The sequence below is a fragment of the Pan paniscus genome, chromosome 16 (genome assembly GCF_029289425.2).
Source record: "Pan paniscus chromosome 16, NHGRI_mPanPan1-v2.0_pri, whole genome shotgun sequence".
Taxonomy (NCBI): Eukaryota; Metazoa; Chordata; class Mammalia; order Primates; family Hominidae; genus Pan; species Pan paniscus.
The window spans coordinates 13,264,620-13,408,798 of record NC_073265.2 but is presented as its reverse complement, the minus strand read 5'-3'; the positions used below and the strand labels follow the sequence as shown (position 1 = coordinate 13,408,798).

Below are 144,179 nucleotides of genomic sequence, written 5' to 3'. Positions count from 1 at the left end.
AAAATTTCATCTAAGCTCATTTTGATGAATCTTGTAAGGTGACATTTATTTCTTATGTTCTGAACATCGTAAGTTCTGTTGATTTTTATGGGAAGTTTTCAAGGTCATTTTCAGAGATCTATGACAAAATGACATTATTTGAGAAAAAAAAAAAGAAGAAATAGCTCGAAGTTTAAAGCATTATGGTATTCCCTAAGCCCAAAATTTTCTCCCTTTACAAAAACAAATGAAATGCAAAATAGACAAACAAACAAACCATCAAAAATACCTTGAATCACTGTTGGTGGGAATGAAAATTAGTTCGACCATTGTAGAAGACAGTGTGGAGATTCCTCATGGATCTAGAATCAGAAATCCCATGACCCAGTAGTCACATAACTTGGTATATACCCAAAGGAATATAAATCATTCTATTATGAAGACACATGCACACATATGTTTATTGCAGCACTATATGTTATAGCAAAGACATGGAACCAACCCAAATGCCCATCAGTGATAGACTAGATAAAGAAAATGTGGTACATATACACCATGGAATACTATGCAGCCATATAAAGAACTAGATCATATCCTTTGTAGGAACATGGAAACCACCATCCTCATCAAACTAACACAGGAACAGAAAACCAAACACCACATGTTCTCACTCATAAGTGAGAGTTGATCAATGAGAACACATTGACACGGGGAGGGGAACAACACATAGTGGGGCCTGTTGGGGCGTGGGGGGAAAGGGGAGGGAGAGCATTAGGACTGATACCTAATGCATGCAGCTTAAAACCTAGGTGACGTTTGATAGGGGCAGCAAACCACCATGGCCCATGTATACCTATGTAACAAACCTGCAAATTCTGCATATGTATCCCAGAAATTAAAGTAAAATAAAATAAAATAATAACAACAACAACAAAATGTACCTTGAATCTCCAAAATAAGTTAAGACAAATAGTTAAAATTGAGCATGCTTTTATTAGAAGAAGAAAATGTCATTGAAAATATAACAGATAATTTATAGATGGGAACATACATAAAAATGTACAAGTACTTAGATCTGCTAGATAAAGTAAGTCCCAAATGATAAGGTTACAAAAATAATGTTTTTTTGTAGAATATGTGTTTTCAATGAGAAAGTGCTGCAAAAGTCAGTCATACAGATTGGTAACTTTTATTTTTATTTTTCAAAAGCAGCTCAAAGTAGTTCTTTAGATTCTGTAACACCACGGTGTCCTAATTTTGCTCCTAAAATTTTGTCACAAAATTTTAAATTCACTTGCAAATTGATCTTCATTTAATCTTCCTCTAGGTGTGTAAGCTAAATCAGAGATCTGCATGAACTGCTTATTACTCTTTCATGCTATACATTCTCCCTAGGTAATTTTGATCACTGCAATCTTTTCCATCATCATTTCTACTTGAAGACTAACTAATATAGGTAGAACAAATTTCAACTTCTAGACCTATATGCTTTCCAGATATCTCAAATAAAAGATAAAATTTGGGGAGATATACTATGTTCATGATTTTGAAATAGTCAAGACTGTGTGATATTGTCCACAAGAAAGACTAAATAGATCAACAGAACAGAATAGAAAATACAAAAACAGATTTACACATATAGTTAATATCTTTTTTTAAAAATAGCAAGTCAATTCATTAGGGAAAGTATCAGCTTTGAAGAAATGGAAGAGTTTTCAAAGCAAGAAATGTACAACAGTTGGGTATTTATAAGCAATAGAAAAACAAATTTGATTCATAGCTTGCAAAATATATAAACATTAATAAAAAGCCAACCTGAAAGTATTGAAATCTTAGATATAAACATAAGATAAATCTTTGTGACCTTAGTTGAAACAAATATGTGCTGTATATGACATTAAACATTTAATTTGTAAAATAAAATATTAACTTGAACTGCTTTGAAAGTGAAAATTTTTACTCTTTTTAAAAAATTATTATACTTTAAGTTCTGGGAAACATGTGCAGAACATGTAGGTTTGTTACATAGGTATACACATGCCATGGTGGTTTGCTGCACCCTTCAACCCATCATCTATTTTAGGTATTTCTCCTAATGCTATCCCTCCCCATGCCCCCCACCCCCTGACAGGCCCCAGTGTGTGATGTTCCCTTCCCTGTGTCCATGTGTTCTCATTGTTCAGCTCCCAATTATGAGTGAGAACATGCGGTGTTTGGTTTTCTGTTCCTGTGTTAGTTTGCTGAGAATGATCATTTCCAGCTTTATCCGTGTCCCTGCAAAGGACATGAACTCATCCTTTTTTATGGCTGCATAGTGTTCCATAGTGTATATGTGCCACATTTTCTTTATCCAGTCTATGATTGATGGGCATTTATGTTGGTTCCAAGTCTTTGCTATTGTGAACAGTGTTGCAATAAACCTACATGTGCATGTGTCTTTATACTAGAATGATTCATAATCCTTTTTCTATTTAGTAATGGGATTGCTGGGTCAAACGGTATTTCTAGTTCTAGATCCTTGAAGAATCACCACACTGTCTTCCACAATGGTTGAACTAATTTACACTTTCACCAACAGTGTAAAAGTGTTCCTATTTCTCCACATCCTCTCCAGCATCTGTTGTTTTCTGACTTTTTAATGATCACCATTCTAACAAGAGTGAGATGGTATCTCATTGTGGTTTTGATTTGCATTTCCCTAATGACGAATGATGATGAGCTTTTTTTTTCACGTTTTTTGGCCGCATAAATGTCTTCTTTTGAGAAGTGTCTGTTCATATCCTTTGACCACTTTTCGATGGGGTTGTTTGTATTTTTTCTTGCAAATTTGTTGAAGTTCTTTGTAGATTCTGGATATTAGCCCTTTGTCAGATGGATAGATTGCAAAAATTTTCTCCCATTCTGTAGGTTGCCTGTTCACTCTGATGATAGTTTATTTTGCTGTGCAGAAGCTCTTTAGCTTAATTAGATCCCATTCATCAATTTTGGCTTTTGTTGCTAATGCATTTGGTGTTGTAGTCATGAAGTTTTTGTCCATGTCTATGTCCTGAATGGTATTGCCTAGGTGTTCTGCTAAGGTTTTTATACTTTTAGGTCTTATGTTTAAGTCTTTAATCCATCTTGAGTGAATTTTTGTATAAGATGTAAGGAAGGGATCCAGTTTCAGTTTTCCACTACCCAGTTTTCCCAATACCATTTATTAAATAGGGAATCCTTTCCCCATTGCTTGTTTTTGTCAAGTTTGTCAAAGATCAGATGGCTGTACATGTGTGGTATTATTTCTTAGGCCTCTGTTCTGTTCTGTTGGTCTACATAACTGTTTTGGTACCAGTACCATGCTGTTTTGGTTACTGTAGCCTTGCAGTATATTTTAAAGTCGGGTCACATGATACCTCCAGCTTTGTTCTTTTTGCTTAGGATTGTCTTGGCTATACAACCTCTTTTTTGGTTTCGTATGAAATTTAAAGTAGGTTTTTCTAATTCTGTGAAGAAAGTCAATGGTAGCTTGATGGGGATAGCATTGAATTTATAAATTACTTCAGCAGTATGGACATTTTCATATTGATTCTTCCTATCCATGAGCATGGAATAATTTGCCATTTGTTTGTGTCCTCTCCTATTTCTTTGAACAGTGGTTTGTAGTTCTCCTTGAGGAGATCCTTCACATCCCTTGTAAGTTGTTTTCCTAGGTATTTTATTCTCTTTGTAGCAATTGTGAATGGGAGTTCACTCATGATTTGGCTCTCTGTTTGTCTGTTATTGTTGTATAGGAATTCTTGTTATTTTTGCATATTGATTTTGAATCCTGAGATTTTGCTGAAGTTACTTATCAGCTTAAGGAGATTTTGGGCTGAGACGATGGGGTTTTCTAGATATACAATCTTGACATCTGCAAACAGAGACAATTTGACTTCCTCTCTTCCTGTTTGAATACCCTTTATTGCTTTCTCTTGCCTGATTGCCTTGGCTAGAACTTTCAATACTATGCTTAATAGGAATGGAAAAGGGCATTTAAAAATAATTTTTAAAAAAGCTATGAACTGAGAAAACATTTGAATAGCATATATCTTATTGGCCAAGAAAGGTTTATCTCATCAGGACTAATGTTTGTCTTTAGAACTGGCACTTGGCTGGCTTTTGGAAGATAACCTGTGGGCCCTTAATATATTCTGCCTGATGACAGTGTTTCTATACATCTTTGGCTTTAGAGTACAGTGCACAAGTGGTTTTCAGTGTCTGAGGCCTTGGACCATGCTGTGTTCATTTGAACAGATAAGCTTATCCTAACAATATAATTTAGAGTCAATGGCTATATTTGCTCTGACAGATGCTGTAGTCTGAGTAGCTGAAATCACTCATATAGGCACCACCTTACATGACTGATGTCCAGTAAAAGCCCTGGAGACCAAAACTTAAATGAGCTTCTCTGATTGACAACACTTCAATATGCTGTCAAATATTGTTGCTGGGAGAATTACGTGTGCTCTTATGGGATTCCACTGGGAGAGGACACCTGAAAGCTTGTACCTGATATCTTCTACATTTCTCCCCATGGGCCTTTTTTCTTTGTTGATTTTAATCTGTATCTTTTCATTGTAGTAAACTGTAACTATGAATGTAACATGTTTTCTAAGACCTGTGAATCATTACAGTTAATCTTTGAGCCTAAGGGTGGTCATAAGGAGCCCCAACACACTAATAAATTACTTTCATAAAGAATATATAAAAGCTGTCAAAAATCAAAAATAAAACAAATCACCCAATTTTTTAATAGGCAAAAGATTGAAAAAGGCATCATGATAGAAGACATGGATGACAAAAAAGTATATCAAAAAATTTTAACATCTGTAGTCATTAAAGAATTGAAAACCACAAAGAAATACTACTGATAGTTATTACAATGTCCAAAGTGAAAAAAAATATTGACCCTACCAGGTATAGGCAACAAAATGGAGGAACTGAAACTTTAATATACTTTTGATTGACAACCACTTTGTAAAATAGATAGATTGACAGCTTCTTAAAAAAGTAAACCTACGCTTACCACTTAATCTAGTCATTTATCTTCTAGATATTTCCCACTCGAAAAATGAAAAAGAAATCGTTGTATATAAATGTTCATAGGCATTTTCTCTTTAATAGCTAAAACGTGGTCATGACCCACATATTCATTAACAAGTAATTGGTGATATATACATACAGCAAAATTCTGCTCAGCAATAAAAAGGTGCGACTACTGACACATGCAACAACATGAATGAATTTCAAAAGAATTTTGCTGTAAAGCAAAAATGCCAGCGAAAAAATAGTGCACCTTATATGATTCCATTTATATAATACTTCTGAATGCACCAATATACAATATACAGTAATATACAATACTGAAAGATGGTCAGCAGTTGTCTAGCTAAGATGCTTATTAGGAGAGACAATAATTGCAAAAGGGGATTATTAAAAGTAGTCATGAGGAAACATTTTGTGGATTTATATGTTCATGGTCTTGACAATAATAATGATCTCATGGATGTATAAATATGTCAGAGCATATCTAATAATTTATCTTACATATTTTGGCTTTTAATATGTTAATTATAGCTCAATAAATTTCTTAAAAACTCATTGGACTCTATCTGTAATGTGTGTATGTTTAGTTTTAAGTAAAGTGCAGCTAAATTTTTCTCCACCATTACAATTTTCAAACATACTTTCACTTACAGAATAGCATACTGAAAATTAACACGCTTTTATAATTATAAATAAAATAGTAATACACATTTCTGCTGAAATAAATGCAAACCAATTACAAGGAATTTATTAGTTTTTATTTTAGTTACTTCATATATATTAGCATCTAACCCTCAAAGATTCACTATGTAATTGTGTAAATTAGTAGTAGGGTTACCTGAATCTGGCTTAATAATCAATTAATCAGTATTTATCTTTAAACATTTTTCCTTTATGAATTGTCTCACACTTTTAAAGAGCCCTTCCTACATTACAAGCATATATAAAATATATTCTTATACTATTTTAGAATAATTTCAGAAGTTATTGTTTTCTAGTTTTTAGTGTTTTCATTGATACCAAATTTATTTTTATGTACATAAATGTATGATTTTAAGTTAGATTATTTCAAACTGGTATCCCTGCAATTATCTGAACAAAATTTTTAAGTAGTCACATTGACTTTTTTTTTCAAAAGTTAGTTTTAAGCTATTTGATAACATATGGATCTACTTCACTAAAGTTGTATTTTTGTGTGTAATTCTTTAATCCATCTGGAGATATTTTGATTGTTGTTCAATCAGATAGCCAGTTAAACCAGAAAGAAAAATCTTATGCAGCCAAAAAACACATGAAAAAATGCTCATCATCACTGGCCATCAGAGAAATGCAAATCAAAACCACTATGAGATATCATCTCACACCAGTTAGAATGGCAATCATTAAAAAGTCAGGAAACAACAGGTGCTGGAGAGGATGTGGAGAAATAGGAACACTTTTACACTGTTGGTGGGACTGTAAACTAGTTCAACCATTGTGGAAGTCAGTGTGGCGATTCCTCAGGGATCTAGAACTGGAAATGCCATTTGACCCAGCCATCCCATTACTGGGTATATACCCAAAGGACTATAAATCATGCTGCTATAAAGACACATGCACACGTATGTTTATTGCGGCATTATTCACAATAGCAAAGACTTGGAACCAACCCAAATGTCCAACAATGATAGACTGGATTAAGAAAATGTGGCACATATACACCATGGAATACTATGCAGCCATAAAAAATGATGAGTTCATGTCCTTTGTAGGGACATGGATGAAACTGGAAACCATCATTCTCAGTAAACTATCGCAAGAACAAAAAACCAAACACCGCATATTCTCACTCATAGGTGGGAATTGAACAATGAGATCACATGGACACAGGAAGGGGAATATCACACTCTGGGGACTGTGGTGGGGAGGGGGGAGGGGGGAGGGATAGCATTGGGAGATATACCTAATGCTAGATGACGAGTTAGTGGGTGCAGCGCACCAGCATGGCACATGTATACATATGTAACTAACCTGCACAGTGTGCACATGTACCCTAAAACTTAAAGTATAATAAAAAATTAAGGAAAAAAAAAAAAGAAAAATCTTACAAAAAGTTTCCACTTAGAAGATTTAATAGCCAAAAAAACTAATATATGCAAGAATGAACAAAAACATATTGATAAAAGTTATACATCATATTTTTATTGAAATATTTCATAATGAAATGTTTCACATGGTTAAAGAACTACAAATTCATCCAATGTAAATAAAAACTTCATGGGAAATGTATACTATATGAGGGATTATTTGATATCTGAAAAAATTAGATAGAAAATAAATGCTTAAAAACTTCTAGAAGGTAATCCAGTAGAATATTTATCAGCTTAGGCTAACAAATGATATAAACATGATTAAAGAAGAGCTAAACTTAAATAAAAATATTAAGTTGATGACAAGTGTAAAACACCATTCTTCAAAATATGCAATTACAAATAGGAGAGTGCTAATAGGAGAAAAAACAAGATGTTTATAATGCAAAAAGTATTAACATTCAAAACTGTTGATAATATAAAGAAAGATATTATAAGGAAAAGTATTCCAGTAGTAGAGTAGCCTAAATATAAGGCAATTTGAAGAAAGAAAAGAGGAATCATGAATAGGTTTATCAATCCTGATTCCATCTCACCAGTGATTAGACTGGTAAATAAGAAAATGTGTGATAATACCAAGGGTAATAAAGATATATTTCATTTACATTTACAGTGCTGGTAAACATACACTGTACAACCACTTTGGAGAAAACTTGGAAGTACCTAAAATGTGAAAATGTACAGTTGCTCTTGATCCAGCAAGGGTACCTCTGAGTATATATTGTGGAAAAATTCTCACACATGCATACACAGTGAAACATGTCTAAGAGTGCTTATAGCAGCATTGTTGGGATTTTTTTAAACCCTAGATTTGACCTATATATCTATCAGTAGAGAATCAAAATATAATTCAAGCTATTGTTATACAGTGGGATATAGTAAATCACTGATAATTAATACAAATTAATATTATGAACCACTCAAGTTTGAATCAAATATTAGGTAATGGTATAATGAAATTATAAAACTATTTAGAGTTAAAAACAGGCAAAAATGTCACATTTATTTTAGAATTCATAATTGAATAGTAGAAGAAAGTAAAAATGCATAGGAATCATCAACATGAAACACAGGAAAAATAAATGAAACATAGGCAGGTGATTGCCTGCAGAGCAAGAAAGTAGAGTTTATTAAGAAGGGCAGTATGAGAACTATTTAAGATATTTTAGGATAAGAAGCAGTTTTGTGAATTTGAATTCATTAAATAACACTTTCTATTTTGTTTTGTTATTCATTTAACATTTTTTTAAAAAATATAAAGAATTCTCATAAGTATTTTTAAACTAGAAGAAAAATAAGTGGAATGAAACATCTAAATGTCAAATTTTGGTGCGTACTTCCTATTAATTTCTAAGCAGGGACACCTGGCAAGCAGAAATAACTCTGAGGACATGTGGGATTTTGAATTTTTGGACACCTCTGTAAAGTTATTTGGCAAGCAATAATAATAGCTACCACTTATTTATCAAGTGTTTACTAATGCACTAAGCATTGCCATGTATGGTTTATTACTTCTATCCTATTTAGTATTCAAATCAATATGATGTCTATTTTTGTTCTGTTTTAAAAATAAAGAAGCTAACATGTCCAAGCCACATATTTCGTAAGTATTGGAACTACATCAAAACAAGAAAGAAACATTTCAATGGTTTATCCTACTGTCTACTTCCTAAAGGAAAATTATAAATTTACAGTAACTGATCCAAATACATTTCCAGAGTTACTTTAGCTTTCACAGTGTTGGCCAGCACAATGTGTTTTTTGTTTGTTTGTTTGTTTGCTTCCTTGTTTTTTAATTGAGAACATTCCCATAGTTGACTATTTCAATATTTAATTCTCCAATCTTGTATTTTTGGTTTATCTTGATAAACATCAAATAAGGTGGAGGCAGTTTACACTGAATAGACTTAAGAAGCTGATCTTCACAAGAAAGTTCAGATGCTTCATTTTACCACAATTTCTCCACTGCTTAGTTTTATTACACCTAGTCCATATCACACATTTGGGTTACTTGCCTGGCTCATCTATGACAGAAAAGAAGGAAAGGAGAAAGGAAGCAAAAGAGAATAAAGAACCTAAATAAGTGCTATTCATCTATTCAGAGCTGTTTCAAAAAATTAAGTAAATGTTTTCTTCAGTATTCTCAGTCAAATTTTGCTTCATACTTATTATAAATACCCTGAAGGAGTCATACCAATGTGTTCTCTGTAAATGCCATGAACAACACTTTGTTTTTGTATAATGGTTTTCATGACTATTGTATTAATAGCACATTTAATAATATTTCAGTAGGTCAAAATTATGTCATATGTTTTCTTACAAATTTTTGTCATTTTTTAGAATTAATGCTACAGCCCAGAAAATAAATATTATTATGAAAGCTTGTTTGTAAAAAATTTCAGTAATTTTATATCTTTTTTGGTAAGATTAGTGGCTTCTATTGTATATATTTACAATGGATATCAATGTTGATATTGAGTTATCCAATCTAATATTCTTAATAGCTCCAGCTTGAACTATGAATGGCAGATGACTATGTTCTGTATGTATACCAATATGAGTATTTTTCTATGTTAAAGATTTTACTAGAATCCTTAAATAAACCATAATCATCTAATATGATTTTCTGCTGGAATTTATATAATTTATTATCATAAAAATATATTGAATTGCTCAGATAAAAATTTTAATTTCTATAAATCTTAATATATGAAAATATGGTCTTCTTCAACAAATTGACATTCCAAATTGGTTTAGAATATCCTGAAATAATTATAGTTTTATTTTCAAATAAGCTAATTTTGCAAATTGTTATCATTTTTAACTTAACTTTTGTGTTTTGTTTTTTGTTTGTATTTATGTCTTCCCCAAATGTCCTCTTTTTTATGCAAATGTAGAGAAGGCAGACACCTAGAATTCCATCCTAGAATTAAGATGTGACAATTAACTTTGATTTTGTAAATGCATTGTATGCTGACCTAATAGAAGATGAAAAGTGGAAAAATTTGCACAATGAGTTCAAGAACTCTGAGGAAAAGTGTTCAAACAGTCTAGTTAAGAAAACCTTATTAAGTGGAAATTTCATACCAGACAAGGCTGCACAGCTTGGAAAAGCCCTGCACTTAAAATTAACTTCAGCCGGTGATGTGCTGAGGCTCTTGACTCAAGTACAGGCACACGGGCTGGCTATGATTTGGAGAAACATGGTAAGTCATATGAAAGTTAGTTGATAACTAATTTTATTGTTCATGTGTGGAGGACATAGGGTCAAATGTGCCCCAAGAGGACCTCGAGAAAATATATGTGGGTCTGGATACAGACCTCATGTGACAAAAAGAAGCAATAACCGGGAGAGACTGATTCTCTCTGCTTATCATTTAGAACAATCAAAATAACTTTGAAATGAAAAAAACTCTAGGGGTTTTGAAATTATTAAACTGGCATGTACATATTAAAAGGGAACCAATAAGGAATTTACTACTAATAGGGCATGGGGGAAAGCAGACCCAAAGTTCTAATTAATATTTTAAAATGATGGTATCCATTTTCCGGTTTTAAGGTAAGTGCATACTGCTGAAAATTGCTCTATGTTTCTTATCAAATTTATCTATATCAGCATTTCTTTTACTTCTAAATTTAATTACAATTTTTAAATTCCATTAAAAAAGTTATCTCACATTTAACTATTTGTTACCTTTCCTTCTCATCTTACAATATTACTTCTCTACCTGTCAAACTATATACAGTCCAGTTCCTATTCCAATTATGGCTATAATTGCGGTACAATTAATCAATTAATTAACAAAGCATAGCAAAAAATCAAAAGAACTTTAAAAAATTATGTATAATTGTGATCAATATGATGTTTTTAAATATGTTCAACTATTTATACTATTTTCCTTCTCAAAGAATCATCAGAATGCTGAACACATAAAATAAACATTGAATAAATTAAAAATAATTTTTCATTCTAAACAATCTAATTTAAGTATAGTTCCTATTTAGACTTAACCATAACACTTTGAAAAACTTGAAAGAATTCACTGATTTTTTATAAAATTTAAAATTAATACATATTACACAATTTGTAATATGTATTTTTACTTTGAACACGAGGGCATTTTAAATTGAGCTTCTTTGAAATATAATTCACATATAAAAATTTCAGAAAATTTTAAGGACCTTTTTCTTTTTACTAATGCTTTGATTAGGATTTCAGTCTGCATACGAATTTGTCATGATTTTAGCTGAAACTATTTAAATAGATCAATACCTTTCCTTATCTCTCAAAGTCATTAGATATATACATTTTAATCTTAATTTCTAGAACAAATATACATATCTTTTTCTGATTATGTGCCTCTAAGTTTGATAAAAAGTTCTTGATGCAACCAGTGGACTCAACACTTCTCTTTACTTTGCATTTATAATAATAGGCTTATAGCAGTTTTTTTCTCCAAATTAAAGTATAAATATTTAATTTTTACTTTTAATTTTTAAACGTTACTCAATATTATGTTTATAAAATGACTTCTGGAAAAACATGTCTATTTTCTATCATTTATTATGTCATAATTGAGAGAAGCAAGAACCCAAATTCATTTAATTATAACACATAAAACTGAATAAATATAGATGACAGATATGTGTTCTTTGTTTTTACATATCTGTTGTAAACCATATTACTCAGATTATCTCACTTCTTTCAACTTTTCTAATAAAAGCAATTACCATACCTATGTGGAATGTATTTTAATAGTAATTCATTTTAATAAAAGTTATATATTTTAGGAGGTCAAAATAGCAATTTCAATTTATGAAATGTTGACTTTTTAATCTTATTGACATATCTTCTGGAGGCAAATTGTAGAACTATTTGAATAGCAACAGAAATTTCCAGTGGAGAGACAGTCAGATACGAAACTTCCGTGAGAAGACTGTATTTATCAGTGACTGAAAATCCTTGGATTAGGACCTAACTCCCAGCTACTTGTTCTTGTAGATACTCTGTCTAAATACAGATATAGATAGATACAGATACAGATATAGACATAGACATAGATACAAGTACAGTTACATAGAAAAATGAAATAATATTATAAGATATCCTGAAATATATATAATATGTTAGTTTCTAACATTGTTTTAAAAGTTACTTTTTTAACCAATCAAAGCAGAAACAACTTAAACAGACTTTACAAAAATTCATCAGATTTAATAAAGTTGTCTATTCGAAGATAGGGACTTTTTTCTTTTTTAAAAATTAAATGAGAAAGCAACTATTGGCAAATTCAAATTCCTTTCTTATCAAAATATATATTTTGAATTTTTATTGTTTAAAACAATATAGAATTTGAATTAATAGCTATCTTAGTAAGGAAATGTCTTTCCTCAAGACTACAATGTGCTATCTTGCATACAAAATTACCAAATAAACACAGTGGCTGCTGATAAATTTTTACCTAATTATTCAATATGTTTCCCTTGAAAAATGAATGATTAAATGAATTAAACAACAGTTAAACAATTAGATTCAGTATGAATATTATGTGCATACTGTACATACTTTTGTATTTTCAAGGTCAATCATTGCATAGAAAGAAATTAATTTTTTTAAGAAGTTAAAAATATAGTACTTAATCTTGAATAAATTTGTTAACAACTAGGGCACATTAAAATATGCCTCAAAGGTAGTAAAATTACATTTTAACATTTATACAAGAGGTTGTCTAGAATATTACAAAAGAAAAATAACCTAAACATAAAAACTTTCCCAAAACAGAGACTCAAAAGCAGCCCAAAACTGTTACAACAATAAAAATAATGCCACAATATTTGTTTCTATTTTAATTGAAAAAAGGAAAGGCAGATTTAGTTATTACTCTAAATAGATACTTTATTGTTGATTTTTCTAGATTTAATAGATTCAGTAGTTTGAACTTAAAACCGTATTTCTCAATTTTACTCTAATTTTCTAACCTCAAACTTAAAACACATCATTTCCCTCTGTATTTTCCCACCAATCACACACACTAGCCACGTCATTCTATTTGTATTTACCTCATTCTTTTTCACATACTCTTTGTGTGTGATTCTGCTTTACCATTTTTTAGAATATCTTTTCTCAATTTTCACCTATGTTAAATATTGTTTTAATATATAGCGTATTAATAGAAAAGCTAAGGTATAGTAAAGCAAACAGATCAGAAGACAATTGCCATTGAAAAGATACTCACAATTTCCAAGAGAAGGGAGCATGTCACACCAGGGGAGACTACAGGGAAGAACTCAGGTCCATTAGGAAACAGAGAGAGGGAGGAATTCAGGAGCAAGACCCTAGACTGTGGTGTTTGCAGGAAGAAACCAAGCAGGGTAAACAAGCTTAGGACCGGCTTGTTTGAATAATTTCAGTGGGCTCTGGGGCATAAGAGCTGTCCCTGGTTCTCTGGTTTTTGGCCCTAGTGTGATTAGGACAGAAGCACAGTGGCCTGGAGTGTGACAGCCCTATAGAGTATGAGTTTGGGAATTGGTTAGTTTGTATTTGTAAAGCCCATCTTCATGAGGAGTTCAGGGGAGACTTCGTAGCCAGAAGCTGAGGCAAGGTGACTCCAGCATACTATCCATCTTCAAGAACAAGATGTGTCTGAATTGCTGTATGTTATAAAGTTTTGATGTCTAATAGAGCAAATCTTTCATCCTGTTGGTTCTCTTTGATTTAATTTGCTTTTTTTTCTCTCTCTCTAAGTCCTGTTCTCGGAATAATCCAATCTGATATGTGCGTCACTATTCCAAGGAATGAGTAAATCACACTTTATTTTTCTGCTTCTTGTGAACATTAATTTGTTCAGTTTTCTGAAATTTTCAATGCTATTGTGATTTTTTTAAATTAACAATGCTACTTTGCTTATTGTGTACTTGTCACCAGAAATGCAAGAGCTAAGATGTCTCTGGAAATGGAATTCCTGGGTCACAGGGTTGGCACATGATCAACATTATTAGATAATGTTAAATTGTTGTACAATGTAATCACATTAATTTGTATGCCAATAGTAGTATATAAAAGTTTGAATTGCCCTACATCCAAACTCACACAAAAATAAATGCAGTCTAAAAATTTATAATGTGATGTATGTGAAATTATATTTTGGGCTGGGCGCAGTGGTTCGTGCCTGTAATCCCAACACTTTGGGAGGCCAAGGTGGGCGGATCAACAGAGGTCAGGAGTTCAAGACCAGCCTGGCCAACATGGGGAAACCCCGTCTCTACTAAAAATACAAAAATTAGCTGGGTGTGGTGGTGCATGCCTGTAATCCCAGCTACTTGAGAGGCTGAGGAAGGAGAATAGCTTGAATCCAGGAGGTGGATGTTGCAATGAGCTGAGATCATGCCACGGCACTCCAGCCTGAGTGACAGAGTAAGACTCCCTCTCAAAAAAAAAAAAAAAAAGAAATTGTATTTTGTTGTTTTATAGTTTTAATTTGAATTAATAATAAGCTTTGGTACCATTTCATATATTTTAACTTTTTTATTATTTAAAAAGTCTGCTTATGTATTTTCCTATTTTAATTTTTATGTCTTTTTCTAAATCCTTAACAGAAATTAATTGTATCATGAATTTTAATAGATTGTTATATACTTGCAAATGTTGCCATGCTCTTTATGATGATTTTTCATTTTACCAATGGTGATTTAGAAGGAACAGATACTCTTGATATGAGTGGGACCAAACTTACAAATCATCTTGCTCCAGTCAGTTTTTGTGCTGGTTTGAAAATTTTTTTCATACTCTGAGATTCAGGCTAAATTGCTTTTAAAATTTTAAAGCTTTGTGTTTCAAATTTATATTCTTGATGAGATGTATAGAGTGAGAATGAGATACATTGTCTTTTTATTATAAACAATCTTGCTTTAGTAGCTACTGAAGTTTACTTTTGAAATTGTATTTCTTAAATATTTCTGTTAATTATAGAAAATTGATTTTGTATTATATTTTATATCCATTAACTTTGCTCATTTAGTAATTCTAATAATCCTAGGCATTCTTCACAATGCATTGTAAGATAATGTATACATTTCATAGGATGACAATTTTTAGGTACACTTAATGGTATGGGACTATAGATTATTGGGATTTTCTTTGGTTTAAAATTGGCAAACTATTTTTAAGGGGAAGTTGTTAACAATCACTTTCTACAATATGTGACTCTCTCTTCAAAGAGTAAATCAGAGACAAATCTTTTGTTTCAAATTTCTTTTTTTGAAAATGGATTCTCATTAATTTAAAATGCAAATATTTTGGACTAAATGTTTGTGTCCCTCCCACCCCAAATTTAAATTTTGAAGCCCTAATCCCCAGTATTATGGTTTTGGAGATGTGGGCCTTTGGAGGTCAAAAGGTTGAGATGAAACCATGAGGATGGAGTCCTCATGATGGAATTAGTGAATTTATTATAAAAGACACAGAAGAGCACTTTCTTGTACACTTCCTTTGTCTCTGTCTCTCTGTGTGTTTCTCTATCTCTCTTCCCTGTGGGAACACAACAAAAGGTATCTGTGTGACAAGCACGAAGAATACCCTCAGCAGAAACTGACTATGTGTATGCTGATCGTGTATGCGGAAAAAAATTTTGTTGTATAAGACACCAAGTTTATTGCATTTTGTTATGGCAGCCTGAGCAGTCTAACAAGAAAGCAATAAAAAGTATAAGTAATTAAGATGAAACTAAATTTATCATCCAAATTCTCACCATAAAGAAATAACCATTTTCAAAATATGTAGAACAAGATTTCACATATTTTCCTAAAGTTTATGGACAGAGATAATTGATAAAGATTTTATACAAATTGACTATTAAGAAACGATTGTATTTAATTATAACAGAAGATAAAAATAATTTTGTATAGAGAAACTGATTAACGTTTATGCATATTTATTCCTAAAGTACATTCAGAGATAAGAGAAAAGATTATAAAATCATAAGTTAGAGTTCTTATAGTATAGGTTTCTTACAACAAGGGAAGAAAGCAAAATAAATTTAACACAACTAAAGCAGATCTTGCAGAATGTGATTTATATATGGACATGAGTCAGCTTCCTAAACTTGAATCTCAGTGTTATATAGATGAACCCACTCAGACAGAAATAACATTGAACTAGAACAGAACTCCTTTGACAGGCAATGCACATGTTTTTAGGAGAGCAGACTGTAAGCTTTCTCTGAGCCTCAGAGAGGCGGAAGGTAAGAATGATTCTGGGTTATGCATCCTCAAGTTTTTGTTTAAACTCTCTGAATAAGTACCTCAGTCCATTTTGCTGGGGCAAAGTGAGTGGATGGGGAAAGCAGGCCAAGGGCATTATGTGAATGGGTCACTTAAAAGGGAAAAACATATCTGAAACATGGTAGAAGCACCCCATAACTACTTTTTCATGCCTTTGGCCTACTGGACTTAACCATTATAGCAATGATGACTCAAAAACTACACTAAAGCAGTGTTAAGAGGAAAATTGATGGTGCTAAATGCATTCATCAGGGGGACAAAAAGTTCTCAAGTTAATGACCTAACATAGCAACTAGGGGAATTAGAAAAAAAAGCAACAGAAAAGACCCAACCCCAAAGCTAGTAGAAGAAAAAAAAAAAAAAAAAAACTGAAGTCAGAGAACTGAAAAAAAATTGTTATCTAAAAGTCCACACAAAAGATGAAGCCAAGAGTTTTTTTTAATAAACAATACTGATAGATCATTAGCTAGATTAGCAAAGAAAAAGAGAAGATCCAAATAAGTATAATCAGAAATTATAAAGATTATGTTAAAATTGATCCCATGAAAATACAAAAGATATGCAGAGACTATTATGAGCACCTCTCTGCACACAAATCTAGAGGAAATGAATAAATGCCTGGAAACACACAATCTCCCAAGATTGAATCAGGAAGAAAGTGAAAACCTGAACGGACCAATAGGAAGTTTGGAAATGGAATTAGTAATAAAAACCTACGAAAATAAAATAAAATAAAATAAAATAAAAGCCCCATAACAGATGGATTCACAGCTGAGTTCTATCAGATGTGCAAGGGAGAAATGATACCAATCCTACTGAAATGTCTCCAAAAAATCAAGCAGGAGGGGCTTCTACCTAACTCATACTACGAAGCCAGCATTACCCTGTTACCAAATCTGGCATAGACCACGGAAAAAGAAAAGAGAAAACTACAGATCAATATCTCTGATGAAAATACAAGCAAAAATTGTCAAACCAAATCCAGCAGCACATCAAAAAGTTCATTCACTATGACCAAGTAGGGTTTATTCCTGAGATATAAAGTTGATTCAACATATGCAAATTGATAAATGTGATTCACCACATAAACAGAATCAAAAACAAAAAACATAGGATCATCTCAATAGATACAGAACAAGCCATCAATAAAATTCAACATTCCAGCCAGGCGCGGTGTCACACGCCTGTAATCCCAGCATTTCGGGAGGCCGAGACGGGCGGATCATGAGGTCAGGAGATCGAGACCACGGTGAAACCCCGTCTTTACTAAAAATACAAAAAATTAGCCGAGCGTGGTGGCGGGCGCCTGTAGTCCCAGCTACTCGGGAGGCTGAGGCAGGAGAATGGCGTGAACCCGGGAGGTGGAGCTTGCAGTGAGCTGAGATCTCACCACTGCACTCCAGCCTGGGCAACAGAGTGAGACTCCATCTCAAAAATAAATAAATAAATAAATAAATAAATAAATAAATAAATGAAATTCAACATTCCTTTTATGAAAAAACCCTCAACAGATTAGGCATTAAAGGAACATACCTCAAAATAATAAAACTATCTATGACAAACCCACAGTCGCCATCAAACTGAACAGCAAAAGCTGGAACCACACCCCTGGAGAACTGAGACACAACACGGATGCCCACTTTTACCACTTCTATTCAGCATAGCACTGAAAGTCCTAGTGAGAGCAAACAGACAAGAGAAAGAAACAAAAGCCATCCAAATAGGAAAAGAAATTAAACAATCTCTCTTTGCCAATGTTGTGATTCTACACATAGAAAATCCTAAAGTCTCCATCAGAAGGCTCTTTGAACTGACAAGTGAATTCAGTAAAGTTTCAAGAAATAAAAACATTGTAGGAAAATAAGTAGCATTTTTACAAACCAAAATCATTGCAGCTAATAACGAAATCAAGAACACAATCCAATTTACAATAGCCACAAAGAAAATGAAATACCTAGGAATTCATCCAACCAAGGGGGTCAAAGACCACTACAAGGAGAAGTACAAGACACTGTTGAAAGAAATCAGAGATGACACATAAATGGAAAAATATCCATGCGCATGGATTGGAAGAATCAATATTGTTAAAATGGATATACTGCCTAAAGCAATTTACAGATTCAGTGCTATTCCTATCAAAATACCAATGTCATTTTTTAAATAATTAGAATGAAACCTATTATAAAATTCATCTGGAACCACAAAAGAGCTTGAATAGCCAAAGCAATCCTAAGCAAAAAGAAAAGCTAGAGGTATCGCATTGCCAGACTTCAAACTGTACTATAAGGCTACAGTGATCAAAACAGCGTGGTACTGATACAAAAACAGACACACAGGCCAGTGGAAGAGAATACAGCACCCAGAACTAAATTTGCCCACCTACAACTATGTGACCTTTGAAGAAGCTGACAAAAACAAGCAATGGAAAAAAAAATCCCTATTCAATAAATTGTGCCTTGGTAATTGGCTAGCCATATACAGAAGATTGAAATTGGACCCCTGCCTCTCAACATAGATGAAAATTAACTCAAGATAGATTAAAGATTTATGAGTAAGACCTAAAACTCTAATAATACTGGAAGAAAATCTAAGAAGTACCCTTTTTGATATAGGCTTTGGCAAATGGATGACTGAGTTCCCAAAAGCACTTGCAACAAAAACAAAAATTGACAGGTGGGATCTAATTAAACTAAAGAGCTTCTGCCTACCAAAGGAAACTATCAACAGAGTAAACAGACAACTTAAATAATGGGAGAAAATATTTGCAAACTATGCTTCTGATAAAGGTCTAATATCCAGCATCTGTAAGGAATTTAAACAAATCTACAAGCAAAAAACCCAAAAAAATCCACCTAAAAAATGGGCAAAGGACATGAACAGACATTTCTCAAAAGGTGATGTAACAAGCAGACAAGAAACATTAAAAATTGCTAAACTTCACTAATCATCACATAAATTCAAATGCAAAAACCGCAATGAAATACCATCTCACACCAGTCAGAATGGCAATTATTAAAACTTACAAAAAACAACAGATGTTGAGAAGTCTGTGGAGAAATGGGAAGGCTTATACATTGTAGGTGGGAATGCAAACTAGTTCAGCCACTGTGGAGAGAAGTTCGGAGATTCTTCAAGCAACTTAAAATAGAACTACCATTTGACCCAGCAATCCCACTATTGAGTATATATACCCAAGGGAAAATAACTTATTTTATCTAAGAGACACATGCACCCGTATGTTCATTGCAGCACTATTCACAATACCAAAAGCAATAGAATTAACCTAGGTGTCCATCAATAGAGAATTGGGTAAAGAAAATATGGTATGTATACATCACAAAAAACAATGCAGCCATAAAAATGAACGAAGTCATGTTCTTTGTGGCAACATGAATGGAGCTGGAGACCATTATCCTAAGTGACCTAATAGAAGAACAGAAAGCCACATACCACATCTTCTCACTTATAGATGGTAGCTAAACATTGAATACACATGTTAAGATGGGAACAATAGACATTGGGGACCACTAGATTGGGGAGGAAAGGTAGGGGTTGTGGGCTGAAGAACTACCTGTTGGGTACTGTGTTTACTGCCTGGGTGGTAGGATCACTGGGACTCCAAGCCTCAGCATCACACAATTACTCATGTAACAGTCTTTCATTAACCTATAATAAAAGTTGAAATTAATTAAAAAAACAAAACAACTACACTGTTTCATTGCTCTAGATTTCTTTTTGTCTCCATTTAATTATGGAGAGACTTGCAGAGACAGAAATGACTGTCACGTGTTCTTATACACATAAAGCGCTAGAAACAGGAGCCACAGCACATCATGCACTGGGGCCATATGGGGAAGTACCAGAGTCAGTGAAGGCAAAAGGAGCAAGACTAAAGCATGAGCCAGAGCCTTTAATATGGTTTTCCTTGGAAGGAATGAGTGAGACAGGGTAAGCAGCTGAGCAGGTTTAAGACTGGGTAGTGTGAGTGCTTTTTGTGTAATTTAGTCCCTAGTGTTCCAGCACCTGATTCTGGGGTGACGAAAGCAGAGGGATAATGTCCCAGACCACAGGAGCCATATAATAAGAGTCAAGTGAGGGTGTGGATTCTGGATTGGTTGGTTTGCATATAAGTAACATGCTCATAGGCAAGTTGTTTAGTATTTCTAGAAATTAGCTAACCCTAGGAGGAGCACTCTGTCTTGAAACCCATATGGTCTCACGATGTCAAAGCAAAACAAAAACAATAACCATGATTAATACAGCAAGATGGAATAAGCTATATATTGCCTTAAGGAAGAAGTTACTTGGCTCTCTATGGCTGATCGTCATAACCTGTAAGATTTGTTCTCTTGACTTGAGTTGGACAACTGGGGTTTTATTTCTGAAACATTTTATAGGGACTACTCATTGTTCTTGTTTTTGTCATAGTAGTCATGATGCTGGCCAATTGCATTCAACGCAGTCCTAACTTCCTTTTTATAGCAGCCCTCTCACCAGAAGATTGCCCTTACTACAAAACTGCAAAAAGTTCAAGAACATCTCATAATATGGTTGACAATAGAGACAACTAAACAGTCTCTAAGTCATGAAGATTTGAATCTCTAAACTTCCCTAAATTGGCTTGGTCAATGCCTCACAAGCTAGTTAATGACAAAATGGGAGGAGGGGTAGCCAGACCATATATAAGAATAGAGCTCTGACCCACATCTTTGTAGCAACCTGCCTGGGAAGCCAAACCACAGCTTCTGCATCAACCAGCCCCAAATGAATAGGATTTAGTTAATGATTGCCAGGTTCCCTATTTTTGCCCCAGCTGCCAACCCAGGACCCATCAGAGAAAGTCAAGTATGCTTTCTGACTGATCACATAAGATGCTCCGTTTCCCGTTATTTATTTAGTCCATCTTCAGCTTCCCCATACAACCTTAAAGCAGAACATATCCAAAAGCTTTCCTTTTCCAAGTACAAAACTTTCCTATTCCTCAGCCTTTCTTTGAGTCTTTGCAAAACATATATGATGACAGCTGACTTTCTTGTTATAAAAAGTCTGAATAAATATAGATTCTCTCTGTTATTATTAGGTGTTATTTATTTCCACAACCTACAAAAAATCTTCAGGCAGGGTACTATTTAAAGGTGCAATATTTTAAAATTCCACATAAAATCAGGAAAAAAGAAAGAATGTTCATCTCACTACTATTCTTCTACACATTACTGTAAGCACTAACCATTATAAAAAGAAGAAAAATAAAGGGCATAATGATTGAATAGGAAAAACAAAATTGTCTTTACTTGAAAATGAGATGATTGTGGAAAAAAAACTGAGGAATACATTTCAAAAGCTACTAGAACTAAATTATATATATATACATATATATATATGAAATTTACAGCAAACAAGGTTAATATATAAAAGTGCATGTTGAGTGTTCCTTATCCAGATATCTGAAATGTGAAATGCTCTAAAAGCTGAAACTTTTTGAGAGCTGACGTGATGCTCAAGGAAATGTTCACTTAAGCATTACAGATTTTGGGTTTCTGGATTAGCACTACTGAATTTGTAAGTATAATGTAAATATTCTGAAATCTGAAAACAATTTGAAATCTGAAATACCTCTGGTCCTAAGCATTTTTTAACTCACTATATGTGCTCATTTTTTAAACAAATACCTATTAAGCAGACACTATGAACAAAAACTGTGCAAACATTTGAAATACATAAGTAAGCAAGGCAGAAGGGCCTCTTGTATTAAAAATAAATGAAGGAGGACACTAGTTAAAGTGGTAAGGACAGATTTTAATCAGTAATAATGATTGCAACATGGAAAAGAGTGCAGCATGAGTTGAATTCAACTTCAATTTGTATATTGGCAACTGATTGTTTTATTTTATTTTAGATTCTAGGGGTACATCTGAACGTTTGTCACATGGGTATACTGTGTGATGCTGAATATTGAACTTCTAATGATCTCATCGCCCATGTAGTGAACATAAGACCCAACAGACAGTTTTTCAACAGTTGGCCATCTCCCTCTCTCTTCCCTTTTGGAATCTCCAGTGTTTATGGTTCCCATCTTTGTGTTTTTGGGTACCAAATGTTTACCTCCTACTTATAAGTGAAAACGTGGTATTTAGTTTGCTGTTTTTGCATTAATTCGACAAGCATTTTGGATAAGCAGTTCTTAACTAGTAAAATGTGTTGTTGCATACTAATAATGAATCATTAAAACATAATAATAAATTCTATTCACAATAGAATAATCACAAGCATATAATTCTTAGGAATAAAGGCAACAAAATATGCGTAGGTCTTTTATCTAGAAGCTAAAAAATATTATTGAGAAATTTTAAGAAAAAATAGAAAACGTAGATCTATACATGTTCTTATTGATATGTTATTTATATTAAGATATCCATCCACCTTATATTGATCTACAAATGTATTTCAACTCTGATGAAAATCACATCAGATTTTACTGCAAAATAAAAATAAACAATGTGATGTCAAGATGTACATAAATATGCAGAAATACAAAGGAACATAGGTAACTTAACCAATCTTGGAAAAGAATATAATCAAAGAAGTAACATTAAATTATGTTAAGATTTTTAAAGCTGCATGTTAAAAAATGGAGCATCCATAAATATGTTCATGTTTAACATAGATGATGAACTGATTTTCTATGAAGACAAAGGACAATAGAAAATACATATTTTTACAACAAATCTGAAACAACTAGATAAATTTATGAAAATCAAATTAATTTTTTTATTTCTAACTTTTTCTGTTGCCCAGGCTGGAGTGGTGCAATCATAGCTCACTGCAGCCTCGAACTCCTGGGCTCAAGAAATCCTCCTTCTTCAGTCTCCTAAAGCACTGGGGTTACAAATGTGAGTCATCATGCTTAGCCTAACATCAATGTTTATGCCATATCATTTACAAATTTGTGATGAATCCAATTTGAGACGCTCATAAACATAAATATGAAACATAAATATAAAAACTAATACTATAAAGCATATAAGAGAACAATCTTGCATCTTAGGGAGGCAAAATATTACATCTTTAGGGAGGCAAAAATATTTCAGACAAAACAAACAGAAAATGTAGCCGTAAAGGAAAAAATTATATAAATAGGGCTTCCTCAAAATAAGATTTTCTACTCATCAAGAGAAAGCATTGAAAAAAATTAAAAGGCAGGACACAGAATCAGAGGAATTATTTTTAATACATACAAATGACTAAGAAGATCTTAATAAGTAATACTATTCAGTAATAAAACATCTAACAGCCTCTCCCCAAATAGGCATGGGTCTTGAATATCTTTTTTGTTTTGTTTTGTTTATGTAAAAATTTATTTGACCAGAATGCAGAAAAAGTGATACTATTACATATGATACAGTTGCAAGAATCTAAAGTGTGGATTTTATTCCATTGCACAATTTGCTAGTGTATTTCCTGGGTAGTGTGGTGCTGAATAAATAGGAGTGGGGTGGTGGGGTGGGGTGGGTAAGGGATTCAGATAAGCCAGAAGCAGGGTGATTTTTAGTCGGAATTGTAAACTTTAGTCAGCCCCCACACGCTGCTGGGGAATGTGGAATGTTCCAGCTCTGAGATGTTAACTGAGAAAATAGAAGTCAAACAAAGCCGATACTTGCAGCCCTATCTACAGAATCCTTCATTATCCACTTTAATCAGGAGTTTCTTGGTCTTTTTTTAACTTGGTCCCAAAGAAGGAAATCAAGTCCTAGATAAGTAAATCCTCAATTTGCTGTTCCCTGAAGTATGGAAATGAAGTTGGGCCAGTTTTTAATCTCTGCTGCCAGAGAGGCCCTTTCTGCTAATAGATAAAAACTCTTTTGCTCAACTTAGTAATGACTTGTACTCTTTTGGATATGGCTGATCTGAATTGGACTGAACTCCACCATATTCCTGCTGAGTGGGTCATTACTGGAATGAGACATTTGCTCTTCAGAGAACAACTTTATTTTTATTTTTTCTTGAGATGGGGTCTCACTCTGTCGACCAGGCTGGAGTGCAGTGGTGCGATATCGGCTTACTGCAGTCTCCACTTCCTGGGTTCAAGTGATCCTCCTGCCTCAGCCTCCCGAGTAGCTGGGACTACAGGCAGGCATCACTATAATTTTCGTATTTTTAGTAGAGACATGGTTTCGCCATGTTGGCTGGGCTGGTCTCGAACTCCTGACCTCAAGTGATCTGTCCTGGCCTCCCAAAGTGTTGGGATTACAGGCGAAAGCCACCGCGCCCGGTCAGGGAACAACTTTAGAATAAAGGAAATATGCAAAAGAACATCACATCAAGGATCTATTAATTACTATCTATTAATTACTATATGTGGGTAATTATGACTATTTCCCAAGCATTCTACGTTGACTGCTTGAGAGGATGTTTGTCCTGCATGGTGGAGAGTGGAGAAGGGCCAGGATTCTTAGGTTAATCTATCTGTGGGTTATGATTTCCCACAATAGCCACCCCCGGCCCCCACCAGTCCTTTTATTGGCTCTGGATGGAAAATCCCTACCCATGTGATGGTCCCTGGTCTTTCCTATAGTTTGACCAACAGTTGACCCAAAAGGTCATGGTCTTCAGCATTTTAATTATATCCACGACTAGATACTGGGGTCTGTATTCTTCAAAGTGTGGGGCTGCCTATTCTCCCAGGAACCAAATGGCCTCCGTCTTAAGAAAAGTATGCTTACTAGGAAATACCCTGCCTACCTTAGGAATAAATGCAACTTAAGGAAAAAATAAGAGAGCTGAAAAAGCTGGTGCCATTTGAAAAAAAAAGGGAAGGAATGAGATTTAACTGGTGCTCAAAGCTTCTCCAATACAAAATATTTGGTCATGTATTCATAATTTGCTTGACATTTCCAGCAAAGCGAAGATGGCAATAACAAAAGGAACTTCTTACAAGAGAAGAGAAAGACCCACGGAGCTCCAGAGTTTCTGTTGGAACAAGACTCTTCTGTTTTGCTTATATACAGTTAAGTTCGTTTAGTGTCTGATCCAGTGTCTGATGTAAGCCCACATTCTCTTCTTTGGCCTGGGCAAGTTTCTCTTCCAGGTCATCAATTGTCTTTTCCAGTTTTGCAACCGTTCTCTCTGCAAATTCAACACGGGTCTCAGCCTCTTTCAGTTTGTCAGACAGAAGTTTAATTTCTTCTTCATATTTGTCCTCCTTTTCAGAATACTTTTCAGATGCAGCCTCCAGAGATTTCAGATTGTTAGTAACATTCTTGAGTTCTTCTTCCAGGTCACCAGGTCACCACATTTTAGTTCAGACACCTCCGCACGCTCCTCTGCCCTCTCCAGCTCACCCTCCAGGATGACCAGCTTACGAGCTACCTCCTCGTATTTGCGGTCAGCCTCTTCCGCAATGTGCTTGGCCTCTTTGAGCTGCATCTCCTGAATCTTCTCCTCATCCTTCATGGCCCGGTTTTCTATCACCTTCATTCCTCTCTCACTCTCATCTGCAGCTTTTTCTGCCTCCTCCAGCTTCTGCAGGGCCGTGGCCAGTCGTTCCTGAGCCCTGTCCAACTCCTCCTCAACGAGCTGGATGCGTCGGTTGAGGGCGGCCACATCACCTTCAGCTTTCTCGCGCCGCTCGCGCTCGCCGTCCAGCTCCCGCTGCAGGCCCTGCGCGCGGTCTTCCGCCTCGTCCGTCTGCTGCTGCAGGGCGTGGATCTTGCGTTTCACCGCCTCCAGGGAGTTGAGGCCGGCCACGGCGCGGAGGCGCAGAGGCACACGGGCAGCGGCGGACGCTGGGCTGGGCTCGGTTCCGGCGAGAGCTGCACAGCCGCGCCCCGGCCCCGGGTCTTGAATATCTTACAAAGGAAGATATGCAATGTCACATGAACAGGCACTGGACATCATTATTCATTAGGAATATGCAAATATATATGACAATGACAGCCATTGCACATTCACTGGAAATTAAAGAAATTTTAAAACACTGACAATACCAAAAATTATAGACATGTAGCAACTGGAAGTCTTTTTGTTTCTTAAGAGTGTAAAATGGGGCGAACACTCCAGAGAACAGTTAATTATTTTCTTATAAAGTTTAAAATATATTTTTCTTTGACCCAGTACGTTTTTTCTCTGTTATGTGTACAAAAGAAATAATAACTGATGCCACGATAAAGATTTATTCAAAACTTATTAGAACAGTTTTATTCTTAAAACTAAACCTTGAAACAACCCAAACAACCTTCAATAAAGGAATGGATACACGAATTGTATATATTCATACAGTGGACACTACAGTACTCAGAATTAACAACAACAACAACAAATCAGATATTGACACGTGTAACAAAATGTCTGGGCCTCTATAAAATATTATATTGAATAAAATAAAAAAGTTGAATATCTATTCTTATTATGTTGAACAAATTTTTAAAAAAAATTACATGGCATAAAGTTCCATTTATATGACATTCCAGAAGAGGCAAAACTAATCCATGGTTATGAAAATAAGAATGGATTAAAGATTTGATGTGTGAATGAGATTTAAGTGGAAAGGCATGAAGGAATTTTTGAGGTGAGGAAAATGCCTGTAGCTTGAATCGGTATTGATTATATGGGTCTTTGTATTTGTCCAAAGTTATTGAATTGTAAACTTTAGATCTGTGCATTTCACAGTTTAAAAAATTTACCTCACCAGTAAAACTCTTGTCTACCTAAAGTCTGCAGAAAGCATAACTCAAGAATTTAACATAAGGTCCCCTAATCACATGAAGGTAAGAAACAGCCATCTTTTAAACATTTAAAAAGTCAGGGGAATAAAAAACCCAGGAGTTTTTTTTTTTTTTGAATAACTGTTAAACTTATGCCCGTGAAAGAAAATAAAATTAATTTTCACAAAAGTTGATATACATGACTGAGGATTAAATCTATATTAATATTGTTGAGATTAAAATACAACGCAATTTTAATAAACATTTAAAACATGGACATGGTGTCCCTAACAATTTGTTGATAGGGGAGAGGATAATATAAAAATTAATTTTATGAATCCCACATAAGTACTTGTTAAAAACATATGCCTCTGTTCTTTTTATTTAGGAATCACTCACAGAAAGCACACATTCTTTGCTTCTGCACTAACTCTGGAATTCAATATTGAATTTTAATAATATCAAATTGACATCTATAATTTAAGACCACTTTAGATGAAAATTTTTGATATCTATTAAATTTTACAATGTGAATAACTTATAAGCACAATTTTCCTTAACTCATCATCTGTCTTACGAAATACTAACATATGTGCAATAAAATGCAATAGGATGTCAATTACAGCTTTTTAAAAATAGTCAAAAGCCCATTAAATAGATTAAATGTCCACCAATAGAGAAATGGCTAAGTAAATATGACATATCTAAGAGTTAAAGAAATTATAAAGATTAACATGTGTTGAATCACTAAGATTTCCAATACATATTAAATTGAAAAATAAAAACACATTATTGTGGTTAAAAATACACAAAGTATTAGATTATCAAATCAGACTCACATGCATCGGAGATCTTATGCAAACTTAACTAATAATTTTATGGATAAAAATTATTGTGAGGTACAGGTGGAGAAAGGTAAGGTCAGATAGCACTGTGAGAATCCCTGGGTCCTTTCCTCCCACATCAGATATGCTTTGAACAAGGATAATAGATGATGATTCTGAGTAAGATGTGCGGTCATCTCACTTACACAGAGGAGATATTTAGATCACAAAATATCTCATTTTGTCTTTAGATGGTCCAGGAAACTATGCCCCATGAGTCAAAGAGATTTAGGTTTTATTATAAACAACCCTAGAAAAGAAATCACAGCACATACATTCTTCTAAAAGCATTCTGTAGGTAAGATATTCCTTCCTGGAAACTTCTTAGTTTGTTTGCCAAGAGGTTAGCCAGTTATATGGTTACCAAAAAACCTGCTTTCTTTGTCTCCAGCATGTTTCTTATTAAAGAGAATGAATGAATTGCAGAACTATTGTTTGCACATTTACTTTTAAATGGTTTATCAGTAAAATATGTGAGAATACATTTTTAAAATGAACTTATGTGATTGCTTTGGAAAACATCTGGAAATACGCAAACTACACTGATAATAATGGCCTTCTGGGGATGAACCAACACACAATAGATTTACTGGTAATCGTTTGATTTTTTCAAAAGTACTACATCCCTGTATAATTTGCATGATTAAAATGTATTTAATATAATTTCCACCCGTGATAATTTTCTTGTGTATAAATAGGACATTGCTCTTGGTATTAGCAGCTATATACTGTAATATTTCTAGTTGAACCACAGGGTTTAGCAGACTTCAGGCCATACACTGAACCTGTCCTATTGCCTGTTTTTGTACAACCTGCAGCTAAGAATGTTTTTATATTTTTTGAATAATACAAAAATATCAACAGAAGAATAATAGTCCGTAACACAAAATTAACAAAATTTAACATTTGTGTCTATGAATAAAGTTGATAATATTGTAGCCACAGCCATTTGTTTGCATATTGTCTACTTTCTTGTTACAACAGGGTTTAGCAGTTGTGACAGAGACTTCTACAATGTTTCCAAAGTCTAAAATATTTACTGTCTTACCCTTTATAGAAATAAATACTTTGCTGACACTGTGACTCATAATAATGTTTGCAACTACTTTTTGAATAAGCTCAGAAGTTTACAGACACACACTCCTAAAATATTTGTTATATTGCTCTTTATAGAAATAATTTGCTTATCCCTGTGAATTATAGTGATGTATACAACTGATTTTTGAATAAGTTAAAAAATTTAGCTGGGGCGGTGCCTCACACCTGTAATCCCAGCACTTTGGGAGGCTGAGGTGGGCAGATCACCTGAGGTCGGGAGTTCAAGACCAGCCTGACCAATGTAGAGAAACCCAGTCTCTACTAAAAATACAAAATTAGCTGGGTGTGGTGGCGCATACCTGTAATCTCAGCTACTCGGAAGGCTGAGGCAGGAGAATCGCTTGAACCTGGGAGGCGGAGGTTACAGTGAGCCAAGATTGCACCATTGCACTCCAGCCTGGGCAACAAGAGCGAAACTCAGTCTCAAAAAAAAAAAAAAAAAACTTTACACACACACACACAAACATGGATTATGGATTGAGTTGCATGTATTTGAATATTAGTTTTGTTATTCTTGCAACTTATTAGGGGGTTTGACACTTTTTCTAAATTACAATTGGGTGAAATTTTTGCAATTGATAAATTGCTAGATAACATAATCTAGCTCATATTATATGATAACTTTAGATGTTAAATCAGTAATAAACCTTATGAAGATCTATGTTTCTAGGAAATAATTACTTCAACAAGAAGGGAAAGTAAAGACAGAAGGTAAAACAAAATATAAGACGAAATAAAATAAAGATGGGAATTGAATGCCATAGAAGTGTGGAAGTTGGAGGGAAAGTTTCTAAAATTATTTGGATAAAAAGGAAGCCATATATTTTACTGAATCTTCTAGATGGGTTTTAATTCTGTATCCTTTCATACTCATGTACTATGCCATTTTTTTTAACTTTTCATTCCACTTGTACTTCCTAACTTATGATGAATTTACCTATATAGAGTCCTTTTATCATTTAGATTAAAATTGTATTTATTTGAAGGTAAGAACGGTCATATACTTCTTAGTTGTTTTCAGAATTGAAAACATGGTTGAGGCCAGGCACGGTGTCTCTCATCTGTAATCCTAGCACTTTGAGAGGCCAAGGCAGGGGGACTACGAGATCAGGAGTTCAATACCAGCCTGACCAACATGGAGAAACGCGGTCTTTACTAAAAATACAAAATTAGCTGGGCATGGTAGTGCACACCTGTAATCCCAGCTATTTGGGAGGCTGAGTAAGGAGAATCGCTTGAACCCTGGAGGCAGAGGTTGCAGTGAGCCGAGATCACGCCATTGCACTCCAGCCTGGGCAACAAGAGCAAAACTCATCTCAAAAGAAAAAAAAAAAAAGAAAACATGGTTGAAAGTCAATATCCATGTGATAAATTGAGTTAGAAAGCCAATGAGAGCTTAGCTAATATAAAGGTGATGGAATTCACTATCAAAACTTTTCAGAGACTTAGAAAAAATATGGAAAACTAGTGAAAATGTAACAGAATGAGGCTTGAAATCAAGATAATTAAACTGCAAACTTTAAGAAGGCAGGAAAGATATCCTTTACTTAGTTTGTCTTGTCCAACTAATGGTTAGTTGAATGCCATGCACATAATGCATCCCTCTGAGTACTTATTGAATAAATGTAGAATGTCATTCTGGAATAAATTGAGGCAAGAAACTAGAGGGATAGCAGTGTGAAAAGTGAGATTAATTTATTTGGTATAGAGTCAGTAAATTTAAGTGGGCCATTTGAAACAACAAGCTTAAAAGAAAACCAAGTAAGCATTTTCAATGCATAGAAATGCAACCATTTTTCTCCTTCTGTACTTTATCCATTCAAACATTGCTTGAAAAAAATATAACTTTCAGTCTTGCTTTTTTATCTCCACCAAACTCAGATCATTTTGGTCGTTGATGACCTTTCTAAGCTAATTCCTATTTTAGAATGCTATGGACGAATGAATCTCAAAACTTCTTTTGACCAATTTATGTTATTCCATTTCCTAAGGAATAGAAACTTTTTACCTCCAACCCAGGGGAGCTATGAAACGAACTCCCCATTTATTTCCAATCTAAACACATTTGATAAAACAGGCAGAGGAATTTTTTATCAGATCCGTATTTTAAATTTTCATGACTGTTGTTCAAGAGTTTCCATTCTTCTTCATAAATATGTAGAGGCTTAAAATTCTTTTCTGAAAAATAAACTGCTACTTTAAATGATTTTAACTCATTTTTATAATACCTTTTTTTTATCCTCTGATGATCTCTTGCAGTTTTTCTTTCTCTAGAAATGTTCTAAGAATAAATTAGCTGATATACTAAGAAAGGTTCACAAAATGAGTCCTTCACCTATACAGCACCTCTTCTAAATAACAGAGAGATTACAAATCCAATGTATTTAAACTCTGAGTTGTCTGTATGTGTAGTGTTAAAAAATGTAGCTGTCAGTTTTAACAGCTTTTCCCCTGAGATTTCAGTGGCTAGCTAATGATCTCTTTTAAGGATTAGGACAATTTCTAGATAGTGAAATGGCAGGAAAACATATCAAATACATATTTTTCCATTATAGTATTCTGAGGACTGTAAAGTCCTACTCAATGTATATCACTTTTAATTTTTAGGATACATAGAAATATTTGCTAGTAGAAATAAATGGCAAGTGTTTACTTGAAGATGGTTTAGAAAGATGCTTTTCTCTTTTAATTTGAATTGCTACTGTAAATGTCATCACATGTATTTCAGTATTGTCTATGCCAACTTTGTACCTGAAAAACAGTATTATGAATTGGGCATTATATTCCATCTTCATAAATTAAAAAAGAAACATAATAACTAGCAAAGTGGAATGAGGAAGGTGTGGGGAGACACAGAATTTTTCAAAAGTAGTAACAAACTCAAGCATGTATTAGCTTAATATATCATAACTTAAATGATTTAAATTAGGTATATGTTTATACCAATAAGTTTTAAATTCTTAATTCTAACCTCATCAAGTACCAACAAAGAATGCCCTTCCATATTATTACACTTTGGGAATTAAGATAAAGTATATGTAATTAAATCATCAAAATCCTTTTGTTGTTTAGCAGGTAGTTTGATATAATAAGAGAAATTGTGTTCTCATTATATATTTGTAACAATGAATGAATGTAAAACCTTAATCAGGCTATCTGACTTCTTAGTGACATTACCCTTTTTGCAACCAACACATCAAATTAGTAATATTTATCCTACAAAAAAATGTGAAGATAAATGAGATAACATATATAATAGTCACAAATACTTATTGAATAAAGCTGTTTTTATTTATATATTTCTATGTACTTACTAGATATGTTCTTATTAAATATTTTATTATGGTATATGTCAAGTCTTTTACTTCTTTTTTTATACTTAGTATATTATAGAACTCATCATCCAATAAAATTGTAATACAATTTTCTTGATTTACTAATCCTAGGTGAAATATACATATATATATATATATATATGTTGTCTTCTGTTTGAATTATGCTTAGTGGATGGCATTTTCAATAATCTCTCTGATTCTTCCTTTTCCTGTTTAAACTACTCTCATTCTCATTGTGGCCTAGATTTCTTTCTCCCTAATATTGCCTTCAGAAGGCTAAGTTTCTAATATAATAACAATTTGAGTCTTTACCACTTCTCTCTAGAATCGTGATTTAGACTAGGTTATTAGAGTAAACAATATGATTCCAATTTTTTTCTTTTTTTTAATGGGCTAGCATCCAAAAAGCTTAAGAATTCTTGGGGGAAATGACATAATTAAGCTAGATTATTTTAATTTAAATTCAGAATTAAAAATCATTTTCAATAGCTTCTTTGTCTTAATTTAACAAGCTTTTGTTGAACATTGATTATATTTTGAATTCTATTTTTTCTTTTATTTTTAGTTGGCACATAATTATACGTATTTATGGGATACAGAGTGATATTTTGATACATGTATACAATATGAAATAATCTAATCAGTGTAATTAGCATATCTATCACCTTGTACATTTGTCATTTCCTTGTGATGTGAATATTCAGAATTCTGTCTGGTACGTTTTTAAAAAAATTCACTAAATTATTGTTAACTTAATTCACCCTACAGTGTTACAGAACACTAGAGCTATTCCTCCCTTCTAGCTACAACTTTGTTACAAAGTTAACTTTGCTTACCAACCTCTTTCCATCCTCTTCTTATTCCCATCCTTTCCAGCCTCTGATAACTACCATTCTACTCGTTACTTTTATAAGTTCATTTTTAGCTCCCACATATAAGTGAGAACATGTGGTTTTTCTCTCTCTGTGCCTGTCTTATTTCACTTAACGTAATGTCCTCCAGGCTCATCCACGTTGTAACTAATAACATGATTTCAATTCATTACAAAACTTAAAAGGATATTCAACAGCGCCAAACATTCTATTTTAGTTTCCCAATGCATTCACTCCCGCAGCATTCATAACAATAACCTTCTGCAAAGTTACCACATGTCTTATGCTAAATTGACAAGATCTCCCAATATTAAGTAAATTCTGTCCTTAGCTCTCCCTCTCATTTTAGTATTATCATTCTCATTAATGAACAATTCCCTTTTTGTTAAAAGTTTACATTGACCTACCGTTGTCCTTCAGTTATCAACTTACTTTGTATTCTTTCTTTGAAAGAAATCAATCAAACAATAGACAGTCTCCTTCAATATTTCCTGTACTGTCTTCAACCCACTTAGCTGAGTACTTTCATTTTTCTCTACTTACTCACTTTTTCCCGAGTGTTCTCAAGCATTTTCATGGGTTTAAAGGCCAGTTACATGATAGCATCTCAGAATATTTCCAATTTTGGTATCTTCTCTGAGTTAGAGCTTTGCATAGTCATCTACTTACTTAATATCAAATGTGGATTGTTTTATAGACAACTGAAATTCATAATGTTTTAAGTAGAGTTTTGTTATTTTCTCTGCTTCCCAGTTTGTGTGTGTATGTTTGTTTGTTTACTTCAGCTGGTGTTCCCATTGATTTTATCTTATCTAATACACCAAAACCCTATCAGTACCTCTTTTCTTCAAACTTGCACATATCTTAAATATGTATTTCATTATTTTGAACAAGGTCTCCACCTTCTTGTCCTTTCACTTTAATAGTTTTCTAACTCATTTCCTTGTGTTTATTCTTGTCCCAGTAAAAATTATTCTTGGTTTAAGAGGCAGAGATATATATGTATTATAAACACAGGGAAACAAATTAGATATAAACCAATTATTATAAACCAATGTAATAATAATAATATATATTACATTTTTTTCTTTTTTTATTTCTTCTTTTTCTTTTTTCTTTTTTGTAAGGTAAGCAAGATTCTTTCCCTCCTCTGCCTTAAATCCTTTAGTTACTTGTGGAGTACAATTACAAATCTCCAGGATGCTAAAGCTCTGCTCTGCTGTCTACAACCAAAGGCACCATTCAAGACCCTCACTCCTAATGAGACAGGGCTCTTTCCACTCTTGAAACACAGTTTTTCCCCATGTCAGGGTTTTGCACAAGGTAACATCTTGTCTTTGAAGCTTCATAGTTTGGCTTGTTAATCAAATGGTTCCTTTTCCATATTTAAGTCATCACTTTACATTTCATTTTCTTGGAGAGGTCTTCGCATGACTCCAAGCTATCACCAGTTATGTGCTATCGTAGAACATGGTTTATCCAGAAATAGTGATAACTTTCATCACTATTGATCATTCTTCGGTTTTCTTTACATTTATTTTATATCTTAAACACTGTAATATAAAAGACCTCAGGGATGGACCATGAATTTCATATGTAGCACAGTACTTCAGAAGATCCATACTATCCTTTTTCTTTTTTATTCATTTTATTTTAAAATTTTCATTTTGAACTACTTTAAAGCTTACAAAAATATATTTTAAAAAATCAAGAGTTCCTATATATTCTTCACCCAGCTTCTTGACTGCTAACACCAATCTAAGAGTACAGTTACTCACATTAGGAAATTAATATGGAATTAGTTACTTACCTACATATTTTGTTCATGGTTCCACTAATGTTTTTTAACTAGGATCAAAATCAGGGTCACATATTGCATTTATCTGCTACATTTCTTTAGTTTTCTTTATTTGGGTGCGGTGGCTCATGCCTGTAAGCCCAGCACTTTGGGAGGCCAAGGTGGGCGGATCACGAGGACAGGAGATAGAGACCATCCTGGCTAAAATGGTGAAACTCCGTCTCTACTAAAAATACAAAAAATTAGCTGGCGTGGTGGCGGGCACCTGTAGTCCTAGCTACTTGGGAGGCTGAGGCAGGAAAATGGCGTGAACCCAGGAGGCAGAGCTTGCAGTGAGCAGAGATCATGCCTCTGCACTCCAGCCTTGGCAACAGTGCAAGACTCCATCTCAAAAAAAAAAAATGTTAAAAAAGAAAATTCAGCTTTTCTTTTTGTCTTTCATGCCCTTGATACTTGTTTTTTGTAGATTATTCTGAAGTTTGATTTTTTTCTAATATTTCTTCACGGTTAAATTCACATAATATATTTTGGCAAGAATGCCACAATGCCGAGGTTGTCCTTCTCAGTGCATCATATCAGGAGGCACATGATATCATCGTGTCCTAATACTGTTGACGTTAACTCTGATCACTTGAATAAGATATTGTCTGCCACATTTCTCCACTTCAAAGTTACCATTTTTAAAGTCAGTATTTTGTTGAGAGATACTTGGAGATTATGTAAATATCTTGTTTCTCATAATTGTATCCACTAATTTTAGCAGACTTGTCTGCAACAATTATATGGTATTTGCCAAGAAATGAGAATCTATTTCCACTATTCTTTCTATATTTATTGATTAGAATTCTACTGTATGGAAAAGCTTTCCTTTGTCCCACTTTTCTTATTTATCCAATTATTTATTTATATTAGTGTGGATTCATGTGTATTTGGTTTAATTAATCTGAATAATCTATTGCCATCATTATTTATTCCCTTGCTCAATTTATCTCAGTTTGTGTCACTGAGAGCCACTTCTAGTTAGCTCCTATGTTCTTTGGCATGTCTCCATCATTAGTTGAGACTTCCTTATTTTCTTAACAACAACAGATGTCTCAGACCCATTTTGTTCTTTCTGCCACATGCACCTAGAATCAGGCATTGATCCAAGCAGCTCTGTATCCTTTTAAAGAAGAAAAAAGTGAATCCAAGATTTGAATGCTAGATGTGCTGATTGCTATTAAAATGTTATTGCTTCTAGTCTTAGTGGTTAAAATTAAGAAATATACACACATTCGGCCGGGCGCTGTGGCTCACACCTGTAATCCCAGCACTTTGGGAGGCCGAGATGGGCGGATTATGAGGTCAGAAGATTGAGACCATCCTGGCTAACACGGTGAAACCCCGTCTCTACTAAAAATACAAAAAAATTAGCTGGGCATTGTGGCAGGTGCCTGTAGTCCCAGCTACTTGGGAGACTGAGGCAGGAGAATGGCATGAATCCAGGAGGCAGAGCTTGCAGTGAGCCGAGATCGGGCCACTGCACTCCAAGCTGGGCGACAGAGAAAGACTCCATCTCAAAAAAAAAAAAAAAAAAAAATATATATATATATATATATATACACATTCACACACAAACATGTGCATCTAGGTCTATTTATATATCTACACATTCTTTTCAATTTCTATCTAACGTAGAAAAAAGGTAAACTTAAGTATATATTGATAGTTTTGATTCTGATTGAACACCATAAGTGTTATTCTAGTCTCCACTCCCCTTCATTTCTAAATTCTTTTTCTAAAACGGAATCACTTAGTTTTGTTTTAGTTAATATACTTAATATAATCATTTGCTTTTTATTTTTATTTTTTTAAATTTCAACTTTTAGATTTGAGGATATATGTGAGGGTTTGTTACAGAGTATACTGCATGATGCTGAGGTTTGGGGTATGACTGAACCCATCATCCAGGTAGTGAGCATAGAACCCAAGAGGTATTTTCTATGGCACTTTACACATTCTAGAAAACTGGTTGTTAATTAGCACAAGCATCTATAATCGTGCCTGATATATTTAATACTCAAAATATATGTTAAACTAAAAACAAATGTATAAATTAATGGTTGACTATCATAATAATTACTCAAAATGTAACATAATTCCAAAGGAGAAAACTTTTTTCTAAAAAGGCTCTCTCAATTGCTCTTTCTGATTTATTATTTTCCCCAAATCTGTAGTTGCTTCATTATTGTTTGGAATTTTGCATTAGTTGTCAATAAACAAAAAATATGGATCATATCACAGCTCTTTCATTGCTTTCATTTCTTGAGATATATGAATGTATGTGATATCTTTGATGTCCTGTATTTTATCTTTATTGCTTTTTGTTACTTAAGAACATCTAGAAAAGAAGATAAATATTAATCATGTCAGAAATTATCAAAGGTTGATTACAATAAAAATTTCTCTAATGTGATAACCACTCAAAAACTTCCTTCTTCATCAAAACACGGTATTTTTAAAAAAATAGAGTGCTTCATTTTTATTTCACAGAAAATAAATGATAGCCAGAATATTATGAACTAGAGTCACATAGGATATTCTAATAATACTTTTTGTGAAAGAAGTATTGAGGAGGTCTTAGGACCAAAGAATATTTGTTTAATAGTGTCAGAATTCATTTTAACACCATAAAAAGGATATGTATTTGTTCAATTTTCACTCACTGCACAAAGAATTAGATAAAAGAAGATTTTCAGTAATAGCATTCATTTTGAGTCTTACCAATCCTTTCAGTTTTGGTATAACAAAAAGGCTATTAGCTTTTACTCTGTTGTGTTGAATTTTGATGATTTCTGACAGTCTTCACTGAGATGCTCAAAGAGATGAGACTTGCCAGTCGAATAACTTAGATCTCATTAAATTTACCAGCAACACAAAAGCTATTTCTGCCTCTTAACTTTTTGATGTGTTGCCTTTTTCTAATCCTCTTCTCAAGACCTATTTAAAAGACAATAAAAATTTTGTTTTTGTGTGTTGAAAGATTTCTCCATTATCAAGAGAGTAGTCAGTTCTTAACTTTAGAATGATTGCATATATAGGTATGAAAAATAAGGAAACAATTATTAAGAAAACTAATCAAATTTTTTACTAACATTTAGTAATTTTAACAAAATTATTGTGCATTGTATTTTGCAGCACTTATGCAGAGGATATACTAACCTGTTTAAATTTTTAGACAGAAAAAGTAGAAAATAGAACATCATCATTTTCAGGAGCAAGGAAGTAACCTGTGAAAAAGTGAATGCCTTTCTTCAAATAATATGCCAATGAAAGGCTGAGATATTAATGTCCAAATATTATAAAACGTTCATTTTAATATAATGTTTTACTTTATATTTATATTGTATTGTATAACAAAGAAATATGAGTCTTCTTACACCTGAGAACTTGAACTAGCAATCTACATATTGTTGTTGAAACAATTTTAAATTAAACATACAATGAGAGGGAAAAATGATTCTGTTGCCTCAATTTTAAAAGGAATATTTTGAAGAAATAATTTTCCATATAATAGCTTGTTATGATCTTGCCTTTTAGCCTCCCTGGATAAAGAAATGCATACTTATAATAATTGAAGGAAGACAATTTTCCTTGTTTTCTGCAAATTAGAAATATATTAGGCTATTAAATACATAATTCAAAATATACAGAATAAAGGTATTATAGAACCTAAGAATTATATAAAGAATTATATACATAAAGTAATGAATACATATACAAATAGTATAAAAATACTAAAAATAGTATTTGCTTATTGATTAATTACTATGGGTATTATATAACTCTTAGTTTCTACATTGCCTTTCTATTCTTAGTTATTATAATAGGTATATTATAATTACTAATACGTATACACTACTTATAGTTTATATGAATGTGTTATATGTGCATGTATATTATAATAACTAATACCTATAAACTATTTACAATTATACATATTATAATAACTAATAAATATAAACTACTTATTGTCAAAACTGTTTTTAACTATTAAAAGATAAAGCACACAGATATGTTTTCTTTACTAGGTATTCCCAGAAGCACTCATAAAACTCGGGGTTTTCATATAGCAGTGATTACAGACTTGCTATTTTTATTATTCCCATTTTATAGATTAAGAGCACAAGACTCATATTAGTGTTATTTAGCCATGTCACAGAGCCAGTTCCCAGATATTTTTTCCACTTGTTTTGTCATGAAGAATGAGAAGTAGAATCAGCATCAAGTTTGTGCTAAACAAGTACAATAATAAGAAAGCACAGCAAATGCTGACTAGACTGTAAGAATATTTTTGCTTTTAGGCTACCCAAAAAAGATAAGATATATGAGGTGATCAAAGTGAATAATTATATAAACAAGAGGAATTAGAATATGAATAAGCCAGGAAAAATAGGAATAGGCCAAAAAAACACACACACCCATTTCTTATTTAAACTTAAAAGGAGACAAATTCATTCAATCTATATATATTTATTTTGCTACCTCAATAGAGATAAATATCTTCTCTAAGAAAAATCCCACTTTATTTAATATGTATCACATTTACCTAATAAGTAACATATTACTAAAACAGAGAGCAACCAGTGTTTTACTCTTTTTTTTTTTTTTCAGAGATTTTTTGCTCTTCTTGCCCAAGTTGGAGTGCAATGGCATGATCTCGGCTCACTGCAACCTCCACCTCCCAGGTTCAAGCAATTCTCCTGCCTCAGCCTGCCAAGTAGCTGGGCTTACAGGCATGCACCAACATGCCTGGCTAATTTTTGTGGTTTTTTTTAATAGACACGGGATTTCACCATGTTGGTCAGGCTAGTCTTGAACACCTGACCTCAAGTGATCCACCCACCTCAGCCTCCCAAAGTGCTGGGATTATAGGCATGAGCCTTTGCGCCTGGCCTCATTTATTTTCATATAAAATATAGGGTCAAGTATGTTGAGATATTAGTTACGCTATATTTTGCTCAGTATTGCCTGAGAGTTGGATTATTTTATCATTGTAGAGAATAGCTTCTTGGTTATGAGAATATTAAATAAAATAAACTGGAGAGACTCTCAGCAGCAAACTATGGTATGTAAGTACATAGGTAAATATGTATCTATCTATCTATTTATCTATCTAATCTAGCCTATCTATCTATCTATCACCTATCTATCCATCTATCTATCTATCTATCTCCTTTTCTTTCATTTATGTCTGGATCTGTACCAAACACCAGGCAGAGGAGTTAGGAGAAGTAACTGAAAAACCCATGGGTGACATCACCAACTAAAACAGGTGACAAATAATCAGCATAAAACCCAGGATACAAGAGTAATTGTCCTAATCATTGGCAGCATAGAGCCAGTACCAGCTGGAGTTAATGGCAAAGATAAAATGAAGATAAAAGGAAGTATTGTAAGATCTTAATATCAATAAACTACAACAAGAAATCATCAATAATGCTCACTCCCAAAAGAAAAATACTTACCCTGAAGAAAAACAATTGTAACAAAATCAAAATTAATCAGAGAATCAGATAATCTGAGAAAAGTAAGATAATTTTTAGAAAATAATTTTTAGAAAAAAAATAATTTGAAGGTACATAAAATCAAATAGAAGTGGTACAAACTATAGTAAGAGATATAGAGTATAAAAATAAGAGTAAAAAAACAGAAATTGAGAGGTTAAAAACATCTAAAAATTTTCTAAACATAGAACTTAGGCAAAGAATAGTAATACCCATGTAACGGTTATTTCTAAGAACAAAAATTAAAATAAAAAATAATATTAATTATTTGAGCATGAAGGTAAAAGGATAAGAAGTTTATATTGATAATAGACTTCTTGATAGCAACATTTTATACAGGATGATAATCAAGAAATGGTTTAATGATTATGAAACAGATAACACAGTAGCGAGATGAGATTTTATTCATCCAAACTATGAATCATGTCTAAGGAATGTAGAACATCATGAATATTTATGATTTTAAGAAACATTGTTCCTGTGATGGCTTTTTTAGAAATGTCCTACCTACTGACAAGAAGACAAACATCATGTGAAGCTTCTGGATAAGGACTAAATATGTTTAATTTTATAATTAAGAACAAGTAATGGGGATTAAAGTGACAAAACATGATGCTATTAAGTGTGTTAAACATGAAGAAATAATGCAACTCAACAACAAATGGAAAAAAGGAGAAGAAAAAGAAAGTAGACGAATCTTAATGACTATCTCAGGAGTATCTAACTGCCATTAAAAAAATATGGAATTAAAGTAAATGTTAAGCAAAAAGAGAGAAGAAAGGAAAGAGAGTTTACTAGAATACAGTATTACTACTCATTGAAGAAATCAATAGACAGTATTCAAACACACTAGAGGACTAGTGTATTTTATTATCATATTATTATAAGATAATAATAAGAATAAACATAGAAACATTTATAAATATCAAATGAGTATATCCTGCCCCTCAAATTAAAGTGTAAATACAGGGCAAGATTTTATATAAATTATTTATATAGCAAAAAATTATATAACAGAACTTAACACCAGCATAACAGGTATATCAAAGACACAAATGGGCTTAACTCACCATTAAATGGCATACTTTTAGATTGGCTAATGGAGCAGAATCCAAACTATTCTGTGTGCAAGAAACATATTGAACAAGGCAATTCAGAATGGTTTAATGTAAAAGGAAGAGCAAAGATAGATCTTGTATGATAGCAAGATCCTGAAATAGTTGTCAGAATTTTGCTATGAGACAAGATAGAATTTAAGACAAAATAAATATAACAGGATAAGGAAGGGAAATTTATTCTACAGAAGGATTCATGCTTCATTCTACAATAAAAATAAAATATATATTAATAACATACACAAAATTACAATTTTCATAAAGCAGAAAGAAGTTGAAAGAAGAAATAGACATCAAAACTGGAGATTTTAACATAGCTTATTAATTAGTAAGTCCTTGAAGAATGCAAATAAGCCTCACTTTTAGTAATTAAAAAAAATTAACACAAATACTGACAAAGACTCTCTCCTTCATCAAACTTTAGTCAGATTTTTGAGCTCTCCTCTCAACTAGATCTTCACCTAGGCCTCTTGCCTAGTCTCCATAGCTCACTTTTAACAAGAATCCTTAAGTCCATATAGAGAGAATCTTGATATCTGATCACCCTGAGCTGCCTTCAGCAAGAATCCTGTTAATTTGGTTTAGCAAGAGTTCCCCTACTTTTGATGTTTCCTCTTAGTAATTTTCCATCCACTGACCCCCTCACACTGCTCTTTTGCTATAAATTTCCATGTGTGCTTGTATTTGGAATTGAGCTCATTTCTCTACTAAAGTCTCTTTTCCTGTGTTGCAATAATTTCTTAATAAAATCTTTCTTTACTGCTTTAATTACCCTCTGGCTCTGGTTCTCTTTGACATTACTTTTTGAAGAATCACTTTAGGCGAAAAGAATAAATGCAAGAAGACAAAGGCAGAGACTATTATCCAAATATAGAATGGAGATAATGATATCATACTGAATGGGCAAAAACTGGAAGCATTCCCTTTGAAAACTGGCACAAGACAGGGATGCCCTCTTTCACCACTCATATTCAACATAGTGTTGGAAGTTCTGGCCAGAGTAATTAGGCAGGGGAAGGAAATAAAAGGTATTCAATTAGGAAAAGAGGAAGTCAAATTGTCCCTGTTTGCAGACGACATGATTGTATATCTAGAAAACTCCATTGTCTCAGCCCAAAATCTCCTTAAGCTGATAAGCAACTTCAGCAAAGTCTCAGGATACAAAATCAATGTACAAAAATCACAAGCATTCTTATACACCAATAACACACAGACAGAGAGCCAAATCATGAGTGAACTCCCATTCACAATTCCTTCAAAGAGAATAAAATACCTAGGAATCCAACTTACAAGGGATGTGAAGGACCTCTTCAAGGAGAACTACAAACCACTGCTCAATGAAACAAAAGAGGATACAAACAAATGGAAGAACATTCCATGCTCATGGGTAGGAAGAATCAATATGGTGAAAATGGCCATACTGCCCAAGGTAATTTACAGATTCAATGCCATCCCCATCAAGCTACCAATGACTTTCTTCACAGAATTGGAAAAAACTACTTTAAAGTTCATATGAAACCAAAAAAGAGCCTGCATTGCCAAGTCAATCCTAAGCCAAAAGAACAAAGCTGGAGGCATCACGCTACCTGACTTCAAACTATACTACAAGGCTACAGTAACCAAAACAGCATGGTACTGGTACCAAAACAGACATATAGATCAATGGAACAGAACAGAGCCTTCCGAAATAAAGCCGCATATGTACAACTATCTGATCTTTGACAAACCTGAGAAAAACAAGCAATGGGGAAAGGATTCCCTATTTAATAAATGGTGCTGGGAAAACTGGCTAGCCATATGTAGAAAGCTGAAACTGGATCCCTTCCTTACACCTTATACAAAAATCAATTCAAGATGGATTAAGGACTTAAACGTTAGACCTAAAACCATAAAAACCCTAGAAGAAAACCTAGGCATTACCATTCAGGACATAGGCATGGGCAAGGACTTCATGTCTAAAACACCAAAAGCAATGGCAACAAAAGCCAAAATTGACAAATGGGATCTAATTAAACTAAAGAGCTTCTGCACAGCAAAAGAAACTACCATCAGAGTGAACAGGCAACCTACAGAATGGGAGAAAATTTTCGCAACCTACTCATCTGTCAAAGGGCTAATAACCAGAATCTACAGTGAACTCAAACAAATTTACAAGGAAAAAACAAACAACCCCATCAAAAAGTGGGCAAAGGATATGAACAGACACTTCTCAAAAGAAGACATTTATGCAGCCAAAAAACACATGAAAAAATGCTCACCATCACTGGCCATCAGAGAAATGCAAATCAAAACCACAATGAGATACCATCTCACACCAGTTAGAATGGCAATCATTAAAATGTCAGGAAACAACAGGTGCTGGAGAGGATGTGGAGAAATAGGAACACTTTTACACTGCTGGTGGGACTGTAAACTAGTTCAACCACTGTGGAAGTCAGTGTGGTGATTCCTCAGGGATCTAGAACTAGAAATACCATTTGACCCAGCCATCCCATTACTGGGTATATACCCAAAGAACTATAAATCATGCTGCTATGAAGACACATGCACACGTATGTTTATTGCGGCACTATTCACAATAGCAAAGACTTGGAACCAACCCAAATGTCCAACAATGATAGATTGGATTAAGAAAATGTGGCACATATACACCATGGAATACTATGCAGCCATAAAAAATGATGAGTTCATGTCCTTTGTAGGGACGTGGATGAAATTGGGAATCATCATTCTCAGTAAACTATCGCAAGAACAAAAAACCAAACACCGCATATTCTCACTCATAGGTGGGAATTGAGCAATGAGAACACATGGACACAGGAAGGGGAACATCACACTCTGGGGACTGTTGTGGGGTGGGGGGAGGGGGGAGGGATAGCTTTAGGAGATACACCTAATGCTAATTGATGAGTTAATGGGTGCAGCACACCAACATTGCACATGTATACATATGTAACTAACCTGCACATTGTGCACATGTACCCTAAGACTTAAAGTATAATAATAATAATAAAAAATAAGGAATGGAGATAATGATGATGGTAATGTCTTGGATACTGATTGCAATGGACTGCATGTCTGTTGCCACCCTGTCTCTGAAACTTATAGGTGGAAATCCTAACCCTTAATATGATGGTATTAGGAGGTGGGACTTTCAGGAGGTGGCTACATCATGAGGTTGGAGCCCTTCTAAATGGAACTAGTTCCCCTATATAATAGACCCAAGAGAGTTCTCTCACTCTCTGGCATGTGAGGATACAAGAAGAAAATGGTAGTCTGCAACTTAGAAGAGAGATATCACTGAAACCTGGTCACTCTGGTACCATGGTCTCAGACTTCTAGCCTTTAGAACTGTGAAAAAATTGATTTTTGTTATTTCTAAGCCACCTAGTCTATAGGTCTTTGTGATAGCAGTCAGAATTGACTAAAACAGTAATAGTAGCAATGGCGATGGAAAGAGTGAATGCATTTGATATATACTTTGAAGAAAGATATAACAGGACTATCAGTCATCTGGATGTTTGGCATGAGAGAAATGCAAGATGGTAATTAAACAACTTTGTGTCTAAGTCTGAAGGTTGGAGAATAGGCAAAGGTAAAAGTAAAGCTATGGGAGTTACCGACACTTATGAGCCCTTTAAAGGAATTATTTATTTTTATTGTTAAATCACCAAGGAAGGGTTGAAACAGACCATAGAAATTAATGCCAAATGAGCTGAAAAAAATGTGTTGCAATTAAGTTGGGAATAAAAAGCTGAGGTGGCTAGAAGAAAAGCAAGGTTGGTATATTTTTAAAGAACTCTATAATGAATAATGTTTTGAAGAGGAAGAAATTTTCGACAATTTGAAATGCTGCTGAGACTTTGGGAAATGTGAATGGTGCCCACGTAGAAGTTATTGACAGTCATTGAAACAACACTCCCTTTAGCATTATGTATAAGAAACTAGATTAGAATGAAACAAATGGATTCTTAATTCCAGAATTGTGGAGAAATAGAAAATCTAAAAACTTATTGGAACACAAGAAATGCAACATGAACTATAATAACCATCCATTTCAATAAAATTAGAAGATTTCAGGTTCAGGCCATGATAAAGTAGCACAAACTCACACCCTGAAGTTGGCTATAAAAGCTGGGCAAAATATGTTAGACAACTGTTGGAAGACACCGGAGAACAATCAATGTATACAGAGCTTGAGTGGGATTATTATTAAAAAGAAGTAATTATAGACTATAAATTACATTCACTCAGATGTTTTTCCTCTAATAACATTTCCCAAATACTGATGTGAAGAAAGAAAGCATACACAGAAAGTGAAATTTTACTGTGTTGAGGTGACAGAGATTAGAGTTCAGAGTATCTAGTGTGTATGGGGCTCATGAGACAAATTTCCAAGAAGGAGGTAACCACAGAGAGAGAGCCTGAATATCTGCATACAAATGCCCCTTAAGTGTGGCCAGTATCAAAGATATGTATGCACAAGGTGAGACGTCAAGAAGCCTAGCAGAAATCAATAAATGGGAGGTTGGAGTGCTGAGTTTAGATTTCAGCTAGTGGTTTAGAGAAGAAAGAGGTTGTGGTTCAAACACTGGTAATTACAGAGGATGAGATGGGAGTGAGAAACTATATGGCTAAATGTGGTCATTCTTCAGGTTTTAGCTTTTATGCAGGGTGCTATATGCTGGTTGCTTCCAACACTGAAAAAGTTATTATTTAATTACCTACATATAAAAGGTGACCATGAATAGGCATAAGATGAAAGTATGTCATTAATCAAAATGATGATTAATTCAATTCTCTATAATTGAGATTCAATTAAAAAGAATATTATTCATCACATTCACAGAGTAAATGAGAAAAATCACATAATTTCAGTAGATGCAGAAACGTTAAGATCTGTATCCTAACAGATATTGATACAAAGAAGTATTTGATAAAATTCATCATTAATTTACTGTATATATATATGCTCTTATTAAACTAGGATTTAAAAGGCACTTCATTAAGTTTATTAAGTGTATCTTTTGAAATCCTATAAACAATATCTTATGACATAATAATGTGGGAATGTTAGAAGACTTGCTTTTAAACCTGGGAACAAGAAGAGATTCTCTGTTATTTTCCTATGCTGCTGTAACAAATTGCCACAAAATGGGTAGCTTAAAGCAACACAGACTTTTTCTCTTATAGTTCTGAAGGCCAGAAATTCATAATCAGTATCAGTGGTCTAAAACCAAGGTGTGATCAGCACCCTATTTTTTCCAGAGAACTCAGGGGAGAGTAATTCTAGAAATTATTCCAGAAACGCAGCTTCTAGAACTACATTTCTTGTCTCAAAGGCCCCTTCTTCTATCTTCAAAGATAGCAGCGTATAATTTTCAAATATTTCTCCACTTCCATGATCACATAACCTAGATTCTATGTCAAATCTCCCTCTCCCTCACTCTTATAAGGACACTTAAGATTGCATTTAGAGCCCACCAAGATAATTCATGATAATCTTCCATCACAAAATTCTTCACTTATTCACATCTGCAAGTCTCTTTGCCATAAAGGTTACATTTACAGGTACTAAGGATTAAGACCTGACATCTCTTGAGACCATTATTCACCCTAACACAGATGTCCTCTCTTGCTGCTTGTTTTACACATTGTACTTTTCTGAATACTTTTGAGAAAGTTTGCTCTAAAGAAGAAAAAAAAGTAGTTCTATATTTGTGAGACATGTAGACTGAGGAGAATGACTATTTTTCTAATGTGATATATAAAAGCACATTTATGTGACAATAGCAAAAATAGAGAAGATAAATGAAAGTTATGCAGAAGGGAGAAGATTTGACAATAGCAAGCATGAAAGTCCTGCAGGAGAAAAGTTTGGATGGGATACTGAATAAAATTGTAATATTACTTTTTCATGCATACGTTCACACCATTTTTTCACAATGCTTCCTAGATTGCTCTGTATTTCTTTCCCATCTATATATATATACGCATATATATATACACATATATATACACATATATATACACACACATATATATACACACATATATACACACATATATACACATATATACACACACATATATATACACACATATATATACACACACACACATACATATACACATATATATACACATATATACACACACATATATATACACATACACACACATATATATATACATTTTGACTGAAAATGATTGACTAGGATGAAAGAAAATGAGAAAGAAAAACAGAACAAGGAATTCTCAATTATATAAATAGAATATTATAATTAGTAAACCATGAATAAAAGAAGGCATATGGGCTGGGCGCGGTGGCTCACGCTTCTAATCCCAGCACTTTGGGAGGCCGAGGTGGGCGGTTATGAAGTCAGGAGATCGACACCATTCTGGCTAACAGGGTGAAACCCCGTCTCTACTAAAAATAGGAAAAATTAGTCAGGCGTGGTGATGGGCACCTGTAGTGCCAGCTAGTCGGGAGGAGGCTGAGGCAGGAGAATGGCATGAACCCGGGAGGCAGAGCTTGCAATGAGCCGAGATCGTGCCACTGCACTCCAGCCTGGGCAACAGAGCGAGATTCCATCTCAGAAAAAAGAAAAAAAAAAGGAATACTTGATAAAAAAGGTATCCATATATCAGATAAGAAGATGTAAAATTTATGTGCTATCTACTTCTGGAATTTCCACCGTAAGGGAATAATAATGACGTAGGGGTTCACTTAAAGGACAGAACTTGTACTTGGTTACTTATGTACACAATCTCTGCCTTACTTGTTTTTGGTGGATCGTATTGTGTCATTTCAATGTGGCCATTATTGTCTTTTATGAACATATACAATAAAGTAATATACCTTTACATAATGTCTACATCTCTACTGTAATTTAAACTTTAATGGCTCAAAAATGCTAAATTACAAAATAGAGAAAGATGTGTGTTAAATGCAGATTAATATAATTTAAATAATATTATATATGATAAGGGTTTGTAAAACTTAACTATTAAGGTGATAGATGAGAAAGATAGAAACCTAGAATACAATACTGGAAAATCTAGAAACATAGTAGAGATGAGTTCGATAATTCGATTCTATATAAGAGGTCATCAGACTACAAAGCACAGAGCTAATCAGGCCACTGATGCATTTTGGTAAACAAAGTTTTATTAGAATAAACTGACATCCTTTTATTTTACATATTGTTTACGGCCACTTATGCACTACGATGGCAAATACTGGTACTTGTGACAGAGATCACATGGCACGTACATTCTAAAATACTTAATAGTTGGCCCTTCACGAAAGGTTTTGAGAGCTACTGCTCTAGGAAATCTCAGGTTCAATGTCAGTTATGAATCAGCTTTGCTTAGCATAGCCATCTTTGAAATCCTTTCCAATGACAATAATTGTTACTGCCTCTAGACAGAAGAGTCCAATTATTTTAAGGTTTCATTATTAGGAATGGTTCATTTAATTAAGCCATAGTTGTTACTTCAAGTATAATTAATTAGTGAAGGTATATTGCTTTTATGGGATATAATTAATAGGAAAATAGGTTACTGCTCTGTGGCATAGTTAGAATTTAAATGCTGTGGCTTTATAGAATTTAAAGGTAGGGTCTGTTTATTATGAATTATGCCTCCCATCATCTAGCTCATGTGAGGTAGTTCTGGAATAGCACATTATTTATGTTTGCTGATAATTTATTTTAGATATAATGGTTGGTTAGGAAGGAGTTCATGGTGAAGAAGGTAGATGTCACAAAAACATGCCTGAAATGGTGATGGAGAAGACGAATCCGTGTATTCATTTAATAAGTTATGTTGTCATTCAAGCAAATAAAAATAGTCTTTACTCTGAACATTCATATAAAATATCTGTTGTATAATTAATTGTGTGCTTCTGAATAAAATAGATGAAAGCATAGTTTGCATTATAAGCATTAATTCATTAAAATTTATCCTGAACATTGTTATTTGGTTTTATTAGCAAGAAATATAGCACTTGGAATGGTTTACTAAATACATGTGAAGAACTCTAGATCATAAAGAACCTAAAATACAGAATTTTCAGCATTATTATAATCTATTTAATTACACATTCAGGTTTATTTGTTACTGAAACTTAGTAACTTGATTTTGGGAGTTTTATATCGCTTCTGTGTCTTGTTTGTTTGCACAAGTTTGTTTATGGTGAAGTGCAAAGTATTTTAGTAAAAGGGATTTGAGCCACAGATGACAAATAATTACAGGAACATATAACATAAACTACACTTGGACTTTAAAGCAGGTTTAGATTATATTACTTCGGTTATTATTCTTTGTTTTCAAAAGGGAATGATGGGTTATAGCTTTATGCCCAAATATTTAGGCAAAACACGACAAAAGAAGGGTGAAGAGACCTTTTATCTAATGGACAAAGTAGAAGGTAGCACTCATAAAATATACTGTTTTGTGTAATAAGTGAATGGAATCTTTACACGATTTTTTGCTAGGGTTAATTGTTTAGGAAACTTTTCTAATTGGCAACTACTTCATAGAAAAACTTGATCCAGACCTATATGTGGAACTTCCCTTTATATTAACTTGCTGAAATTATTAAAGTTAAAAGCTTGTTTTTCCAGGTTGATACTCTCAAGACCTACAAAGACCAGCACATTGAAGCAATCAGTTGATTACCGTCATGATGCCTGCGTATGTTTATTTCATGTCAGACACACCTGAGGTCTGTAATTGAATACATAAAGAGTGCAACCATGGAAGAAACAAGGTTGGCTTGTGGTGCTCCTATGGCAGCATCAACACAACTTCAAGTGCACCATGAGCATGAGCACTGCCAAGAAAATATATTGGCTCTCAACTCTCAGAATACTGCCATGTCTAGAACTTTTGGCCTTGCCAACCACTGGGCAGTAAGAGACAGTAACAAATCACAGCAGATACTGTTTCCTTAGAGCAATTAAATTACATCAGAAAAACTAAGCTGAGTGATAACAAAACAATTTCTAAATGTCAGGAGCCTATATCAATTCATTCATAAGTTGCTCATTTCACATGTCCTTGGTGTTGCTTATGATTCTACTCATGGGTCATTGTCACCTTTATACCAGGATCTAGAGGACAAAGCAGCCACTCCAGAACATTGAAAGTTACTGTAGTCAAGGAAAAAAAGAATGTTGTGAGGCACGCTCTGAATTTTTGCCTCTAGAAGGAAACAGACACTTTAGTCTACTAACATTTCAATAAGCAAAAGGAAATCACATTCCATAACTGAATTAAACAGGGCAGTGAGCTATATCCTACCATGTGTGTGAAGAAGACAAAAAATATGTAAGCAATCCTAATGTTTATCACCTTAAATTTATCCATGCATGCTACTGTGGTCACTTTCACTGTAAAAGCAGTCATTGCAGAATCATCACTAGTATCTCAGTATATTAGTCAGGGCAATTAATATTAGTTTCTGAACCAAACTGCAAATATCTGTGACTTAACACAATTTTTTTCTTCTCATTCATATAATAATTCAGTAGAGAATTAACTTTCTGAAATTCCTTAAACGTTTTCACAGAATCCTCTGCATTTAACATAAAGAGGAGTATGAGAAGCATTGCATGAAGTATCTTATAGCTCAGTCTAAAAGTGGGAAATATAACTTCTACCTACATTTCATTCACCAGTGAAATGGTCTCATCCTACCTGCAATTGAGGCTGAAAAATACAGCATTTTCTTGTGGTCCAAAGAAGGAAATAATGTTACCTCACCAATCTCTGTCAAGGTCAGTCCTTCCGATGCCAAAATACCTGCTTTAATCTTCCTCCCATTATAAAACACACCGACTTCTCTCAAAATGAAAAATGCAGAGTTCTTTCAAGGTCTGGCATCCAGCTCAAAATGTAGTATTTCTGGCCACTCATAATTCTCCCAGTGAAGTCCAGATAAGGTCCTCATTTCTCAGTAAAATCTAAACTTAAAAGAATAAATATGTGTCCTGTGTACAAATATGCAACGGTGAAGTGGGAACAAGGTGGCAGCAATAAATACATCTCTATCACCACAGTCATTTGTTCTTGACTATTTGCATATCATTTCAGGAAGACATGGTGAAACATCCTACACTGTGAGTGGCAGAACCCCATGTGCACTGCAATCTCATTTCCTACCCTCCGGAGGAGTATATAAACTTTTCCTACATAAATAATGGCCACATTTTTGTATCGATACATTGTAAGTTCTAAGATGTGTGTGTGTTTTTTTTAAGAGGAATTAAAATATAAAAGCATATACCTAAAAGATGTTCCTCGGGACATATCTGCACATATTCTCTACTCTTGTCATTTTAAATAAAAATACAGTGGTCCCTTGATATCCTCAAGAGATTGGGTCCAGGACCCCAGAGGATACCAAAATCAGCACATATTCAAGTAATCCTGTGGAACCAGAGTATACAAAAAGTCAGTCCTCCATATCTGCGGGGTTTTCATCCTGTGGCTACTGTATTTTGATCCACATTTCAATGCAGATGCTGATTTTTTTTAATTAAAAGAATCTCTATATAAGGGGATGCACACAGCTCAAGCTCATGTTGTTCAAGTGTCAACCGTACTTTTTTATTTCTGTTCAATATAATTTAAATAACATAATTCTGTGAACTGCATGTCATTAATTACATATACTAAGAGGTGGCATAACAATGTGTTTAAATTCCAAGAAATGGTGGCTAGCAAATTTAATTCTCATCTCTGCCACAGACAAGTTTAATTCTTGTCTCTCTGCCACAGACAAGTTCTGAAGTCTTGAGCAAATCATGAGTATCTATCTCTAGCTTACTCATCTTAAGAAGGAGCCAGTAAGTAGCAATCATCTTTCAGTGTTCTTATGAGGAGTAAATAACCTGTACACATCAATGCTCAGAACAGAGATTGCCATGTGGTATTATGTCCGGAGTTGGTTCCTGCCTGTGGGTTTGGTGGGTTCGGTGGGTTCGTGGTCTCTCTGACTTCAAGAATGGAGTCATGGACCTTTCCCGTGTTACAGATCTTAAAGATTGCGTGGACCCGACGAGTGAGCTGTAGCAAGGTTTATTGTGAAGAGCAAAAGGAGAAAGCTTCCACAGCATGGAAGGTGACACCAGCAGATTGCCGCTGCTGGCTGGAGTGGCCAGCTTTTATTCACGTATGGGCCCCTCCCGTGTTCTATTTTTGTCCTATCAGAGTGCCCTTTTTTTCAGTCCTCCCTGCAATTGGCTACTTTTAGGATCCTGCTGATTGGTGCGTTTTACAGAGCGCTGATTGGTGCATTTTACAGAGCGCTGATTGGTGCATTTCACAATCCTCTTGCTAGCTACAGAGCACTGATTGGTGCATTTTACAATCCTCTTGCTAGACAAAAAAGTTCTCCAAGTCCCCACTCCACCTAGGAAGTCCAGCTGGCTTCACCTCTCAGTATGTTCTGAATAAATTGGGCTATTAAATATGTGATATGAATTAATCAAGCAGAGAAAAAGTTACTAGTGACAGGGAAAAGGAGAAAATATATATTCAATATTATTTTGTAAACAATTTATAAATATGCTGCACCTATGAGTTTCTTCTCAGTACCTTAGAAACTATAACACCATGGAAAATTTTGGATAGTTTAGGGAAGTGCATTATTTGGTAATGTGAAAAATAAGATGGTCGTGATAAAGCAACTTGGGAAAAAAGAAATGGCATGAATCTTGAGAACACGTACTTTCTGAGAATTTTCATGTTTAGAAAAGAGCAAGCTAAAAATCTGGAAGCGTATTTGTTCACAGGCAATTTTCAATTGGTCTCATGCATTTCTGTGCATCTTGCAAATAGAAAGGCACTAGCTTCACATTTATTACAGGTATTCCTTTTTAAAGATCTTTATATAGTGGATAGCCCTGGAAGATCAAGATATTGTTTATTTATGGATGAGAGAACAGATTTGTTTATTTTCAAGTAAAACGAAGATAGTGTTTCCTCCACAGAAAACATCAGACAGGTATGCTTACTGCTCATTTATTAAAGATTTAAGTTTCCTTTACTTGGAGTTCTTCATCTGTGACACAAACTGTGTGTAGCATCAACTTGAACTCCTTGTCATCATCTCCAGTAAACTTGAGGGAAAACAGGAACCAGAGCAAAGATGAAGCTCGTGCAGCTCTGTGCTGTGCTGCAAATAATGGAAGTCTTTCTGTCTCTGACCAAACAGTTATGTGTCTTCTGCCAGCATCCATAAAACTGAAGCAGGCTAACTTGTAAGCTCAGATCCTTCACAGTTCTTGACAATAGTCCCTTAAAACTGTCTGCAGATGCACATCCCTTGGAAAAATTTTGCATCCTTTTAAGAATAATTAATATCCTAGTTAATGACAACTATATGACAGGATAGATCACTTTAAGCTTCTACCCAGATTACTATAACTTTTAGGTAAATAATGTATATGCCACTTTTTCTAAGGTTATCTAGCCATTTTCGATGTAGAAAACAATATTGTGTAAGATAAGCTGAGCATATTTTTCACTTCGTTTTTGTTTTGCAAAACAGTTTTATTGGTTTTGTTAATGCCCCAATCATCAGTCCTGCTTGGTATAAGAGCCGAGTTTGAAGAATTATCATGTTGCAAATATATTTTGTTCAGTTATTTCAAATTAGTAGACAGAATTGAGAGGTGGAAAATTTTAGAAAAATCTTGGTTAATCATACTTGGAATTTGGTTATGTAATATCTCTTTCTCTTTTGGGGAATACAAAGGTTCATAAACTAGTGATAATCTTCACTCTTGGAACCATTAGATGCTATCATGATGTTAGCACAGAAGATAAATTTATAATGTTGCAGTGAGGTAAGGAAATAAAACATGTAAGTCTTTGAAAACAACACTATGACAGCCCTTGCAGGCTAAAACTTAGACACCAAAGCATTTTTTGTTACTTTTGGAGAATAAAAGAAGTGTGCCCCTCAATGTCTTGTGGGAGAAAATATATAGTTTGATACACTTGTCAATATCTCTAACTCAAAAATGATGAGTATAAGGAGTGACCCTTATTATAGTCTTATATTTCTCTCCAACAATTAAGACAGTTGGTGGGGATGTTTTTTCCATGAGTTCATCCCGGGCCCCAGGAGATTTTCATCTTGTATTCTCTTTATAATCCTACCTTAGTGTTTCATCCTCATGGCTAAGTTCAGCAATACTTCTGCATTCCAGACAGTAAAATGTGTAAGAAGAGATGTAAAAACAATCGGCTTTGTCTTTATGGAGATTAACTTAAATTTATGCTCATAATATAATTCATATTATATTTGATCAAAATTAATCACTGATAAGAGACTATAGAAGGTAATCTCCTGCTTGTGGTCATATGTACTTAGGATTCTATTACTAAACAAAATGAAAGAATGCATTATATGCACAATTAGTGGTCTCTAGTACAAAGAAATTACCAGGTCATTTCCAATTCTCAATATTAAAAAAAAGCTTATTTCTTACTGCACTATCAAATTGGAAAGGTCAGTACAGGGGCATTCAATAATAGTAAAAATATGAATAACAATCATATGTACAACAACAGAATCATTTAAAAAGATGTATATTTAAAATGTGATTATTGCATTTTATTTCCCCTGGCAGAAAATAATAAACTGGAGAAAAATCACATTTGATTGATGTCTGTTACATGGATTTTTAAAATTTGTATCAATGAATGCTTTTTAAAGGTAAATTAATTGAGGCCTACCGAAGGTAAATAAATCTTTAGTTATTTTCGTAAATATATTTTACAGTTTCATTCTTTTTCAACTTAAGTTAGATAATAGGTACTATATTCTCTCCTAATGTAAATGTTTATGAGCATTGAAACTCCATCTGGAGAAAATAGAAACACTTTTAATTTAAATGACATTTGAAGAAGGAAATGTATGAATGTATTCAAAACTGTAAGTGAAAATGGGAAGGTCCTATTAAAAAAAAAAGAAAGGACAAACACTTTCCAATGACCTTTCTATAATATTAGCAAATTTATTATGATCTGTTATGAAAGACTGTTTTGCCTTCCTTGTTTCTACTGTCTCAACTCCCTAAGTACTAATTCAATTGAAAAGTAACTTCAGATATGGGTCCATTTTAATGTCCCTCTACAAGATCTGCAGTGCCATTAATTACAATCATATAATCTTAGAGCCAAGGACCCTTAGAGATTATCTAATCCTATTCTATTAATGCATGATGAAACGGGCTTAGCAATCTGTCTAAGGTTACACAAATTCAAAAACACATAGAAAGTTTTCATAATCAAATTAAAAGTATAAAACAATTAATGTCACTAATTTCTGTATAAGAAAATATTAAATATCATTTTATATGAAGTGATTCTGATAATTTTAATGAGTTCATAACAATGCTTCTAAATATTTCAAAATTTTAGTTTATCATCCAAATATGATAATAATATAGTCTTCTACAGTGAAAATTACTAATTATAGGAAAGAGAAAATCATGGATAAATAGGGTTGTATCAAACTCTTAAAATGTACATGTGGAAATTTAAAAATATCCTCTTGCCAAGGGGATGTTGATGTCATTCCATAACAGGATTGACATGTGTAATTAAAACAAACAATAAAAATTAAGAATATATAAATAATATTTTAAATGCTTGAATTTGTTATTTATAATGAATATTGAAATTTATTTAGTGAGATAAAAGGTTAACAAATTCTTGAATATAATTATACTACTTTTATAATAAAATGCATCCAAGCTGAAATCTCACTTCTGTTGTCAACTGCTTTGATGGTTCTAGACTCATTTCCCTATTTTTGGTGAGTCATAAGATGGATGACGCACATGCTCAATAGCAGGTTATGTTCATGGCTAAGGTTTATCATAGCAAAAACTACAGAGCAAAACCAGTTCTATTCATATTTTTAATGAATAGTAAACTAATGATATCTTGTTATTCCTATGCTTTGTCTATCATACCTACACATAAATATAAGCACTGGTAAGTTCTGGTTCCAAACATAGCTTACATATGAATGCCATAATCATTCAATATGCATACATTAGCCTTGAATTTTGAAGATTAAAAATTGTTTGTAAAACTATCTAGAAAAACTTTATTATGATTACAGCCACTATTAGGTTTCAAAAGGGTTCACCAGAAATCTCTGAGGTATATAATGGGGAAAGAATATTTTGACTACCACTTTAACAGGTCTGCTATTTAATAATATTAGTTTCTTTTTAATTGATGTTTCATGGACATCCAGAATACTAGCTATAAAATCATATATGCTGCATAATGCAAGCAAAACAAAAGCACCTGTAAATATTACAGAAGACTATACATGTATGTATATCATTGCCATAAAATACCTATATACATATATGTATATACACACATAATTGTTTTCACAACCATGATGTTATTACTTACAAAAGCATGCAAATTTAGGGAGATGGCTAAATAAGTTATGGCTTTTTTGTAAATTGTAAGCCTATTCATTATAAAATATTATTGAGGATCAACTTTCATTTGTTCCCCAACAAATTATTGAGCATCTACTGTGTATATTCTAGGCCCATTTCTAGGGACTGGGGAAAAAATAGTGAAAATAACATTCAGAATGTCTTGGCTTCACAGAGCTGTTGTTCCAGTGTTGGGAGAAAAACAGTAATTAATACCACAAAGTATCATGTGCTGTATGCCAGATGGTTTAAGTTCTATTCTAAAAAGTGTGGCAAAGAAGGGGAATAGAGAGTTCTGGGCACAAGAGGTGCTGGATACTGAACAAGATGGTTGCTGAAAGCCTCACTGGGTGGTATCATCTGAAGACAATGAGTGGTTATGAGAGAATGAGCCAAGAGCATAATTGAGAGAACATATTTTCAGGGAGCAGAAATAGCAAATGAGGCCTTGGTGTATGAACGCACCCGTGAGGTTCCACTAAGGATGCCAATGTGATAGAGCAGAGGACATGAGGTCACACTCCATGGGGAGATGGTCACATAAAGCTTCTTAGAAAATGGTAAGAACTTTTGTTTATTTAATTGGCAGCCATGAAGGGTTTTAAACAGAAAAGCAATCGCCTCTTTAAAGAATTAGCAGTAACAGTTTGACTGATCTGTGAAAATAGACCACAGCATAGCAAAAGAGAAAACAGGGAAATTAGTGAGGAAACTATCGTGTAAACTATTGCTGAAGCTGTTCTAAACTATAAACTATGTAAATTATAAATTGAAATTGTTCTATGCAAACAAGATATATTTGAACCCTGTATATTAGAGGCAAAAGTCCATGATATTGGCAATGTTTTGGCCTGAACTATGGGAGGAACAGAGTTGGAATTACTCACCTGGGTTTAAATTTGGGAGCAGCAAATTTGGGATTAGAGGATAGGAAAGATCAATAGTTTTATTTTTAACAGGCTTAATTTTAAATAGACAATCATATAATATATTTTAAATAAATTATTAATCATAAAATAATAGGCTATATTTTAATACTCACCTATCAATTATAAATAAATAAAATGATAAGAAAATACATAAAAACTGCAATAGTTTTTGTAATTAGACAGTGGAGTTACTTGTGATTTTAATGATGTAGGAATTATTCCATTTTTAAATAATAAATCTTTATTAATTTTATAATTATCAAAGATGCTATAAAAAGAAATAATTTTTTTATTGCTATGCTACTGATGTATTTCCATTGCATTGACTAACAAAATTAATACTAGAATTTTCAAAAGTATCCACAGTGGTTACTTTATTTGCACTGTTAATTCAGCTCTTTTTAAGTATGACTTCTCGTTCCCTAATTGATATAATTCAGAGACTACACTCGGACACAATTTAATGAATAAGCAAATTAGGTCCAGTTATTCCAATATGAAATTCCTTTTAATTATGGGCTACTTTTGGAGATGTAGAATAATTTGAATGTCTAATCTGGTGACTCAGTATGACCTACTTCACATTGTTTTATGAGTGGGTGAAAAATATAAGTGTTAGGAAATGTGTACCAGAAATAATTTGTCATCTAATTACATTTCAGAACATTATACCTCCTCAAAGCCTTGTTTCGGCATATATCTCATTTAAAAAATCTATGTTGTATATATGTTTACTTCTTTAAAATTTTAAAAATGTTTGTGGCATTCACATAAAATACAGAAGAGACTAGCAATAAGTGACATACATATACTTCAGGACCTGAAAATTTATATGACTATATTTTTTTCTTTCCTTAAAAAGAATATATTCAATTTTAGTATATGTGCTGACTCCTCATCTTATAACGTTGAGAAACTTGGGTTCAATGAAAAAAATCAACAAATAATAAAAACAAATATTCTTGAGCATCAAATATGTGTATGATATTTTTCTAGATATTATTGGAAATGAAGGAGAGAAAATAAGAAATAATTTGTCCTCAAGACTTGAAATATAATTGTAGAAAAACATTATATGCTCAGGATAATTTAATTGAAAAGGTACAGTTGAAAATTTGTCAAAATTTTAGTAATTATATAACCTAAAAAATGAAGAAGCCTCTGTGAACAGTTAAGGACAGAGAAGAACAATGACATAAAGATGACCTTAAAGGATGGGTGATGTTTGTGGGGCTAAAATGAAAAAATGAGAACATTTTATGTGAAAATAATACACAAAAAGTATGGGAGGAGAGTCTCAAGTTATTTCAAAGGGGACTACGGGGGGAGCAAATAGCCTGCCTTAAGTGAAATGTTTATATTAGAGAACAAGGGAAATATTTGGTTGGAAAGTTAAATTGCTACGTATTGAAGTACAACTTTCATGCAGTCAAATCTGGCAGACTTTCCTACACATTTTTTATTAGCTTGACAATCCCAGTACTATTGTTTAGAATTTAAGTTTACTTTGAAAAATGTAAAACAGAAAGAGTAAGTTATGTCACTGATGTGTGCGTAAAAGTAATAATATGCAGTGGAGTAATGTATGAATCAATTATAAATAGAAAAAAATAAATTCTACTACATTATGAAAAAAAAAGAATATATTCAAATACATCATGAGAAAAATGTATAGCTTTATAGTTAGGATAAACCTTTAATTCAAGTGCTGTTACTTGAATTAAGGATGCACAAGCCCCAGACTCTACTCCACAAACCCTACCCGCTCTTCTCACCACATAAATACCTAGGGAGAGGGATCTGTCTGAAGGAACCTTTCCCACAACAGCCTTTATTCAAAATGACACACATGCCACTTTCCTGATGCCTACTCTTGTACTCCAACTGCAGTGTGATTCATTACACACAGTTTGCTTGTATGTTATATGACAGTGATTACATCAAGGATTTGGGTACTAGCTAACTGAATTGATATATTTGAAAGTACTTTATAAAACAGAAAGTGCTGAACAACCATTAAGTATACAGAATGATTTGGCAACAATCATATGTAGTACCATATTTTCTGAAATATCTATTTCTTAAAAAACAAGTTTCATTAAGTGTATTATTTGCTGAATAATCTCTCAAAGGTCATGTTTTCATATAGCTACTATTATTGCATTTCGAAATCAAACATTATTTTCTTTGCCATTTCAGAGAAGCCCTTGGTAATCCAGCCCGCAAGTGCAATTGATGCGCATGGCTCTAAAGAGAAATGGGCAAACAAAAAGAAGATTAACTATACATTCAATAATCATTTATTTATTTTCTTAGAGATATCTACAGTAGCTCTCTGTTATCCTTATTTTAATAAATGCTGACGTACAGAATGAGTGAGATTTTTGGTAATAATATTTTTTTTTTGAGGCAGAGTCTTGCTCTGCCAACCAGGTTGAAGTGCAGTGGTGCAATCTCCACTCCCTGCAACCTCCACCTCCTGGGTTTAAGCGATTCTCCTGACTCAGCCTCCTGAGTAGCTGACAGGTGCGCACCACCACGCCCTGGCTAATTTTTTGCATTTTTAGTAGAGATGGAGTTTCACCATGTTGGCCAGGCTGGTCTCACTCCTGACCTCAAGTGATCTGCCTGCCTCGGCCTCCCAGAGTGCTGGGATTACAGGCATGAGCCACCGCGCCCACCCGGGTTATAAATTTGTTATTCCTCTTGTGGTTGTTTGGGATGTGTATTTGTGTGTGTGCACATATACATATTATTGAATTTACCACGTTACTCCAAAGGCTTTTCTTTAACTATTTTGCTTGATGTTTATTTGTGTGTGTGCACATATACATATTATTGAATTTACCACGTTACTCCAAAAGCTTTTCTTTAACTATTTTGCTTGATGTATATTCAACAATGATAGTCTCAAACAAACAGAAAACAGAAACACATCTGATTTTTCACCAATACTGTTTATAGAATGAATCTGTATAGAGTCTGAGGCTATTCTGATGATAAATTGATTATAGGACTAGAAAAAACTATTTTGCCATTTTACAAACTCTCATTATGCACCTCATATAATAGTGCCAAGTTAATAAATTTGCTTCTATGTTTATAGTCTGCAACAGAAAAAACTTACGAGGTACTATTTTCCAGATGAAAGTGAAAGTGATGACAGATTTTATTTCTTCACTTAAATTATTAAGATATACCTTTATAATGTGAGCATAATTGATTTTATTGCAGGGAAGGCCCTTAATTCAGTAAAAAAGACAGGATTGCTTCTTGAATATTAAAACATTTTCATCTTTTCAGTTTTGCTTTTCTTGATTATCTATTTTTCTTTTTACTGAGTAATGTATATCATTTTTTAATTAAATATAATTTAAATAATATTTTACAATAATCTAAAATGCTTCTGAATACTTCATCAATAACTTTTGGATGTTCAATAACATTAAGAACGATTACATTTTTCAAATATTATTTTTGCATTATTTATATGTTTGCATTTTTACAAGTGTTCTAATCGCATATTGCAAGGCCAAATCAGAATTTTTAAAGACTTTATTTTATTAACATTTAATTATAGCAATAATTAAGAAATAAAATAAAATGACATAAAATTTTAAATCATATGAATAAATTAAACCTATACATTTAAATTACTTTACAATTTCAGCATTTTTCATAAATATACATAAATTTCATTTCGTGTCTGTTGTTATAATTATTACAATATTAAAATTATGTAATGGAAAAATAAATTAAGCATCAGTTAAGACAGCATACATCTGTTGGCAAAAGAAAGAGAAGGTATATTTGATTTCCTTGATTTTTTCCTCTCAAAATTGAGAAATAGTTTAATTTTATAAATCTATATCCATTTAAATTACTTAAGTCACCATTTTAGCCTAATTTTTTCATTTTCTAGATAGATTACTCTTCTTTTTTTTTTAAAAAAAAGGTATCATTTATTCTGGTTACGAGTAAAAGACAATTTTAGATGTGCAGATATTTAGATATATAATCACAATTAGTATTTTTACTTCATGAAATCTTTAGGCGCAAACTTTGCTGTTCTAAACTAAAATTTGGATTCCAATTCAAAAGCTAAACACTATCACAGTGTGATTATCCCAAATGAACTCTTTTACCTAACACTTACTGAAATTTCAAGATAAGTAGTATTGAGATTCTACAAGTCAGTAAGAGGTCTTCTCTCTGTGAACTTTTAGGTTTTAAGGGCACAAGGAATTTAATGGCTACTGGGCTAAAGAATGTAATAACCACTATTGTGCATATGATTTTAGTCATATAGGCAAAAAGCCTAGGAGTTACATTGTTTGGTCAGATGGCATAAGTACAATTAATTGCAATATAAATTGTCAGATTGTTTCAAAAAGCTCTACAATAAATTATTCTTCACCAGAAATATATGAGAGAACACTAGAAACAATAAGTCCTATAGTTATCTTTAAATGCTACCTATTTGATGGTTTTTCTGGTGACATTCCTGTTATTTTAATTTGTATTTTCTTTACCACCCATGAATCTTAACAGATTTTTTCTATGAAAGTTCAGCACTTTGATTCATTCTTCTGTGGACTGACTGCCTGTGCCTATCCACTTCCCTGGCTCTCTTGCTTGGTGTGTGCATGTGGCTTAGTTTTAGCAAATAGAATATTTGCTGTCCCTGAGCCTCAGTCTTAAATCCTTATACAAGCACTTTTTCTTGTTATCTTACCTGTTTGTCTGACTTGGGTGATGATTCTTAGAGTAATTTTGGTTGCCAACTGTTAAAGTTAGTAGAACTACTATAAGCCTCTGAGTGGCTAAATGGTAGTTATTTCTGTGGCCTGAATACTCTTATGAGATATTCAGAGAGATTGAGAGGGAAGAATTATTTTTGAAGACATGGAATTTTTATTTTCTATTCCTTAGAACAGTTTAGTTTACCCTAAATAGTAACTACCTATTATTTTCCTCTGTTAATTTTTCTTGAGGCTCCTAACTTTATCAGGTGAATTTTAAGATATCTGTGAGGCTGGGCACGGTGGCTCACACCTGTAATCCCAGCACTTTGAGAGGCTGAGGCAGGCGGATCACGAGGCCAGGAGTTCAAGACCAGCCTGGCCAACATGGTGAAACCTCGTCTCTACTAAAAAGAAAAAAATTAGCTAGGTATGGTGGCGCTCGCCTGCAGTTCCAACTACTCGGGAGGTTGAGGCAGGAGAATTGTCTGAACCCGGGAGGCGGAGGTTGCAGTGAGCCGAGATCGTGCCACTGCATACCAGCCTGGGTGACAGGCAAGACTATATCTCAAAATAAACACATACATACATACATACATACAAACACATATATGTAATGTATAAATATTACCTTTTTGTCATCTATTTAACAAAATAGTTGCTCAAATATATACTTTCATCTGACAACTATTTAACATTACTTTTCTAATATTTTTACCTTATTGCTGCTGACTTGATACATTTTTATTCATTCCTCTACATCCTTGTTATTTTGGAAGATCTATCCTTTATTTCTTTATTAAGGGGTATCTTCAATTTTTTGACCTCACAATTAGATGCATAATTTTCAAGTACTATTTGAAATAAAGATACCTTCTATTGTCTTAGCAAATTAGTCAATTTCTCTACTTACCCCTCCTCAATAAGTTGACAAATTCAAAAAACATAAATTTCCCCATTTCTTTTTCACCACTCCCCTCCAAGAAACCTTGGAACCAGTTTGTTCCAAGGTTTGTTCCCACCAAAGTCTAGATTATACAAAAGTATTTTAGAATGTTAATGATATATTGTTAGTAAAATTCTTCTATTGAATAGTTTATGATAATTTGTCAACATGAAATGTTAGGCAGACATTGAATACCAATTAGAGCTATTCATATTCTCTTAACGGGATTTCCATTGAGTTATTGATGAAAGATAAAGTGATATAAAGAAAATGTGTATACACCAAGTGCAAAATATTTTATACCCTTTATGTGGCCATGAATATTAAATCATAGTTATGGGAGGAAATTGCCAAATACATATATTAGGCTGTTAAAAACTGTTTTTCTGAGCTCTGGAAACTGATGGATAGGCATAGCAGAAGACAGTAGAAGCAAGCCAAGAAATCAAGGAAAAGATACTGCTATATAACAAGAAATAAAATAAAAGTACGTAATGTAATTCCCTTAGAAAATGAAGTCGGGTGACTGAGAAGATGTGGAGAACCTTTATACCAATTTCCTTTTTCTAATCAGATTTGATTATAAAACATCGACATAAAATCAATATATGTGTATTATATTCATTTCAATTTTAATTTCAAGACCTAATTTTGCTGTCTTAAAGATCATGGATAACTCCATCTTATCTCAGTGTTCAATCTATAATTCATTAAAACAGTTTTCAAAAGAATTTTCAAAATATTATGATTACAACCATACTTAATCTTAAATTAGGACATACTATGTGATAAATACTATGGTGAAGTACTTCTCAATAATCCATATTCTTAAACACAACAAGTTCTAGGATCAAACTGCTTAAATTTATATATTTGCTCACTCATTTGCCACATAAATATTTTACAGATGAAGAAACTAAAACACTTTTTTTTTCTCTGAAACTGTTTCAGGGCTAACTAACTTACTCATGAGCTTGGTAAAAATAAAAATTATTAGATGCCTTGTGGATCCATTGCATATATTTCAAATTTAAGTTTTTGAAGCACTTTTTGAAAAGACTTCTTTATGTGACATTTGTTCATTAAAAACACAGTGATTCTTTTTTTGAAATACGATCCAATTGTAAAATATCCTGTGTCTAGAAATGAATTTATTTTCCTAACAAAAATGTATTAAATTAATTAATTAAATTCTCAGAACCATTATTTAAACCAAGTGTGTTGATCCTACAACCAGTGAAAATAATCCCTACAATGCTAAAAATGTGTGTGCTATTATCCATCTATTTCCTAGTTCATTAAAGCCAAGTTATCATAATCTGGACTTTTTACCAAAGATTTTCAGGGATGTCAAAGGTTTTTACTCCTAAATTTAATATGCTGAAATATTGCTTTATGTTCTATTTATTTTTATTCATTTAAAATAACATTTTTCTCTATGTTGCGATTGCAAAAATTAACTTATTTACATATATACATGATGTCATGATATACTCTAGGCACAATTTTGGATATTTCCTTTTCCCAATCTGTTTAACTTACACAGGTAATCAATATATGTAATCACCAAGCAAAAGACCTTCATTGTTTTCTATTTTGTTGTTTTTTCCTCTGGAAAAGAGTTTAAGATAGTTTTAACATGAAGAATAGCAACCATATTTTTTGCATACTGTTATTTCTTCAAAGACGCTTAATCTATATAAACAAATTTTAAAAACCCTGGTATCAGTTGGGTAAAATCTCTGAGATTTAAAATATTTACTAAGCTACTAAATGTTAAGCAACACGGGATTTTGAGAAATTGGCCAATGGCAAGGATTGTAAGGGAACAAAAACTTGGAAACAATGCTGTTTGTCGACATCTTGAATAATTTGCTGTGCCTCTATTTTATGTCACAGTATTTCCACTTCCAGGCCTATACAAATAAATAAAATCAGTGTTACACACAGAATAGGTACACACAAACACACACACACACACACACACAAGCGTTCAGATATAAAGATTTCAACTGTAGCATCATTTGTAATAAACAATATTGGAAACAATGTTGGTATATATTGCTAAGAAAATGTGTTGAGATCAATTTAGTATAATTATATAATGAGATGTATGATTATTTCATTTCTTTATGGAATGAGTGTACTGGGAAAATCCAGTGGAAAGCTTACGTTAAAGCTAAGAAAGTTAAATCTTTAAGACCTTTCATATGTATGGGTCTTTCTCTGGGTCATATGAGTTTTGCAAAATTTTCTATGTAAGATGCTTAATTAAAAATAAGAAAAGCCACACCTGTTTTGACTCCCATTTGCCTTTAGTCATTTATCTCCCTGTCAGGTAGTGCGGGTCCAGCCTACAGCACTTTTAGTATTCAGCTAAGGGGAAGTTGAATAGAGACATATTTAATTTCAGTTCATTGCGGTTAATGTGTTTGATTTAAAGCCACTTCCATGTAAAATGAAGTTGTTTCTGGCAGTTCAGAGACTTTCTATTGCTCACTCCATAGATTCATCCAGTGTCGTAGCACAGAGGTGCAGAGGCAGAGAATGTTGTGAGACACATGTCATGCAGTACTTGGTACCAGAGGCTGCAGAGAAGGAAAGAAACAGCTGCCTTTAACCTAGCTCTCCTTTCCACTAATTCTTACCGTGGTGGTGATGTGGTGAGAACCAGATGTCCTACATGTACGGGGATCTGCTGTAGGCAAAGAACTCTGGAAAAAAGAACCTGAGCGTTTTTGTGGAAGAGTGACCTAGTTGCTCTGACCCCCTTCTGAGTGTGTCTCCATAGTCACAAAACGGAAAAAAATCTGAGTTCTTACTCTAACCATTTGGGTAAAAATAAATCTCTCTAGGGGAAAGATAACACTAGAGTCTCCAGCTTTGTAACTTCTGGGATGCATCTACTGGGTCTCATCTTCTCTTGAAATGTAAATATATATCCCTAGTGAGGTAAATCCCTCAGGATGGCCCCTAACCATGTTCTTTCTGTGAATTAATTTCCAGAGCTAGTTGTTAGCGTAGAGCAGAAGTCTGAGTAAAATTTGTTGAGAAAGTTCTTACTATGCATAAATAACTTTATTTACAGCCTAACACTATCCATTAAAATCAACAAGAGAAAGACAAACTAATCCAAAATGACCCTGCAATCGGGGCTCTAAAACAATTCAGGTTGACTGTAATTGTTAAAATGAATTTGGAAAGTATTTGACCTTATCTGTTAAAATTAAGTATATGCATACCCTGTGACCAATAATTCTGCTACTATCATCCAACAGGAACACATAAACATATTCAGCAAATGTACAAAATTGTTTATTAAAGAATTATTCACAACAGCTTAAATTGGAAGTTTTGCAGTTATCCATCAAGAGTGAAATAAACACATCATAGCATATATATACATACATGGAGTATTATCAAGCAAGAAGGATAAATGGTATACCCAAGAGAGCTTTGATGACTCTCCCAAATACATTTCTGAGTAAGAGAAGCCATCCAGAAAAGAATATATATTGTTTAATTCTATTATAAAAGTTCAAAAATAGGTTAAAAAAAGTCTATGTTATTAGCAATCAGAATAATAATTACTTGCAGATGGAGCAGATGGTAATTTAAGGGAATTTTATTGTGAAATATGTACAATCACTTTGTTAAAATTAATTAACTATATACTATTTGTGTATTTCAATAAAAATGTTTAATAAACTATCTCGTCGTTGTTATTTACATTTCTTAAATAGCATTTAGGCATGGGTGAAAAGGTTTAACTTGACTGGCCTAAATTGCTCAAATACTGTACATTCCAAAGAGGGGTCCCTCTGCAGGACTAGACCTTAGTCTAGGAGTTCATCTCTGAGCCCTTGGAGTATTTTGCTTGATAAAAGTGTTCTTGTTTTCCTGAAGTCTTGGGCCATACTCTCCCAGTTGGACCAGAAAAGGTTATGTTATCAACATGACTTATGTGAACATCTGTTTTTACTCTGGGTGTAGGAAGAAAGTTGTGCTTAAATGTCATGGAGCTGAGGTCAATCATATGGGCATTACATGACTATGTGACTGATCCCAGTAAACACCTTCGACAACTAGGCTCCAGCGAGTGTTCCTGGTTGGCAATGCTTTGTACTTTACATATTGTTGCTGGGATAATTAAACATGTCCCCATGCAACTGCTCTGGGAGGGGACACCTGAGAGCTTGGACTTGGTTTCTCCTGGAGTTCACTTCATTTGTCTTTTCTCTTAGCTGACTTCTATCTGTACTGTTTTTACTGTAATATACTGTAACAATGAGTACTACAGCTTCTGATTCCCTTAGAGATTTCCAATAAATTACCAGGTCTCAAGTGGTCTTGGGAACCCCTGGCATATTACTGAACTTAAAGTTTTCAGAATATCTGTATTTGATATATTCCATGGCAAGCACTATATCCATCATACTTTTTCATTTATTGACATAACTCCAAATATTTCCACATATCTAAAATTCAGGAAAGTAACCCTATCCTTACCTCTGAGGATAAAGCTTGTTAAGTATAGGTAAACCATGATAATTTAAATTCACCTGTTTGTGACTGACTTTTTTTAATGACTGTTTTTTGTCAAGAAAATGTGAGGGTAGGTCTGCCAAGAGCTACTGAAAAGAGTTACATTTTCTAAAAAAAAAAAAAAAGTCCTCGTCTTTTCTCTTTGAGAATAATTTGTGGTTTTTCTGAAATAATTGTCTGCCCATAAAGAGAGATTACTTAAACAAAAAGTCTGTATAAAATATGACTACAAAGAAAGATGAGGAAAAAATCATATTCTTGATTAATTTATTGATCTATTAAATTAATAGTCTTGGAAGTAGATCCCTCTTTGGACTTCCAGTTAGAGACAGGGCCTTACTCTATGGCCCAGGCTGGAGTGTAGTAGTGCCACCATAGCTCATTGTGTAGCTCACTGCAACCTCAAACTCCTGGACTCAAGTAAACCTCCTGCCTCAGCCTCCCAAGTGGCTGGAATACAGACAGGTGCCACTATGACCACACCTGGCTATTTTTTTTTCAATTGTAGAGCTAAGGTCTCCCTATGTTGCCCAGGCTGGTTTTGAACTCCTGGCCTCCAGTGAGCCTCCCACCTCAGCCTCCCAAAATGCTGGGATTCCAGGCATAAGCCATGAGACCTGGCCTATTTATAGTTTAAATTTTCTCATCGTCTAAATAAAAGATCTAAAACTAATTGTCTAAGTTGGCGGAGCAGTCAGAACACACACATTTATTGATTAAATTCATTGTCTTATATGGATGTGGTTCATGGTGCCCAAAACAATTACAATAGTAACATCAAAGGTCACTGGTTACAGATTATCATATCAAATATAATTATAATTAAAAAGTTTGAAATATTGTGAGATTTACCTAGATATGGCACAGAGATACAAATGAACACATGCTATTAAAAAGTGGTGCCAATAAAGTTGCTTGATGCAAGGTGGTCATAAACCTTCAATTTGTGAAAAACACATTATCTGTGAAGCCAAGTGAAGCAAAGCACAATCAATTGAAGTATGTCTATATTCCACTGCCTTTGTAGAGTGTATATAGTTGTATTACATAACATACATAATATATATACAAATATATATAATATATATATTTGGGTATATGTAATATATATTATATATATTTGTATATATATTATACATACATATTATATACATATATAGTATACATATATTATACATATATATTACATACATATATATATATATTTGATATGGACTGTGTCTTGTTTCCCCAAAATTAATATATTGAAGCCTTAACTCTCAATGTGTTAGCATTTGGAGGTGGGACCTTTGGAAGTAATTAGGTTTAGATGAGCCCATAAGGATGGGGTCTTCATGATGGGATTAGTGCTCTTACAGGAAGAGACCAGAGAGCTAACGCTTTCTATTTGCTATGTACGTACATAGGAAAAAGGCAGCCCTTTGAAAGCCCAGAAGATGACCCTCCTCAGACTTGCCAGGTTCAAGAACTATAAGAAATAAATGTCTATTGTTCAGACCAGCGCCTATCTTATTTTTATATAGCAGCCTGAGCTTACTAAAACAATTATTAAGAAAAAACAGCAAAGCAAACAAACAAAAGTAACTATGTTTAAAATTCCTGGAAAAATAATTTATCTTCCGTGCAGCTGTTTTTTAAGATCTTCCTTTAATGTATTTCCCCTCATTTTTCTTGCGTCTTATTTGGAGTCTGTAGTAGCATAGTTCTTAATTTGCTTATCAAGTAATTTACATCATATTAAACATGAATTTCAACCAGCAAAGAATATTATTAAAACTTCTGGACTAATGTTATTCACTTGTATTCTTTCCTACTACCCGGAAATGCTTTTGCTGGCAATGATTTCTCCTTTGATGTTGTGAAGTTTGGGGCCATTGTTAGAGAAACAGGTCCACTTGCCAATTAGCAGGCAGTAGGCTTTGTGACCTAAGTTCAGTAACAGAAAATCATTACTTTCTCTGGCAATTTGATACAACATGCTTCACATATTCCAAAATTCATCAATTTTCTGCTCTGTTGATGTCCTCCTTTATTATGTTAAAGAATTGCCACAGTATAGTTTATTCATAATGCTATTTTCAGTTGAATTACTAGAGCTCCACTTTAGCATTTTAAAATCATATTATCGCATGTTTATTTCCAAATTAACAGGGCAATAAAAATCCTCTCTTAAAAATCGGGGATATCAGTATTCATCTCTTTTTATGTAAAAATATTAAAAAATTAGAAGTGAAATATCACAGAAGATATTTTAAATATGAAGACAAATAATGAAATAAGGAGAATTTTAAAAGCCAAATATTTTGGATCAGAGTAAGAAGTTAGTGGTAAAAGATAAAGGTTATCCAACAACCTTTTGCAAATGAAGCCAAAAAAGTAGGTTTGCGCAAGAGTGAATAACTAAAATGACAACTCTTTTATATTTCATTAAAAAACATGCCCTTTTTCAAAAAGTCAGATCGGTTTAATCACACCATAAAATTATTTACCCAAAGTTAAGGAAAAATAGCATGCTGTCATATAAGTAGAAAATTTAAATACACAATTGATATTTAACGTTCTCTAAGCAATGTAAAGATTGCTTTTAAGCCATCTAACAGAGTTGTATTTATTATTAGGGATCAAAAAGTGTGTAAATAAGCACAATATATTTTATATAAAATGAATCTGTTTTCTTTTATAAGAGTATACAATTATAATTCTGAATTTTGAATTTATTCTTAAACAAATAAAAACAACTGCTATATCTGAATTCTTGTTTTATGTCACTCTATCTATCTATATTTTTTTACTATCTATATTTTTTTTACTATCTATATTTTTTTACTATCTATATTTTAGGCATTTTTACTATCTATATTTTAGGCGTTTTATACGTTAAGTATGCGCAGTTGGTGCTTACTAAATATAGCCTAGCAATTCTCCCTGTTTCTTTTTTTTAACCTTTAATTTCAGGGGTACATGTGCAGGTTTGTTATATAAATACATTTGCATCATGGGGGTTTGTTTTACAGATTAATTCATTACCCAGGCATTAAGCCTATGATTCATTAGTTATTTTTCCAGATCGTCTCCCTCCCCTGACCTTCTGCCCTCTTGTAGGCCCCGGTGTCTGTTGTTCCCTTCTTTGTGTGCATGTGTTCTCATCATTTAGCTTGCACTTACAAGTGAGAGAATGTGACATTTGTTTTTTCGTTCCTACATTCATTTGCTAAGGATAATGGCCTTCAATTCCATCCATATTCCTTCAAAACACATGATCTCGTTCCTTTTTATGGCTACATCTTATTCCCTGCTGTATATGTTCAACATTTTATTTATCCAGTCTTTACTATTGATGGTCATTTAGGTCTATTCCATGTCTTTGTTAATGTGAATAGTGCTGCAGTGAACATATGTGTGCGTGTGTCTTTATAATAGAACAATGTATATTCCTTTGGATATATACCCAGTAATGGGATTGCTGGGTCTAATGGTAGTTCTGTATTTAGGTCTTTGAGGAATCACCACACTGTGTTCCACAATGGCTGAATTAATTTACATTCTCTTTAACAGTGTATAGTGTTCCTTTTTCTCTGCAACCTTACCAGCACCTGCTATTTTTTGACTTTTTAATAATAGCCATTCTGACTGGTGTGCTTACTGGTTCTTAATCTCACCCACATCTTAGAATAATGTGGAACATTCAAACTATCCACACCTCTTTCTAAAAACTGAAGTTTTGTTTTAATTGGACTTTAGTAGAGCCAAGAAATGAGTATTACTTAAAATCTTGCCATGTGATTCTACTAGGAAGCCAGGGTTCAGAGCCATGGATTACATTTTTAATATAAATACACATTATTAGTTGAAGCAGTTTTAAGTTAGGATAGCTGTAACGTTGATTGAAAGGGGAATACTTAAAACAGAACCCTGCCTTGGGTCGTCAAGACTTAAAAAATTCTTCTGTTTTTATTCTATTAAATATAATCATGCATTCATTTACTTTAGCATTTGTAATTCTAAAACACATTGCAAATTTCACAAAACTACCATTTTCTAAATGTCAACACTCTAAATACACCATTTATTTTTTAAGGTAGTATATTCACTTCAAATTCCATTGCTGTGTCAAGAGTTAGTTGAACTTAAAATGTAATTAATAGTTACTCAGCAAAAATAGAAAGATGTTAGCTGACTGTGTCAAAAGAAATATTTTAACACTGATTTCATTTTTACTAAATGACTGAATTTTTCTTTATGTTTTATGCTTAAGCTTCTCTGCTTTCTTTCTATTTTTTGTGGTTTAAATAAAGAACCATGATTATCTGTATAACTGATTGCTCAAAGTAATTAATCATTTTTCTTATGAAATTACCAGGGTAAATTAAGAATCTTATAATTACAGAGTTTTCTCTTGCCTAGAGGAAACATACTGAGAAACTGTGTTAGGAAATTATTATTTCAAAACCCAGTCTAAGTTCTTAGCCACTGGACATTTAAAAAATACATATTACATATACTTTTTCTAACATGATTGAGAATATAGTTTGTTTCAGATTTCCACATTTCTTAAATGAAAACAATAAAAAATTCAAAAGGCAAAAGGTACTGTAAAAAAAGTTATTTGATCACATGTAAATGAAAATTCTACCTTCTTATTGAATTTTACTAATTAGAGGGGTAATTATTCTCACATCAGATTATTTGCACAAGATACTATTTCTGATGTATTTTATTAAAGAATTCAAAAGGCAAAGGTATTGTAAAAAAAGTTATTTGATCACATGTAAATGAAAATTCTACCTTCTTATTGAATTTTACTAATTAGAGGGGTAATTATTCTTGCATCAGATTATTTGCACAAGATACTATTTCTGATCTATTTTATTAAAAGTCACCATTTATTATTGGTTTTCATCTCATGTTATATATGCAAATGAAACTCCTTTGAATATGCATTGGTTATTTACTGCAGTGAATATTGTACAATCATATTTATCAAAATGTTCTTCTTTGAAATATTTTTCTAATGCTTATTAGCAAGCAGTTTTTATATTTGAGAAAGTGAAACGTGGACTTTAGAATCAGATTTAGGCCATATGGTAAGCCAGCTGCCTGAAAAATCTTCATAACAAATGCTAATATTGATGAATTTTGGAGATGTCATTATATATGTATACCTAAAACTACAGGAAAACAAAGAAAATTACCAATGCCAGAAACACAGGCAACACTTAAAACCAGCAAGACCAGTTGCTCTGACTTTTCTGGATGTCAAGAGAGATGGACCCAGCAATTTATAAATTTGGATTTTCTTAAGGCTCATCAGCGAAGGGGTGATGCATAGCTGGACCTAGATTGAAAGAGTAAAGAAAAATACTTATTAACCAACCCAGTACAATTAAGAAGTTTGTCTGTAAATACTAGAACAATTGGTAGAAAAAACAAATACATATTCTCCCCTGAGAATCTGTAACATCAGGATTATCCATCATGTGTTGTTTGACTTCAAACTTATAAATTATACAGCCTTGAGCCATGAACCATCAAATTAACAAATTAACATATAGATTATTTTCTGGCCATTGATACACTGGAAGTTTGGTGGAAGAGATGCAAAATCATTCCAGAGCAAAAGCTGAACATTTTTTTCTGCAAAGGGCAAGATAATAAACATCTTAGGCATTATTGACCATTTTAAAGAGCAGCTTATAGTCACCAAAAGGAATATCAACAAACTAGAAAGTAAAGATAAAGAATTATCCAGAATGCAGAATATGAACCAAAAGATAGAACATAAGATAAGCTGAAAGACATGGAGGACTGAATAAAACTATCCAAGGAATATCTAAAAGAAATTCTGAAAAGAGAATAGTAGGAATAAAAATAATGGGATTATAATAGTTTGCTTCTACTTCTGGGATGAATGTAGTAGTTGTATAAGATACATACTCTTATTAAAATGACAAGAAAAAGCTGGATAAATTATAAAAGCCACATATTTTTTAAAGCATGAGGGAACTGTAGAAGCAATGATGAATAGATGAACTAAGAGTACAGACATACCTGAGTGTTCGAAATGGGCCAAAGAGCATGATGCGTTCATAGCATCTACTAGTCAATTCTGGCACAAATTAGGAAGTAGAAGGCATGTTCAATGGAGGCAAAACAGTAATATATATATAAACATGTGGGTAAGTCTAAAGAAGCATTTGCTATATTGAATCAAACAAATACAATAAAGTAAAACAAATACTAGAGAACATTGTTAAGCTCAGTTAAGTTTGGCTCAAAGTGCCCATTGTACTTGCCTAATTAAGTTTGGCCCAAAGCGGCATCCATACATAGTGACTGTACTCTAACTTAATGTGTAAATAAGTTGTAAGCTAATGTAGATGTATGGACTTGTAACCAAGCAACTGAGACTCAACCAATCATAGGAGCCAAACCCTTAGTCAATCCCAAGCTGAATGCTGCCAAATTATGCCCAAATAAGGCAAATATTGAACTGCACCTATCAGGGAAACTCTGAATATAATTTTCTATGTTCTGGTTATAAATACATCTCACCACTCTGGATGTGGAGTCACTCTGAACAATCTTCGTTCTGGGATGGTGCCTAGTTCTCAAACCTTTTTCTTGGTCAAATAAACTTAGTGAAATTTAACATGTCTTAGTTGTATTTTTTTAAACAACATTCAAAGACCTACAAAATAGGACAGAGAACTTGTATTTAGACTATACTGTCTAAATGCAACTTATTTATGCTAGTTATTTGTGTGTTATAGAGAATATAGTGATGTTGATATACTTTAAGTCATTTATGTACATCGGGAAGAGGAAAAAAAAAAGTTACCCAATTCAATGGAAGTCAAATGAAGAAGCAGAACAGAGCTACCAGAAAAACATAATAAGAGTTAAAGAAGATGGGAGCTCAAAGAGGAAAACTATCACTGAATTTGGGGAACTTTTCCTTGCAAGCCAAGTTAACTTTTGTTCAGATAGAATTCTCAGATGAAAAAAGACAGAAATTATAGTCTGACAAAATATAGAGAGTCTGCCAAGAGACTTTTGCTATTCTAAGCTAGAATCTTAAGGTTAATACACTCCAATGAAGGAGAAAACAAGAACAAACTCTTGAGCATACTTGAAGTCTGGGATCAAATCTGAGTTGTTCAGATACTCATATTTTCACCCTGATTTAAGATGATCTGATAGGGGTAATGCTTGCATAATCAAAACTTCTGGAGGAACTTATCTCCATAGTAGACAACAAGGTAATCTTAAACTATCCTGACACTAATTGGGTGTATAAACTTGGCCAAGTCATTTTTCCCTTTGAGTCTCAGTTTCGTCAACTGTAACGTGAATATGAAAGTAACTAACTTGTAGGTCTGTATTAAAAATAAAGTCAATTATTTTGGTAAATCATTTGTATGCAATATAGCATACATGAGAGAGAGAGAGAGAGTTTGTGTGCATGTGTTTAGAGAGAGATGGAGAGAGAGACACACATACACAGAGAAGAATCAGTATATTGTAAAGGATAACAACATCCAGAAACAAATCGACAGACAAGAAAAACAATTTAAGTAATAGAATTATCAGACAGAAGTTAAAGAACAAAACATATGCTTAAAGATGCAAACAGGAAAATACAAATATTATCATGGTAGATTTAGAAAGGAAATACCCGCTAGAAGTAACAGAGAACTACTGGAAAATTAATGAAGTGCAGTAGGAAGAAAGAAAATAAATTATTGAAGAAAAGTTTCAAGATACAAAGGATAGAGTTAAACATTAATATATGTCTAAACTTTACCAGGAAAAGAGAGACAAAGGCAATAAGTAAGGAAATAATAGAGAATGTTTTTAGTACTGATTGAAGACAGATATAAGCAGATTTAAGCAGGTCAACAAATTCTGAGTGGAGTAAGAAAAGTACAATGAAGAAAACAAAAGACAAAGCCAAAATTCTGTAAAGCAGCCTGAAAATAAGGCTTATTACCATTAAATAACAACATTTCAGTCTATAGAAACTTACATCCTAGGAGAGGGAATACTTTAAATAAAAAAGTAATGGATGAAAGGAGAAAAATTCCATCAAGTGGGATAACTGTTATCCATAAAGAAGTAGCAGGTGAGATGGGGAGTAAAAAAACAAACATATATAAATCCTCTTATTTTATATATTATAGCTCAATTTTATTCCCATCTTTGATAATCCAAAAATTATACACTGATCAATATATCTGTTCTAAATGTTAAGATTCCAACAGGTAGATCATGTCTCTCAAAATGTGTTGCACATTACCTCAACTGGAGTTTCATGATGCATATTAAAATAAGAAAGGCTTAGAGAATTCTTACAGCAAGGAAAACAATGTAAGTTTATTTAATTTAGTGTTTTAGCTATATATTTAATAATTATTTTAGGTAGGCAGTTGTTTAAAGACAATAGAAATTACTTGGAATTTAAAGCAAGCAAAAATGAATGTGTTGGAAAAGCACAACACAGCTCTTAGAATTGAAAAAAAAGTAGGTGAACCAGGCTCAGGCAGGAATCAGAGAGCAAGTCAGAACCAATATCAGAAAAAGGAAGTTCTGCTTTTCATGTGGCTATTGTGCTGTCAGTCATGACCGCTGGCCACTGCCAGCAAAGCATGCACAGGCATTTTCTGGAATGCTGCTGGGCTCTGCTTTAGCTTGTCACTTCCCACTTTACCATTGGATTCCAAAAATCTATCCATCCGACAGGAATAATTTCAGACTCTCTGCCTACTTCTTACCTTGCAAGGTTAAAAATGCAAGGAATGAGTGGCTATTCTTGGGTCTCTGGTTTACATTTTAGCCTCCAGGTGGTGGGAAGAGAAAAATCTACTCACAAACAGCTTCAAAATGGAAAGGTCCTATATTGGCATTCCTACATAAAAGAAAGTACTGGGGGGCTTGACAAATGGACATTTGCCTTCAAAGAACACATATTCTCCTTTAGACAAAGTTTGCACCTATATAGCACAATTAACCTACTTCTTATCAATCAGTAAAATGAACAGACAATTACAGAACAGGATAAGGTGTTTGCAAACTATGTATTCAACAAGGTTTAATATCCAGAATATATAAGGAACTCAAAAAACTCAATAGCAAAAGAAAAAGTTGATTAAAAAATGGACAAAAGAAGACATACAAAAGACCAAAAAATATATAAAGAAATGCTCAACATCATTAAGCCTCAGAAAAATGCAAAACAAAACCACAATGAGCTATTACCTTACCCCAGTTTAAATGATGGATATTATCAAGAAGACAAAATATAACAAATGGAAACGATAATGTGGAGAAAGAGGAATGTTATACACTGTTGGTGGGAATATAAAATAGTATAGCTGTTATGAAAAGCAGTATGGAGTTTCCACAAAAAATAAAAAAGAGAACTATTATATTACCCAGCAATCCCACTACTGCGTACGTAATCAAAAAAAATGAAATTAGTATGTCAAAGAGACATCTGCACCCAGGGATATTGAAGCATCATTCAAAATAGCCGTGATATGGAATCTGCCTAAATGCTCATCTAACAACAAATGGATAAAGAAAATGTGGTGTATAAATGTCTATCTATCTATCTATCTATCTATCTATCTATCATCTATCTATTTATCATCTATCTATCCACCCCTCCAGAACAATATTCAGCCATAAAATGCTGTTATTTTTAGCAATGTGGATGAAGTTGGAGGACATTTTGTTAAGTGAAATAAGCCAGGCACAGAAAGACAAGCACTGCATGATCAAATTCATATCTGGAGTTTTAAGGATATGGAGAAAGATGTTAGGTTTTTTCCTTGTGTGGACAATATTTAAAATTATTATATTTGGAGAGATAACTAGAATACTCCTGCCAACTTAACTATGACCCATTGAATTCCTCTGAATTATAAATCAGATACTCTGAATTAGCACTTCACTACCATTTTTAAATCTACAGCATTTATATAAATTAATAACTGCTGTAGAGCATACTACTCATGGCTGAAAAAAGTGACCTGATGATTCGAGCTAAGACTCACCTGATGTCTAACAGCACTAAGGATCAAGCCATCACCTCTCCCTAAACACATCTTTCACACCAGTGTGCTAGAGCAGATAGCTGAAAAGTTTTCCCTAAGCCAGAGATCATTCTGACAAGGCATATGGAACAATAGAGTTGTCAACATGCTTTCAAGACAAGTAACAGTAATCCTGGCTCTTAACTTGCTTTAATAATAATGAATTCTTTTATCAAGTCCTGAGGAATGAGGGCTTCCAGGTGCCATATTTCCAGGTGCTTATCAGAATTTTTCTTTGCTGATAAGAACAATTGTTGCAGCATGCTTTGCTATTCATATACAGAAAGACAAGAAATTTATATTCCAATAATAGAACACAAGTCCATCTCTTGCATCTGATTTAGCCAGATTAAGTCACCTTTCCACCAATATCAATCTGGAAGTGATATCATGAACTAAATGGTGTCAACCTGGGGTTTCTATTATATCTCGACAAAGGAAAAGAAGCTGCCATCATTGGCAAGGTACATACAGGATACATCTCTGTTTCGGGAGATGGGATGAGATTTCCCTGATTCTCCTACACTGCAGAGGGTAGAGGGAGGTATTTATATAATACACGGGATTTTAATTGAAGAAGCAAAGAGGAATGGATTATTGGGATTTATAGTGTTTATCCAATACAAGATGAAAAACAACATATTATTGTTTGTATTGTGATGGTTCTAGAATAAAACACATCATTTCTCTAATTTTGGTTAGATCTTTGCTGAAAGAAAAAGATAAATAAAATATCCTACAGTTTATCCATATCCATGTTCCTCTACACTAAATATTCATCTTTGATTAGTTATTTTTAACTATATTTGATTTCTTTATAAATTACCTTTTGAAACTTTAAACACATAAAGACATTGTTTCCCCTTAAAGGATTTTTCTTTTGCTTTCTTTTGTTTTTTTTTAATCTAAAACTTTCTTTCAAAAACAATGACTTTTGTAAACTTGCAACTTGTTAAATATAGTATTTTTATTAACATTCTAGTTTATAACACAAGGCAAAACCTAAACACTTACCATTTATAAATAATGGGTAATACTGTTTCAACTTAACCTTGAGAATGTAGAAAAAAAATTGAGTCCAGTCTGATAGCAGCCAAAAGATCTCAGAAACAGTAATCTTAGTGCTAGCCTGGCAGACACAATCTGCACAGAACTTAATCAAAATAAGATTAAAAGTCCATAGCAATTTCCTTGAGTGGCCAGTCAGATATCCCCCACTACAGTCACCAACCAGCCTGCCCCTGGGGCCTATTTCAGAAATAAATTGGTTTGTAGATGAGCTGATGCAGAAGAAGGAAAAAAAAATGTTTTCTTGAGACTCTACCTAAATCTTATCAAGTAATACAGGGAAGCTTCAAAGTCTTTTTATTCTGAAATGTTATTTTATTCTGCTTTATATCATCTTAAATTTATTAGTATTATATTAAATATTAGTTAATGTAAGCTTATTATTTGACTCTGTATAGGATATAATAGATGGCATTGAATATTTAATAAGATAGCAACAGCAATAACACCTGGGAAATTGTTCAGGGAAGGATTCTATTCAGTTATTAAAAGATTTGCATACTGATTTCACTAATATTACTCACCAATCACAAACATTGGGTAATGCTAGACAAATCTGCAAGAGGTACCGTTATTCCAGCACCTTAAAAACATTTTTCAATCTGAAAGATACTTCTAGATTTTTTTTCCATAACAGAGCAGACAATTTCTAAGTGTTTATATCACTGAAACTTCACAGTATTAGTGGAATATGTTATCCTTTATACCAAAAGTAATCAGATTATTTTATAAAGCAATTATCAATTAAAAATAGATTACTAAGAACATACTGTATAAAATGCCTTATGGGCTATTAATTCTGCATGCATTGCCACATTTGATTGTCTCAAAAAACCTCCTGAAATATGTATTCTTAACACACTTTTATTGAGATTATGAGTAGTAAAAGTTAAAAGATTTTCCCAAAGATGTACAAGTAAAACAGGTCCTCAAATAAAGTTGTTTTGTTCAATGTTGTTTCGCTGTAATGTAGATGAGAATAAATATTGATTCCTGGACAGGGCTACCATCTGTGTAGGGTCTGCATGTTCTCCCCATGCCTGCATGGGTTTTCTCCAGGAACTCCTGCTTCCTCTCACATCCCCAGGATGTGCATGTCTGGTTAATTGCCATTTCCCCACTGTGTGTCCCCATGTGAGTGAATGTGGTTGTGCCCTGCCATGGAATAGCATCCTGTGCAGGATTTATTCCTGCATTGCATGCTGAGTAAGAATAGGCTCTTGCCACCCGAGACTCTGAACTGGAATAATTGGGTAAATAATCATCTTACTTGTTTTTATTAATCTTTTTAAAAATGTATGTATACCTCACACTTATTTCAGTGTTGAATGTTATAAGTGTTTTAGTCTTCATTTAGAAGTACAGTGATAATATTGTGACCAGAAATATGCAGTAGGAACTTATATATTGTTGTATCAATTGGCCTACGGTAAAATTTGTTTCATTGTTCACCATTTTGCTGATAGTTGCAGTTTCCAATAATCTACTGATATTAAATGTGGACTTACTATGTAAACAATAGCAAGGATCCTAAATCCTAGGTTACATCTAAGTTTAAATGGCTTGACACCATGTCAGAATTGCCTTATGACCATGCTCTTATAAGTGTTTCATTTTTTAAAACAGTGCAAACTGAATTTTGCATGAGAATTATCATTAAAAAAATTTTTGTTACAGATAGGATCTTGCTATGTTGCCCAGGTTGACCTTGAAGTTCTGGGTTCAAATGATCCTTTTGCCTCAGCATCCAGTGTACCTGGGACTACAACTGTGTGCCACCATACCCAGGGCTGCAGGAAAAGTTGTTACGTAAAGCAGTGATTTATGAAAATAAGACTTTATTTGGGCAACACAGAAAATGTAAACAAAAAGAGTTGCTCAACATAAAACTTACTCAAGTCACAATTTACCTCTGACATGACATATTTCCATCCACTTCAGAAAAAAATGTGTATACCTTTTTATTTCTTTTTTTCTTTTCTTTCCGTTTTTTTTTTTTTTTTTTAGACGGGCTGGAGTGCAGTCACAGCTCACTGCACCTTTGAGCTCCTGGGCTAAAGTAATCTTCCTTTCTCAGCCTCCTGAGTAGTTAGAACTAAGACATGCACCACCATGTCTGGCTAATTTTTAACATTTTTTTTGTGGAGATGGAGTCTCGCTATGTTGCCCAGGCTGGTCTTGAACTTCTGGCCACATGCTATCCTCTCACCTCGACCCCCCAAAGCACTTGGATTATTGGCTCAAGTACTTAGATGTATTAACCAGGATCACAGAGAGCTTGATTTTGTAAGTTTGAGTTAGCATGTAATAACTGCAGTTGATTTTGATGCATGTATTTAATGAGAATCATTGCTTTAGACTATATGATATTTGAAACAAAAGAGCAATAGGACTGCATGGCACAATATAAAGTCTGTTATGACATAGTGACTTTAATATACTCTAATTAAAATTATAATAGTAAAAGCTAAAAATGACAAGACAATTGTTAGAAATCATATCACGACAGCATAATCATGTATCCAGAAGTGATTGATACAATAACATGAACTGACATTTTGCTACAATATTAATCAGTTAATACAGGTTTTGAGGTTTCAGTTAACTGGTTAATCATAAAATATTATATAAAATATTATCAAATTGTTGTGTAAGTCATCTCACTGTATTCTAAAATTTATGTTATTTTATATTTCTAATCTGTGTTTTGCAGAGATCATGAAAATTTTAACTGGGTAACTGAAGAAGAATTGTCCCAAGGACTTGAATAAATGTTAATGTTCATAACAGTATGTTCTAAAAAGAAATTTAAGTAAAAAAGGAAAAAACATATTTCGTTTTAAAAATATCTACCCATGCACATCATGCATCTAAAAAACCCATTTAATATAATCATCTAGTTATGTAAAGATATACCCAATAGCTACTTAAAATAGAAATATTCTATTTCATTATTAGAAATTATTATTTTGAAAGGTTGTTAAAACATCAGAAATATGCTTATTTCTAGTAACCAGAGAACACAGCAGGGTTATGAAACTTTGGATTCCTGTTTGGTTTGGCAGGTAGCTAGATTAACAAAAATACGAGGTTTTGAGTTTCAAAACACAATAGCATATTTAAAAAATACTTGGTGGGGGTCTGGCAATTGAGAGACCTTAGTAGCATAATCATTGGTCTTCACAATCACTGCCAGGTACTCTTTCAAACTAGCTTGAATAACTGCAAAACACATCATCAACCCAGCTTTTTTTTTGCTGGACCTGGGCATATATAAACTGATTAGATTTAAAAATAAAAAAATTAGAGTTTTTTCTGTTGTGTTTGAAGAGGTGAACCCTTGGACTCAAAATCTCTCAAAAGTCCTGTCTTTCACTTCAGAATCTGGGCTAATTTGCACAGGAATATACTTCTGTGTTTTAATAAACACTTGTAATTTTTCTGTTTTCATCTTGCAAGTAATGACAGCTTTGTTTTCAAACCAATTTTGTTTTTTATAGATTTTACCCTGATATATAATGAAGAGACAATTACATGATCTGTGTAGAAATTCTTCCTCTAAACTAAATTACACTACCTTAGAAATCTGACATGAAAGTACCAAAACTATGTAAATTGACTTCACCAAGAAAATTATTACATAAAACAGTGATTCATGGAAATAAGACTTGATTTGGGCAACATAGAAAGTATTAAAACTAAAAAGGAGTTGCTTGAGATAAAATTTACCCAAGTGACAATTTTACCTGTGACAAACATATTTCCATCCACTGCAGAAACAAATGTGTTTAGTTTATTAAAGTATATGTTTAACAGCAAAAAATAAATAGAATAAATTTATTATCCCTACCCAGTGATAAACACAATTTTAAAATAAAAATAAAAACATCCTGCTTATATTTGCTATACTATTTCATGCATTAGGCTAAGATATATGGTTATTTCCATGCTTTCAGGATGTGTTTTAAAAATCTCTTATACATTTTCCTATTGTTGTCATGTTAATATCTTGAATATAATATTAAATAAACAGTTCTACAAATAATTTGAACCTCAAAGTTTCATAAACATCTATCCTTCAATATTTAGGCCTAAAAAGTAATCTCCATTATCTATCAAATTCTAAATTTGAACTTATTATGGTTTACTCCTACTTTTTAATTATTACTTTAGTTAAAGATACTTCACGATATTATTAAGTTCCTTACTAATAATGTATATGGTTGTATTACATTCATTTATCCATCAAGACTAACTTTGAGCTACTATGAAATATAATTCAAATCATTCATATAATATCTAATGAATGATTATTATAATACAAAGCACCATACTAGGTTTCATAAGTGATACAAAAACAAGTGCAACCGCCTCAGTAACCAACACATTTGCAGTCTAATAGAGGAAAACAAGCCCTGTTATAAGAATAATTATAGTAAAATGCTATATAAAATACAATCCATTTTGACACACACCTTCAACTCTATTTGCTAATTCTCATTTTCACTCTTCAGTTTATTTTTAGATTAAATAGTTACTTTCACAAATCAGTCCGAGGACAGAGTTTTTTGTTTTGTTTTGTTTGGTTTGGTTTTTGTGAGTCATCAGCACTATGCAATTGCATATACCTGTCGTGTTTGGTCTACAGAGGCTAAACATCATGTAATAGTTTTTATGTATTTTGTTCATAGGTTACTGGGTGCTTTAAGGCAAAACTGAATGAGTTTCCAATAGTCAGTACAAAACTACAAGAAATACAGGCACAAAGTGCCTGGGGTTATCCTCAAATGAAGTTAGATTTGAATTGCATTCAATAACCTTTTTTACAATGTGTAGATGCTCAAAGCAAATACAATAGTTTCTCTTTGCCTCTGTGACTTGAGTTTATAGTGTTTTGTTTAAATATAACTTTTGTAATGTCTACTTCACTGAAGAAACTTTTAAAAAATTTGACTTATAATGGTTTTCTGTAACAACCTATGGTGCTTGGTTTGTAAAGTAAAACAGGAACTCAATTTAGTACCTACTGAATAATAACATTTTTTAACTGAGATTCCACTCATAAAGCACCTAAATGTTTAAAGTTAAAGCATATTATATTGACATTAAATTTAAAAAGAATAAACAAGTTAGAGAAGAAATAAAGAAAAAAAACTTTGGAGAATAAACTGCTTCCAAGTATACAAGTACTAAAGAGGCTACACACTTGTATGCTCATTATAAATAAAAACATTCATTCATGTCATTTTATCTCATTACTACATATTTAAAATAATCTCTTATCATTATAGTAGGCCATCATTTTCCAAATAGCATCAAGAATCCTTATTTTGAAATAGTAATCAGATCATGTAGTTCTCCTGATCAGATCTCTTCACACTCTAGAATAAGATGCATACCTTCATTTTAGCTTTTAGACTTTTTTCTGATCTAGCTCTAGATTATTGTTTGATCTCATTTTTACTATTCTTCTCATTGCTCATTCAATTCAATTTCAAGCATAATGATTTTTTGCTCTTTTTGGAATACACTAGCTTTTAGATTTCATTAGAGCCTGTACACTTCCCTCTTCCTGAAATGTTCTTCCCCAAATTTATGTATAGCTTATTTTCTCTCTTTGTTCAGGGCTCAGTGTAATTGTAGATTGTTCTCTACCTTGAATATGTCTTACCCCTCATTTGACTGGTTTTCCTTCATACCAATTATTTGTATTCTAAAATATTTTATACTTTTCTGTTGACTTGTTCACTGAGTTCCTTCCTCTAAAATGTAGCTTCATAAGGGCAGATATTTTGTTAAAATTGTATGCTACTGTATCACTAGAACTGAGAACAATGCCTGAACAGAGTAGCTACTCATGACTCATTGGCTAAAACAAGTTAATGAATGAGAACAGGCAGGTAGAAAGCCAGGAAGGAAAGGAGGATATTATATTAAGTTGAATGAGGGATTAAATGAATATAAATCAGCTGAAAGTAGCATAGGTTATGCAATATGCTTAATAAAGTATGTTTGTCTATTTTCGTTATGTAATCCAAAACCTGGCCAACCACAAAACTTGCTTTTTTCTCACTTTCTCTTTCTTCCCTGTTTAGTGCAGTATAAAATTAGTTATTGATTTTATCTCTTAACGCTCCACCTCTATTAGTGAAAGGATCTTCTCTTATCATATTTCCAGTCCAAAGTTCAGTGGAAACTTTTTACACTCTTACAGTCTATTTGAAATCCTTATATCATAAACATACCAGCACTTATCACAGCACTATTCACAGTAGCAAAGATACTGAATCAACCTAAGTGTCCACCAATAGATGATTTGATAAAGAAAATGTGAGATGGTACCATCTAACTGCAGTTAGAATGGAGATCACTAAAAAGTCAGAAAACAACAGATACTGGAGAGAATGTGGAGCAATAGGCATGCTTTTACACTGTTGGTGGGAGTGTAAATTAGTTTAACCATTGTGGAAGACAGTGTGGCGATTCCTCAGGGATCTAGAACTAGAAATACATTTTGACCCAGCAATCCCATTACTGGGTATATAACCAAAGGATTATAACTCATCCTACTCTGAAGACACATGCACACATATGTTTATTGCAGCACTGTTCACAATAGCAAAGACTTGGAACCAACCCAAATGCCCACCAATGATAGACTGGATAAAGAAAATGTGGCACATATACATCATGGAATACTACGCAGCCATAAAAAATGATGAGTTCATGTCCTTTGCAGGGACATGAATGAAATTGGCAAACATCATTCTCAGCAAGCTAACACAAGAACACAAAACCAAACACTGCATGCTCTCACTCATAAGTGGGAGTTGAACAACGAGAATACATGGACACAAGGAGGGGAACATCACACTCCACAGCCTGTCAGAGGGTGAGGGGCTAGGGGATGGATAGCATTTAGAGAAAGACTTAATGTAGATGACAGGTTGATGAGTGCAGCAAACCACTATGGCACGTGTATACCTACATAACAAACCTGCAAGTTCTGCACATGTACCCCAGAACTTAAAGTATAATAAAAAAGATTTCCACCTAAAGATAAGAAAATATGATGATATACACAATGGAATACAATTCAGCCTTTAAAAATAATATACTAATGAAACATGTATTTTGGAGCATTTTGGATGGAACTGGAGGACATTATCTTAGATGAAAGTCAGACACAGAAAGACAGATACTGCGTGTTCTCATTTATAAATGGGAGGTAATTAATACGTTCACATGGACATAGAGTGTGCAATGATAGAGACTTGGACATGAAGACTTGGAAGAGTTGGGGGAGACTTAATGAGTACAAGGTATGCTTTTCAGGTGATGAATATGCTGAACATCCTGACTTCACTATGCAACCTATGGATGTAACAAAATTACAGTTGCTCTCCATAAATTTATAGAAATACAATAAAATAAATTACATTTTAATAGAGACACTATCAGAGAAATACACCAAAATGACTGGACTGAATTGGAAATGGAAAAGGTAGAAATCTCATTTTCTCTTCAGAGACTATTGCAAATTTGTATGTATGTAATACACTAATCACATCAGATGCCAGTTTTAAGTACATATTTTCCTCCACTGTGTAGATTTGTTTCAATATGGAAAAATTTCAGAACATACGTAATCAATACAAAGCCATTCTCAGTAATTTATTTTCATTCCATGCCATGTTACTTAGGTTTACATTTACTACCTTAGAAAACATTATGTACAAAAACTTTTCTTTCTTATAGTGAATTAAATCTCCAACTGCTTTTGTTTCTATTTTAAGAAAGTAAATATTATGACATAAATGTTTGCAATGTTTTTGTTTAAATAAAGTATTTCTAGATTTCTCTTAATTCATACTTACGTTGGTTTCTTTATTGATGTTCAAACACAGACTTTTAAAAATTCATATTTTTTTCAAAATGTGTGACTATTTACTTTCTAGTTCAATTTAAAAAGCATTTACCATAAAAATGGCAGTATCTTTTTGTACAGATGCTACCTCTGAATCAAAGCCTTTCAGCAACTGGCAACAGGAAGCTCTAATGCACTTTATCCCTAATAGTTATAAAATACGCAATCATCTGAAATCACATACGGATTTCCACTTCTTTTCTAACTACAGTTATACATAAATATTTCACTTTCAAAAATAGATTTTTGCCTTTTTATTTAGTTTTTTTTTCTTGGCTTAGAAATAGTTTTTATGAAATATTCAAATATAAAAATAGTCTCTAAAAGCAAAGTATGGTTCTTTGTCAGCCAAAACACTTTCCCCTAAGCATTTCATTAGTTATATAAGTGATAAATGTTTTTCTGAATGGGAATTTACCTAAAGTGTTTCAAAATTAGGTGACCATTTGTGCTTTCCAAACCATACAGAACTTTATATTTATTCCTGGGTAAATCACCCATTTCCTTGTTCATCAAGATCAGGTGAAATGATATCCATATGAGATAGTTAATTCCTCTGCTATCTATTTTATTATACTTAGTTATCCATCGAAAATAAATATCTACTATAACAAGTAAAATATATAATAGTGTAGAAGACAACAAGAGTATGTGTTTGCAGTATGTGTAATAGAGTTAAATATATCTAAATATAGTATGTCTGTATTAAGGCAATGAACATCAATTTTAGCTAATCACCCTCATTAAAGCAAAGGGCACTACCATATGTGACATAGTTATCATTGACAGTCTGATAAATCTTGTAGCTGAGGTAACGGACAGGGAAGAGTTTGTGATAGTGAAATTTGTAGAACTAAGATCAAATTACCAAATATGTAGGCATTATTAAACAAATTCTCACCAATTACTTCAAAAATATTGTAACTTCTATTTAATATTTCTTGTTTTTAATCTTAAAAACTCTAAATTGAGTAGAATTTGAAATAGCAGTAAATTTCAGGTTAATGGAAATAAAATCACACTTGTTATTATTGTTCAATTTTTTTATTAAGTCTGAAGAAATATTTAATTGAATATGACATCTAAGAATGATGGACAAAAGCTTTTTAAATTTTCTTTCCACTCCTTTTTCTGAAAGCTTTGATACAAAAATCATATGACACAAATGATTTTTTTTTGTGACAGGATCTTACTATGTTGCCCAGGCCGAAGTGCAGTGTGCTCATGCAATCCTCCCATCTCAGCCTCCTGAGTAGCTGGGACTACAGGCACATGCCGCCATGCCCAGCTAATTTTTGTATCTTTAGTAGAAACAAGTTTTGCCACATTGCCCAAGCTGGTCTCCAACTCGTGGGCTGAAGTGATCTGCCCACCTTGGCCTCCCAGTGTTCTGGGATTACAGGAGTGAGCCACTGTACTCGGCTGATGCAAATGATTTCTATTATTAATATCTTGCAGTTATTCTTCCATCAGATAACCATCAATGTCAAAATAAAGATTATTAGTTACTGAAGGACTGAAAAATCAAAAATCAACTTCATGAGATGCTTCACAAACAAGTGTTCTCTTTTAATATTTGACTCAGTAAAAGTTTTTAAGAAAAGTTAAGTTTGTGTTTTTATTTGTGTATACTCTCTAGTGCTTAAATGTATCAGGATAGAACTTTTCTAAACTAGGTCAGTCTTTTTTCTATATCTATGGTTGAATACTTCAGTTAAATAAAGCAATGGTAGATAGCAAACTATGTTATAATTGGCATTTTGGGTACTTGTTGCAATTAATTGCCAAAAAAAGCATAACTCACCACAATTGATCTCTCATTTTTCCACTCTCATTTATTTCCCTTCACTTTCTTCTTGGCTTCTGCAAAAGCATTTGTTTTTCCTTTTTCTTTCTTCTTTAAAAAAATATATTTGAAGAGATTTATTCTAAGCCAAATATGAGTCACCATGGCCAGTGACACAGCACTCAGGAGGTCCTGAGAACATGTGCCCAAGGTGGTTGGGAGGCGGCTTGCTTTTATACATTTTAGAGAGGCATGAGACATCAATTAACTACACTTAAGAAATACATCAGTTTGATCCAGAAAGGCGGGACAACTCAAAGCAGAGGGAGTGGGGGTGGGAGGGGTTGGGGGTGGCAGGGGGTTTGGGGGATGGGAAGGTATTGGGGTTTGGGGGTTGGTTCCAGGCTATAGGTGAATTTAAACATTTTCTGGTTGATAATTGGTTGAGTTTGTTTCAAGACCTGGGATTGATAGAAAGGGAATGTTCAGGTTAAGATAAAAGATTGTGGAGACCAAGGTTCTTTTGAAGTCTTAACAGTGGCTGCCCTTAGAGACAATAAATGACAAGTGTTTCCTATTTAGATCTTTAAAAGGTACTAGACTTTTACTTAATCTCTTTAGGACTGGGAGGGCCATTTTTACATATTATAATTTATCTCCTTCATGTCTGTAACAAAGATAGGAATCGCTATAAAGTGTCTTCCCAGTTTCTGCCTAACCACATCCCTGGATTTCCTGGCCCCTGGCTTGGCATATGTTTGGGGTTAGCCTTCTCCCACTGCTAATTTGTATGCCATAAGATGGTTGTTTTGTTCCTCAGTACATTTATGTCAGATATAATTGTTACTGTAGTAAACAACTATTGTGTAAAACAATGATAAGTGAGTGTGAAAGTAAAAAAACAAATCAGAAAATGAAGCAGAATGTAAATAATTGATAAAGACAAGTTCTGAAAAAATGTCAAATTGGATTTAGGAGTCAGACACCTGTAAGAGGTTTATTTGAGGGGCTAAGCGTGCTGGTATTTACACACATATTACTTCTTGTGTCTCTTCAATTTATTGGTTCATTTCAAAAAACCAAAGCTAAAAATCATAAAATATTCATTATGTAAAAAAAAAGAATGTTCAATGAATCCATACATACATACCGAAGACCTTTGTCGGATAGTTGACAAGTATATTTGCATATATGTTTTCCAAGGTAAAAGAAAATTTGTGGCTGGGCACGGCAACTCATGCCTGCAATCCCAGCATTTCAGGAGGCCAAGGCCGGTGGATCAGCTGAAGTCAGGCATCCAAGACCAGCCTGGCCAACACTGTGAAACCCCATCTCTACTAAAAATACAAAAAAATAGCTGGGCGTAGTGGCTGGCACCTGTAATCCCAGCTACTTGGGAGGCCGAAGCGAGAGAATTGCTTGAACCTGGGAGGCAGAGTTTGCAGTAAGCTGAGATCAAGCCACTGCACTACAGCCTGGGCAACAAGAGTGAAACTCTGTCTCAAAAAAAAAAAAAAAGAAAGAAAAAGAAAAAAGAAAATTTGTAGGATATGGATAAGTAATTCATTTTAGAAGAATTTTTTTTTTGTAGAATGATTTGTGCTAAAGCAATACATCTCTTTCTATCATATACTGATATCTTGAAAATTTTATAACGTTTCTTGTCACATTCAGTATTTTAAAAATAGGATTGATTCTAAGTTTTGAGTTTATGGTGCATTTGAATATTAGAGATATTATCTCATACATTTCAAAGCTTTGCTGCATTCTAAACTCAGTCCTGCCTTAGCCTTAGTAATGGCAATGAAGTGCGGGGATAGAATGTTCACTATTTTTTTATGTGCTGTTAAAATTTCATACCTCCTGTTCTATCTTGAAGTCTTACAGTTTTGGAATGGTGAGTGGGGGAAACAAGCATAAAACTATTACATAATTCATGTAGTTTTCACTGGGCAACAGTATCTATCCTCTGAATGGTGAAATGGCTACTTTTCATTTATTTATTTTTTTCTTTCCTGGGGTAAAACGCTTGAAAACTGCACCACTGGGAAATTGCAGCTATAGTCCATGTTTCAACATAGTCCATGCTTCTTTGAGTTGGCCACTTAATGTTTACTCTCATCTCCTTAGGTTTAGCAGTAAAGACCAGTAAGATTTCTTCTGTTAGGGTCATCTAGCTATTCCAAACATTTCTCTTAGATTTGATTCTTTCAAGACAAATCAACCCAATAAAAATCTCATAAATAACGGTGATCTAGCTACCACATTTGATGTTCTCATCTGACCAAACCAAATTTTATGTATACATTCAATTCTCAATCCAACCCAGTCTGTTTGCCTAAACCATTCCAGACAAACTTCCACTTCGAAGGTTTTAAATGCATAAGTCAGATAGCAATCCTTCAGTTGCCCCAGAGGCACATCACGTTCTTTGAATGCTTCATTATAGTCCTCTTCATTTAGCAATCAGTGAGGCAATACATTGGCATCATGATCCCTTTTTTTAGGAACTCTGTACAAAATTCCCTTTGAAAATATAAATTTTGGAAATGAGTGATGAGCAAAGGGGTTTCATTAACATTATCACAATCTCTTGATATATCTGCTTGATAATGTAGCACCTATTATTTGGGGCCATTAGGACCTTGGCTGAAATTCTGGTAAATGTAAAGAAACCACATTTAACATCCAGTTAATTTAATTTTTGTTCGTTTGTTTGTTTTGTTTTTGAGACGTTGTCTTACTCTGTCACCCAGGCTAGAGTGCAGTGGTGTGATCTCGACTCACTGCAACCTCCACCTCCACCTTCTGGGTTCAAGCAATTATCTTCCTCAGCCTGGGATTACAGGAACCCACCACCATGCCCACCTAATTTTGTATTTTTAGTAAAGACGGGGTTTCACCATCTTGGTCAGGCTAGTCTTGAAGGCCTGACCTCGTGATCCACCTGCCTCGACCTCCCAAAGTGCTGGAATTACAGGCATGAGCCACCTTGCCTGGCCTCAATATTGTTTTTAATAATTTCTGCTTTACTTGCAGTTAATCCTATCAGGCCTTCTACCATACCCAGTCGTGTCAGCAAGAAGATCTGTACAATGATAAGTAACACATGGCTCCCAGGGCTAAACATATTCCTAACACTTATGTAAACACTTTTTCAGAAATTTGACAATATTTTATAATTAAACAATACCTTATTTTACAAGAAAAGATATGGTATCACAATACTCTGAGCAAAGAGTTAATTTGCTTCTCAAATTTCCTAGATAATGAAGTAGTCTTAAAATATTTAACTCAGTATTGGTAACAGTTTCAATTTGAGGAAGTGTTCTGAATAGCCTTTTTAATGCTGATGTCATAAGATTGTGTTACAAACACACTTTCATTTAAAGACACTTTATTTTTAATTTTGTTCTAAAAAATAAAATTATATATAAATACACATGTATCCTAAACTATATATGTATAATATACATATATGTATATATATACACAGAGAGAGAGAGAGAGAGAGAGAGAGAAGGAGAGAGAAACAGAGACAAAGAGAGCCATAAATCCTGAATTTGTTATTGTCAGTGGTGTTTGATAGCATCACTTTGTAACTCAATAGGATGTATCTGCACAAAGCTAAAATTAATTTATTTTTGCCATACAAGGCAAGTGTATCTTGTTGATGTCTATAGAGAAAATAAATCACCCTCTAAAGAACGGTTTATAAATAAATAATTGATATCTGAAAATTCAGAAAAAGTACCACTATCATTTTACTTACCATATTGCATTGAAATTATATGTTTATGCTTCTCTTGCTTCTACCTCTCTGTGAATTCAAGGTTAGAAAAGGAGAAATTTTTATCTTAGCATTCCCAGGACCAATCACAATATCTAATACTTACAGCATGCAATAAATGTTGGTTGAACTAAAATAAATCTGATATAAAAACAAATAATGCTTTAGGGAAGTGATTTTTCATTTGAGATTATTTTCTCAGAAAAATTAATATGACCAGGTTGTCATCCTATGCAAACATTAGTATGCCTTATTGATTTTTCACTAAGTTATATAGCTTATATTATAAGACTTTTTTATGGGTGTCTCTACCTATAGATTCCAGGCACTAACAAACCTGTAGAAATTCATAAATTTAATGCATTTTATCAAGTTGATTAATATAGCATGAACATTTTTCAACTGGCTTCACAAATCATTTATTGTTAAATGTTATTCTTATACCTGTATTAGAGAGAAAAAAGCCAGAGGTAGCAAGGTGATATACAGATCAACTGGAAATCCACAAGTTTTGGTTTGGAACTCTTTGGAAAATTGAATAAAGAGTCACACCTTGCTCAAAACTGAATTAGTAAAAGTGATGTACGTATCAATAAACTTCTCTAATAAAAAAGCATAAAAATATAGTCAGCATATATTTTTCTGGAATATAAAATTGAGGAACTAGAATAATTCAACTTGAATAAGTGTAACTAATTCATTTTCTGCAAAATATTACCCAGAGTTTGAGTATTTTTCTATTTATTTTATTGGAAAAAAATGATATACCACTGTACTGGAAATATTCAGAAAAGTTTGTCTATTTTTTAAAATTGTACTTATTATACCTTTATAACCGTGAGATAATATATTTATTATTTGAATGAGAATAAATGTTTATGATTTATACAAAAATGCCTGACACAGACTACTATGCCCACAAAAGTTGAATGGTTGTTTTTAGCTTATATATACCTATACAGGTTAATAGATATATCTTTACTTCTTTTTTCTTTTTTTTTGAGACGGAGTCTCACTCTGCAGCCCAGGTTGGAGTGCAGTGACATGATCTCGGCTCTCTGCAACTCCGCCTCCCAAGTTCACGCTATCCTCCTACCTCAGCCTCCTGAATAGCTGGGACTACAGGTGCCCGCCACCACGCCCGTCTTATTTTTTGTATTTTTAGTAGCGATGGGGTTTCACCGTGTTAGCCAGGATGGTCTCAATCTCCTGACATTGTGATCCGCCTGCCTCAGCCTCCCAAAGTGCTGGGATTATAGGCGCGAGCCACCGCACCCGGCCAATATATCTTTACTTCTTATAAGAAATGAGTAACTTTATTAATTCTACCAACAGATAACATTCTTCCTCTCAGAGAGTAATATGCAATCATTTCCTAACCTTATTTTATTGTGCTATATTTTAAATATAATAAACGTGTCAAAAATGTGGTTTTGTACTTTTTATAAATTGATATATTTACCTAATTACACTAAATCTAGAAAATACTATTGTGCTTATTCAAACTTCTCTTCTCTTCTTCAGAGGCAAACCTGTATAATTTCTTTGGTTTGTTTGTTTTAAGACGTAGTCTTACTCTGTTACCCAGGCTAGAGTGCAGTGGTACAATGTGAGGTCACTGCAACCTCCACCTCCCAGGTTCAAGCGATTCTCCGGCATCAGCATTCCAAATAACTCGGATTAAACCCTTATAATTTCTATCATGATTGATTAATTTTGTTCATCTTCAAATTCCAATAATTAGAATTCCTACAGGATGTGTGTGTGAGTGTGTATCTGGTTTATTTTCTTTAGCATAAATAAATATTTGAGATTTAGCCAAATATTTGTGTGTGTCATTTGTTTATTTTTCCTCATATTTCTGAGTTGCCTATGTATTTGTCAGAGTTTGCTTATTCATTAGTCTGTTAGTGAATATTCTGATTGCTTTTAGAATTAGCTTTTACAAATAAAGGACTTAGGTGCATTCTCAAACAGGTTTTTGTGTAAATATATGCTTTTATTTTTGTTGGATAAATTTCTAGAATTGAAATTGCTGTGCTATAGGGTAGATATATGCTGGCCTTATTGAGAAGCGAATTATTTTTCAAAGCGGTTGTTCCGCTTTTTTTTTTTTTTTTCTTTTTTTTGAGACACAGTCTCGCGCTGTCGCCCAGGCTGGAGTGCACTGGCGTGATCTGGGCTCACCGCAAGCTCCACTTCTCAGGTTCACGCCATTCTCCTGCCTCAGCTTCCTGATTAGTTGGGACTACAGGCGCCCGCCACCACACCCGGCTAATTTTCTTTTCTTTTTTTTTTTTTTTTTTTTTGTATTTTTAGTAGAGACGGGGTTTCACCATGTTAGCCAGGATAGTCTCGATCTCATGACCCCGTGATCCGCCCGCCTCGGCCCCCCAAAGTGCTGTGATTACAGGCATGAGCCACCGCGCCCAGCCGGTTGTTCTATTTTACACTCTCACAAGAAATAGACATGACTTCTACTTTCCCCACATATTTGCCAATATTAGTATTATCATTTTAAATGGTAGTCTTTCCAGTTTCAATGCATTTTGGTTGCATTTCCCCTTATCTAATAATATTGAGCATCTTTTCACATTCCTATAAGCCACTTGTATCTCTTGTTTTGTGAAATACCTGTTCAAGATTCTTATAACTATTTAGTGGATCTCAGGAGTACTCTGTGTGTTTTGAACATGTAACTTTTTTTCTTATACATATATGGAATAATTTATCACAGTCTATGGCTTAAATTATATTTTCTTACATTTTGCAGTTTTATTAGGATACATTTTTAATTAATATCTACAATTTATCAATATTTACTCTTATGATAGTGCTTTCTCTGTTCAGAAATATTTTTCCTATTAAAATAGCTCACAGATAGTTTAATTTTTTTCTTTTAAAAGCTTTCTGAATTTTGCTTTTTCATTTTTATGCCTACATTAAAAATATTGGATTAGTTTTGTGTATACAAAGGACTGATGCATGTATTTTTTAAATATGAGAATGCATTTATTTCAAAAGCCTTTGTTAAAGACTTACTTTCCCCACTGAATTATCTACATGCCCTTATAAACATTTAATTTACTGCATAGGTGGAGGTCTAATTTTGAACCCTTCTTTATCCTTATTATTTTTGTGTTATGATGCTTTGATACTGCAGCTTTCTTAGATGTCTGAAAATTGGCTCTATTTTTTTCTCAAAATTCTAGGTCCTATGAATTTTCCAAACAAATTTTGGAAACAGCTTGTGAATTTCTTTCATAATGTTTGCCACAATTTACTACAGAGTTGTAGTAAATAGATATAGAATTCATTGTAGTCAATAAATTACAAACTATAGATTGCATTGATGCTTTTTTTTTTTTTTTTGAGACAGAATCTCACCTTGTCACCCAGGTTGGAGTGCAGTGGCACAATCTCGGCTCACTGCAACCTCAGCCTCCCAGATTCAAGCAATTATCCTGCCTCAGCCTCCTGAGTAGCTGGGACTACAGGCCCGTGCCACCATGCCTGGCTAATTTTTTTGTATTTTTTTTTAGTAGAGACAGGGTTTTATCGTGTTAGCCAGTATAGTCTTGATCTCCTGACCTTGTGATCCGCCCACCTTGGCCTCCCAAAGTGCTGGGATTACAGGCATGAGCAACCGCGCCCAGCCCCTACTGCATTGATTCTAAAGATTAACTTCCAGAGAATTCACATCAAACAATGTTGCATCTTCAAATCTACGAACATGGTAGATCTTTACATTTATTTAAGTCTTCTGTAATGTTTCTCTGCGAGAAATTTTAAAAAGTTTTAGTGTGAAAGATTTTTAAAGGTTTCACTTAAATTATTCTTAACTATTTTTATACCATTAAAATTTTACTTTTAAATGTATTCTCAATTGTTTATTTCTAGTATTTAGAAATTCCATTAATTTTACATATTGTATTTTGTGTATTGACCTTGCATTCTACACATTCTGCACCATTATTGAATTTGATTCTTATTATTCACAGCTTTTTAAATAAATGTATTAGGATTTTCTTCATATACAATATACATATATATGTTCTGTGAATAAAAATATTTTTTCTTTTCACTTTTCAATTTTTATGCTTTTCATTTCTTGACCCCATGCAAGTCCGAAATCCAGAGGGGCAGCCAAATCTTAAAGCTCCAAAATGATCTCCTTTGACTCCATGTCTCACATCCTGATCATGCAGATGCAAGAGGTGGGTTCCCATGGTATTGGGCAGCTCTGCCCCTGTGGCTTTGCGGGATATAGCCTGCCTTCTGGCTGCTTTTGTGGGCTGGTGTTGAGTGTCTGTGGCTTTCCCAGGCACATGGTGTTGTTGGTGGATCTAACATTCTGAGGTCTGGAGGATGGTGGCCCTCTTCCCACAGGTCCACCAGGCGATGCCCCAGTAGGGACTCTGTGTGGGGGCTCCCACCCAACATTTCCCTTCCTCACTGCCCTAGCAGAGGTTGTCAATGAGGGCCCCATCTCTGCAGCAAACTTTTGCATGGGCATCCAGGTGTTTCCATATATCTTCTGAAATCTAAGCAGATGTTCCCAAACCTCAATTCTTGATTTCTGTGCATCCACAGGCTCAACACCACGTGGAAGCTGCCAAGGCTTGGGGCTTCCACCCTATGAAGCAACAGCTCAAGCTGTACTTTGGTCCCTTTTAGTCACAGCTGGAGTGGCTGGGATGCAGGGCACCAACACCCTACACTGCATACAGCATGGGGACCCTGGGCCCAGGAAAACCATTTTATTCTAGGCCTCTGAGACTGTGATGGGAAGGGCTGCTGTGAAGACTTCTGACATGCCCAGGAGACATTTTCACCATTGTCTTGGGGATTGACATTCAGTTCCTCGTTACTTATGCAAATTTCTGCAGCCAGCTTAAATTTCTCCTCAGAAAATGGGTTTTTCTCTTCTATCACATTGTCAGGCTGCAAATTTTCTGAACTTTTATGCTCTGCTTGCCTTATAAAATGAATACCTTTAAAAGCACCCAAGTCACTTCTTCAATACTTTGCTGTTTAGAAATTTCTTCTGTCAGATACCCTAATTCTTCTGTCAAGTTCTAAGTTTCATTAATCTTTAGGGCATGGGCAAAATGCTGCCAGTCTCTTTGCTAAAACGTAACAAGAGCCAACTTTGCTCTAGCTTCTAACAAGTTCCTCAACTCCATCTGAGACCACACCAGCCTGGATCTCATTGTTCACATCATTATCAGCGTTTTGGTCAAAGCCATTCAAAACGTCTCTAGGAAGTTCCAAACTTTCCTGCATTTTCCTGTCTTCTGCTGAGCCCTTCAAACTGTTCCAACCCCTGCCTGTTACGCAGTTCCAAAATTGCTTCCGCATTTTCAGGTATCTTTTCAGCAGCATCCCACTCTACTGATACCAGTTTACTGTATTAGTCTGTTTTAATGCTGCTGATAAAGACATACCCAAGACTGGGCAATTGACAAAAGAAAAAAGGTTTAATTGGACTTACAGTTTCATGTAGCTGGGGAAGCCTCACAATCATGGTGGAAGGCAAAGAGGAGCAAGTCATATCTTACAAGGATGGCAGCAGGCAAAGAGAGCTTGTGCAGGAAAACTCCCCCTTATGGTAACCATCAGACCTCATGAGACTTACTCACTATCAGGAAAACAGCACAGGAAAAGCCTACCTCCATGATTCAATTACCTCCCACCAGGTTCCTCCCACAACGTATGGGAATTCAAGATGAGACTTGGGTGGGGACACAGCCAAACCACATCAATGAAGCTCTCTGTTGTATATGTTAATGCTGATAATGTTTTTTTGTTTTGTTTTTGAGATAGAGAAGGAGATCTTAGAGATGAAAAAGGGGAAGCTCCATTAAAATTGGTAAAGGAAGAAACATAATATGAAAGGAGGGAAATAATGAGGTAAAAGATGCAGAGACTGCTTTCCAGACAAAGTAAGAATGAACTTCACTTTGGAATAACAAAGCAGTGCTTGCTTGGCAAGGTGAGTCTTAGAATCTGACTAACATCAACAGGGCAGAGTCTCAGGTAATTAACAAAACCAGGAAGGAACAGGGAGCAGCAATGCTAAAACACAAGAAACCAGGTTACTTTGTCCTACTTCATAGTTGTTATTTTCCTAATCATTGGAGATAAGCTATGATTAACAGAAAAACTACCCATGTAAAATATTGTCACCCAACTTTTAAGAAAAACAAGAAAGAAGATACAAAACTTAGCAAACAGAATAAGTAATTTCAGAGAATCAGAATTAAGACAAGAAACAAATGTAATTACAGTAAGTGTAATTCATATCTTCAGAGACATGCAAGAAGAGGTTGCATTTTAGAAAATACTGATAATAGCTCTTGGATTAAAAACTCAACAGATGTTCTGAAGAGAACAATAGACATAGTTAAATATAGATCTAGCAAGTTTGAAGTTTAAAAGTTGAATAATTTTCTCTGAATCCAATGGCTAGGAAAAAAATGAAGAAAGGTAAAGGGAGGTAAAGTGAAGATAAAGAATTGTTGACATAAAGTTGTTTAAAATGCTAGAAAAAAAGGAAAGTAAACATAAAGATGGAAATAATTAAAGAACTAATTTAAATATTTTTTAGAACTAGAAATACTGTAGACTTGAGATTTAAAGTTTTCATAGAAGTATGAACTTATATTAATGGAGAAATTCTACTGATAGACATCTCTTGAAGAAGCAATGGGATACTAATGATTAGGACAGAATCATAAAGACTTCCAGAGTAGGAGGATAGAAAGGTAATTTTCAATGGAATAAGAAGTAGATAGAAAAGAAAATTTATTCTTAAACATGTAGATGTTGTTAATAACTGGGACAAGACCATCAATGTCTGAAGAAATAAATGTTTTTACAAATAGTGTCCTATAAGTACCCAAATACACATTTAATTTTGTGGACAAAGCAAAGACAATTGTGCATATCTCCCAATTCCCAAGCATTTAAAAATCCAAAAATAAAATAATAAAATTAACAAAACAGAGTTTTAGAATTATATCTGGCAGGAGTTTGGATCAGTCATAGAGTGCAATAGCATATTTGAAAATAAGGACAATATGGCCATTTTAATCATATTGATTCTTCCTATCCATGAGCATAGAAGGTTTTTTCATTTGTTTCATCCTTTCTGATATCTTTGGTGTTTTTAGTTCTTACAGAGATCTTTCACCTCACTAGTTAGCTGTATTCCTAGGTATTTGATTCTTTTTGCAGCAATTGTGAATCAGATTGCATTCCTGATTTGGCTCTCCGCTTGACTCTTGTTGGTGTATGGGAATGCGAGTAATTTTTGTATGTTCTTTTTGTATCCTGAGACTCTGCCAAAGGTGTTTTTCATCTTAAGGAGCTTTCGGGCCTTAAGCTTTTGGGCCTATAAAGTTTTCTACATATAGGATCATGTAATCTACAGACAGGGATAGTTTGACGTCCTTTCTTCCTATTTGGGTACCCTTTATTTCTTTCTCTTGCCTAACTATGTTGAACAGGAGTGGTGAGAGAGGGCATCCTTGTCTTGTGCACAAAATAAACTAAAATAAAATTGCTTAAAACTAGTGATAAAGAAAAATTCTCAAAGCAGCCAATGACAAAAACACGGTTTGCACAGAGGAACAAAAAATGTCAGCAAACATTTTATTGGAAACAAAGAAAATTAGAAGATAATGAAGCAACATCTTTAAAGTACTGGAAGATAAACATTGTCAGCTGGGAATTGTAGACTCAGAGAAACTATCTTTCAAGATGTAGGTGAAATAAAGATTTTGTTCAGGCACTTGGAACCTGAAAGAAATCATCACCAGTAAAACAACACTATAAAAAATGTTAAAGAAAATGTTTCAGGCAGAAGTAAAATAATATCAAAAGGAAATTTGGATCTACATAGAAGAATGAAAAGCACTGGAAATGGTATCAACATGGTTAAATATATAAGATCCTTTTATTTCTGTTTGAATTCAATTGTTTAAACAAGGGGTCAGCAAGCTATAGCTTCATGGGTGGACTGCCTGTTTATGTGAACAAATTTTTACTGAGACACATTCATGCTCATTTGTTTATGTATTATCAATGGGTGCTATAGAATTACAAAAGCAGAATTAAGTAGTTGTAACAGAGCCTAATGGCACACAAGCCTAAAATATTTAGCTTTTAAGGAAAGCATGTCCGGTTCTGGTGGCTCATGCCTGTAATCCCAGCATTTTGGGAGGCCGAGATGGGCGGATCACGAGGTCAGGAAATTGAGACCATCCTGGGCAACAAGATGAAACCCCGTATCTACTAAAAATACAAACATTAGCTGGGTGTGGTGGCATGTGCCTGTAATCCCAGCTACTCGGGAGGCTGAGGCAGGACAATCGCTTGAACCCGGGCGGCAGAGGTTGCAGTGAGCTGAGATGACACTACTGCACTGCAGCCTGGTACAAAGCTAGACTCTGTCTCAAAAAAAAAAAAAAAAAAAAAAAAAAAAAGAGAGAGAGAGAAGAAAACAACATTATTAACCTCTAATTTAAACAAGAATAATAACAATTTATAATGAGTTTACAACATATATAAAAATAAATTAATGACAATAACAGAACAACAGTTAGGATAAAATAATGAAAATGTTGTTACTTCATGATACTGTATGTAAAGTAGTATATTACAATTTGAAGGTAGAATGTGATGAGTTAAACATGTATACTACAAACTCAAAAGCAACCATTAAAATTAACAATATAGAGAGTTTTAATTCTCAAGTAAAAAAGGAGATAAGATGAAACCATAAAATATATTTAATTCATGGAAAAGAAGGCAAACAAGAGGGAAAATAAGCAAAAAACAGATGGGATGGTAGGGGAAGCAAAATTTTTTTACCATCTTCTTAGTTTTTTTTTTTTCCTCTGCTAAGCCTGAGAATTAAATTGATATAAGACAGATCAACAGGAAAATGCATACAAATTTATTTAATGCATGTATTATGTGGCATGAGAGATTCTTTAAGGAAGGAAGACTCCATGACATAATCACTTATGTTCTGAAGTAGACACAGAGTAGTAAATTTTGAAATATGACAAGACAAAGGAGCTGGAACTAGTGTAGTTAATTGGGTGAAGAGGTGATTAACAGGATAAGGGTTGGTTTAACAAGGTCTGTTTGTACAGGTTTCCCTTGCCTCAACTTCTCATCCTGGGTGATGAGACTGTTACTTTCCTTCTTGTATAAAGAGGGTAACTTTCATGTAGAAATTTTACCTCCTACTTTTAAGAAAAAGGAAAATCAGAGTGCCTTAAAGGAAAATCAGAGTGCTTTTCTTGCATCTGCTATTTTTCAAGTGTCTTTAACTCAAAAAAATCAATATGCCAAAGTGGTATGTTTGGGGGTATCTGGTTCTGAATTCCTTCAGGAAAGATAGAAAGCAAAAGCAAAATAATAGGTTTAAAACTAAAAATATCCAGGTGCGGTGGCTCACGCCTATAATCCCAGCACTTTGGGAGACTGAGGTGGGCAGATCATGAGGTCAGGAGTTTGAGACCAGCCTAGCCAACATAGTGAAACCCTGTCTCTACTAAAAATACAAAAAATTAGCCAGGCATGGTGGCGGGCACCTGTAATGCCAGCTACTCAGAAGGCTGAGGCAGGAGAATGGCTTGAACCCAGGAGGCAGAGGTTGCAGTGAGCCAAGATCATCGCATCGCACTCCAGCCTGGGCAACAGAGCCAGACTCTGTCTCAAAAAAAAAAAAGAAAAAAAGAAAAATATATATATATATGCACACATAACCACATTACATATAAATGGTCTAAATATACCAATTTAAAAGCAGATTGGATCAATAAAACAAGATCTAAGTTATTACTGTCTAGAAGAAATTCAAGAATATCCTAATAAAAGATATCTATGTAAAAACAATAGCTGGCATCATATTTAATGAAGAAAAATCAGTTTATTTCCCCCGATTTCAGGAACAAGATGAGTCCATTAACTCTTAGCACTTTGTTTTAACATTCCACTAGACGTTCTACCAAGTAAAATAGACAAAAAACATAAACAAAAGAATTACAGACGGGAAAGGAAAATGTAGATTGGGTTTATTTATAGACGGCATGTCTATGTAGAAAGTCCACTGAAATCTACAAAAACACTGCTGGCTATAATAAGTGAGTTAGCAACATAAAAAAGAAAAAAGCAACATATTAAACTAATATTTCCATATACCAGCAATGAACAATAAAAAATTAAAATAAAAGTACTATTAATAATATCATGAAAAATGTAGAAGAATTAGGAATTAATCTATCAAATGATGTGAGAGTCTGGTACACTAAAACTCAAACCACTGCAGAAAGTTAAAGAAGACTTAAATAAATGGAAAGATGTAATATGAATATGGGTTAGAAAACTCACATGGTAAAATGTGATTATCCCTAAATATAGATTCAATACAATCCCAATTAAAATATTATTAGGCATTGTTTTATAGGAATTTACACACTAATTTTAAAACTTCAGTAGAAATGCAAAGAGTCTAAAATAGCCAAAATAATTCTTAAAAATAAGAATATTTTTGAAGGATTAGCACAATCTAATACCAAAGCTTATAAGGCTACAGTAAGGAAAATAGTGTGATATTGGCATAAAGATAGACAGAAATGTCATTGGAAGATAATAGAAAATTCAGAAATATATGTACAGAATTTTGGTAAATTGGTGTTCTCCAAAGATACAAAGGTAATTCAGTAAATAAAAGATAGCCCTTCAACAAATTCTGCTGGAACAATTAGATACTCATATGCAAAAAGTAGAACTTTAACACGTAACTCATGATACAAAAATTAATTTAGTACAGATCATATGCCTAAATGTAAAATGTAAAAACAAAGTGAAAAGAAAAGGAAGAAAAATTACGTATAGGAGAAAATATAGAAAAGTCTTTGACCTCAATACTACTTAGACATGACACAAACACCATGTTTCATCAAAGTAGAAATTGACAACTTGAGTTCATCAAAATGTAAAACATATGTTCCTCAGGAAACACTGTAAAACAAATAGAAATATAAGACACTACTGAGAACAATATTTGCAAAATATATGTCTGGCAAAAAAGTTGTGTCCAGAAAATATAAGAACTCTCAAAACTTGATAATAAATCTAGCAACTCTAATAAAAGTAGGCAAATGGCTTAAATGAATACTTCTTCTCTAAAGAACATATGTAGATAGAAAGTAAACACATGGAAAGATCCTCAATATCATTAGTCATTAGGGAATTAATCTGTGTCTGTCAAAAATGGGTTGGGTACAGTTGCTCAAGCCTGTAATCCCAGCACTTTGGAAGGTCAAGGCAGCAGGGTTTCTTGACCCCAGGAGTTAAAGAGCAGCCTGGGCAACATAGTGAGATCCTGTCTCTACAAAAAAGAAAAAGACATGGCATGGTGTCTCTATTTAGCTAGGCATGGTGGCACATGCCTGTAGTACCAGCTACTCGGAAGCTGAGGTGGGAGAATCACTTGAGCCCAGGAGGTGGAGCCTGCAGTGAACTATGGTTGTGCCAATGCACTCCAGCCTGCGTGACAGAGCAAGAACCTATCTCAAAAAAGAAAAAAAGAGGCCAGGCGCAGTGGCTCACACCTGTAATCGCAGCACTCTGGGAGGTCAAGGTGGGTGGATCACCTGAGGTCAAGAGATCGAGACCAGCCTGACCAACATGGTGAAACCCCATCTCTACTAAAAATACAAAAATTAGCTGGGCATGGTGATGCGCGCCTATATCCCAGCTACTTGGGAGGCTGAGGCAGGAGAACTGTTTGAACCCGGGAGGTGTAGATTGCAGTGAGCCGAGATTGTGCCATTGCACTCCAGCCTGAGCAACAAGAGTGAAACTTCATCTCGAAAAAATAAAAAAGAAAGAAAGAAAAAAGAATGGCTAAAGTTAAAAAGTCTGGCCATGCCAAGTGTTGGCAAAACTATAGAGGAAAACCAACATACATGCACTGCTAATGGTAATGGAAATTAGTACAATGACTCTGGAAAAAGTCTTGTCAGTTTTTAAAATATTTTGACGTATGCACCTATCATATGACTGCCAATCAATTTGTAGGGAAATGAAAGTATATGTACATAAAAAACGTGTACCAAAACATTCACAGCACTTTTTTATGGGAGAGAGGGGCTAATAGTGAAGAGCATGTAACAATCAAATATTCATTAACAGATAAATGAATAAGCAAGCTTTGATATATCCATATTTTGAAATACTACAAGCAATAAAAGAAATGAAACTTTCATCCATACTATAAAATAGATTAATCTCAATAAATATGCTAATTAATAGAAGCCAGATCAAAAGAGAACAATATGATATCATTTATATAAAAAAAGGCATTAGAGCCTAGTAGTTAAGAGTGCAGCTTCTGGAAGAAAAATCCTTAGTATGATGTTTTGGCTCATTGTCTGCAGCATTTATTTTATGTGCGCTCTGGAGGTTTTTACAGAAACAATATGCCTCAGTTTACTCATCTATATAATGACTATATTGATAGTCATCTACTTTATAAAATATGGTATTTTATAATGTAATACTTTATTATATATTTGACATATATTTTTAAATGTCTTTATTATATTTTATAAAGTATAAATAATATAAAATAATGTCTATAGTTGTTGACTTATAAAAATAAAGATTAAATGAACAAAAATATGTGAAGCACTAGTTTACTACCTAGAAAATGGTACATTCTAAATATTTTCATGATTGTAATAAATAAATAAATGTATCCTTATGTTATTTTATTAATAATAAACAAAAATTTATTTTTAGAATAATGAATATTATAATTATTTTTATTTTTAGAATAATAATAACAATATTATTATTCATTCTTATATACCTTTGAAAAATCATAGGGTAAGATGATTGAAATTCTGTGTATAGCATCTCAGCAGATGAGATCTATAAGAAAGAACCATTGCACCCCCATTTACTTAAATCAGTTATAGTTTAAGTTGTTTGAAAAAAGTCATTTATTGGAATCACCACATGACATCAATCAAGAGCAAAGTGTGTAGAATACTGTCAAGTTTTTCTCCAAGAATTTATTTGTTTTCAATTTGCAACTCACTGAAGCATTGAACATTTTATGAGCTCTACAACTAACAATGCCTGGGAATTTAAATATTTTCCATGGAATATGATTACTTCAAATAAAAAAAAGGAGCAGATATGATAATGAATAATTTACCATGCGTATATGGTACAAAGTAGAATCTTTAAAAATAAAGACACAAACAGCAACAACCACAAAAACCTCAATTGTTTCTGCTTTTGTTCTATTTTTAATGAACTTAAAAATTTAAGAGAAACTCTTTCTCCTTGTTTTTAACACGTGTAGAGAGAGGTGTGGAATATTATAAAGCTTTTTATCTGACTTGGCCTGAGTCTTAGTAGATGAAGACTCATCGAGTTTAGTAGGCCGAATAGTTTTTTCTAAAAGATATGTGACGCGTTAATCCTTGGAATCTTTGAATATAATGACACATTAAACAGTGAATATTACCTTATATGGCAATGCTTGTGATTAAGTTAAGGACTTTAAGGGAAGGGGCTTATTCTGAAATATACTCACGGGTCTTTAATTCAATGACAAATGTTCTTCTTCTTTTTTTTTTTTGAGATGGAGTCTTGTTCTTTCGCCCAGGCTGGAGGAGTGCAGTGGTGTGATCTCTGCTCACTGCAACCTCTGCCTCCCGGGTTCAAGCAATTCTCCTGCCTCAGCCTCCTGAGGAGTGGGATTACAAGCGCCTGCCATCATGCCCAGATAATTTTTGTACTTTTATTAGAGGAAGGGTTTCACCATGTTAGCCAGGCTGGTCTCAAACTCCTGACCTCAAGTTATTCGCCCTCCTCGGCCTCCCAAATTGCTGGGATTACAGGCATGAGCCACTGTGCCTGGCCTGACAAATGTTTTTTTAAGAGTGAGTCAGAGGGAGACTTGACACACAGAAGAGGAGGCAATGTGACCAGGGAGCAGAGATTGGAGTGGTGCAGCCCCCAGAAGCTGGGGAAAAGGAATGCTGGCATGAGTAAAGGAATGCTGACAGCCCCCAGAAGCTGGAAGATCTACAGAATGTATTCTCTCTAGGGACCTCAGAGCGAGTGTGGCCCCACTGTATTTAGGACTTCTAGCCTCTAGAACTGTTTTAGAATACATTGCTGTTGTTGAAGTCATTTAGTTTGTGTCAATTTGTTGTGATAGCCTAGGGAACTAATATAATGAAGCATGGAGAGAGAGAGAGAGAGGATGAAAGGTGAAAATCATGTGCCAAAACTAAAGAAAAGAGATGCTGACATTTGTGATTAAATAGAATAATTGCACTATTTAAGATTAATCACTTGAGCCTGGGAGGTGGAGGCTGTAGTGAGTCATCATGGTGCCACTGCATTCCAGCCTGCATGACAGAGAGAGACTCTGTCTTAGGAAAAAAAAAAAAAAGATTAAGGTGGTCCAGAATGCACCCAAGGATAAAATGCAAAGATGATCTTGCCCCATGTATATTTTAGCATACTACTTAGGTACTATTTATTTTTTAATTATCTCCTTTTTACATTTTGACAATTTTACCCCAGTGGTCAAGCCTTGTATTAGAAAAGACAGAAAGAAGGAAAAGAAAGAAGGCAGGAAGGTGTTATGCCCAGACCGTTAGTTCCCCAAATTAGACCACCAGAGTCCAGAGTCAAAGCCAAGCGGCAAGGATCTTTACTACAAGTTCGAACCTGGTCCCTCCATTCCACAGCATACAAGAGGGCCTTGAACAATGCGAGTGTTTGCTTTTATAGCCTGAAAGTTACAGGGGAACAAAGGAATTCTTTTGGTTCCCGCTCTTTCAGTAAAACTTTGAACGGCTGTCCCCTTATCGGAGACTTTCCTGGTGGTGTTTGTACTGGGCTCAGGAAGTTTGAGAGATATATGGCGATATGTGGTGGGATGGGAGGATGGGATGTGTTTGTACTGGGCTTGTTTGTTTTGAGCCCGGGGCTGAGGAATGTGCCTGGCTCCTTTCAAAGGAAGGCAAGGGGAAAGAAGGGGAAGGAAAGGAAGTGGAAGGGACGGGGAAGAGAAGGGGAAGAGAAGGGGAAGAGAAGGGGAAGAGAAGAGGAAGAGAAGGGGAGGGGAAGGGGAGGGGAGGGGAAACGTTGCTTTGGACAGAATAAATGGGTAAGGGTTTCTATTTTAATTAGATTAAGATTAATTAGATTAAACCTCTGAGGAAGTCTTACTTGAGCTGAGAAACTAAATATGAGAGGGAGGAGTACCACTGCATTGGTTATAGATGGGTTAGAAGTCTACAAAAGAGTTCATTGAGGAATAGAGTAATAAATAAGTGACTTAATGAGTTTGTGGCCGGGCGCAGTGGCTCAAACGTGTAATCCCAGCACTCTGGGAGGCCGAGGCGGGCGGATCACGAGGTCAGAGGATCAAGACCATCCTGGCTAACACGGTGAAACCCTGTCTCTACTAAACAAAATATAAGAAATTAGCCGGGCATGGTGGCGGGAGCCTGCAGTCCCAGCTGCTCAGGAGACTGAGGCAGGAGAATGGCGTGAACCCGGGAGGCGGAGGTTGCAGTGAGCCAAGATCGCGCCACTACACTCCAGCCTGGGCGATAGAGCGAGACTCTGTCTCCAAAATAAAATAAAATAAAATAAAATAAAATAAAATAAAATAAAATAAAATAAAATAAATAAAATAATAATAATAATGAGTTTGTATTGTTCTTATTTTGCAAAAGAATGCAAGATCTGGGTAGAGAAAGGGCAAGAGGGAGGACTTCCCAGATTGAATCAATAATATTAACAGTATCAATCTGCCACTAATAATTATTTAAGAAAAGTATTTTTCTGCTTTCAGTTTTATTTATTAAATAGTTTATTAATTAATATTTATTAAATATTTATTAAAACTAGCCTAATGTTAAAGTCTGCCAACTAGTTCCTTTATTTATTTATTAAATAAATAGTTTATTTATTAGTTTATTAAATTTATTAATATTTATTAAATATTTATTAAAACTAGCCTAATGTTAAAGTCTGCCAATTAGTTCCTTCAAGTTAATCACATTCACTTTTGATTCCCTCTTAACACATTAAGATATTTTATAACTCTGTGAGTTTAAAATCTGATGCAAATTCATTGTGGTCAGGCAAGATGCAAGACCAGTCAGGCAAATACACTTCCCTTATTTTTTATGGGTCTGAACTATCCTTTGTCTTGGGAGATGTATTATTATACAAAAGATCTATTTGGCAATTTATAGTTTGCTTTTTATCTATTCAATTGTTCCCTGGTATTCTTAGAACAGAAAAGCGAACCTTTTAAGAATATTAACATGCAAATTACCTTTAATTACTCTCTAGCTCTTTCAGTTAAACAAAAGAAACCTCTCATTTTAGGTTTAGTTTGTAACTGAATAGAACATTTTATATCTAAACCCGTAATGGAAAGGCTTTCCTATTTCCCACGATTTTCTTTTCTATTTAATGTATTCTGTAAATTTAACACATTATTTAAAATGCCATCCATATACCTGATCAACTTGAAAAGATGCAGAAACACACAAGTAAAGCTTATTATCTGTCCACATTTTATTCTATGTTTCCATTTTCATAATTAAATAAATGTAGACTGTAAAATACTTATTTACAAATCTGTCTGATTTATATAATAAACTCTGAGGAAACTGGAATGAAGTAGTGCTACAAGCAAGGGACAGAATAAAGTTTTGTGTATTAATTACCTGATTTATACTTTAGTCCCTTTAAGTAAAAGAATGTAACAAATAGAAGGATAGTTATTAATATATTTGGAGGAGAAAGAAGGATAAAATGAAAGATACAATGTTCTTAAAAACCGAGAATTTTATCTTTTTTCAGAAGTTTAAAAAATATTTAAACATCTTCCTTTATGTTAGCGCATATTTATGTTATACATTTCATTTACAAGTAATTGTATGGTAAATAGTTACAAAAACAACAAGGAAAAGCTTTGAGTTAAGGAGCTCATGATTTTCAGTGTAAAATACATGTTATTTGAGTAATTTGGGAAACTGACAGAAGCTTTCTTGCAGTCAAGAATGCTGCTCAAAAATTAATTTTAAAATAAAAATAAAAGAAAAAAATCCTGAAAGCTTATGTAGCAAAACAAGTATTGTAGTCCATTACAAAAATTAGCCTTTTCTGAAATCATGTTAAAAAGCAAAAAGATCTTAGAGCAGAATTTCATGTACAGTTCATTTTGGGATTGATCTTATTTCCTTGATAGGTGGTCTTACTTCATCCTGTTGGAGCCCATCATGGAAAGCTGTTTTACAAATATTCTTAGCTCTACTACTCACATAAAAATTCAACCTATGACTCCTGTTTCTGATAAAGTAGCTATTTAAATTCATTAAGAATGTTTCATCATTTTAGTATGCAAAATGCATTGTTAGATTATGTAAGTGACACATGCTATCTTAAAAGTTAATAAATCTCCCAGAAGAAATTAGACTCAGATGCTATATTTATTATGGAGAATTAAGAAATACCTAAGGTTACTGTGATCATCACTTAGGAGTTTTGAATCAATTATATGAGAAACTAAAGAAGAAACTTTGACTGGAAAAAAAATGAACAAGAAAAAAATTATATAAAGTCATTTTATTGGACACACATGCTAAAAATTAGAAAAACCATACATTTTACTCTATCAATCTGTTAGGAAAAACTATAGAATATGACAGTGATTGCATTGATTCTACTTAGCAAATTAAATGCAAAACTAAGATATTCACCAAATATAAAATATAGTTATTTTCTAAGAAATAAAACTCACACATACTGGTGGCAACTGCCATTTTTAGCAGAAACCAAAACTATTTCCTGTTAACATGAAGGAAAAAACATCATTGAACACTGAAGTAATAATCAGGGGACTAGGATGGACTCTCAGTAAGAAACCACTGGAATATACCTGGACTAAATCTATTCTAACAAAATTAAGTATACCAACCGAATAGTTTTGTGTGTGCATTTCTTTTTACTATATACTTTTATAATCTCAAAAGTACCTAAAAAGAGGCAAAACAAGAAAGGATTTGTCTACAGAAAGTAAAAATAAGAATGATTATCAAATATTGTTAAAGAAAAGACACTGCACAGAATAGTCATGGAGATTTCTGTACTAATCACCTTGATCATAATGAATAATCACTGAATTTCACTGGCCTATTTTCCTCCACAAGATTCTATGTTAGGTAAGCAACTTTGGGTAATTCAATAATAGGAAAGATGTTTCTTTTATAACATATCTGATTTGTACAACTATTTGAAATATATTTTATGCTATAAAATAAAAATGGTAACTTATTTACACAGCTATTTATTGTGGATTTGTATAAAGACAGCTCATCCTTAGAACATAATAGACTAGGATTCTTGGTAAAGTATATATTGTATATCTGAAAAATGTAATAGTGACAATATTAAAATATTGCCACTTAGTGCTGTGTTACCTAAAGAAATTGTCACTTTCTGTCGGTCCTATCACTGACATTTAAATTTCAGATATAGGTGAATTCAATATTGAAGTGAATAGACCTACCGACATTTGCTTTCCTAATATTCATGGAAGTTGTTGTTGACCTCTCATAGACAAATAAGCAAATAATATCTTCAAAACTATATCTAACTTGACTCAAATACTTCTAAGTATTTTGTCATTTGAAGGGATATGAGCAAGTTGAGAAGAAATGTGGAGAGAGAAATATTCATGAAAACTAAATTTATAACATTAAACTATTGCTCAATTCTTAGAAATTTAATCACTACTTATATTTTAAAGCAAAATATTTTTGAACTTATTTAGAAAAATATGACTTCATCTCTCATATGTCCATTCAAAGTTTTAAACAAAGTATAAAAGGAAATTAAACAGTGGAGGAAATGAGAAAGGTCATAGGCATTCAAGAGGTTTCAACAAATTTCTGGAGGAATGAAAGGTAATTGAAGGATGTGTTAAAATAATTTCTATTATTATCTTTATAGATTTAGTGTCCAGTAAACCTTTTATAAACAATCCAACCTGCTGTTTTGTGTCCTTGAACTTTATTTAAACTGAATTATATTGTACATATCCTTTTGTGACTTAATCATACCACTGCATATTACGTTTGTGAGAGTAAGCCACATTAACATATCTAAATAAAGTTATCTATTTTTTTCTAAAGTGTAGTATTCCACTGTATGACTCTACCACATTCTACTGTTGTTTAACTTTTGCATTGCTTATAGTACTTAACTGAGCCTGTAAATATTTTGGATCACATTTCTTAATGGCCAACCACGTACATACAAAATAAGGAGTGAAAGCCAATTGCTGATTAGAATATATGGTCATCTTCAATATTACTGGATAATACAAGCCTCTTTTTAAAACGGATATAATTTCCATTTCCAGGAAAGCATATGAAATTATTATTGCTCTATATCTTTGCCAGAAGTCTTTCTTGTCAGACTTTTTTTGGTCAATCTGTTGTATAAGTAATAATGTACATATAAAAGATTTTCATTTGCATTTTTGTGTTAAAAACAAGTTAAAGTGATTCTAAATATGTATGGTGGACACTTACATTGTACATTTTATAAAGCACATGTGCAAGCCATTTTCTTTGTTTTACTGCTGGGTTTTCTGTAATTTTTGCCTGGCTTTACATTTAAATATTGATCGCCAAGGAATTGATTGTTACATATTATATAAGGTAAAGAATCACTTTAATTATTTTCCATATGTATAACCAGTTTTCTCACTCTCATTTATTGGCAAATTTATTTTTCACCACTGATCTATAATACTAGCTTTCTTACATATCATGGGTTCTTATATTTTCCTTACTGTAGTCTACCTATTCCATTTCATTGATTATTTATTACTTTGTTAATACCACATTGCATTAATTAAGTCTTATAATATTTCCTGTAATATATTCTTCCTTCCTCAATAAATTATTAACTGAATTTTAATATTTTTAGAGTTTACATAAATTCTAGAATTAGCTTGTCAATATCTAAATCAAACCTTACTGGGTTTTACTTTGGATGCACTAGTTACAAAGATTAATTTTGGGGAGAAGTGATTTCATTAAAGTCTTTCAATTCAAGAATATATTTATGTCAATGTTATGTCTATGTTTATCTGAACTTTATTTAAACTGAGTTATACTGTACATATTCTTTTGTGACTTAATCATACCACTAAATATTATGTTTGTGAGAGTAAGCCACATTGACACATCTAAATAAAGTTCTCTACTTATTTGAAATGCATTTCAATATTGCATAATACGTTTGTGTCAAAGCATCTTGCTAAAAGCTCATATTCATTAGGATAATGTATCTTACAATCATTTTGAATTTTCTGTGTACTTAGTGTCATCGGTAACATAATAATCTGTTTTCTCTTTCATAATTCTTTTTTTAATATTTACAATCCTATCCCAGTGTCTAAGACCTGCAAAAGGATAAATAAAATTGCTTGTACCATCTATGTTTATTTTGTTCCCAATCACAAAGGAAATATTTTAACATTCCTTTGTTAAGTGTTATAATTTCAATAGAACTTTTGAAAACAAATGTTATCAGTTAAACTAGATTCTCTTTTAATTTCGGGTTGTTAAAATGTATGACTTTTTAAGAAAATAAAATTAAATATGCTTATAATATTGTTAAGTTATTTGTTGTGGTGTATCATAGTAATTGATACCTTTACATGAGGCCATTATTGCTTCCCAGGGTTTCTTAGAATAAACATTGGCTGTGATGTCTTACATTTTAATGCATTGCTTATTTCTGCATGGTACTTTTCTAAGTTTTCCTTCATTATTTTCATAAATTACATTGCTGTTTAATTTACTTTCCCTTTACTATCCTTGTCAGGTTATAATATCAGAGTCATAATAGCATAATAAAATGAAATAGAGTATGTTCTTTCCTGTTTCATGCTCAGAAAGAATTGTATGTAAGATTGGAATTATTGTTTTGTTTCATGTTTGAAACAACTTGCCAGTAAAGTCATCATGGCTTGAAATTATCTTTATGAGATGATTTCTGACTACTGATTAAATGCATTTGTTGTAGCACAATTCAGATTTTTCTTTTCACTTTAGGTTACTTTTGGAAAAATGCATGTTTCAAGTAATTGTACACATTTTACATATATTTCCAAATTTATTGAATTAAACGTTTTCATACTACACTAATTTACCTTCTTGATATTTGTATTATTTAAAACAAAACTCAATAAATTGTGGCAAATAAGCCAGACAGTATTTATAAATAAAGTGCTACTGGAACACTGTCATGCTTATTCATTGATATACTCTCAATTTATGCCACAACAATAGAATTGATTAGTTGCAACAAACCATATAGCCCAAAAACCTAAAATATTTACCATCAGATCCTTTCCAAAAAACAAAAAAAATTCTTGACACCTGATGTATAATTATTTCCTATTTTGATTCCTGAGATTGCATACTTGTTTCTTCTCTTAATTTTATCAAGCCATTTCTCCAGAGTTTTGTTATTGTATGGCTCCTACAACAACTAACAAACTTTTGGCCATATTTCTTGACTTTTCTTTCCCTGTATTCTTAATCACTATGCATGTATTTTTTATTTCCTTTTATTTCTGTTGATATTTCTAACTTCTACCAATAAATTCAAAACATTTTAAATATTAATTTGTTGTCCTCCTAAAATAAGAATTTAAGGTTCTACATTTTCCTCTAGAATGACACATTTTATAATGTAGTATACATTTTTTAATTAAAAATATTTTATAATTTCCATTATGATTTGCTCTTGGGTGTTGAGTTACTAAGAAGTATATTTCTGAGGTTTTTCTTCAATATGACTGACTATAGATATTTGACTCTAGTTATTCTCAGAAAGAGAAAGCAAAGTTATGGATAAATAATCGTTAATTCCAATATCTATATTGACGGAAGTGTGCTAGAGCACCACAAGAAGAAACTTGAACACAGAAAAATAAGGAAGCAAGAACCCAGCAGAGATTATACTCTGAGGGACTTGATGTTCCATGGAAAAGCATAGGTGGGGGTGTCTTTTGCTCCTCTCACCCCTGGGGCAGACTGCTTGTTTCTGAACTGTTGGAGAGCCCTCCATTCTCACAAGCCCAAGCACTGGTGTGGGCCGCAATTTTGGAACAAATCGAAGACAGAGAACAAGGCTAATATTTCCTGCAGTGCCACTTGCCCTTCACCCAGCCCCAAGATGAGGTGGTGGGCACCATACTGGATATGCCTCTGTGGTGGACCTCTATACTGCCTTTGAGTGACAGAGATGCTTGCCCCATCACGTTGACGGCTTCCTTCCCCGTCCCTGCGTCGAGCTGTGGCTAGATTTCTCCATGAGGGCAGAGGGCGAGAGGCGTGAGAAGCATCTTCTGGAAGGTCTGCGGGCACCCTCCTGCGGGTGGACAATGAGCGCCTGGGAGGCCCTTGTCCTTGGTTGGGGAGCGGTCGTCTGGATCTAGCCTAGCAAAGAGGCTGCTCCGGATGGGGAGGGAATGAAAACCCCTGCGGCTCCGACACAGATGCCCACGTTGCCCAGGCCTTCACAGACCCCCAAACCGGAACCGCCGGGAAAACGACTGCCAACCGGCCACAACACCCAGGCAGAGACGCGGGGAGAGGCTGACCAGAAGAAAGGCCGACGTGCAAGAAACCCAGCCTCCGGCGCACAGGGAACATGTGTCCCAAGGCGCACGCACACACAGACGGACAGAGACAGAAAGAGAGGGCGACGGAAAGAGTGAGCAGGGAGAGAGAGAGAGAGACTTAAGAGAGAGACGGTAGTGGGCACACAGACACGCGCGCGCGCGCGCACACACACACAGACACACAGACACACACACACACACACATCCGTAACGGACACAGACATACAGCAGGTAACACCCACCCCCAGGCAGCCCCTGAAGCTGCCGGGTTCTGCTCTCCGCGACTACGAGCCACCGGTGAGACAGCAGCCCACGGGCACACAGGGAGACCTGTCCTCGACATCACAAGGGCACCACTTTTGGGGAGACTCACCCGCACACCGTCCGCGCACGCCTGAGGCTGGGATCCCGCGCTGCCTCCCCGGCGATCTGTCTGAGGCGATCTGATCTTCCTCCTGGGGTTTCTTCCTGCTGGTGGACCCTCCGCGAATCCCGGCCTCCGGAGACCGTCCTGGTAACTGCCCTGGCCGGGGCTGGCCTCAGCCCCGACTCTGACGCACGATCACACAGGGCTCCTACTTCGCCAAGTCTCAGGGACCCATCCCCGGGCAACGGTGGCGGTCACTGTGACCAAAGCGGCGGCTCAGGCCTCGCGCATGCGCACTGGCGAGGCCGACTCACCCGCCCCACCCCCCCTTACTCGGCAGAGTCAGGCTGCGGAGCCTTTAAAAAATGGCGGCGACGCGCCGGCTGTGGGGACTGGGGCGGCGGTGCTGGAGGGTGCGGCGGCGGCTGCGGCGCAGCCCCGGGCGGCAGGTGGGAAGAGGACTACCAGAGGGGCCTGCGGGAGACCCAGGGTCGGACCCATAGGAGTCCTGTCGTCAGGACCTCCTTGATCGGTCTTCTGCTTGGGTTCCCGGTGAAGGAGGAGCTTCGGGGTGTCGGCTGGGCTGCGCGGACTCCTCTTGGGATCCGATGATGGATCCCACCCGGTGATCGGGAATGGGGTTACAATGCAGTGAGGCGGAAAGGCTCTCGCCGGGGCGCAGAAAGATCCCCAGGGCCGCAAGGCGTGCTGTCGGCTGCAAAGGCACTGACCCACGAGCGCACTGCCTCCCTCCTTCCTGAGTGGAGCAGGGGCCTGCCTTCATCGCCAAGGCCCGGGGGCTCCGGCATCTCGACCTCGCGGCTTCTGGCGACACGGGCAAAGAGAGACAGAGGCTAGTCCAAGCCGGAGCCAGTGTGACCACACGTGGCACTGACATCCCCCAAGAGCACATGCAGTGAGCCTGTGTCTCTGAGGCTGTAGTGGGTCATGACGAGACGGACAGTGATGTCCAGGCCTGCGCCCGGGGGCCACTGGAGACCTGCCCCTCAAAGCGGAGGAAACGCAAAGCGCACCTGAAAACCTGCGAGACAAGGCCTGTGCGCGAGTCCAGTACTCCTACTTCGCCAAGTCTCAGGGACCCATCCCCCAGCAATGGTGGCGGCGCAGAGAAGCGCATGGCGCCGGCGCAGGCGCAGAGAGACAGGAGGCTGATGGGGGGAAGTTGAGGCAGCTGGGGCAGAGAAAAAAATACATTGCCAAGCGGTTTCTGGGTCATCCACTGACGAAAATGTCTTCCCATCAGCCCTTGCGCTGGTCCCCAGGGACCCTGGCATCCGTCGTTGGCGTACAGGGTGCGCGTCGGGCCACTAGGGGTACCCCAACTCGGACAGAAGGCCCATGAGTTGAATTTGAGGTTTGTGAGAATAGAGGTGAGGCACCAGGGGCAGAAAAAAAACAGGAGACCTCGCCTCAGACAAACGGGGCCTGGGTCCCCCATGGATGAAAGTGCCTTCCCATTATGCCGTACGCTGGGCAGAGTGGACAGTGACGACCCTGGTTCGAGCCCAGGGTGTGCTTCGGGACCGCTCGCGGTACCAGAAAGCGAACAAATGGTCCATGAGCGGAAGTTGAGGCACCTGAGGCAGAGAAAGTAAAGAAACGCGCCGCCGAGAAGCAGTGCCTGGGTCCCTCACGGAGGAAATTGTCTTCTCCTCAGCCCGTTCGCTTGGCACTGAGGTCCCTGGCGTCCCTGGTTTGATCCCAGGGTATGCCTCGGGCCACTAGTGTTACCCCAAGGTGGGCAGAAAGCCCATAAGGGGAAGGTGAGGCACCTGGGGCAGAGAAAAAAAAACTTCGCCGCAGAGAAGCGCGGCCTGATTCCCCACGGACGAAAGTGTCTTCCCATCAGTCCCTGCACTGGGACCCGGGGACCCTGGTGTCCCTGGTTCGAGCTCAGTGTGTGCCTCAGCCGCTAAGTGCACCCCGAGGGGAGCTTTGGGAGCACAAAGCCCATGAGGGAATGTGAGTTTTGAGGGAGGAGTGGTGAGGCACCTGTCACAGAAAAAGAAAAAAAAACAACCCGCGCCACGGAGAAGCAGGGCCTGGATCCCCCACGATGAAAATGCCTTCCCATCAGCTCCTGCTCTGGGCCCTGTGGACCCTGGAGACCCTGGTTCGAGCCACGGGTGGGCGTCAGGCCCGCTAGGGGTACCCCCGTGCGCCTCTCTGCGCCTGCGCCGGTGCCGTGTCCTTTGCGAGGGCGGATCTGCCTTCTCAGCACAGACCCCCGGAGAGCATTGCCAGGGCAGAGCTGAGTTCTCCTCTGCACAGACTTCGGAGATACAGCGAAGCGGAGCATGTTCTCCTCAGCACAGACCCGGGCGGGCGGGCTGGGGGCACCGCGAGGGCGGAGCTGCGTTCTGCTCAGCACACACCCGGGGGACACCGCGAAGGCAGAGCAGCGTTCTCAGCACAGACCTTGGGGGCACTGCCTCGCTTTGGGACTACTCGGAGCCGCATCAATGGTGAATAAAATCCTTCCTGTTTGCAGCCCTTAATAATCAGGGTCAGAGACCAGTTAGAAGGGTTCAGTGTGGAAAACGGGAAACCAAAAGCCCCTCTGAATCCTACCCACCGAGGTTCTCCCCAGCCAAGGCGAGGCGGCCGCAGTGCGAGATCCACACCGCAGCCTCGGAAGACAAGTGGGCAGAAATCCCATGAGGGGCAGTTGAGGTTTGAGGAAGGCGAGGTGAGGCACCTGTGGCAGAAAAAAAAAAAAACCGCACCACGGAGAAGCAGAGCCTGGGTCCCCAACGGACAAAAGTATCTTCCCATCAGCCCTTGCGCTGGGCCCAGGTGACCCTGGCATTCCTGGTTCGAGACCAGGGTGCGCTTCAGGCCGCTAGGGGTGCCCAAAAGCGGGCAGAAGGCCCATGAGGGGAAGGTGATGCACCTGGGGCAGAGGAAAAAAAAAAAAACAACCGCGCCGCCTATAAGCGGGGCCTGGCTCACCCACAGAAGAAACTGTCCTCACATCACCGCTTGCGCTGTGCCCCAGGGACCCTGGTATCCCTGGCTCGAGCCCAGCGTGCGCCTCGGCCTGCTAGGGGTACCCCAAGGCAGACAGAAGGCCCATGAGGGAAAGGTGAGACACCTGGGGCAGAGAAAAAAAAAAACTGCGCCGCCCAGAAGTGGGGCCTGGGTCCCCCACAGACGAACGTCCCTACCCATCAGCCCTGAACTGGGCCCTGGAGACCCTAGCGTCCCTGGCTCGAAACCAGGGTGCGCTTCGGGCCCGCTAGTGGTACCTCAAGGCGGGCAGAAAGCCCATGAGGGGAAGGTGAGGCACCTGGGGAAAAGCGAAAAAAACAAAAACAAAAACGTCGCAGAGAAGCAGAGCCTGGGTCCCCGAGAAAGAAAGTGTCTTCGCATCAGCCCTTGCGCTGGGCCCCGGGGACCCTGGTGTCCCAGTTTTGAACCCAGGGTGTGCGTCTGGCCACTAGGGGTACCCCAAGTCGGACAGAAGGCCCATGAGGGGAAGGTGAGGTTTGAGGGAGGAGACGCGAGGCAACTGTGGCAGAAAAAAAAAAAAAAAAAAAAAACACGCCGCGGAGAAGCGGGGCCTGGGTCCCCAACGGACGAAAGTGCCTTCCCATCAGCCCCTGCGCTGGGCCCCATGGACACTGGCGACCCTGGTTAGAGCCCAGGGTGCGCCTCGTGCCCAATAGGGGTATCCCAAAGCGGGCAGAATGCTCATTAGGGGAAGGTGAGACACCTGGGGCAGAGAAAAAAAAAAAAAAAAACCGCGCCGCAAAGAAGCTGGACCTGGGTCCCCCACGGATGAAAGTGTCTTCCCATCAGCCCCTGCGCTGGAACCTGGGGAACCTGGTGTCCCTGGCTGGAAACCAGGGTGCACCTTGGACCCGCTAGGGGTACCCCAAGGAGAGCAGAAAGCCCATGAGGGGAAGGTGAGGCACCTGCGGCAGAGAAAGAAGAAAAACCGCGCCGCGGAGAAGCGGGGCCTGGGTCCCCCACTGACGAAAGTGTCTTTCCGTCAGCCCTTGAGTTGGGTCCCGAGGACGCTGACATCCCTGGTTCGAGCCCACGCTGCGCCTCAGGCTGCCACGAGTACCCCAAGGAGGAAAGAAGGCCCAAAAGTTTCAGCTGAGGTTTGAGGGAGGAGAGATGAGGCACCTGTGGCAGAAAAAAAAAAAAAAAAAAAACGCGCAGCGGAGAACTGGTGCCTGGGTCTCCCGGGGACGAAAGTGCCTTCCCATCAGCCACTGCGCTTGGCCCCATGGAACCTGGCCTCTATGGTTCGAGCCCAGGGTGCGCCTCGGGCCGCTAGGGGTACCCCAAAGTGTGCAGAAGGCCCATGAGGGGAAGGTGAGGCACCTGGGGCAGAGAAAAAAAAAGAAAACAACCTCGCCGCGGAGAAGCGGGGACTGGGTCCCCTCCACGGACGAAAGTGTCTTCCCATCAGCCCTTGCGCTGGGCCACAGGGACCCTGGCTTCCCTGGTTCGAGCCCACAGTGCACCTCGGGCCGCTAGGTGTACCCCAAGGCAGACAGAAGGCCCATGAGGGGAAGGTGAGGTTTGAGGGAGGAGCGGTGAGGCACCTGTGGCAGAAAAAAAAAAAAAAACGCGCCACGGAGAAGCAGGGCATGGGTCCCCCACGGACGAAAGTGCCTTCCCATCAGGCCCTGCGCTGAGCCCCGTGGACCCTGGCGACCTTGGCTCAAAGCCAGGGTGCGCCTCGGGCCGTTAGGGGTACCCCAAGGCGGGCAGAAAGCCCATGAGGGGAAGTTGAGGTTTGAGGGAGGAGAGGTGAGGCACCTGTGGCAGAAAAAAAAAAAAAAAAAAAAAAACCGCGCCGCAGAGAAGCGGGGCCTGGGTCCGCCACGGACGAAAGTGTCTTCCCATCAGCCCTTGCACTGCGCCCCGGGGACCCTGACGACCCTGATCCGAGCCGAGGGTGCGCCTCGGTCCACTAGGGGTACCCCAAAGCAGGCAGATGGCTCATGAGGGGAAGGTGAGGTACCTGGGGCAGCCAAAAGAAAAAAAAAAACTGCGCCGCGGAGAAGCGGTGCCTGGGTCCCCCACGGACGAAAGTGTCTTCCTATCAGCCCTTGCACTGGGCCCCGGGAACCCTGGCGTCCCTGGTCCGACCCCATGGTTCACCTCGGGCCGCTAGGGGCACCCCAAGGCGGGCAGAAGGCCCATGAGGCGAAGGTGAGGTTTGAGGGAGGAGAGGTGAGGCACCTGTGGCAGAAAAAAAAAAAAAAAAAAAAAACGCGCCACGGAGAAGGGGGGCCTGGGTCCCCCACGGACGAAAGTGCTTTACCATTAGCCCCTGCGCTTGGCCCCGTGCACCCTGGCGACCCTGGTTCGAACCCTATGTGCGCCTCGGGCCGCTAGCCGTACCCCAAAGTGGGCAGAAGCCCATGAGGGGAAGGTGAGGCACCTGGGGAGGAGAAAAAAGGAAAAAACCTCGCCACGGAGAAGGGAGGCCTGGGTTCCCCACGAAAGAAAATGCCTTCCCATCAGACCCGGTGCTAGGCCCGAGGGACCCTGGCATCCCTGGTTCGAGCCCAGGGTGCGCCTCGGGCCGCTGGGGTTACCCCAAGGCGGACAGAAAGCCCATGAGGGGAAGGTGAGGCACCTGTGGCAGAAAAAAAAAAAAAAAAACCGCGCCGCAGTGAAGCTGGGCCTGGGTCCTCCACTGACGAAAGTGCCTTCCCATCAGGTCTTGCGCTGGACCTCGCGGACACTGGCGACCCTGGTTCGAGCCCAGGGTACGCCTTGGGCCCGCTAGAGGTACCCAGAAGCGGGCAGAAGGCCCATGAGGGGTAGGTGAGGCACCTGAGGCAGAGAAAAAAAAACCTGTGCCGCGGAGAAGCGGGGCCTGGGTCCCCCACGGAAGAAAGTGTCTTCCCATCAGCCCCTGAGCTGGGCCCAGGGGACCCTGGCATCCCTGGTTCAAGACCAGGGTGCGCTTCGGGCCTCTTGGGGTACCCCATGGCGGGCAGAAAGCCTGTGAGGGGAAGGTGAGGTTTGAGGGAGGAGAGGTATGGCACCTGTGGCATAAAAGAAAAAAAAAAACCGCGCCACAGAGAAGCAGGGCCTGGGTGCCCCAAGGACGAAAGTGCCTTCTCATCCGCCCTTGTGCTGGGCCCCGGGGACCCTGTCATCCCTGGCTCGAATCCAGGGTGCACCTCTGGCCTGCTAGGAGTAACCCAAAGCGGGCAGAAGGCCCATGAGGGGAAGGTGAGTCACCTGGGGCAGAGAAAAAAAAAAAAAAAAACACAGCGCTGCGGAGAAGCGGGGCCCGGGTCCCCCACGGGTGAAAGTGTCTTCCCATCAACCCTTGCGCTGGGCCCCGGGGACCCTGGCGACCCTTATTTGAGCCCAGCGTGTGCCTGGGGCCACTAGGGGTACCCCAAAGCGGGCAGAAGACCCATGAGGGGAAGGTGACCCACCTGGGGCAGAGGAAAAAAAAACGCGCCACGGAGAAGCGGGGCCTGGGACCCCCACGGAAGAAAGTGTCTCCCCATAAGCCCTTGCGCTGTGCCCTGGGGACCCTGGCATCCCTGGTTCAAGCCCAGGGTGCGCCTCGGGCCGCCAGGGGTACCACAAGGTGGACAGAAGGCCCATGAGGGGAAGGTGAGGCACCTGGGGCAGAGAAAAAAAAAAAAAAACGGTGCCACGGAGAAGCGGGGACTGGGTCCCCCACGGATGAAAGTGTATTCCCATGAACCCTTGCGCTGAGCCCCAGGGAGCCTGGCGTCCCTGGTTCGAGTCCAGTGTGTGCCTAGGGCGGCTGGGGTACCCCAAGTCGGACAGAAGGCCCATGAAGGGAAGTGAGGTTTCAGGGAGTAGAGGTGAGGCACCTGTGGCAGGTGTCCATCTGTAAACTGTTTATCCATGTGAGCCCTGATGTCCACCAGGGGCTGCATGTCCCCCTGGGGCTAGATGTTCGCCTGGACCCTGGTGCCCACCTGGGGCCTGATATCCAGGAGAGGCTTAGTTATCCACCTATGGCCATCTGGAGCCAGATGCCCACCTGAGGTCTGGTGTACACCTAAGGCCTGATCTCTACCTGGGGCTTGGGTGTTCATGTGGGGCCTGATGTCCACCTAAGACCATGTGTTCACCTGGAGCCTGGGTGACCATCTGGGTTATGATGTTCAGCTGGGGCCCAGAGTTCAGCTGGGGACTGGGTCAACCTTCTGCCTGATGCACACCTGGGGACTAGGTACCCACCTGGGCTCCAGTGTTCACTGGGGCCTGCTGTCTACCTGGGGCCTTGTATTTACGTAGGACCAGTGCATCCATCTGGGGTCTGAGTGCCCTCATGGAGCCTGGAGTTTTCCTGGGGACTGGGGTCTGCCTTAGGCTTAAGTGTACATCTGTGGCCTCGTGTCCACCTTGGGACAGATGTCCACCTGGGGACGGATATTCAGTAGGGGCCTGAGTGTCCACCTGGTTTTTGATGTCTACCTGGGGCCTGGTGTTCATCTGAGGTGTGATATCCACCTGGGGCCTGGACATTTGCCTGGAACCTGATGTACAGCTGGTGCCTGAAGTTCATCTATGCCTGGTGTCTCCCTGGGGCCAGGTAGTCAACACAGGGCCTGAAGACTTTCTAGAGTTCAGTGTTCACCTGGGGTCCGAAGTCCACCTAGGGCTTGGGTGTCCAAATAGGGCCTGGTGTCAGCTTGAGATTTGTGTATTTACCTAGGGCCAGGTTGTCCACTTGGGGCTTGATTTTTTACTTGGTTTTTGTGTTAATCTGGGGTCTAGTGTCCACCTGGGGCCTGGGTATCCACCTAGGGACTATTGTCCAGCTGGAGACTAATGACTACCTATGGCCTGGTAATCACCTAAGGCTTTGTTTCACTTAGGTACTTGGTGCCAAACTGTTGCCTGCTGTTCACCTGGGGTATGGTGTCCACCTGGGGTCTGGATGTCAGCCTGGGGCTTGCTGTATACATGTATCTTAGATATCCAGATAAGGGTCTGTTTTCTGCTTAGGTGCAGCAGTCCATCTGGTGCTTGAGTGTCAACCTAAGGCCTGATGTCTATGTTGGACCTAGGGTTCACCTGAGGCCTGATATCCTCCTGGTGCCTCAATGTCCAAATGGGGCCTGATGCCCATCTGGGCCCTGGATGTCCACCTGCAGCATGGATGTCCACTGGTACTTTATGTACACCAGGGGCCTAATGTCCACCTAAGACCTAGTGTTCACCTGGGGTCTGATGTTCAGCTGAAGACCGGATGTCCACCTGGAGCCGAGGAATCCACTCAGGGACTGGTGTTGAACTGGGGCCTGATGACCACCCGGGGACAAGGTACATACCAGGCTTGTTGTCCACCTGTCACCAGATGTCCACCTGAGTCCTGATGTCCATCTTGATCCTGTTTGTCCACATTAGGCCTGATGTCCAGCTGGGGCCTAGGTACCCACTGGGGGCTTCCTGTTAACCTGGGGATTGGTGTCATTCTGGGGCCTAACGACCACCTGGGTTGTATTATTCACCTAGGGCCTGGTGTCCACTTGGGGCTTGAGTGTAACCTTGGACCTGGCACCCACATAGGATTGGGTATCAAACTGGCCCCTTGGCCATGATGTCCAGTTAAGACATCATGTGAACCTGGCGCCTGAGTGTCCACTTGGGGCCAAATGACTACTGGGGGCCTGAATGTCAACCTAGAATCTGAGGTTTACTAGGGGCCTAGGTATCCACCTGGGGCCTAATGTCCACCTGAGCCTGGGTGTCAACCTGGGGCCTGATGCAAACCTCTAGTTCAGTGTCCACCTTGGGCTTGGTGTCAACCTGGAGCCGGATGTCCACCTGAGTACTGATGTTCACCTTTGACCTGATGTCCACCTGTGGACTGTTTATCCACCCATGGCCTGATGTTCACCTGGGGCTGAATGTCCAACTGTGACCTGTTGTGCACCTGGAACCTAGGCATCCACCTGCAGCCTGATGTTCAGCTGGGCTGGGACCCGGAGTTCACCTGAGGCATGATGTCCACCTGAAGCTTGATGTTCACCTGGGGGCTGGGTGTCCACTTGGGGCCCAATATCCACCTGGACTAGGTACCCACCTGGGATCTGGTGTTCACTCAAGATTGGTGTTCAGCTGTGGCCTAATGACCACCTGGGTCACGGTGTCTACCTTGGACTGGGTGCTCACCTGGAGCCAGTGTTCACTGGGGGCCTAGTGTGCACCTGAGACTGGGGGATGCACCTGGGGCCTGGTGTCTACCTGGTGCCTAGGTATCCACTTGGGGCCTAATGTTCATCTGGAATCTGATATCCACCTGGGGCCTTGTAATTACCTGGGGTCTGGACATCCACCTAGGGCTTGAGTATCCTCCTGGGGCCTTGAGTTTTACTAGGGACTCGTGTCTGCCTTGGACCTGGGTGTATATCTGTTGCCTAATGTACACCTTGAGTGTGATGTCCATCTGGGGACAGATGTCCTCTTGGGGTCTGAGTGTGCACCTGGTGCCTGATGTCTGCCTAGGGACTTGTGTTCACCTGACACCTGATATCCACCTGGGGCCTGGGTGTCCACGAGGGGCTGATGTTCAGCTGGAGACTGGATATCCACCTGGGGCTTGGGGATCCATCCAGAAACTGATGTCAAACTGGGGCCTGATGTCTACCTGCGGACTAGGTATCCATGTGAGGCTTGATGTTCATCCACGGCCAGATGTCCATCTGATGCTTGATGTCCACCTTACTCCTGGGTGTCTACTGGAGACCTCATGTCCAACTAGAGCTTAGGAACCTACTGGGGGCCTCGTGTAAACCTGGGGACTGGTATGAAGCTGGGTCCTAATGATCCCCTGGGTCATATTATTCACCTAGGGCCTCATGTCCACTTGGGGCTTCAGTGTCAACCTTAGGTCTTGTGTTCATCTTTGACCTGGTGTATACCTGGGACACCTACGGACTTGGTGTCCAATTGAGGTGTCATGACCACCTGGGGACTGAATGTCAATCTGGGGTCTGATGTAAACCTCTAGTTCAGTATCCACCTGGGCCTGGTCTTCGCTTGGGGCCTGCTGTCTACCTGGGCCTTGCTGTCAACCTAGGGCCTGATGTAAACCTCTAGTTCGGTATCCACCTGGGGCCAGATGTCTTCCTAGAGACTTATATTCACTTTTGACCTGATGTCCACCTGGGGACTTGCTATCCATCCATGGTCTGATATTCACCTGGAGACAGATGTTCAACTGTGGCCAGAAGTGCTCCTGGGGTCTGGGCTTCCACCTGGAGCCTGCTGCTTAGCTGGGGCTAGAGTTCACATGGAGAATGATGTCCACCTGAAGTTTGATGTTTACCTGGGGCCTGATACCTGCCTGGTGCCCAAGTATTCTCATGTGCCTAACGTCCACTAGTTGGCCTGGTGTTCCTCTGAGGGCTTGGTGTCAACCAGTGGCTTTATGTACACCTGGATTCTAGTGTCCTCCTGGGGCCTTATGCCTACCAGGAGTCTGGTGTACCCCTGGGGTCTAGTATCCACCTGGAGTCTGGGCGTCCACCTGGAGCCTAATGTTGAGGTTAGACTGAGTGTCAGCCTGAGGCCTGATGTCTACTAGGGCATAGGTATTCACCTGGGGCTTGTTGTTTACCTGGGGACTAATGTCAACCTTGAGCCTAGGTATCCACCTGGGGAATAGTGTCCAGTTGCAGCCAGATGTCCACCTATGGCCTGAAGCATGGTTGTTATCCTAAGGCCTTGTATTAGTCCATTTTCACACTGTTATAAAAAACTACCTGATATTGGGCAACTTATGAGGAAAAGAGGTTTAACTGACCCACAGTTCTTCAGGCTTAATAGGGAGCATGACTGGGCGGGCTCAGGACACTTACAATCATGATGTAAAGCCAAGAGGAAGCAAGCCCTTTTTACCATGTGGGAGGAGGAGGGAGACCAGAATGGGGATGTGCTACATACTTTCAAATAACCAGGTCGCGTAAGAACTCTATCACAAGAACACCAAGTGGGAAGTCTGCCCCCATGATTCAATCACCATTCACCAGGCCCATTCTTCAACCCATGGGGATTACAATTCAACATGAGATTTGGGTGGAGACATAGAGCCAATATCAGGCCTGATGCCCGCCTGGAGTCATGTCTACCTGAGGCCTTATGTAGACATGAGGCCTGGGCAATCACCTAGGACCTCATGTTAAGATAGGGGCTGGAGTTCTTTTGGTGCCTAGTGTATACCTGGGGCCCAGATGTATAACTAGAACCTGATGTTTCAGATGGAAACCTGGGCCCCAGGTGCTCATCAGATCCCAGGTGAAAACTCAGGCTTCAGGTGAACATCAGACTCCAAGTGGACACATAGGCCCTAAGTTGATACCAAGATTTCAGGTAGACTCTGGGTCCCAGAAAAACACCCTGCCCTAGGTGGACAGCTGAACCTGAGTAGACATCAGACCCCAGATCGACATCTGGCCCCAGGTAGATTCCTTGGCCCAAGGTGAATACTCAGTCTCCAGCCCTAGGGGAATTCAGTCTTAGGTGATTAAGGACTGGCGTTCCTCTGGGGCCTCATGTCTACCTGGGCCCTGGGAGTGCACATGGAGCCAGATGTCTATAAAGGGCCTGAGTGTCCACTAGGGCCTGAGGTCCACCAGGAGCATAGACATCCACCTAGGACCTTGTGTCCACCTAAAACCTGGTGTTCACCTGGGGCCTGGGTGACAACCTGGGATCTGATGTTCACCTGAGGCCCAGAGTTCAGCTGGTGCCTATGTCAGCCTGGCACCTGATGCACACGAGAGGACTAGGTGCCCACCTGAGGACTGGTGTTCATGGGGAACTGGTGTTCAGCTGTGGCTTGATGAGCAACTGGGTCCTGGTGTCCTCCTGGCAACTGATGTCCACCTGGGACTTCATGCTTACCTAGGGCCTGGTGTTCCCCTGGGGCCTGGTGTGCCCCTGAGATCTGGGGTCCACCTGGGCCTAGTATCCACTTGGAGCCTCATATCCATCTGGAACATCATGTCCACTTGGGGCCTTGTAGTTACCTAGGGACTGGGTGTCCTTCTGGCACTTGAGTGTCCTCCTGGGGCCTGGGGTTCTCCCGGGGCCTGGGTGTACATCTCTGGCCTGATGTCCACCTTGGGTGGATGTCCACCTGGGGACAGATGTTCACTTGTGGCTTGAGTGTCCATCTCGTGTCTAATGTCTACCTGGGGCCTGGTGTTTGCCTGAGGCCTTATATCCACCTGGGGACTGGGCATCCATTTGAGGCCTGATGTCTACCTAAGACCCGGTGTTTAACTGGGGCACAGACTTCTTCCTGGAGCCCAACGTTCATCTGGAGTCTGAAGTTCACCTGTGCCTGTTGTCTACCTGAGGGCTATGTGTCAACCTAGGGCCTGATGACCACCCTGAGTTCAGTGTTCACCTGGGGCCTGACATCTGCCTGGAGTCTGGGTGTCCACATAGGGCCTGATGTTGGCTTGGGACCAAAGTATTTACCTAGGGCCTGGGTGTCTACTTACAGCCTGACTTCTACATGGTTCATTGTGCCAACCTGGGGCCTGATGTCCACTTAGGGCCTAGGTAAGCTCCTTATGACTAAAGTCCACATGGGGGCTGAAACCATCTCAGACCTTGAACCTAGGGCTTAGTGTTGACCTGAGACCTGGTGACCCCCTGGGGTCAAGGTATCCACCTTGGGCCTGATGACCAACTGGGGTTTAAGGTTCTACCTAGAGACTGGTGTCAACCTGGAACCTGATGTCCACTTGGGGTCTGGTGTACACCTTGGGCCTGATGCCCACCTTGGCACAGGTGTACACTTTGGGCCTAGTGTGCACCTGAAGACTGGCTGTCAACCTGGGTCTTGATGCACACCTTTAGTTCAAGTGTTAAACTGGGGCCTGATGAAATACTGGAGCCTGATTTACACCTGTGTACTGGGTCTCCACCTGGGGCCTGATGTCCACCTGCAGCCACATATCCACCTGGCACCAGATGTCTATGAGGAATCTGGGTGTCCACCTTGAAAATGATGTATTCCAAGAGACTAGGCATGCACATTGGGCCTGGGATCCACCTGGGTCCTGATGTCCACCTGAGGCTGGTATTGAACTGGGGCCTGTGTGTTCACTTGGAGCCTGATGTTCATTTGGAACCTGGTGTTCACCTAGGATATGGGTATCCACCTGGATCCTGATTTTGAAGTGGGGAATGGATATAGACCTGGGAAGTGATGGCCACCTATGCTATAAGTAACCCAACCACCTGGGGCCTGGTGTTCACCTGCAGCCTGATATCCACCTGGTACCTGTGTGTCAATCTAGTGCCTGGTGTCCACTTGAGGACTAGGCAGACACCTGGGGCTTGGTGTTCACCAGGGGCCTGGTGTTCATCTTGCACCCAGTGTCCACCTGGACCCAATGTATCAACCTGTGGCCTAGGTGGCCACTTGGAGCTTTATGTGCACCTGGGGCCTGAGAGTTTATTAGGATCTGATGACCACTGGGGCCCAGGTATCCACCTGGGATATCAGGCTTCAAGTGTACACCCAGGCTCCATGTGGACACCAGGCCAGGAGAATGCCAGCCCTTATCTGAACATCAGGTCCTAGATGGACGCCCAGGCTCCATGTGTACATCAGGCCCCAGGTATACACTGGACTCCAGGTGGACACCAGCACTCAATTGGATACACACACTTAAGGTGGATACCAGGCCCCACGTGAATTCCTACACTCCAGGTGAACATCAGGTCCCAAGTGGATACCTGGACCCCAGGTGGATACCAGTCTCTAAATTAATACCAGGCCTCAGATGGTCCTTACGAGCCATGTGGGCATTAGTCATCAGAAAGTCACCTAGGCCCAAAGTAGACATCAGGCCCCATGTTGACACAAGATCTAGTTGGAAGTCAGGCCCCAGGTGGACACCCAGGCCCTAGGTAAATACTTAGGTCCCAAGTTGACAGCAGGCCCTATGTGAACACTCAGAACTCAGGTGGACATCAGGCCTCAGGTGGACATCTGAGTTCATCTGGAACCTTGTGTTACAGGCCCCATGTAAACACCAGGCCTTAGATGGATACCCAATCTCTAGGTAGACATCAGAGCTCAGATTGACACAAAGACTCCAGTAGACATAATGTACCAATGAATATCCAGGCCCACGGTAAATACCCAGGCCCCAGATTGACACCACGGTCTATGTGGACACACAGGCCCCGGGTAGTAAACAGGCCCAAGGTGGACACTGGACTGGACATCAGGTCTTAGGTTGACAACCATGCTCCAAGTTGACACCAGGCCCCAAGTGAACATCTGGCCCCAGCTGGACACTAGTCCCCTGGTGAATACCTAGGCTCAAGGTTGACATCAGACCCTATGTGAACACTAGACCCCAGATAAACACTTATGCCCTAAGTGGACATCAGGCCTCAGGTGGTTACCCAGTCCCAAGGTGAACATCAGGACCCCGAGGGGCACCAGTTATCAAGTGGATTCCTAGGCCCCAGGTGAATATCAAGCCCTAGGTGGATACCGAGCCCCAGGTGGATACCTGGATCCTGGTAGACATCAGGTCCCAAGAGAACACTAGAACCCAGGAGTACGTTAGGCCACAGGTTAACACGAAGGCCCCAGATGAATACCAGACCAACTTGTGGACATCAGGCCTGAGAAGGGTCCTGTGGACATCAGGCCTGAGAAGGGTCCAGGTGGATATCAGGCCCCAGGTGAACATCCAGCACTCAGATGAACATTAGGCTTCAGGTAGGCATCATGCCTCAGGTGAACTCCAGGCCCCAGCTGAACATCAGGCCCCAGGTGGATGCCCAGAATCCGGGTGCACATCTGGCCACAGTTGGACATTCAACCCCAGGTGACCATCAGGCCATGGGTGAATACACGGTTTCCAGGTAGACATCAGATCAAAGGGGAACATCAGTCCCCCAGTGGACATCAGGCCCAAGGTGGACACTCAACTAGAGGTTTACATCAGGCCACATGTTGACACCTAGTCCCAGGTGGACATCAGGCCCCTGCTAGATACCTAGGCTTCCAGTGAATTTCAGACACCAGGTTGACATTCAGGCCCCCAGTGGTCATCTGGCCTCATGCGAACACTCAGACCCCAGTTGCAAATGATGTCTCAACTGGATACCAAACCCCTTGTTTGATAACCAAGGCCCAGGTGGACACCATGTCCAAGGCTGACACTCAAGCCCTAAGTGAATACCAAACTCTAGGTGAATAATTCAACCCAGGTGGTCATTAGGACCCAGCTGGATACCAGTCACCAGGTTAACACAAGGCCCCCAGTGGGCACCTAGGCACCAGCTGGACATCAGGCCCTATGTAAATACCCGGATCTCAGGTGAACACCATGCCCCAGGTGGACATCAGGCCCTAGGTGAACACGGGGCCACAGGTGGACATCTAGCCCCTGGGCAACATCCAGCCCCAGGCGGACACAACCATTTCCATGGATAAACCATTCCCAGGCGGATATCAGGCCTCAAGAGGATGGCAGTCACCAGGTAGACATCAGGCCTCAGATAGACACCAAGGTCCCAGATGTACAGCAGGCCCCAACCGAACCCCAGACTCATGTGGATATCAGGCCACAGGTAGACACCAAGCCTTAGGTAGATACCTAACTTCAGGTAGTCATCAGACCCAAGGTGGACACCCAGTCCCCAGGTGGACAGTCAGGCCCCAGGCACACATCAGGCCTTAAGTGGACACCCAGGCCCCAGGTTGATATCCAGTTCCCAGGTGATCACCAAGCTCCAGGTAGACACCAGGCCGTAGGTGAGTAACAGGATGCAGTAGGTCATCAGGCCACAACTGGATACCAGTCCCCGGTGATCACAAGGCCCCAGTGGGACATAGATCTAAGGCAGACATCAGGCCCCAGGTGGACATACAGGTCTGAGGTGGAATTCACCCTGAGGGGGACATTCGGCCCCAGGTACGCATCAGGCCTCAGCTGAATAACCAGTCCCCAGGTGGACATTAACCCACAGGTCAACCACAGTCCCCAGGTTGATATCTGGTCCCCAGGTGGCTACTCAATCTGCAGGGTAACATTAGGCCCCTGTAGGATCCCAGGCCCCAAGTGGATTCCTAGGCCCCTGGTGAACATCAGGTGCAGGTGTCCAAGTAGGCCCTGGGTGGACATAACTGTGTACAGGTAAGGAGTTGTCCTGTGGGGAGGATGAGCAGTCAGCAGCCCACTGGGGTCCTGAGTAGGTCTTCTGGAAGGAGGAGGCTGAGGGGATGGAACCTTAAAGAAGCGACCTCACTTCCTTGGCAACAGACCCTAACAGAACTTAGAATTCTGGTAACCAGGCCAGGCACGGTGCCTCACACCTGTAATCCCAGCACTTTGGGAGGCTGAGGCAGGAGGATCATGAAACCAGGAGATTGAGACCAGCCTGAACAACATGGTAAAACCATATTTCTACTAAAAATACAAAAAGCAAACAAGGTCAGGAGATCAAGACCATCCTGGCTAACACAGTGAAATCCCGTCTCTACTAAAAATACAAAAATTAGCCGGGCATAGTGGTGGGCACCTATAGTCCCAGCTACTTGGGAGGCTGAGGCAGGAGAAAGGCATGAACCAAGGACACGGAGCTTGCAGTGAGCCCAGATCACGCCACTGCACTCCATCCAGCCTGGGTGACAGAGCGAGACTCTGTCTCAAAACAAACAAACAAACAAAAAGCAAACACAAAACAACTAGCCAGGTGTTGTGGTGCGTGTCTCGTGCCTATAATCCCAGCTACTCAGGAGACTGAGGCAGGAGAATTGATTGAATCCAATAGGCGGAAGTTGCAGTGAGCCGAGATCATGCCACTGCACTCCACCCTGGCCAACAGAATGAGACAATGTCTCAAAAAAAAAAAAAAAAAAAAAAAGAATCCCGATAACCAGGCACCCACATCCTAGAGTTAGCCCCATAGCCAGGTCACTTGGTGGGAGATGCTCAAGAGAGCAAGATGTTCTTGTGCTGCATCCCCACATCTCAAGGCTCCTGCTTCAGGAATGGCAGGAGTGAGAGCCTTTCTTTTCCAACGATGCCCTTGTAGGCTCATCCCTCACCCCAGATGCCTCTGGCCATTTGACAGAAGGCCCCCCCAGGTACCACAGGACAGGAGTCACCAGGTAGACATCAGGCCCCAGATGGAGCTACCAGGCCAGGCCTCACCAGTGATCCCACCAGGGCCACATCTGCACATTGTCCATGTCCAGCTGGAGCCTCTGGAGCTCACTGAGACACAGGCACATGGTGAGGTCACCTGCAGTCTGGAAATCTTTCCAGGGACAATGTTTTCAGGCTGAAATTCCTTTAAATTCAGTGAGGTTGTTTTCATGTTTGGAAATTTCAGTGGAAAGTGAGTGATATTGGTGACCTCTCTCCTTTTTCAGCTCCTGCTTCAGGTGCAGAAACACAGCTATTTCCAGTGCCAGCTGTTGAGCCAGTGCCAGCACCAGGGGCAGAGCCCCTTCCAGGGACAGCGCTGGAGCTAAAGGAAGCTCCAGAGCCCTCCTGCCGCTGCCCTGGGACTGCACAGGACCAGCCCAGTGAGAAGCTGCCTGACTTCATGGCACCTCCTGTACAGCCACCGGCCTCAGCCCTGGAGCTGAAAGTGTGGCTGAAGCTAGAGGTGGCAGAGAGGGGGTGACCAGCACAGCTCCAGTCAGCAGCTCCCACACTGCTCCCAGTCCTGGGCACAGTGGAAGCTATGGAGGCAGAGACCAGGGTGTGCAACCTGGGCTCCTCTGCCTCACTGGAGAGGGACTTCTCTCATTCAGCAGAGCAGCAGCCCTGCTGCTGAAGGCCCTGCTGCTACTGCTGCTGGGGGTGTTTGCCTGCCTGCAGGAGGTGCTGGAGAGCAAGAAAAGGAGCCTGTGAGCAGGGGTTCCAGCAGGTCCTCCTACTCCCAGAGGTGACCTCCTCCTCCAGGAATGGAGGTTTGCCCTCAGCTAGGCATCTGGGCCATTTGCCTCTAATGTGCTGCCCAGGATGGCCTCTTCTTGACAGGTGGACAGGGGTTGAGGGGGCCAGGGGGCATCTCCAAAGGAAGCTCTTAAACTCAGCAGCAGCACTCCAGAATCTCCATGCCTGCATCTGCCCAAGGATATATTCATAGCTTAACTAAGAATTTCAAATTTCTACCATAACACTGAAATAAAGTTTGACTTTTTAAAACTTCCATGACTTCTTTCACTCCCTAATATTGCAGATGGTGTTTTTGAGGTGACGTTGAAAAACTCTGATAGTTGTGTGTTTTGTTGTGGTTCTTTGGGTGATTAAATTACCATCTGATCAAGTGATATTGAAAACCCTTCACGTATGGCTTTTAGAAGACTTTGACCTATTTTTGCTTGTGTTGACTCTCCCTCCAGCTTTGTGGAAAGAGGGATCATGTAGGTTCATTTCTCAGGCAGATCAGTCACCTTTTGCCATCAAAGTTTTAGCATCCATTTCGAAAATTTGGTGTACAAGTTGATATTTTGGTGTTTTTAGCTAATCTGGGGTCAAAACAGAATGCCATAGATGAGGAAGCTTATAAACAAATTTGTTTCTCTCAGTTCTGGAGATGGCAAAATTCAAGGTCAAGTGGTTAGCAGATTCTATGTCTGGTGTGGGCTTGCTTTGTGGTTCATAGCCATGTTTCTACCATGTCCTCTCATGACAGAAGAGATGAGGGAGCTCTCTATGGTGCCTTCAATAGGGGCTACTAATCCCACTCCTGTGGTCCCTGCCTTCATGATCTAATCATTCCCCAAGGCCCTACCTCCAAATATCATCACATAGGGAATTAGATTTCAGCACTTGAATTTGAGGGGGACAATAACATTTGGTCTATAGCATCAGGTTACCCAGAGCCTTATGCATTCGGAGGAAATCCAAAATCTTCTGTAAGTATTTGCTGGTCCCCTCTGGGCTTAGGGAAATCTTTAATTGCAGCTCTTGATTCAGCTTGGTCCAAGCCGAAATTCTACGTTTGCCTGAGTAACTTGTTCATGGGACAGAGGGAAGTATAGAGGCAACTGACCATTTGGAGTTTTAGGACAATTGATGGAAGAGGGCTTGGCATCTGGATGAGAAGTGGAGGGAGAATAGAACAAAGGCACAGAAGGAGAGAGCACAGTGAGAAAGGGGAAGAGGGACGTCTGGACATAAGGGCCAACTGGAGGGCAGGGAAGGTAATTTTCCTTGCATTTTAAACTCAGACCACATATCACATCAGAATCACCTGAGGGAGACGTTTTCAATGCATATTCCTGGGTTTCTTCTCTTGGAAATTTTTATTAAATCTTGAGTTGTGCTGATTTATCCATATTTATCATAAGAATTTTGGATAATTCTTACTTTGAGAGTCCCAGGCAGTGGATCACTTGAGGTCAGGAATTCAAAACCAGCCTGGCCAACATGGTGAAACCTCATCTCTACTAAAAATACAAAAATTAGCCAGGCATGGTGGTACATGCCTGTAGTCCCAGCTACTTGGGAGGCTGAGGCAGGAGAATCACTTGAATCAGGGAGGCAGAGATGACAGTGAGCTGAGATCACACCACTGCACTCCAGCCTGGGCAACAGTAAGACTCCATCTCAAAAAAAAAAAAAAAAAAAAAAAAATTGTGGATAATTCTGATGCAATTAGAAAACAAAGCAGAGCTTGACAACCACTGGGTTGGGACGTATATCAGGAAGACATTTAATTATGTAAAATAACTGCAAAACAAACGGAAGGGGAATTATTTTAAAATGCTTGAATATAATTATATAATTCAACTCTTCCTATGTATGTAGTTTGACCACATATTTGATGTCTGCTGTACTAAGATTGGAAATGTGTAGAAGTTTTTTTTAAAAATCAGGTAGAAGCACAGAAAAAAGGAGTTGGAGAGAAAAGAAAACTAGCTATTGTCTGGTAACAAGAGAAGAGAAGGGAAACGAAGTAGCATATTTTTGTTCATTGTTTGATGGCATCTAAATTATGGTCCCAAATATTTTTTTCCTAAGAAATCCAATAATACAAGTATTCAGAGTGGAGTACCAACACTGATTTACTGGAAAGAGAAATGTACTCTATTTTGCTGCATAATGTTGAGGGAGAGGGAAAGGAAAATTAGTTGAGTAAACAAGTAAGAGACTGGTCCTCAGGGAAGCTGTCTGCCTGAAAAATCACAACTACTGCACCTACAGATAAGCCCTGCACAGATGAGCATGCAGAGTCCAGCACAGATGCCTTCTGTTCTTTGTGTAATTGGCAAGCTCCCAGGTAAAATTTTCCTCCCTTTTTCAGGCATATACATGGCGGCCTCTGTGGGAACTTGCGCAGGGAGGAGGGGGGCTTACCTAAAACAAACCCACAGTTATACAAACAAGAGAAGCCCACTTTGTGCTTGACTAGAGACATACCCACAGCTGGATATATAAAGGGAATTGTGCCGACAGTTTTATATATAGCTGAGAGGAGTTTCTTATAAAAGCTTTTTGATTCAACTGTAAAAACGGCAGTCCACTTGGACGCCCTTGTCTGCTGCAGAGAGCTTCCTCCTTTTGCTTATTAAACTTTCACTCCCACCTCACCCGTGTGCCCCGTTCCTTAATCATCTTGGTGGTGAGATGAAGAACGCCAGGTGATACCTCACAAGAGAGACTGCTACATTGTGGTGCATTGGCGAGACTGCAACTTTAAGAAGTGTGACTTTTATTGTTGCTGAATTATTTTATCTCCTACCCAATTGAAAATAAAGGATATAAAGTGCTTAGGTTGAACACAAAGTCCTCTGCTCTAGGTAACATCTTCAGCAGCCACATTAGCAGAGGCATGGGTGGTAATGGTGGAATAGATGTCTCTTTGCTTCTGACAGGGTGTCTGCTTATGTGTTAAACAAAATAGTATGGTATATATTTCATTAAGAAATCTGCTAAAAAATGAAGTAAAAGAGGTTCATGTTCTTAAGAGGCACAGGATTTGCTATGGCAGCAAGACCAAAAGGCTTAAGTAACAAAAATGTGCATAGTAGTTACAAACATTTTCATCTAAACAAAACAATGTGAGCATCTGCATATGACAATAACTCATGCAAAAATATTTTTAACTGAGATTGAAATCATTTTATACATAACAAATGTTATCACTGTATTCTCAGGTAATATATTGTTTGTATATAGATGTTATAAATAATAACTTAAGTTATTTATCATTTATACAACAAATAATTCTTTGGAATCTACAAAATGCTGGTTTTGTTCTAGTCACTGAATGTACAAATTGATTTAAAATATGTGTTCTTAGAGTGTGGTAGATTAAAAAATACAAAATAGGCCGGGCACAGTGGCTCACACCTGTAATCCCAGCACTTTGGGAGGCCAAGGCAGGTGGATCACCTGAGGTCAGGAGTTCAAGACCAGCCTGACCAACATGGTGAAACCCCATCTCTACTAAAAATACAAAATTAGCCGAGGGTGGTGGCACAAGCCTGTAGTCGCAGCTACTCGGGAGGCAGAGGCAGGACAATCGCTTGAACCTGGGAGGTGGAGGTGGCAGTGAGCCGAGATTGCACCATTGCACTCCAGCCTGGGCAACAAGAGCAAAATTCTGCCTAATATATATACATATATTGTGTATATACACATATATACATATATTGTGTATATACACATATATAGTGTATATACACATATATACATATATTGTGTATATACACATATATACATATATTGTGTATATACACATATATACATATATTGTGTATATACACAATATATATACATATACATATATACATATATATTGTGTATATACACATATATACATATATTGTGTATATACACATATATGCATATGTGTGTATGTATTACATATATGCATATGTGTGTATATTACATATATGCATATGTGTGTATATATTACATATACACACGTGTGTATATATTACCTATACACACGTGTGTATATATTACCTATACACACGTGTGTATATATTACCTATACACACGTGTGTATATATTACCTATACACACGTGTGTATGTATATTACCTATACACACGTGTGTATGTATATTACCTATACACACGTGTGTATGTATATTACATACACACGTGTGTATGTATATTACATATACACGTGTGTATGTATATTACATATACACGTGTGTATGTATATACATATATACATAATATATAATATATGCATATGTATAATATACATATATATCTGTCTAATGTATATACATATATACATATATTAAATATATATACACATATATATTGGAAGTTGTACTGCTGAAAACAAGAGCTACCAATTAAAAAATTTCAGGAAACCTAGTGTGATTATTTTTAATGGAAATCGATATTTTAATACAGGTCTCTTGTTTTTTCTTGTGGAAATAAATGACAAGATGGAATTTCTGGGTGTTTGATATCTGAATATTTAAGTATAGCAGGTATGGTCAGTTTTTCAAAGGCATTTTACCATCTTACTTGTCCATCGGCAACTCATAAGATATGTGGAACAACGTCCTCTCCAACAACCTCTAGTATCAGTCTTTGTAAAGTTTGTCAATTAAATGGGTGTTTTTTAGTTTTTGTTTTTGTCTTTCTTTTTGAAACCGTCTCACACTGTCACCCAGGCTGCAGTGCTGTGGCGTGATCTTAGCTCACTGCAGTCTCTGCCTTCCAGGTTCAGGTGATTCTCCTGCCTTGGCCTCTCAAGTAGCTGGGACTACAGGTGCCCCCCACCACACCCAGCTAATTCTTGTATGTTTAGTAAAGACAGGGTTTCACCATGTTGGCCAAGCTGTTCTCAATCCTGACCTCAGATGGTCCACCTGTCTCAGCCTCCTAAAGCGCTGGGATTACAGTCATGGACCACCGCACTTGGCTTTCTTTCTCTCTCACTCTCTCTCTCTCTCTCTCCTTTAAGTTCTGGGATAAATGTGCAGAACATGCAGGTTTGTTACACAGGTATACATGTGTCATGGTGGTTTGCTGCAAAATGGGTGTAGGTTTTGCAGGTAATTATTATATTATTAAAAGATAACAGAATACCTAGCTAAAAAAAAATGCGAGGAGGCATTGATGGGCACATGTTTACTGAGCACATCCTGACTCCAGAATTAAAAATCCAATTTATGCCTCTGCAGTCCAATAAAATTTTTCCTTAAGAATCCAGGGATCAGACTTTCATCTCAGCAACCACTCCAATATGATTTCTCACCTACTCATTCCAACGAGCTGCTCATATCAAAATATAAGTGCTATCCATATTGTTAAATTATAAATTGAACCATAACTTCTCGGCCTTCATCTTAATTTATATATCAGCAGCATTTCACACAGTCGATCTCCACCTTCTCTTTGTAAAACTTTTTTATAGAATTCCAGAACACTTAACTTACTTTCCCCCGACCACGTTTTTGATAATTACCCCTAGTCCTTTTTTGCAGGTTTCATCTTTACTATTTTTTAAATGTTAGAGGACCATTAGGCTCAGGACTTTGACTTCTTATCTTTCTTATCTTTGCTTTCTTACTAATTTTTGTGTCATTAATTTCCTGATATTTCATATTACACCTAAACACTGGACACTACACCCAACACTCCCTGACTTTTCCACGTGGATGTCAGTTAAGAATCTCAAAATTAATATGTCTGTATGGAGCCACTGAAACTCCCAAAATTTGCTCTTCCCCATTCTGTTTAATGGCAACTCCCATTTTATAGTTTCTCAGCTCAATATTCTTGGTGTCCTCTTTTAATTCTGTCTCTGTAGCTCTGTCACTCTCTTCCTGTATCTGTCTGATTCTCTCCCTCTCTCTCCTCTCTCTCTTGCTCACTCTCACTCTTGCTCTCTTTCCCTGCTTCACACACACACAAACACACACAGACAGACAGACACACACGCACACATTTTCAGATCTGATGTGTATGGAATTCCTGCCAGCTTTACCTTTAAAGTGTAGTAATTCCAAATGTTGTTGAAAATTCACCTTCCCACCCCCACCACTTGGTAACTATAGCGCTTTCCTCGCAAGGCCAAGTGCACAGATTTCTTGGGGAAATAATGAGAACTATTATACACTCTTATTTCAAGGACCCTTAAAATTATAGGATTGCCATATTTGATACTAATTTAAGCTTCTGTCATTGCCCTTTTTTCAATCCAGTCTCCACACAGCTACCACAGTGTGCAAGTAGAAGTCTCAGCCATATCACCAAACTCCTGCTTTAATGTCCCTACTCCATTGCTTCTTTTCTCCTTCAGAAGAGTTTAAGCTTAATGAAGCTGGGCAACTTTACATATTTTTCCACGAGCTGGAGATCACTTGGTGTAAGGTAAAAATGATCAGTAAATATTTTCAAATAACAGAATCCATGAATAATAGTTTTGTTTCTTTGAGAGTACATTGACTTTTAAAAATCAAGAAAATAGATTGGTCAAGAGAATTCTGCTTGTTTTGATTTTGTTATCCCTCGATTAGATTAACTGTGTTAGTATAAATGTCAGTGTGGAAAGCTATAAGCATTTCCTACACTTTAAAATGAAAGGCATGGAATTTAAATATCTGTTCCTTTTATTCAAACAACCAAAAAAAATAACTTTTTAAATATATTTTATGTATGTATGAAATCTAAATTTATTTTTCTCTCTTTATCCCTGAATACTTTTTAAAGTTATTCATGTCCTCATTATTTTTTAATTCACTTCAGTCACATTTTAAAATATATTTTTGACTTCATTAAGAATATCTTTGTGTTCTACTGAATAGCTTGCCAACTAATAAAACATTAGCAGTATAATTTCCTCATAAACTTTATTTAATTTGCTTGGTTAAACATAGATTTCCTACTCTCAACTCATAATTTCATTCAAGTATAATATATTCTACTTGACATTTGCGGGGTTTTCATACCATGCATTTGTCATTGAAATTGGTTTTTGATATTTGAACCACTAGTTTATAATTGTCTTGTTGGTTAGACTGGTCTGTAGAATCTTTCTTTATTTTGATTCTGTGGTTTATTCATTATGGAGTAGCTGTGCTACTGTAAATTTTGAGGTCAAAAGCTTAAAACATTTTATGTATTTTAAAACAAAGTGGATGGCATTTAAATATCTATTCCTTAAAATTTGGAAGAAAGGTTAACACCATATAAACCCAGAGCCTATATTTTTAGATTAGTAGCACGTAGACATTTTCAATTTCTTCTAAAGTTGAAAAAAATAAACATTTTATATTCATAGAATGCTTGATGAAGGTAAATATTTAATTTTCACTTAAAATAAATTTGGTTACATTGAAAGGAAATTTGGCTAATGTAAGTTAGATACATTTCTAATTAAAACAATAATTTAAGATAAATAATGCTCAAAGAACAGTGGTCACTGCATTTATTCCAGAGAGAGGACATTTATCCTGATCTGACTGTAATAACGTAGTAGGTAGAACTGCTGGCGTGGACACCCAAGCCAGGGAGGGAAGCTGGTGTCTCAAGGGGTCTCACTGAGATGGAAAGGGTTCAGGGCCCAGACTGTTGATGTCGCCTGGACGCAACCACCACGTCTCAGAAGAAGAAATGACCCTCCCCTCCTGGTGCCGCCCCAAACAAGGAGCTTAGCAGTGTTGCACACAGGATAGTCCTTGCAGGAGACATGTTTGACAAGTTGCTGAAGTGCCTGATGGGGCCAGGCTTTTTTTCATGAAATGAGTTTGCATCCTGAGGAAGCCTTTTTATTGGAAACCTGGCAGGGGTCCAATTTCCCCTTTGCCTTAACGCCGTAGGAGCACAGTAGACAGGGAGGAGGTCACCCAGGTGGCTGTTCCTGCTTGGCCCCCACTTCCCAGACCATTCCAGGCAGGGAGAGCCGCTGAGATCACTCCATGGGCTGCTCACATGTGGTCTGGACCCAGCCGCCCTCCTGTGCCTGGTAGGCAGCCTCTGGGCCATCAGAGGACCCACTGTGTGGTGATCAGTGGCCCACAACCTGCCCTTGTGGTGCGTGCAGTTCACAGGTGCTGCCCCAGTCCTGGCACACTGGCCTCCCAGCCTGGCCCAGGATAGGGGATGTGAATGATCCTTGCCTGTGCCCCTTCAGACCATGTGAGGTTGGACACTCACTGCAGAAGTCCCTCCAGGTCCCTTTTCAACTGAGTTGTGGGGGACTTGCTTAGTCCTCATGCCCAGGGTCAGGGGAGGGGTGCAGAGTCTGCACCCTAAATCCCCTAGGGCCTGAGGAGGTCTCCCAGGTGACCTCTGTCCTCTCCAGTGACATGAGTCCTCCCAGATGGCCTCAGCCCTCTCAGGTGACATGCTTCCATGGTGACTCTGGCTCTTGCAGGAGGTGGGCTACTACAGGGACATGAGCTGCCTAAACTGCCATCCTCCTCCTGTATCTGCCAGAGGAAGACAACTTCTGGGCACTGGATCAGCGGATGGCTGAGGAGAGGCACTCCCTGCAGGGTAGGTGGACAGCTACCCCCAGGGCCTCACACAGCCAGGCCATGGGACGGCCACCCTGGCTGGGCGATCCTGACTTCCAGGCAAGGCACCTTCCTTGCTTTCCAGCTTGTTAGGAGCCTTCAGGACATCCCTGCTGAGGGTCCCAGAGGGGCCCATAGCTGAGCAGGGACCCTTTCACTTCAAGGCGGACACCTTTCATTCCCAACAGCAGAGGGTGCTGCAGCCTCCCCCTGGCCACCCTGTGTGTCCCAGAGCCACAGCCCTCTAGCCCTGAGTTCATGCAGGTGACTCTCACTTCCCCAAGAGTCCTCCTACCTCCCAGCTGGCCACATTCCCACCTGCCCCCCCCAGCCCACAGATGGGCCAATGAAGTCAAGATGGCAGTGTCTGCCCATCCCATGTCCCCTAGCCAGACCCCATGTCCAGGAGATGGCCATGTAGTCCTTCAGCACCCACCCAGTTCCCTCCACTGGCCACTGCCTGCCTCAGTCCTGCCTCACAGCCTCAAAGGCAGGCCTGCCCTCCTGGCACCTTTACCCAGGATGCTGCTGTGCAGTGCCTCCTGCTAGGGCCCATCTCCCTAGAGCTGAGGCCACATGGTAGGGTCACCTGATGGAAGGGAGGAAGGCCTCAGGGTCTGGCGTCCCCTGCCACTGCCCAGCTCTTCCAGCTGATGGCTCCACATCTTGGGAGTGGGCTCTGATGCATGATGGGTCAGGGGCTTCTCAGTTTTCTACAGCCCAAATACTGCCCAGCTCCAGAGGCTCCTATCCCACCAGGAGCAGGTATAACACAAATCTTTCCCAAAGATCATGCGGTACCTGCTGAGTGGATGACACTCTCAATTCTTTCCCAGAGGCCCAGGGTCCCATGGGGCAGGGAAACAGGGGAAGATGGAGCTCCTCCAGGGCCTGACAAGGGGCTGAGTCCCAGCCAGGGCCTCACCCAAGATGAGGATTCTCCATTGGTTTGGAGTTGGGTTTCCTTTTCCTGCCCTGGAGGAGGAGGCAGAGGTACTAGGATGGGGGCTGAGCTCCAGCTGAGCAGGGTTAAGGGAAGTGTGTCCACCAGGCATCTGTGCATGGGGGAGTTGTTGGGGAAGCACTGGCCACTGCCAAGTGTTCTGCCCCAGGGCAGCTCAGGGGGCCCTGAGCACCTAGGGTCCAGGAAGTGCCGTGCATTGAGGTTTGTTGAGTTGGCTCCTCTGGTGTTTTGTTGATGGGATAAGGAGGCAAATGGAGACCCCAGGCCAGGGACTCTCCTGTCCCACAAGTGCCCAGCTCCCCCAGGAAGACCTGGCTCACCCCAAGTCAGCAGGAAGCACAGGAAAGTTTCTGCATGGCACAGAAGCCAGGCCCTCCTCAAGAGGGGGCATCACACAGCAGGGGTCAGGACTCAGGCCCGCTGCTATTTCCACATTATTCATTTTATAAGGTGATATGGTTTGGC

The 144,179-nt window shown here is 37.2% G+C and overlaps 2 pseudogenes; one reads left to right on the top strand and one right to left on the bottom strand.

The window, feature by feature from the left end:
• Window positions 1–24,286: 24,286 nt before the first annotated feature.
• Window positions 24,287–116,552, bottom strand: LOC129394044 (tropomyosin alpha-4 chain-like; annotated as a pseudogene).
• A 7,802-nt stretch (window positions 116,553–124,354) lies between these two features.
• LOC117978760 (uncharacterized) lies at window positions 124,355–134,362 on the top strand (annotated as a pseudogene).
• The last annotated feature ends 9,817 nt before the right edge of the window (window positions 134,363–144,179 follow it).